This window comes from Pristis pectinata, chromosome 6, assembly GCF_009764475.1.
Source record: "Pristis pectinata isolate sPriPec2 chromosome 6, sPriPec2.1.pri, whole genome shotgun sequence".
Taxonomy (NCBI): domain Eukaryota; kingdom Metazoa; phylum Chordata; class Chondrichthyes; order Rhinopristiformes; family Pristidae; genus Pristis; species Pristis pectinata.
This window is the reverse complement of record NC_067410.1, coordinates 112,625,410-112,769,588: the sequence shown is the minus strand read 5'-3', so window position 1 is coordinate 112,769,588 and position 144,179 is coordinate 112,625,410. Positions and strand designations below refer to the sequence as shown.

At 41.7% G+C, this 144,179-nt stretch overlaps 1 protein-coding gene across 1 annotated transcript; it reads left to right on the top strand.

Annotated features, from left to right (window-relative positions):
- Positions 1-42,163: 42,163 nt before the first annotated feature.
- On the top strand, positions 42,164-124,315 carry LOC127571919 (deleted in malignant brain tumors 1 protein-like). The gene is made up of 13 exons (XM_052018667.1): positions 42,164-42,510; positions 43,115-43,422; positions 44,246-44,464; positions 80,029-80,346; positions 92,998-93,312; positions 95,107-95,421; positions 98,458-98,544; positions 98,626-98,709; positions 106,166-106,299; positions 106,948-107,029; positions 111,060-111,169; positions 122,470-122,731; positions 124,293-124,315. The coding sequence occupies exons 1-13, from the start codon at positions 42,164-42,166 to the stop codon at positions 124,313-124,315; spliced, it is 2,604 nt and encodes an 867-aa protein (XP_051874627.1).
- The last annotated feature ends 19,864 nt before the right edge of the window (positions 124,316-144,179 follow it).

Below are 144,179 nucleotides of genomic sequence, written 5' to 3'. Positions count from 1 at the left end.
AGGTTAAATATGTCTGCAAATACTTCTGCCAGTTCATTAGCACAAGATATGAGCATATGGCCAGGGACACCATCTGGGCCAGATGATGTGCTCGTGTTCACTCTCCGAAAGACTGATCTTACGTCCTCAACAGTGATTACAGATTCAGTTACATTTGAGGGTTCCAGGTTGGGTGGCGACAATCCACTTCCTTTCTGTTCAAAACACGCATAGAATGCGTTAGGTTCATCAGGAAGGGATGCGCTGCTGCTAACTATGCAGCCGGACTTTGTCTTGTAGCCTGTAATGGAATGTAAGCCCTGCCATAGCTGACGGCTGGTCTGGGACTCTATTTTGAGTCGCTGTTGTCTCTTGGTATCCTTGATAACATTACGAATATCATATCTGTACATCTTGTACAGATCAGGATCCCCAGATTTGTGTGCAGCAGTCCTCGACTTCAGTAGGGAGTAGATCTCCCGGTTCATCCGTGGTTTCCTGTTTGGAACACCCGTATTGTCTTCTTTGGTACACAGTCCTCCACACACTTGCTGATAAAGTCCGTCATGGCGGTGACATAATCATCAAGGCTGGCAGCTGAGTCTTTGAACATGGACCAGTCCACTGTCTCAAAGCAGTCACGTAGGAGCTCATCTGCTTCCTCAGACCAGCACTGCATGACTCTGTACCGGATCCTCCCGTTTCAGTTTCTGTTTGTATGCAGGGAGACGGAGCACAACCTGGTGGTCTTATTTCCAAAAGTGAGGATGGGGGTGGCCCGTAAGGCATCTTTGATGGTTGTATAGCGATGGTCAAGGACCTTGTCACCCCTGGTAGAGCAGGAGATATGCTGGTAGTTTTTGGTAACACACTCTTGAGGTTAGCCTGATTGAAGTTACCTGCGATAATGACGAGGTCCTCAGGGTGTCTTATCTCAAGGTTGTTGAGTGCAGGCTTCATGTCCGTTTGTGGTGGGATGTAGATTTCCATCAGGATAGCGGAAGTGAACTCCTTTGGCAAAAAGAATGGTCAACACTTCACCGTCAGAAATTCCAGTCTGGATGAGCAGGAGCTCGCCAGTACCGTCTCGTCCGAACACCATAAGTTATTGATTAAGAAGCAGACCCCTCCGCCTTTAACTTTGCCCGAGGACGCTGTACGGTCCATTCGATTAATTGAGAAGTCCTCAGGTTGAATGGCACAGTCAGGCGAGGCAAGTGTAAGCCACATTTCAGTGAGACATAGTAAACAACAGTCCTTTAGTTTTCTTTGGTCGGTCAGTCTTTCTCTTAGTTCATCAACTTTGTTCTCAATGGAGTGGACGTTAGCTAGTAATATGCTGGGGAGGGAGGTCTTGTGTCCATGTTGTTTCAGCTTCACCTTCAGCCCAGCCCTCTTGCCAAGTTTCCGAGATACGCGGCGGCGACTCTTTGGTCTTGACGTGGAGCCACCAGGTGAGTTATTGTTTAGGGTCAGACCTGTAAGACCTGGAGTTAATTCCCCTGTACTGGACGGTATCTCCTCCTTGCTAGACTTTGAAGAACTGGAGCGGATTCAACAAAACTGCAAGGTAAGTGACTGCCAGTGAACAGACTTGGATGACCTGGAGTGGATCCACCTGTACTGGGAGGTAAGCTTGGAAGTCCTGGAGTGGATTATGATCTCTTGTGAGGTAAATTGTTGCTAACCTCACAAGAGAGCAACATGAAATATGTGGCAACAACACCTTGAAAAGAATACGAGAACTGAGCGGGGCTATCATGGATTAATGAAAGGGAAATCAAAGTTGACCAATATTTGGAGTTCTTTGACATCAGTCTTCTACGATAGACCCGAAAAAAAACAGTTCGTGTGTTGGCTCAGAATGAGTCTGACAATATCCCACATAGGAGGTTGCCGAACAAGGTTAAAACACAAGGAATATATGAGTGCAATATATGAACACGGATTGGGAATTTGGTTCGCAGACAGCACTCAAATATTGGGAAGAACTTATTTGTCAAGAGAGCCATATACAGTTAGGAAGAGGATTGTCTTCAATAATAAAGAACGATCCCGGTGAATCGGATAAATCTGTGGTTTAAGTCATTTCGGAGAAGATGTTGGATATAAAAAAGTAGTTGAACACAATGCAGCGGAAGTAGAGCTGAAATATAGAGTGCTAAAGCCAAAGAGTTGCACCGTATGGACAAGGCCGCCGCGCCAAGCCGACCATCATGACTATCTACACTAATCTCTCTCGCCTGTATTAATTCTACATACTTTTTGGCAGGATCTTTGAAATAACTGTCAAGATGCCTATTAAAAGGTATTGCTATTGCGGCCTTTAGAACCTCCTCTGACAGCTAGATCCAGATGCCAACTACTTTCTGTTAACTACATTTACCCCTCAGATATGCTTTGAACTTACGTTGAAACTATGAATACTTGCTTGAGGCACCCCATACCACAGGAAACAGACACAGGCTATCGATATATTTCTGTCATAATTGTATATGCAGCTACCGTATCTTCTCTCAGCTTTATTTGTTCTAGGGTATAGAGACTGCGTCTATCCAGTCTCTCCTGATAACTCAAGCCTTTCAATAAAAGCTACATCCTTGTGAATCTTCGCTGCATGCTGATAGCTTCCAATACATCCTTCCTTCAGCCTGGTAATCAGAACTGCATGCAATACTCCAGGTGCAGCTTAACCAGCATTTTGTACAACTGTCACATGGCGTCCTAACTCTTAAATTCAGTGCCTCGGCCGATGAAGGGAACTATGCCATACGTCCTTCAGACCGGCCTTTCTACCTGTGTTCTAGTTTTCAATGAACTATGTACCAGAAGCGTTCCCTCTGTTCAACCAACTTATGCAGATGAAGGAGCAGGTGGTTGTTTATATGGTGGGAAAATGCACTGAACATAAAACGTGCACAAGAATGTCAGGAAATTGAATATTAGCGGCAACGTGGAGAAGTATATACTAGCTGCTAATGTAAAAGTGAACCCAGATGTCTTTACTTGGAGAGAAACCAATTTGAACAAAGAAATAAGGTGATTAGAAGATAGAAAACAGATGTCACTGAATAGGTTAAGTCTGGTGCATAAGAACATGGGTAAGGAATCCTCTGACAAAGAGATAGAGTGTGATTGACTGCAGTTGATTTATTACTTTATTATGCTCTACCTTTTGGGTAACTTTACTGTCAATTTGTTACATCCACAGAAGGACTTTTCCCTGATAGAATTAACTGTTTTGTACCCAGTTTAGAGATGATTATTAAGTTTTATGCTCTGTAGATTTCGATTTATTAACCACAGTAGGAACACGCGCCTCCTGCAAAACATTCCTCCACCACAATTCACTTCATGTTGCCTAAAATGGCAACAATGACTGCTATTGGTTTATCGATTCTCTTAATCTGCAGTAAAAGCTTCTGAACTCATTGCAGGTCCCTTTTTAAGAGAATTTTCCGATGACTTAATGAAACTGTTGTCTGATTAATCTATCATGGAGATGAACTATACTTTCTTCAGAGGTTTTTCGGTCAAGATCTCCTTCGTGCACGCCCTAAGCTGTAAAATGCAGTGGCTGCGGATAATCGTGCTGCTTCAACAAATTCCAAGGTGTAAGTAACTCTACCTTTCGCGTTCCTGATAGTGGATGCAGTTCTGAAATTTATTTTCTCTGAACGGGGCATTAACGAAAACACATAAAAATCAATCCTAGATAACCTATTGGCTTTTATTAGATTATTATATTTTTCATATGTACGATTGCCTCTCTGGTGACAGCTGTGTCGAAATTTGCAGGTCCGCATAGTACAGAAAAAATGTTTAGAGCATGGAAGGTCCCGGTGGACTATCATAGGAATGAGGTTTTGTATGTTTTTTATTCCGTGGACTGATAAGGCATAATATTGCACGGATCTGTGATATGAGATGGATGTCGATCGATACCTGGCTGAAATATATTAAGGCCCATATCTATGTTAAATAGGGATCGGTTTTAGCAGATTATTCAGCTGTTGAAATTGTTTTTTTTTATATAAATTGCATTGCATGTTCGGATCCTGTTACAATCCATAATAAAAAAATACGTTACATTTTAGAATTCGGTCACCAGTCAATGTTCTGCTATGACGACAATTTAAGAGAATGAGATTCAGCATTATGATGGCGCGTGCTCAGAATTTAATTATGATATTTGAATTGAAACTGACAAGAAATTAATGGATACGGAGATAAACTCAATGAAATACATGAGGAAAATACCCAGATTTTTCGTTTTCAATCTATCAACAGAATTCTAAATTGCCATTTTTGAAATCTAACATTTAGATTTTGGTCTGACCTCAATAGATTGATAGTTTGACATTCCCATAAATTATCACTGATAATCTAATGATATCATGAAATCTCGGGATTAGACAGTTGGGTCTTTGTCCTTATGCTTCCAATTCAGTCGATAGCTGAGCATAGGTTCTCACAAAGATTAATCAATAATATACAATTACACTGAAAATGGTTTGTAGCCTCAGCTTCTTCAGTTTAACCTGGCCTGTACCATTTATGGCCTGTGGTTTATGATTTTATAATGACTCGTTTTCCAGTTTCCATCAGATCCGATTTGACGAAATGTCACGATTTCTGCGTCAGTGCGACACAGTTGGTAATATTTTTGCTCCGTCTACTTCGATTCAAGTTTCATGCACCCCGAACAGTCACACAGGAGTGAAGTTATATGGAAATGCTGCATTGTCAGTGTTGCTATGTTTTAACTGAGGCTAAATCGAGGCCGATTCGGTGGTATTTTGTACTATATTGGAAAAAGGTCTCCCGAGCGGCTTGTGGCCAATATTTATCAAGTAATCAAAATTACTGAAATACAAAATCCATTTTTTTCTATTTGAAGTTAATTTGTGAACAAACTTGTCATCTCATTGCCACTTACCTGGATACATTTAACAAATTCTGCCCCAAGCAAACTATGTGCAATATGGCAGTCCCAGTCAATATCATGGAATCTTAATCACCAACTGTTACAACTATTTCTACAGCGCTTTGAGATCCCGCAGGATATTTTTCCTGTATTTCCCGCTGAATAATTGGAGGCTGGGTGGGTGTGCAAGTGCGGCTATAATACAATCTCAACAAAGAGATCACCTCCTTATTTATCTGTTCTACCCATGTTGCCTCCCTGCAGATCCCTCGGGAATATCCTCCCTAAGAACACTGTGTTGTTTTCCTTATTCAAAAACGTAACTGCCCAGCTGTCCCCTCTCCACCACAGCTGTGTGTGAGTGTGTAGGTGACTCTGTGTGTGTGTGTGTTGTTACGGACTCAGTGAAAGTCCCTTTAAGATAGAGAGTGTGTGTGTATGTGTGTGTGGGGCGTGCTTACGTCAATAGAAGATAAAGGACGTAATGACGTTGTTGAAGAAGTCAGAAGAAGAAGGAGAGAGAGAGAGAAGGGAGAGAGACACCAGCCTGCTTGTTTTCTCTATCGATGGATGAGAAACAATAACTGTGTTTACCACTGAAATCCATGTATGGAAGTTGGAAGTAATCCGGTGGAGTTCACTTTGTTGCTGACCTGTAGAAGGAAACAGGTATTTGTGTGTGGACGACCACGGTTCGGATGCTTTTCGGGGTGAGGAAGTCACTACCGAGTAAACACTGAAGTGTCGTTTGGGTTCCATCGTGGAACATTTGGATTTCGTATGTACTCTCTCTATGTTTTTCTACATCTACATCTTATCTTCAGACAACGGTGGTTGTTGAAGAAGCCCTTGCTCATGTTTCACCTTATGGCTTGCGGAACTGAACTTTAAGAACCATTCCGGAACTGGGAGTTTTGGACTTTGTCACACACACACACGAAGAGTTTAGGTTTGGGGTTAACGTTCGAGGTTTAACATTCTTGAATTCTAACATACTAACATTTTTACTTTTATTTTACGTATTATCATAAGTAGTGATTAATAAAATAGTTTTTAACACTGAATCATGCTCAGTGTGTTTCTTTTGTTGCTGGTTTGTGACAAAATTGGGGGCTCGTCCGGGATAGTTCCCAAGGTTAACGAGTGTAGTCTGGGATTGTACCCCAGATTGACAAGATTTGTTCGGGATTCAATCCAAATTCTTTTTAATTGGCTTGTGTGTGTGGAAACCAGCAGCAATGGATATTAAGGCATTTTTGGAGTCACCAACCCAAAAGGGATTGGAGGTGGCGAAAAAGGATGATTTGATAAAGATTGCTACAAGGCTAAACCTTACAGAAGTAAAGCAGTCTATGAGAAAGGCAGATATTCAGAGGCTGATAGCTGGCCATTATGTGGAAAAGAAGGTGTTTGAGAAGGAAGTGTTAAAACAGTTTCCTGGCAGTGAAATAGCAATTTCTGAGGCACAGGTGCAGCTGGCAAAGATAGAGGCTGAACGAGAGCAAACCCAGTTAAAGATAGAGGCCGAACAAAAGCAAACCCAGATGAAGATAGAGGCTGATCTAGCAATGAAGCAGATGGAATTGAGGAGGAAGGAGCTGGATAACGAGGAGAAAAAGAGGCAGCATGAGTTACAAATGAAGCGTAGGAGTTCGGAATCTGATTCTGATGATGGTTTTTCAGCCAGCAGGGAGGTTCGATTAGTCCCTCCTTTTGAGGAAGATCAGGTTGATCAGTATTTCCAACATTTTGAAAAGGTTGCTGTGAGTTCAAACTGGCCAAGGAAAGGATGGGCTCTTATGGTACAGAGTGTGATTAAAGGTAAAGCTCAAAAAGCTTATTCTGCTTTGTCTGTTGAGGATGCAGCTGATTATACCAAGGTAAAACAAGCTATTTTGAAGGCCTATGAATTGGTCCCTGAGGCTTATAGACAAAAATTCAGAGACTTGAGGAAATCTGCAGATCAGACTTATATGGAATTTGCCAATGGAAAGAGAATATGTTTTGAACGATGGTGCCTGGCTAAAAATGTAGATGGGGATTATGATAAATTGACAGAATTGATACTAGTGGAAGACTTTAAAAGATGTGTTCCAGCTGAATTAACAACATATTTAAATGAAAAGGCAGTGGAAACTTTACAAGAAACTGCTAGGTTGGCAGATGATTATGCTTTAACCCATAAATCCAAATGGGGACAACCTAAAACCTTTCAAAAGAGTTACAAAGACAATCCAGGTAAACCAGAGATTAAATTGGGAGGTAATCAAAAAGGAAAAGATGAAAAGAAGCCAGGGCTGGAGAAACCTGTTGAGCGTACTTGTTATTACTGTAGGAAACCTGGCCACGTGATATCTAATTGTGCCCTTTTGAAGAAAAAGAAGGACGCTGGGCCCAATGCTTGCTTTCAGGCAATTAAAAATCAAAAAGGTTTAGGAGATGCTGTTAAAGATCAGTCCTTGCAAGAGGTAAAAGCGGAAAAGTTGGAGAAGGTGAGAAAAGAATTCCGTTGGTATGTATCAGAGGGTTTTGTTTCACTGAATGATGAGTCACCCCAGGTGCCAGTGAAAATTCTTAGAGATACTGGGGCTAGTCAATCTCTCTTGCTGGACAGTGTTTTAAATTTTGGTGAAGAAAGTGACACTGGTGAGGTAAATCTAATACGAGGCGTTACAGGTGAGACCATGTCTGTACCTTTTCACAGGGTGATTTTAAAGTCAAAGTTCGTGGAAGGACCAGTCGAGATAGGGATAAGACCTAGTTTGCCAGTGGACGGAGTTTCTTTGTTATTGGGAAATGACCTTGCAAATGGAGAAAGTGATCCTGTGGTACGGTTAACAACCAAACCAAGGATTGATGAGTCTGAGGATGATCCAGATGTTTACCCATCATGTGCAGTGACTCGAGCTAGAGCTAGAGAATTAGCCAAGACAGACAGTCCGGTGCAGTCTGATGTGGTTCCTTGTGACAGTCCTAAACAGGAAGAAAATTTTGATGCCTTATCTGAGACTTTTATGTCTTCATTGGAGGATCAACATCCTTATAGTGAGCCTGAATTTAAAGATTTGTCTTTGTCAAGGAAGGATTTTATGGTGGAACAGACAAAGGACCCTGAGTTGACAGAATTGAAAGAAAAAGCACTCTCATGTGAGGAGATTGAGAAAGTGCCAACTGGATACTATGTCAAAAATGGAGTGTTAATGAGGAAATGGAGACCTCCTCATGTTCCTGTTACTGAGGAATGGGAAGTTATTCATCAGGTTGTTGTTCCAAAAGTTTATAGGGATGAGATTTTAAACCTGGCCCATAGTATGCCTTTGGGTGGTCATTTCGGTGTGAATAAAACTGTAGGGAAGATCTTGAAACAATTCTATTGGCCTGGTTTGAGAAAAGATGTGGTGATGTTTTGTCGAACCTGCCACACATGTCAGATGGTAGGTAAACCAAATCAAAAACCCCCTGTGGCTCCTTTGAAACCAATTCCTGCTTTTGGTGAACCCTTTTCGAAGGTGATTGTGGACTGTGTTGGCCCATTACCAAAGTCTAAGACTGGAAATCAGTATTTGTTAACCATCATGTGTGCCACTTCTAGATTTCCAGAGGCAATACCCCTTAGAAATATTAAGGCCAAGACGGTGTCAAAGGCTCTTATAAAATTTTTTACCTTGTTTGGTTTGCCAAAAGAAATACAATCTGATCAAGGTAGTAATTTTATGTCAAAAATTTTTCAACAAATAGTCTATGAGCTGGGAGCAAAGCAGATTGTATCATCTGCATATCACCCAGAATCTCAAGGAGCTCTGGAGAGATTTCATTCTACTCTCAAAAATATGCTGAAGACTTATTGCTTTGAAAACACCAAGGATTGGGACGAAGGTATCCATTTACTTTTGTTTGCCGTTAGAGAATCGATCCAGGAGTCAATCGGATTTAGTCCGTTTGAGCTTGTGTTTGGACATAGGGTGAGAGGACCTTTGGAGTTGTTAAGAGAGCAATGGGTTAATGAGGAAGTTCACTTGAGTCTGTTGGACTATGTCCAAAAATTTAAAACTCGGTTGGAGAGAGTCTGCCAGCTAGCGAGAGAGAATCTGAAAACAAGCCAGATAAGAATGAAGACATATTTTGATAGACGTGCTCGGCCTAGGACATTCGCAGTGGGGCAAAAGGTGTTGGTATTTTTCCCTAGCCAAAATAATCCCTTGCAAGCTCGTTTTTCTGGACCCTATGTTATTGAATCTCGAGTGACTGATCTAACATATATAATCAAAACACCAGATAGACGCAAGAAAACACAACTCTGTCATGTAAACATGCTAAAACCTTATTATGAGAGGGATTCAGTGGTGGCCTTGGTGGATGGTGAAAAGGTTGTTTCTAGAATGCCTGATGTTGATGTTGAGGAAGGCCAATTTAGACCAAATATTGTTCCATCGAAACTGAAAAACTAAAATATCCTGGAGAACCTTGAAACGAAGTTGGACCATTTACAAGTTTCACAAAAACAACAGATGAGAGAATTAATTTTAAAATTTAAAAATCTGTTCCCAGATGTTCCAAACAGAACATCGATAATTACCCATGATGTTGATGTTGGGGATGCAAAACCAATCAAACAACACCCATATCGAATGAATGTGGAAAAAAGTAAACTTGTTGATCAGGAAATAAAATACATGTTGGAAAATGATATTATTAGACATTCTACTTCAAATTGGAGTTCGCCCTGTGTTATTGTACCTAAACCTGATGGAACTGTTAGATTTTGCACAGATTACAGGAAAGTGAATGCTGGAACAAAGTCAGATGCTTACCCAATTCCTCGGGTGGATGATTGCATAGACAGAGTGGGAAAGGCAAAATTTCTTACAAAGATTGACCTATTAAAAGGGTACTGGTGTGTTCCATTAACAGATAGAGGAAGGGAGATTTCAGCCTTTGTAACCCCTTCTGGATTGTATGAATACAATGTTTTGCCATTTGGAATGAAAAATGCTCCAGCAACATTTCAAAGAATGATTAATTCAGTGATTCATGGGTTAAAACATACAGATGCCTACATTGACGACTTAGTGACTGGGAATGATACTTGGGAAGATCACATCTCTGCGTTAGAAAGGTTGTTTGAAAGACTTTCCAAGGCTAACCTTACAGTTAACTTGGCTAAAAGTGAATTTGGCCATGCCACTGTGACGTATCTTGGTTATGTTGTAGGTCAAGGCAAGCAAGCTCCTGTTCAGGCAAAAGTTCAAGCAATATCTGAGTTCCCTATTCCCACAGGTACGAGGACTGTTAGAAGATTTTTGGGAATGGTTGGATATTATCGAAAATTTTGTAAAAATTTTGCTGATATTGCTCTTCCCCTAACTAATCTTCTGAAGAAGGGAGTAAAGTTTGTTTGGACAGATTCTTGTCAAGAAGCATTTAAGAAGCTGAAAGCCATTTTATGCTACGATCCTGTGCTCAGAACACCTGACTTGGAAAGCCATTTTCATTAGCAGTAGATGCCAGTGATGAAGCTGCAGGAGCTGTGTTGTTGCAGAAGGGTGACCTTGATGATATTGACCATCCTGTAGCTTACTTTTCAAAGAAATTTAATGAGCATCAAAAGAATTATTCCACCATAGAGAAAGAATTACTGTCGCTTGTTTTAGCCTTGCAACATTTCAGTGTATATGTTTGCACCGCTCAGAAACCATTGACTGTGTATACAGATCATAACCCATTGGTGTTTCTGAGCCGAGTCAAAAACAAGAACAGAAGGCTGTTAAACTGGAGTTTAATTTTGCAAGAGTTTGATCTCATGATAACTCACATTAAAGGCAAAGATAATGTGATTGCTGATTGTCTTTCTCGATGTTAAATGGGAAACATGTATCTGTACTAATCTGATAGTCTGTAGTTGTGTAGCATGATAATTATTAACATTACTAACTGTATGCGCGGTTAAAATTTTCTTGGGAAAATTTTTTTTTAGGTGGGAGGTGTTACGGACTCAGTGAAAGTCCCTTTAAGATAGAGAGTGTGTGTGTATGTGTGTGTGGGGCGTGCTTACGTCAATAGAAGATAAAGGACGTAATGACGTTGTTGAAGAAGTCAGAAGAAGAAGAGAGAGAGAGAAGGGAGAGAGACACCAGCCTGCTTGTTTTCTCTATCGATGGATGAGAAACAATAACTGTGTTTACCACTGAAATCCATGTATGGAAGTTGGAAGTAATCCGGTGGAGTTCACTTTGTTGCTGACCTGTAGAAGGAAACAGGTATTTGTGTGTGGACGACCACGGTTCGGATGCTTTCGGGGTGAGGAAGTCACTACCGAGTAAACACTGAAGTGTCGTTTGGGTTCCATCGTGGAACATTTGGATTTCGTATGTACTCTCTCTATGTTTTTCTACATCTACATCTTATCTTCAGACAACGGTGGTTGTTGAAGAAGCCCTTGCTCATGTTTCACCTTATGGCTTGCGGAACTGAACTTTAAGAACCATTCCAGAACTGGGAGTTTTGGACTTTGTCACACACACACACGAAGAGTTTAGGTTTGGGGTTAACGTTCGAGGTTTAACATTCTTGAATTCTAACATACTAACATTTTTACTTTTATTTTACGTATTATCATAAGTAGTGATTAATAAAATAGTTTTTAACACTGAATCATGCTCAGTGTGTTTCTTTTGTTGCTGGTTTGTGACAGTGTGTGTGTGTGTGTGTGTGTGTGTGTGTGTGTGTGTGTGTGTGTGTGTGTGTGTGTGTGTACGTGACTCTGTGTGTGTGTGTGTCTGTGTTTGTGTGTGTGTGTGTGTGTGTGTGTGTGTGTGTGTGTGTGTGTGTGCGTTGAATGTCATCCACAGATGAAACAAACAAATCGATTACATGCGGGCTATGGTCTTGAATGGCTTCGCTGTTTCCCAACCCTGGTAGCTTAATCCGTTTAACTTCATCAGACGGATTTGCTGCAGTGAAGGTAAATTAGCATGATAGAAATGTAAGTATACCAGAAATTGGGTAGAGTGCAAATGAATTTTCAATTAATTGTCTTTTGTTTCAATATTCCCTCTGTGTTGAATAGATCAGAATAGCTTCCCATAGGAAATGATTCGGCATCTGTGCATGGTTGAATAGCTGCACTCCCACGTACACCACCCGCCTGTTATTCTACCACTCAGAAATTCATTTAAACTTCTATTGTTAAGCAAGAGTTTTGTGACGTATTTGAAAACAACTGGTTTAAATGTGTTTCTCTTATTTCCCTTTTCTGAAGCCTTATGAGCTTTTACTGAAGACATTTTAATGAGGGGATTTATTAACTCGCTTTTTAGTGAGTTCTCTCTTAATGGAACCGACCACTAAGCTTTGCCGAAACGGAAGAGGATGCGTTCCACCCAGCCAGGAAGGGGACTCAAATTGAAACTCCACTTCAGCTAAATAGTTAGCCGTCTAATCGAGCGAAATCATAGTTGCTTTCGCAGAGTCTATTGCAGGATCAAGCATAGATCAAGTCTTTAATCATACTGGTGAGAACAATATAGCCGCAGAGTCCCCTTCTTCTGGGAAACCGTGTTTTTCATTCAGAAGCAAAACACTGCATATTCTGGAATCTAAAGTAATAACCGAAAATGATGGAGATACTTGGCAGTCCAAGCCACATCTACGGAGAGTAAAACAGAGTCTGATTCCATGTCGACGACCTTATATTCCAATAATGTCCCTCTGTAAACATCATTCAGCGTATCTTTGGAATAAATTGCGATTCAGACTTACATATATTATTAAATAAAATAATCCAGCTGGCCAGATTCAGAAATAAGAGCTACATTGAAGATTAGTTCACACTCGTTTTGACATTAAAGAACCAATTAAAGTCTACAGCTTAATCGTTTTCCCGTTAAATCTCGTAAAAATGGAGAACTTGCTTATGAGTCGAACTGTGAAGTTATTGTGACTAATTCTGCAAGAGAAATAGCGATTAAATGGAATACTGGTGTCACTTTGAGACTCCTCATATCATTCGCTTGATTTAGAAAAAGGAGAAAATTGTAAATGTTTTAAACGTAGCTTTTTTCACATTAAGCCTATTCGGAGTATTACATAAAAAAAACTATCCATGATTGCCTTGAGGAAAAAAACGGTCACGTAGTTGAATTTCATCCAGAGATTAAACACACAAATCTATTACTTCCACTTCGAGTAAATCCTCTCGCTTTTTGTTTATTCAGCCATGGCCATTCCAATAACTAGAATGATATTTTGTTCTCCAGTGGGACGCAGAATCGTCGAGAAAATGCTGAATAACGATAACTAAGTTGCCAGGAATAATTTATATGGGTAATTTTAAAGACAATAGGAATAATATCTGGGAGAGAAACATATCCTGCCCAATTTCAATCACGCGTTATTCTGCGAAATGGAAAAAATAGAACAAAAGGCTAGAAATACTCAGTAAGCAGAGAACATTCGTGGAGAGAGAAACACAGTTTATTTCTCATCGAGGTGACATGTTAACTGTGTTTCTCATTCACCGTGAGTATTTCGATCATTTTTGTTTTATTTCAATTTCCAGCATCAGCTTTCTAAAAAAATCGACCCACTTTATAATGTTGCATGAAGATGAAGACTGATGCCGAGAACTTGGTTGTTTCCGACTCTGTCATTGTTCTAAAATGTTTGAAATGATAGTTGAAGAAAATTACCTCATTGTAACTTCTCCATCAAGGTATTTTATCAATCCGGGCTCACAAGACTCAAAATTGGTAAAGTCGGTGTCAAGTGGGGTTTATTCATTGAGTATAACTTCTGAATTAATTACTTGAGCTATTAATGTCTGACAGTTTTCCTTTCTCTGGCACATCTTGGTGTGGCCTGTACTGTTCTGAGGGAAATGCATTGATATCACACTCAAGTATACCAAGCTTATGTAGGCTGCTTAGTTTAGTCCAACAGAAGAATGCATTTTACAGACCACATTAGGTCAATTATACCGGGTTCCATCGATATTGTGACAATTCAAGGCATGTGAATGGTGCAGGGAATCATTGCGAGCCTGCTTAGATATGAATGTGTCCATGTTCAATAACGTTGTACAAGTTGTCAATCCGTTTGAAGGTTTTCTACCTTTTTCGCAACTCTAATTATTCTTTCAGTTTCAGGAATTCGATCCACGTTTCAACCTCCCAGTCAGTTTACCACGGTTGAAGCAGGAAGTAACACAGGTAAACGTTCACGACGTACGATAGTCGATATGTAAGAGATGTCCTGGAGTATGAATATCAAAATCAAGAAGTGTAGGCATTTGGTGTCTGTTACGAACCAGCAATGAAAGAAACACACCGTGTCATGTATCAGTGTTAAAAACTATTTTATTAATAACTACTTATTATAGTAAGTGTTACGGACTCAGTGAAAGTCCCTTTAAGATAGAGAGTGTGTGCGTATGTGTGTGGGGGGCGTGCTTACGTCAATAGAAGATAAAGGACGTAATGACGTTGTTGAAGAAGAGAACAAGAATAGAGAGAGAGAAGGGAGAGAGACACCAGCCTGCTTCTTTTCTCTATCGATGGATGAGAAACAATAACTGTGTTTGCCACTGAAATCCATGTATGGAAGTTGGAAGTAATCCGGTGGAGTTCACTTTGTTGCTGACCTGTAGTAGGAAACAGGTATTTGTGTGTGGACGACTACGATTCGGATGGTTTTCGGGGTGAGGAAGTCACTACCGAGTAAACACTGGAGTGTCGTTTGGGTTCCATCGTGGAACATTTGGATTTCGTATTTACTCTCTCTCTCTGTTTTTCTACATCTACGTCTTATCTTCTGACAACGGTGGTTGTTGAAGAAGCCCTTGCTCATGTTTCACCTTATGGCTTGCGGAACTGAACTTTAAGAACCATTCCGGAACTGGGAGTTTTGGACTTTGCCACACACACACACGAAGAGTTTAGTTTTGGGGTTAACGTTCGAGGTTTAACATTTTTGAATTCTAACATACTAACATTTTTACTTTTATTTTACGTATTATCATAAGTAGTGATTAATAAAATAGTTTTTAACACTGAATCATGCTCAGTGTGGTTCTTTTGTTGCTGGTTCGTGACATAAGAAAAATAAAAGTAAAAATGTTGGTGTGTTAGAAGTAAAAATGTTAAATCTTAAACATTAACCCCAAAACCCAAACCTGTGTGTGTGGGGCAAACTCCCAAACTCCAAGTCCAGGAATGGTTCTTAAAATTCAGTTCAGCAAGCCATAAGGTGAAAAGTGATCAAAGGCTTCTTCAACAACCACCGTTGACTGAAGACAAAACATAGATGTAGAGAGAAAATAGAGATATTACGAAATCCAAATGTTCCACTTTGGAACCCAAACGACACCTTAGTGTCTACTCAGCAGTGACCACTCCACCGCATCTGCCTCACCCCGAAAGGCTCTCGAATCGTGGCCGTCCACACAAATACGTGTTTCCTTCCACAGGTTAACTACAAAATGGACTCCACCAGATTACTCCAAAAATCCATACGTGGATTGTAGTGACAGACACAGTTACTGTTTTTCATCCATCGGTAGAGACCAGCAGGCTGATGTCTCTCTCTCTCCTCTCTGAAGAACCCACTCCGACTGACTGCTTCAAAAACGTCATTACGTCGTTTATCTTCAGTTGTCGTAACCACGCCAACACATACACACGCACACACACACACACACACACACACACACACACACACACACACACACACACACACATCACTATGCTCTATCTTAAAAGGGCATTCACCAATAGTAACCCAGTCCGTAACAGTGTCTTGAAAAACATTAAGGTAGAAAAATCCCTAGGGAATAATGGGATCTGTCACGGGATATTGAGTGAAACAAAGGAAGAGTTTGCTGGGGCCTAAGCAAAATCTTTGTATTTTGTGTAGTCACGGACGAATTGGCAAAAGTAAATCAGTTGTTCCTTCAGGTGACATGTCACTAGTCATGAAGCCAGTAGCCTCAGTGAATGTATCTTGGCCATATGTCACATATCGGCAATTAATCTAGCGACAGGGAAGAACTGAGAGAAATTATGATAGAATCCTGGAATCGTGCAACACGTAAACGGACCATTCGACCCACCTGGTCCATGCCGATAATGATATCTGTCCAGACTAATGCCATCTGCCTGCATCAAAAAACTTGCCATGTATCTTTTTATTCTGAATACACAGCTGATGTCGATTTTCTGAGATTCTACTTCCAGACTGGATGTCAGATAATTTGCATTCCGTCACTTAATCTTGGCGTTTACTTATAGTAAAAAAAACTTACTGGTAAACGTACAGCAAATATTGCATCACCTGGAATTTTTCATCTATAATAATTATAACAGTGATTCCTGGAATAATGGCAATTAATTTGTGAGATTAAACCTGTTCAAACCGATTACGTCAACTGACGTTGTCAGTTTTGAGATAGGAACCGATGTCCCAAAGAAGTCCCATATTCTGCTGAGTGAGATAGATTTGCTCCGAGAGCAACTTCGATATCAGAGTAACACAATGATACAGGGGTCTCCAAAACCGTTTGAATAAATTAAACTGAGTTATCAACCAGACTCAAGGTAAATAATTTCATTGTTTTTGCATTTCTTTAGATCATGGCGGATTGTAATTATGTGACTGTGTGACTAATTCCGAAGCCTGACTAATGACCCAGAGACATGTCTTCCAGTTACACCGAAGATATAGTTAATTCACTGCATGTGAAATTAAAATGGTTACAAATGTGTTATATCTCCGTAAAGCCTGAATCCCACCGTGAATTATATCCTGCCTATACATCACTTCTCGGCAATGCTTCGAGCAACAACAAAGAACTGAACGCTATTGCGATAAAAAATCATAGAATCCTGCAACGCAGAAAGGGATCCTTTTGACCCACCTGGTCTATGCCGCCAATAATGTCTATCTGCGTTAATCCCATTTGCCTGCATTAAGCCCATATGCTTGCAAGCAGGAACGAAGGGACAACTGCTTACTTCTGCTCCTAATTCATAAATTCTAATTTGGTTGATTCTTGGGTATTTGCATAAAATATGTTACAACTGTTCAGTTGGAATGCATTACCAACAGGGAACAAATTGTGATACAGTCCGCTTTACTCGTGTCCTATAACTGGCTTTAACATGAAAGGTTGAAAGTTAAATGGAATCGTGACCCCCTTAGTTTATAATGGCAACTTTCACTTTATCTTCGACCCATGAAGGAGAGAGAGGCTGAGGTTGGGGTGGAGGTGGGGGAAGGAAGATATGTGGTGCTGCGTTTTGTGCTTTCCATGATGCACGCTGCATAAAATAATCGTTCAAGGAACATCAACCCCCCACACTACAAAGCGTTCAAGGGAATTTGGGATAATCACAAGCGAGGAAGGTCGAATATTGTCAACTGACAATATATCTAAATTTTCCATTTTTATCCTCGCTGAAGTCAGAATTTTCCTTCCACCAGCGGAATAAACCTGCCACAACAGGTGCTTCTTCAGTAATTCTGTCTCGTGACCCCAATTTTTCTGTACCTTTGACTTATGGAGGAACCTTCCGTGAAGATCCATTTAAATTCCTATAGTTTGTGATGCCGTCTCACTGGCGAAACCACGTGCATAGTGCGTCTCCAATCATGTCATGATCATGGAAAAGTTAAAAAGAGAAATTGTTTCAAATTCATTGCTGTGGCGATATATGCATAAGTCGTACAGGCTAAGTACATTTATGTAACTTTAACTACCACAAAAAGTTTCAAAGGATCCAATCAGAGATTGAGACGTTATTCAAAATCTTCAAAACAGCAACGCATAACGAGTTAGTTACTTCAGGACATATATTTTGTAATCAAATTGCCACATCTAATTTGAGGCAATTTTGAAGTTATTGTCTAATTATCGTGTATTACTTCAATTCAGCTTCTAGAGAGTCATACAATTACAGAGCAATGCAGCACGTATACAGGCCCTTCGGCCCATCCACTCCATGCCGACCATTGTGCTGTCACAAACCAGCAACAAAAGAAACACACTGAGCATGATTCAGTGTTAAAAACTATTTTATTAATCACTACTTATGATAATACGTAAAATAAAAGTTACAAAAAAATGTTAGTATGTTAGAATTCAAGAATGTTAAACCTCGAACGTTAACCCCAAAACTAAACTCTTCGTGTGTGTGTGTGACAAAGTCCAAAACTCCCAGTTCCGGAATGGTTCTTAAAGTTCAGTTCCGCAAGCCATAAGGAGAAACATGAGCAAGGGCTTCTTCAACAACCACCGTTGTCTGAAGATAAGATGTAGATGTAGAAAAACATAGAGAGAGTACATACGAAATCCAAATGTTCCACGATGGAACCCAAACGACACTTCAGTGTTTACTCGGTAGTGACTTCCTCACCCCGAAAAGCATCCGAACCGTGGTCGTCCACACACAAATACCTGTTTCCTTCTACAGGTCAGCAACAAAGTGAACTCCACCGGATTACTTCCAACTTCCATACATGGATTTCTATGGCAAACACAGTTATTGTTTCTCATCCATCGATAGAGAAAACAAGCAGGCTGGTGTCTCTCTCCCTTCTCTCTCTCTCTCTCCTTCTTCTTCTTCTAACCTCTTCAACAACGTCATTACGTCCTTTATCTTCTATTGACGTAAGCAAGCCCCACACACACATACACTCACACTCTCTATCTTAAAGGGACTTTCACTGAGTATGTAACACTTCCCACCTAAAAAAAAATTTTCCCAATAAACTTTTAACCGCGCATACAGTTAGTAATGTTAATAATTATCATGCTACACAACTACAGACTATCAGATTAGTACAGATACATGTTTCCCATTTAACATCGAGAAAGACAATCAGCAATCACATTATCTTTGCCTTTAATGTGAGTTATCATGAGATCAAACTCTTGCAAAATTAAACTCCAGTTTAACAGCCTTCTGTTCTTGTTTTTGACTCGGCTCAGAAACACCAATGGGTTATGATCTGTATACACAGTCAATGGTTTCTGAGCGGTGCAAACATATACACTGAAATGTTGCAAGGCTAAAACAAGCGACAGTAATTCTTTCTCTATGGTGGAATAATTCTTTTGATGCTCATTAAATTTCTTTGAAAAGTAAGCTACAGGATGGTCAATATCATCAAGGTCACCCTTCTGCAACAACACAGCTCCTGCAGCTTCATCACTGGCATCTACTGTTAATGAAAATGGCTTTTCAAAGTCAGGTGTTTTGAGCACAGGATGGTAGCATAAAATGGCTTTCAGCTTCTTAAATGCTTCTTGACAAGAATCTGTCCAAACAAACTTTACTCCCTTCTTCAGAAGATTAGTTAGGGGAAGAGCAATATCAGCAAAATTTTTACAAAATTTTCGATAATATCCAACCACACCCAAAAATCTTCTAACAGTCCTCGTACCTGTGGGAATAGGGAACTCAGATATTGCTTGAACTTTTGCCTGAACAGGAGCTTGCTTGCCTTGACCTACAACATAACCAAGATACGTCACAGTGGCATGGCCAAATTCACTTTTAGCCAAGTTAACGGTAAGGTTAGCCTTGGAAAGTCTTTCAAACAACCTTTCTAACGCAGAGATGTGATCCTCCCATGTATCATTCCCAGTCACTAAGTCGTCAATGTAGGCATCTGTATGTTTTAACCCATGAATCACTGAATTAATCATTCTTTGAAATGTTGCCGGAGCATTTTTCATTCCAAATGGCAAAACATTGTATTCATACAATCCAGAATTGGTTACAAAGGCTGAAATCTCCCTTCCTCTATCTGTTAATGGAACACACCAGTACCCTTTTAATAGGTCAACCTTTGTAAGAAATTTTGCCTTTCCCACTCTGTCTATGCAATCATCCACCCTAGGAATAGGGTAAGCATCTGACTTTGTTCCAGCATTCACTTTCCTGTAATCTGTGCAAAATCTAACAGTTCCATCAGGTTTAGGTACAATAACACAGGGCGAACTCCAATTTGAAGTAGAATGTCTAATAATATCATTTTCTAACATGTACTTTATTTCCTGATCAACAAGTTTAATTTTTTCTACATTCATTCGATATGGGTGTTGTTTGATTCGTTTTGCATCCCCAACATCAACATCATGGGTAATTATCGATGTTCTGTTTGGAACATCTGGGAACAGACTTTTAAATTTTAAAATTAATTCTCTCATCTGTTGTTTTTGTGAAACTTGTAAATGGTCCAACTTCGTTTCGAGGTTCTCCAGGATACTTTGGTTTTTTTAGTTTCGATGGAACAATATTTGTTCTAAATTGGCCTTCCTCAACATCAACATCAGGCATTATAGAAACAACCTTTACACCATCCACCAAGGCCACCACTGAATCCCTCTCATAATAAGGTTTTAGCATGTTTACATGACAGAGTTGTGTTTTCTTGCGTCTATCTGGTGTTTTGATTATATATGTTAAATCAGTCACTCGAGATTCAATAACATAGGGTCCAGAAAAACGAGCTTGCAAGGGATTATTTTGGCTAGGGAAAAATACCAACACCTTTTGCCCCACTGCGAATGTCCTAGGCCGAGCACGTCTATCAAAATATGTCTTCATTCTTATCTGGCTTGTTTTCAGATTCTCTCTCGCTAGCTGTCAGACTCTCTCCAACCGAGTTTTAAATTTTTGGACATGGGGAGATCTCCATTTCCTCATTAACACTCCATTTTTGACATAGTATCCAATTGGCACTTTTTCAATCTCCTCACATGAGAGAGCTTTTTCTTTCAATTCTGTCAACTCAGGGTCCTTTGTCTGTTCCACCATAAAATCCTTCCTCGACAAAGACAAATCTTTAAATTAAGGCTCACTATGAGGATGTTGATCCTCCAGTGAAGATAGAAAAGTCTCAGATAAGGCATCATAATTTTCTTCCTGTTTAGGACTGTCACAAGGAACTACATCAGACTGCACCGGACTGTCTGTCTTGGCTAATTCTCTAGCTCTAGCTCGAGTCACCGCACATGATGGGTAAACATCTGGATCATCCTCAGACTCATCAATCCTTGGTTTGGTTGCTAACCGTACCACAGGATCACTTTCTCCATTTGCAAGGTCATTTCCCAATAACAAAGAAACTCCTTCCACTGGCAAACTAGGTCTTATCCCTATCTCGACTGGTCCTTCTACGAACTTTGACTTTAAAATCACCCTGTGAAAAGGGACAGACATGGTCTCACCTGTAACGCCTCGTACTAGATTTACTTCACCAGTGTCACTTTCTTCACCAAAATTTAAAACACTGTCCAGCAAGAGAGATTGACTAGCCCCAGTATCTCTAAGAATTTTCACTGGCACCTGGGGTGACTCATCATTCAGTGAAACAAAACCCTCTGATACATACGAACGGAATTCTTTTCTCACCTCCTCCAACTTTTCCGCTTTCCCCTCTTGCAAGGACTGATCTTTAACAGCATCTCCTGAACCTTTTTGATTTTTGATTGCCTGAAAGCAAGCATTGGGCCCAGCTTCCTTCTTTTTGTTCAAAAGGGCACAATTAGATATCACGTGGCCAGGTTTCCTACAGTAATAACAAGTACGCTCAACAGGTTTCTCCAGCCCTGGCTTCTTTTCATCTTTTCCTTTTTGATTACCTCCCAATTTAATCTCTGGTTTACCTGGATTGTCTTTGTAACTCTTTTGAAAGGTTTTAGGTTGTCCCCATTTGGATTTATGGGTTAAAGCATAATCATCTGCCAACCTAGCAGTTTCTTGTAAGTTTCCACTGCCTTTTCATTTAAATATGTTGTTAATTCAGCTGGAACACATCTTTTAAAGTCTTCCACTAGTATCAATTCTGTCAATTTATCATAATCCCCATCTACATTTTTAGCCAGGCACCATCGTTCAAAACATATTCTCTTTCCATTGGCAAATTCCATATAAGTCTGATCTGCAGATTTCCTCAAGTCTCTGAATTTTTGTCTATAAGCTTCAGGGACCAATTCATAGGCCTTCAAAATAGCTTGTTTTACCTTGGTATAATCAGCTGCATCCTCAACAGACAAAGCAGAATAAGCTTTTTGAGCTTTACCTTTAATCACACTCTGTACCATAAGAGCCCATCCTTGCCTTGGCCAGTTTGAACTCACAGCAACCTTTTCAAAATGTTGGAAATACTGATCAACCGTGATCTTCTTCAAAAGGAGGGACTAATCGAACCTCCCTGCTGGCTGAAAAACCATCATCAGAATCAGATTCCGAACTCCTACGCTTCATTTGTAACTCATGCTGCCTCTGTTTCTCCTTTTCCTCACTATCCAGCTCCATCCTCTTCAATTCCATCTGCTTCATTGCTAGATCAGCCTCTATCTTCATCTGAGTTATCTTTTGTTCTGCCTCAAATTTCTTTTGTTCGGCCTCTAATTTCTCTCGCTCGGCCTCTATCTTTAACTGGGTTTGCTCTCGTTCGGCCTCTAATCTCTTTTGCTCTCGTTCAGCTTCTAATTTATTTTGTTCTCGTTCAGCCTCTAATCTTTGCCAGCTGCACCTGTGCCTCAGAAATTGCTATTTCACTGCCAGGAAACTGTTTTAACACTTCCTTCTCAAACACCTTCTTTTCCACATAATGGCCAGCTATCAGTCTCTGAATATCTGCCTTTCTCATAGACTGCTTTACTTCTGTAAGGTTTAGCCTTGTAGCAATCTTTATCAAATCATCCTTTTTCGCCACCTCCAATCCCTTTTGGGTTGGTGACTCCAAAAATGCCTTAATATCCATTGCTGCTGGTTTCCACACACACAAGCCAATTAAAAAGAATTTATCAGACCTCCCTCAAAAATCTTTGGATTGGATCCCGAACAAATCTCGTCAATCTGGGGAACGATCCCAGACGACACTCGTTAATGTTTGGATTGGATCCCGGACGAATCTCGTTAACCTTGGGAACTATCCCGGACGAGCCCCCAATTTTGTCACAAACCAGCAACAAAAGAAACACACTGAGCATGATTCAGTGTTAAAAACTATTTTATTAATCACTACTTATGATAATACGTAAAATAAAAGTTAAAAAAAAATGTTAGTATGTTAGAATTCAAGAATGTTAAACCTCGAACGTTAACCCCAAAACTAAACTCTTCGTGTGTGTGTGTGACAAAGTCCAAAACTCCCAGTTCCGGAATGGTTCTTAAAGTTCAGTTCCGCAAGCCATAAGGTGAAACATGAGCAAGGGCTTCTTCAACAACCACCGTTGTCTGAAGATAAGATGTAGATGTAGAAAAACATAGAGAGAGTACATACGAAATCCAAATGTTCCACGATGGAATCCAAACGACACTTCAGTGTTTACTCGGTAGTGACTTCCTCACCCCGAAAAGCATCCGAACCGTGGTCGTCCACACACAAATACCTGTTTCCTTCTACAGGTCAGCAACAAAGTGAACTCCACCGGATTACTTCCAACTTCCATACATGGATTTCAGTGGCAAACACAGTTATTGTTTCTCATCCATCGATAGAGAAAACAAGCAGGCTGGTGTCTCTCTCCCTTCTCTCTCTCTCCTTCTTCTTCTTCTAACCTCTTCATCAACGTCATTACGTCCTTTATCTTCTATTGATGTAAGCAAGCCCCACACACACATACACTCACACTCTCTATCTTAAAGGGACTTTCACTGAGTATGTAACAGTGCCCACCCATCAAGTCCCAATTTCCGGCATTCGGCCCATATCACTCCAAGCCCCGCTGCTCCATGTACCTCTCCACCTGCTTCGTAAATGATACTATTGTTCCTGCCTCAACCAATTACTCTGACACTTATTTCTGTATACTCACCAGCCTCTGCATGAAAATGTTGCCCCTCGGGTCCCTTTTACATCTTACCCCTCTCATCATAAATCTATGTCCCTCAGTTTTGGACTCCCCTAACCTGAGGAAAAGACTGTTACCATCCACCTCTATGAGAGTCTATGTCTCTCAAGATTATAAACATTTCCAAATTGTCGTCCCTGATTCGTATATGTTCCTAGGAATAAAGAACTAGCTTGGCCAACCTCTCGCTATAATGCAGGCCCTCTTAGCCCTGGTAGCATGCTATTAGATCTCTTCTGCACTCTTTCCAGTTTTTCCTATAACAGGGTGAGCAAAACTTTACAGTACTCCAAATGCAGTCTCACCAACGACTTATGCAACCACAATTTAATGTCCGAACTCCTATATTCAATGCCCTGACTATCATTCATTGTTGACACTCTGATATCAACCTTCATCTTGTCTTCATTTTTTAAGGGCTCGGAGAACTGGAATTGGTGGGACCGGAAGCACATTGTATGGGAGATCTAAGGATTAAATACAATGGTCAGTGGACCTTTGTCTGCAGCAGTCATTGGAATTCAGCAGCTGGAGCAGTCGTCTGCAGACAGATTGGATGCGGGATTTACGACATCTTACTCATAAAACCCATCTGGCCTCAAGCGGGACCTGTTTTCTTGAACATGTTTCAGTGCAAGGGAACTGAGACTTCATTGTCGGAGTGTTCTTTCGTTGCTACTGATCAGGAGCGCTGCCAAACTGGGGATATTGTCAGCATATATTGCAAAGGTATTTACGTTCTTGAATTCTGTTGAATATTTTCATTCGCCTGATTTAATCGTCTGAATTAAAATTGTTCGAACGGTTTCGCTACATCCAATATCATCGTCATATGCTGTTACTTATTTGGATCTTGCAGACATGGGAATAAACTCAAGCGTAGCCCCGTACTCTGTTAAGAAAGGTGGTTAACACTTGAATTTCACTGTTTAATCACTCAGCGAAAAATGCGTTGAAGAAGTATCTCCGAATTTGTATCAAAGAGTACGTTATCAAAGAGTACGGAGATCAGGGACTTGCTGATTCGTTCCGATAAGACAGCCGATGATTCCTTATGGACGTTACTGGGACTGGAGGGATAGAATTGTGGAGAGAGCTTGGGCAGGCTGGGACTTCATTCAGTGGAGAATAAGGCGCGGTCTTAAAGAGGTGTATAAAATTAGGAGAGGCATAGATAGGGTGAGTGCACACAAACTTTTCCCCAGCATTGGGAAATTATGAAATAGACGGCATAGGTTAGTGTGAGTGGGGAGACATTTAATAGGAACATGAGGAGCAACTTTTGCACACAAAGCATGCCACTTTATTGAATGAGCTGTCAGAGAAAGTTCTTGAGGGAAGTACATTGAGGGAAGTACAGAGTATGCCCACTCTGACTTCTGCCAGTCAGCCAATCTTCTATCGATGCCAGTATCTTGCCTCTAACACCATGTGCTCTTACCTTGTTTAGCAGTCTCGTGTGCGGCACTTTGACAAATGCCTTCTGAAAATCCAAGTAAATGACATCTTTAGACTTGCCTTTGTCTAACATGCTTGTTACTTCCTCAAAGAAAGTGGCCAAAGAGTTTATAATCCAAACCTTTCGGCCTACTTTCAAATTTCAAGGCGTAAACTTTTTGAATTGAAAGGAGACTATATTTTCTTTATACTTTTTTTCTGTTTCGAATTTTTAAAAAGAGCAGAGCCGGAAAAAAATATGATTACTTGCTGCATTCATCAGAGCCCAATGAAGTACTCTCTCCGCAAGTGCAGTCAGACATGGATCATAACATAGAACACAGACCAGGCCCTTCGACCTGGAATGGCTGTGCCAACGATGCTAAACTAAATCTATCCGCCGATACATAAGCCTCCATTCGCTTCATGTTCACCTTTCTGTGCAAACCTTAGACTCCACTATTGTATCCGCTTCCACCACCACCTCTGGTAACGCTTTCCATGTTCCCAACATTCTATGCGTAAAACACTTTCCCCTCACATCCTCCTTAAACTTGCTCCTCTCATGTTAAGCTATGCCCTCAAGTATTTGATACTTTGAAAGAGAATTTGACTGAGCATTTCCAGAATTTCTTATTTTCATTTCAGGTTTCCAGCACCAGTATTTTTTAAAAATCTTTTTCTTTTTAAAAGAATAGTTGAAGCTGAGAGGTGGTTGTGAATCAAGGCCTCTCCTCTCTGGACTTTGTGCTTCGCCCCTCGGACCTCTTCTGTTTAGTCGCGACATCTGATCACTTCCTCTGAATTCTGAAATGCCATGCAAAAAAATCATCCCACCGACGGTTGTGTTTGGAACTTCCCGCGAAATATATTTGTGGTCAATACTGCTGGCCCTGTTAGGTTTAAACTAAAATCTGTCTCTGCCGCAGAGAACAAGAGCTGGACGACTCAAAGTAAGACTTGCTGATCTCTATTCAATTAACATGAATGCATATCACGTGGTGGTCCTGTCTTAACTAACTAGCATTTACAGAAGATTAAGCAATGTCATCCATTTACCCAATAAATTAAAAAAAACTTTTTTTCACCAACTGAACAAAGATTTCGATCAAAATGAACAAAATTGCATGTATCTTTTCAGGCATTGGTTTTCTGATTTATCTCTCGGTATCCGGCATAGCAAAAGGTTCGTTGCACAATAAAGAGTAACTTCCACCACAACGATATTTATGACAATTGCATTCTAGATGCTCTTTGGGTATATTTGAACGATACAGTAAGCAAATATGTTTAATTGGGAATACTTCACAGCCTCCGTTTCCTATAGTAAGCTTGTGATTCTCGTTTAAATACCGGAGAATCTACAGGGAAATAACATGAACTTTTCTCGTCCAACAGCTGGAAAGCACCTAGTACTGGCCAACGGAAGCAGCCCATGTGCTGGGGGCGTAGAGGCCGGCAATTTCTTGACGACCTTGCGCGTTATCTGCGGCCGCATGTGGGATATGAATGAGGCTCAAGCTGTGTGCAGCTACATTGGCTGTGGCGACGCCGTATCTGCATCAGGAAATTCATGGTATGGAGTAGGAAACTGGCCTATTTTGCAAATTGAAGTTCGCTGCAACGGCACCGAGGACGATCCGTGGAAGTGTGAGAGAAACCCCTTAGCTCAAAATAACTGTTCTCGGCAAAGCGAAGCAGCCGGCGTTCTTTGTTCTGGTAACTACCTGTTTGTGCTATTTTAGCGTATGTCTATGTTGCCACCCATAGCAATGAACCATGCGAGGGGACAAGAACTGGCTTCTTTCAGTAACATATTATTGAAGTCACTTTGAATGATCACAGCCTTAATTTGCACGTCCTCATCCCTGCAAGTAAATGCTTAGTTCTTAATAACGTTGCTATTGCTTAATTAGAATTAGAAAAAGAAACAAAGTGTGGGATGCGATAAGGTTGCAGAGGGAGAAGCTGTCACTGGTGACATAGAAATTAAGAGCAAATCCTGTCATTTCTATGTGAGACAAAACGGGCGAAAGTAATAACAATTTACTCGAAATACATAAATACAAATTTTGCGTAGTATTGCGGGACTAACACTGCAAAAGATGGGATTCATGGACATCAATTACGTAATATAAATTATGCACCTAGTAAAAAACGCAATACTTACTGCTGCGTTATTGCTGTGCGTGATGAGCAGACAAGTTAACGAAACCACTTTATCTGTAATGGAGTTGGTTGTGTCAGCGTGTTCAGTGATGCTTTCAAACATTATTTTAAGGGTCAACACATATTTTACTTTCGTAAGCAATAAGTGGATTTTATTGAATTTCGTGGGTGTACGCGGGTGACTTCCCGACTTGTTGAATAGATGTGAACCCAGAGCAATGCAAGTTACAAAAGGGGAAAACGCAACTCGCCCCCCACCCCCCACACTCTATTTTAATGAAGCTTAATGATCCATGCTCATTTGCATGTCGGAATAGGCACGAATAGTTTTGTACTCGAAATTGGCTCGTGATTTGAAACATTTAGCTTCATGATCGGCTTTGCCGCTATGTTGACAATGCTCAGAGACGACTATATACAGTGAACTTAAAGCACGTTCTTACAAAGCAGAGCTGAAGCTTTGTTGCAATACCATTTCGTCTGCTTAGATTATTTACTTTGTTTAACTTGATGCAGTTCTCAATGAACAAATGCTTTGTTTAAATATTCTTCAGAATGTATTGTTACAATTACCTGAGAAATCTGGTGAATGATCAATTAGCTTTAGGCTCAGTATGAAAGTTGGAAGTTTTACTGATTACAACATTCTATTCTGCCAGAGATTATAAACCCTCAAATTACAACGAATTTATCTTGCTGTTGTCTTCGGTGTGTGACGAAGGAATGTGTCGCAGTGATATCCCACACACTTCCAATAACGTATTATTGTCAGTGAGATTTCAGAGCTATTTAAAAATAAAACAGAAAGAGTAGAACGTCAGGGGAATGACCCAGTGAGGTCTCAGCTCAGCATCTAAACGCGTTCAGCGAAATTATTTCGTCTGTCTAAAGTTCTATAAAACTTCATCGATTTTAAAGTAGTGGAAAATTAATGCATTCTATAAAGTAATGAATATTTTTGAAGACCATAGATATTTTCAGTTAAGTTTATTTTCTCGTTTATTGACGTACGTTTTCTTGAAGATCATTTAAGGTCTGCTAATAAACCGCAGGGCACAGAGAACCTAGGCTTGCTGGTGGACCGGACAAATGCTCGGCGAGATTGGAGATCCAGTATGGAGAGACCTGGGGCACTGTCTGTGATTCACATTGGGATTATCTGGATGCACGTGTGGTGTGTAGAAACTTGAAATACGGGAACGTGAGAACAGTACTCGGAGGGGCATATTTTGGAGAGGGCAGTGGTCCCATGTGGCAGGATTCCTACGAATGTCAAGGCAATGAAACAATTATCTGGGATTGCGTAACTATACGAAGAAATCATCATAACTGCACCCATAGAAATGATGTCAGTGTCATTTGTTCTGGTAAGTAGTTCATTCCATCCACACATCGGATCAGATAGGGAAGCAAGCAGAGTACTAAAGCATTACGTCTGGGCAACGCATTGTGCTCTATATTGGTAATCACAAAACACATAAAAATTGTATAAAAATGTAATTGAATCTCAGAACTGCCAGGCTACTTCCTACGTTTTACCATTGAAGGCTGAAATTTAAGATATGACATGACCCGTTGTGTTCGAATTTCCTCATTACCCGATTTACTGAAGGTGTTGCAGTGCAGATTTAAATGAGCATGCGCTTTTCGTTCAAAGGCATCGGCAGTGAAATCAATAACTGCCCGAAGGCTCTTGCCAGGTTAACAATTAAGACATAGAATCCTTCGCCCACAATAAACAATTTTATGTTTCGCGGAGCTTCCATTCCTCTCGCCATATCAGATCACGTTTGCCTCGTGGCATTACTTCATACCTCAGCTCAATATTTCCTCTCTCGACTTCTCAGTCCGTGTTTCCTTTTTTTTCATTCTGCTTTCGTGCCTTTGAACTGTTCTAACGATGTTGACCAAAGAGTCTGCTTTTCGTCGGATTCCTCCGCAAATTTTCATCTCAGCCACAATCAGGAAGGATGGAGGACCTTTTGCTTTTTCACTAAATGTGTCTAAAACTGTTTACCGCCTTCACCATCGCATTCATCCTTCAGACTGAAATTGTTCCCTCAGTAAACAATTTGTGTTCACACTTCACTCAGTTTTTAAACATAAAAGTTGTTTCTAAAAGGACGTTAAGTACCAAAGCTGGCTTGCATTTTCGTGAGTCAAGTGCAACATTCTATATTTCACATCTACCCAGTACCTCTCTCTGATTTGGTGGTTAGGGGCACCAAATGACTGCATCCACTCAAGGTCTTTTTTTTCGGGAAACTCTGATTAACGTACCACAGGTCCCAACTACAAAGTGCAATGCAGTTACTTGAGCAGACTGTTCCATGAACGTCCTTAACCGACGACTTCACAACAGAGGATAAAGCAGAAGGTTCAAAGGAACCACCACTTCTAAATATCCCGACAGGTGACACACCATCTTGCTTTAGAAATATTCTTCAACCTTTCACCGTCTAAATTCTGGTAGTCGCAACCAATCTGAACACAAGAACACAATAAATAAAATCAGGAGCAGGAAAACTGGCCCTTCAACCTGCATCTCCATGTAATATGATCATGGCAGATCCGCCCCAGGACTCAACTCGTCATTTCTCCTTGTACCCCATAGCCCTGAATTTCCTAATCTTGAAAAATTATAACTCTCCTTTAAACGTTTTAACATTGGCTATCACCACTCAGATCACGAAAATGAATAAAATGTTCCCAATACATAAAACCAGCAACTTTCTTCTATCTCTTTTTTTTAAATTTGCTCTACTTCATTCTCTAATCACGACATTTTCTCCTCCACGCGGAGAAGAGCAAAAGCTTCTTACCCGCCGCTTTGCTGGATATCCCTGTTTTGTGAACAACTGTTAGCTCAAGCTTCTTGAAGGACAACTGTCCTTCCGTTAAGATACTTTTGTAAGGAAGTCTGGAAGGAAATTCCTGTACTTTGATCCAATGTCGATGAAATGGACCAAATAATGGGAAATGGAATTTGACTCGTAAGTGTGTAATGTTACACTTTGGTGAATTAAACCAAGGCATGGCTTGCACAGTAAATAGTATGGCCCTGGAGAATGTCGCTGAACAGTGAGATCTAGGAATACAGGTACAGAGTTCCCTGAAAGTGAAGACGCAAGTAGACAGGTATGGCGAAGAAATCTGTTGGTACGTTTGCCATCATCAGTCAGAGCATTGAATACAGGAGTTGAGACCTCATGTTACAACTGTACAAGTCGTAGATAAGGCCACACTTGGAGAAATGTGTGCAGTTCTGGTCTATAAGAATGGAAATGGCGCAGAAAAGATTCACAAGTATGTTGCTGGCACTGGAAGGCTTAAGTCATAAGGAGAGGCTGGATCGGCTGGGACTATTTATCCCTGGAGTGTAGAAGGTTGAGGGGTGACCTTATGGAGGTATATAATGTTTGATGTCCCACTTCTCAAGAAGGGTCTCCAACTTGAAAGTTAACTTTTCTTCTCTTCCCACAGATGCAGCCTGACCTGCAAAGCGTTTCCAGCGTTTCCAGCATTTTCTGTTTTGTTTTAGATTCCAGCATCTGCATTTTTAACTCCCACTTCTGATATTTATCTAATGGAATTTACACAACGCGTTTATTTCTTATTTATAAAGACCGGAATGTTTTATCAGTCGTCTTTGGCTACCTTCAAACTATTTTCATACATCAGTGTTTATTCTTCCTCCTACACCATTCCCACCTCTCAGATTCTGAAAACCTGCTTATACGTCTATCTTCCCGTGTTTTAATGAACTCTCTTTTTTCCACAAATTCTGACAGACCTGGTGAATAATATCAGCATTGATCTTAGTTTATCTTTACAGTTTGTGCAATAATTTACTTTTGATTTGAAATCAACTCAAACGGCGACTTGCTTGTTTGGGGTTTTGCTCTCATCCTCTCTGAGGATGATTCGTTTTACCCCTTGGCCTTCAATAAACTTGTTTGCTCTTGTATTTTATGCTTACAGTGGCGCTGCAGTTTGGCGTTTCCTGTGGCAGTGCGTGAAGCATTGAGTTCATCCATTCAGTTTTTAACCCAATATAGAGCTTTTCTTGCTTACATAATGCTACTTGTTATGGTGAGCGAAGGATAGATTATGCAATGGAATATGCACTAGCTTAATCTTTTTTGTTGTTTATGCACCAAAGGACAAAAGGGACCACGGTTAGTTGGTGGCAAGGACGACTGCTCAGGGAGAGTGAAGATATTACGTGGGGAATCTTGGGGAACGGTCTGCGATACTTACTGGAATTTACAAGATGCGGCTGTCGTTTGCAATCATCTCCATTGTGGAACTGCGGTATCAGCACCGAGGGGAGAATACTTTGGTAAGGGAAACGGTTTGATATGGAAAGATATCATTGAATGTCGTGGCAACGAGATGCGACTGAGCGACTGTTACACAATCATGGGGACATCATCAGTGCGAACACAAAAACGATGCTGGTGTTATCTGTTCAGGTAGGTGATTTACTATCAAACATCAGACATCCTTAAACTAACAATTACTTCCATACAGAAGCTGGTCTGTGACAATGTGCCTCATGAGGTCGCATATCTATTGGAAACAAAAAAATGCTGGAAACATTCAGCCGGTCAGGCAGCATCTGTGGGAAGAGAATGGGTTGATGTACAATGTTGATAACACTCAGTTGTAGGATTGTACTGGATGAGTACTTCCAGGTTTTCTGTTTTTACGTCTGAGATGTTTAGTTCTTACACAACCAGAGAAAGTTGTTTATCTTAAATTGTTGAATGGTGTACCAGTGGACTGCAACGTTCCAAGATAAAGCTTTATTCTGAGCTTCCAAGAAATTGAAATGAGTGTGATGCGCCAATTTTGAATGGCAGATCAACAAATTCGTTCCGGAGATCTGCGTACCAATTTGGTTGAGCCCATCTCTTTCTCTGGTTCATATTGGTCAGCCCAGTTTAGTCTCGTTGGCGTATATTTTCCATTCCCCGTCGAGATATTGCACCTCAATCCCCAGTTTTCAATGCAAATTTAATTGATTCCTTGTGAAATATAATGCTACCGATTCGTTGTGACGCGGCAAGCATGAAGATTCTGCACAAATACCGGTCGTTGTCAGCTCTGATGCAACAATTAAATCAGGTTGGAAAACTCTAATATCCTGCAAGTTACTCTGCAATCTAACGGTAAAATGTTTCAAAATGTCCCTTTCTGGTCTTGGAACCTTCTTCTGTTTACAAGTCGGGAACAAGCACAAAAGGTTTCAACCACCAAAAAGTAAATAAAATTGGTTTAAGCAACAGTTGCTGAAGTTATGTAGTTGTCCCGTGCTATACTGCAACGATTAATGCAATCCGAATGAGATGTACAGAACTAAACATGAAGCAGACTGTAAAACGTGCACTCACTAATTATTACTGCAGGATATACTATATTTTAAATGCGGAGCAGACTACAAAATATTCAATAGACAAATGACTGTATTTTGAAACAAGTTACTTCAAATAAACGTTTCTTAATATTTCAGTCAGAAATTATAAGAGATCGTTTTAACATATAAAAATAAAAATCTACGAGGCCATTCAGAAAGGAAGTTTGTACACATTACTTCCACTTGTAGAGCAAACGAGACTCTACTCTCCCGCCAATCGCCCCTTCAACATATCTTTAAGCACTGCAAGATGATGTGAAACCATATCTGAGGCCTTTCTTTGAAATATCGATCGTACCGTATTTGCAACCGGTTCCAATTATATTAATTCTTTACAAATTCAACAAAACAGCGATATAAGTTTCGACTGTATGTTCACAATGTGCTCTTGTAAACTATGGAATGACATTCCTTTCCCAATTACCATGTTACAGCTGAACGTTGGCAGTTGCGATTGGCCAGTGGAGAGAGTGGTTGTGATGGTCGAGTGGAGGTTTATTATGACGGTGTTTGGGGCCGAGTAATTGACAGCCTGTGGAATTCCAGAGATGCATATTTGGTCTGCATACAGTTGAACTGTGGCTCCGCAGTAAATGTTTACAACCACTCGAAATACGGAATCGGTAAAGGGCCGGTGTTAGTGAACAACGTCAGTTGCAATGGAAGTGAACCCTATCTCTGGAACTGCAGTTTCACACACCAAACCACTTGTCGATTGGCAATGATGTTGGCGTGGTTTGTTCTGGTAAAAGCTTTTTCCTTACTTTGTTAACAATCTGCATATATGCATCGAAAATGCCTAACTTTTGGAACATTTTTCCACATTTCCCATGGCCCTGTTCTTTTCAAAGACTTAAGCCTTTGTCAATCAACGACATAACCAATAACTGAAAATATATAGAAACAACTTCAGACGTAGTAATCCGAAAAAAAGACACAAGGTGCTGGAAACAGCCGGCAGATCAGGTAATGTCTCTGAAAGAAACACCGAGTTGATGTTTCGAGACTAAACATATTTAGTAAGTATTAGAAAAGTGCAAACAAAACCCATAAGTTTCAGTTTGCAGAGAATTCAGGGAAGGGGATATCAGTAGGATAAATGATACACCTTCGTGATGTTGAGTCAAATATCTCCCAAGTAAATCCAGTGTTTTCGGAGCCCTCTTGCTTTTTTATTTCATCAAGTATGCGGATGTGGCAGGCTGAGCTGGCATTTTAATGTCCCATCCCTAACTGCCGTTGAGACCATGGTAGTGAGCTGCCTTCTTGAACCACTACAGTCCTTGAGATTTGGTTGTATACAAAAAGCTATTGAGTAGTGAGTTCCAGGACTTTGACTTAACAACGGTGAAGGAACAGGGATATATTGCTACGTTATTGTGTGTTGTTTGGATGGTAACTTCGCGGAGTGCTGTTGTTCCCATCCTTTTGCTGCCCTTGTTTATAGACTTAAAAAGGCAGTTACGGAGAGCGAACTCACCGAACATGTAAAAGCCATGAAATACAGGTCAAAGTTGTTGCTGAAACTCAATGTAAGTGGAAGAGGCCAGAAGTAAATAATCTGAAGATATAGACAACCCGAGTTCGCACTACAGATGGATAACCTTATATGAGAACTGGTCAGTTCAGAAACATGCAGAGACGGCGTTAGCTGAAATGTTTGAATTTGCTACTGAGTCCAAAGGCTGCAGCGTTTCCAAGTGTAAAATGAAGTGCGGTTCGTTAATCTTACGTCGACCTTGTTCAAATATCGCAGAAAATGGTTGAAATTGTGAAGGATGATCCGTCGAAAGCAGGGGTAATAAAGTGAATGCAAAAATTAGGGACTCCGACAGTCAGGTAGGACCTGTGGAGGTAAAGCATTCAAAGTTTTGAGTGGAGACCATGTCTCAGGGCAGAGAGTCGAGAGGGATGATAGCCAGTATAAAGAACGGTGGGGGAGTTGTCAGACATGGGGCAGTCTCTTGTGTCTCCATTGTGAACTCTAGCCTTTCTCTGCCTGAAAGGAGAAGCAGAGTACGGATGCAGGAAAGAGTTGAGATATTGCATCGAGTAAGGAGATCTATAGACACCTCAGAGATACCTGAGTGGTAACCCTCGTAATCAGATCCGAAATGACGGAGATGGAAGAACTGGGAAAATTGAATTAAAAGCCCTAATAGGCAGCAGGTGGGAGGAAGTATTGTCGAGATAACTGTTGGAGTCTGAGGTTTGTAATAAATATTGGCTGCTAATCTATCCCCTGAGGCGGAGAACGAGAAATCCACAAAGGAAAGGAGAGTGACGTGTCAGAGTTGGACGCTGTGAAAATGAGTGCAGGCTGAAATTGACAGCAAAAATAATAAAAATTTCAAGTTATTTGTTATTACCCCCCAATTTTGTCACGAACCAGCAACAAAAGAAACACACTGAGCATGATTCAGTGTTAAAAACTATTTTATTAATCACTACTTATGATAATACGTAAAATAAAAGTAAAAATGTTGGTATGTTAGACTCCAAAAATGTTAAACCTTGAACGTTAACCCCAAAACTAAACTCGTCGTGTGTGTGTGTGGCAAAATCCAAAACTCCCAGTTCTGGAATGGTTCTTAAAGTTCAGTTCCGCAAGCCATAAGGTGAAACATGAGCAAGGGTTTCTTCAACAACCACCGTTGTCAGAAGATAAGACGTAGATGTAGAAAAACAGAGAGAGAGTACATACGAAATCCAAATGTTCCACGATGGAACCCAAACAACACTTCAGTGTTTACTCGGTAGTGACTTCCTCACCCCGAAAACCATCCAAATCGTGGTCGTCCACACACAAATACCTGTTTCCTTCTACAGGTCAGCAACAAAGTGAACTCCACCGGATTACTTCCAACTTCCATACATGGATTTCAGTGGCAAACACAGTTATTGTTTCTCATCCATCGATAGAGAAAACAAGCAGGCTGGTGTCTCTCTCCTTTCTCTTTCTCTCTCTCCTCCGGCTTCTGACTTCTTCAACAACGTCATTACGTCCTTTATCTTCTATTGACGTAAGCACGCCACACGCACACACACACACACACACACACACACACACACACACACACACACACACACACACACACACTCTATCTTAAAGGGACTTTCACTGAGTCCGCAACACCTCCAACCTAAAAAAAAACTTTTCCCACGAAAGATTTAACCGCGCATACAATTAGTAATGTTAAGAATTATCATGCTACACAACTACAGACTATCAGATTAGTACAGATACATGTTTCCCATTTAACACCGGGAAAGACAATCAGCAATCACATTATCTTTGCCTTTAATGTGAGTTATCATGAGATCAAACTCTTGCAAAATTAAACTCCAGTTTAACAGCCTTCTGTTCTTGTTTTTGACTCGGCTCAGAAACACCAATGGGTTATGATCTGTATATACAGTCAATGGTTTCTGAGCGGTGCAAACATATATACTGAAATGTTGCAAGGCTAAAACAAGCGACAGTAATTCTTTCTCTATGGTGGAATAATTCTTTTGATGCTCATTAAATTTCTTTGAAAAGTAAGCTACAGGATGGTCAATATCATCAAGGTCACCCTTCTGCAACAACACAGCTCCTGCAGCTTCATCACTGGCATCTACTGCTTATGAAAATGGCTTTTCAAAGTCAGGTGTTTTGAGCACAGGATGGTAGCATAAAATGGCTTTCAGCTTCTCAAATGCTTCTTGACAAGAATCTGTCCAAACAAACTTTACTCCCTTCTTCAGAAGATTAGTTAGGGGAAGAGCAATATCAGCAAAATTGTTACAAAATTTTCGATAATATCCAACCATTCCCAAAAATCTTCTAACAGTCCTCGTACCTGTGGGAATAGGGAACTCAGATATTGCTTGAACTTTTGCCTGAACAGGAGCTTGTTTGCCTTGACCTACAACATAACCAAGATACGTCACAGTGGCATGGCCAAATTCACTTTTAGCCAAGTTAACTGTAAGGTTAGCCTTGGAAAGTCTTTCAAACAACCTTTCTAACGCAGAGATGTGATCCTCCCGTGTATCATTCCCAGTCACTAAGTCGTCAATGTAGGCATCTGTATGTTTTAACCCATGAATCACTGAATTAATCATTCTTTGAAATGTTGACGGAGCATTTTTCATTCCAAATGGTAAAACATTGTATTCATACAATCCAGAAGGGGTTACAAAGGCTGAAATCTCCCGTGCTCTATCTGGTAATGGAACACACCAGTACCCTTTTAATAGGTCAACCTTTGTAAGAAATTTTGCCTTTCCCACTCTATCTATGCAATCATCCACCCTAGGAATAGGGTAAGCATCTGACTTTGTTACAGCATTCACTTTCCTGTAATCTGTGCAAAATCTAACAGTTCCATCAGGTTTAGGTACAATAACACAGGGCGAACTCCAATTTGAAATAGAATGTCTAATAATATCATTTTCCAACATGTACTTTAGTTCCTGATCAACAAGTTTACTTTTTTCCACATGCATTCGATATGGGTGTTGTTTGATTCGTTTTGCATCCCCAACATCAACATCGTGGGTAATTATCGGTGTTCTGTTTGGAACATCTGGGAACAGATTTTTAAATTTTAAAATTAATTCTCTCATCTGTTGTTTTTGTGAAACTTGTAAATGGTCCAACTTCGTTTCGAGGTTCTCCAGGATATTTTGGTCTCTTAGTTTCGATGGAACAATATTTGGTCTAAATTGGCCTTCCTCAATATCAACATCAGGCATTATAGAAACAACCTTTACATCATCCACCAAGGCCACCACTGAATCCCTCTCATAATAAGGCTTTAGCATATTTACATGACAGAGTTGTGTTTTCTTGCGTCTATCTGGTGTTTTGATTATATATGTTAAATCAGTCACTCGAGATTCAATAACATAGGGTCCAGAAAAAGGAGATTGCAAGGGATTATTTTGGCTAGGGAAAATACCAACACCTTTTGCCCCACTGCGAATGTCCTAGGCCGAGCACGTCTATCAAAATATGTCTTCATTCTTATCTGGTTAGTTTTCAAATTCTCTCTCGCTGGCTGTCAGACTCTCTCCAACCGAGTTTTAAATTTTTGGACATAGTCCAACAGACTCAAGTGCACTTCTTCATTAACCCATTGCTCTCTTAACAACTCCAAAAGTCCTCTCACCCTATGTCTAAATACAAGCTCAAACGGACTAAATCCTATTGACCCTTAGATTGAATCTCTAATTGCAAACAAAAGTAAATGAACACCTTCATCCCAATCCTTTGTGTTTTCAAAGCAATAAGTCTTCAACATATTTTTGAGAGTAGAATGAAATCTCTCCAGAGCTCCTTGAGATTCTGGGTGATATGCAGATGATACAATCTGCTTTGCTCCCAGCTCATAGACTAGTTGTTGAAAAACATTTGACATAAAATTACTACCTTGATCAGATTGGATTTCTTTTGGCAACCAAACAAGGTAAAAAATTTTAAAAGAGCCTTTGACACCGTCTTGTCCTTAATATTTCTAAGGGGTATTGCCTCTGGAAATCTAGAAGTGGCACGCATGATGGTTAACAAATACTGATTTCCAGTCTTAGACTTTGGTAAGGGGCCAACACAGTCCACAATCACCTTCGAAAATGGTTCACCAAAAGCAGGAATTGGCTTCAAAGGAGCCACAGGGGGTTTTTGATTTTGTTTACCTACCATCTGACATGTGTGGCAGGTTCGACAAAACATCACCACATCTTTTCTCAAACCAGGCCAATAGAATTGTTTCAAGATCTTCCCTACAGTTTTATTCACACCAAAATGACTACCCAAAGGCATACTATGGGCCAGGTTTAAAATCTCATCCCTATAAACTTTTGGAACAACAACCTGATGAATAACTCCCCATTCCTCAGTAACAGGAACATGAGGAGGTCTCCATTTCCTCATTAACACTCCATTTTTGACATAGTATCCAATTGGCACTTTTTCAATCTCCTCACATGAGAGAGCTTTTTCTTTCAATTCTGTCAACTCAGGGTCCTTTGTCTGTTCCACCATAAAATCCTTCCTCGACAAAGACAAATCTTTAAATTCAGGCTCACTATAAGGATGTTGATCCTCCAGTGAAGACAGAAAAGTCTCAGACAAGGCTTCATAATTTTCTTCCTGTTTAGGACTGTCACAAGGAACCACATCAGACTGCACCGGACTGTCTGTCTTGGCTAATTCTTTAGCTCTAGCTCGAGTCACCGCACATGATGGGTAAACATCTGGATCATTCTCAGACTCATAAATCCTTGGTTTGTTTGTTAACCGTACCACAGGAACAATTTCTGCATCTGCAAGGTCATTTCCCAATAACAAAGAAACTCCTTCCACTGGCAACCTAGGTCTTATCCCTATCTCGACTGGTCCTTCTGCGAACTTTGACTTTAAAATCACCCTGTGTAAAGGGACAGATATGGTGTCATCTGTAACGCCTCGTATTATATTTACCTCACCAGTGTCACTTTCTTCACCAAAATTTAAAACACTGTCCAGCAAGAGAGATTTACAAGCCCCAGTATCTCTAAGAATTTTCACTAGCACCTGGGGTGACTCATCATTCAGTGAAACAAAACCGTCTGGCACATAAGAACGGAATTCCTTTCTCGCCTCCTCCAACTTTTTCGCTTTTCCCTCTTGCAAGGACTGATCTTTAACAGCATCTCCTAAACCTTTTTGATTTTTAATTGCCTGAAAGCAAGCATTAGGCACAGCTTCCTTCTTTTTCTTCAAAAGGGCACAATTAGATATCACATGGCCAGATTTCTTACAGTAATAACAAGTACGCTCAACAGGTTTCTCCAGCCCTGGCTTCTTTTCATCCTTCCCTTTTTGATTACTTCCCAATTTAATCTCCGGTTTACCTGGATTTTCCTTGTAACTCTTTTGAAATGTTTTAGGTTGTCCCCATTTGGATTTATGGGTTAAAGCATAATCATCTGCCAACCTAGCAGTTTCTTGTAAAGTTTCCACTGCCTTTTCATTTAAATATGTTGTTAATTCAGCTGGAACACATCTTTTAAAGTCTTCCACTGGTATCAATTCTTTCAATTTATCAAAATCCCCATCTACATTTTTAGCCATGTACCATCGTTCAAAACATATTCTCTTTCCGTTGGCAAATTCCATATAAGTCTGTTCTGCCGATTTCCTCAAGTCTCTAAATTTTTGTCTATAAGCTTCAGGTACCAATTCATAGGCCTTCAATATAGCTTGTTTTACCTTTGTATAATCAGTTTCATCCTCAACAGACAAATCAGAATAAGCTTTTTGAGCTTTACCTTTAATCACACTCTGTACCATAAGAGCCCATCCTTCCTTTGGCCAGTTTGAACTCACAGCAACCTTTTCAAAATGTTGGAAATACTGATCAACCTGATCTTCCTCAAAAGGAGGGACTAATCGAACATCCCTGCTGGCTGAAAAACCATCATCAGAATCAGATTCCTAACTCTTTCGTTTCATTTGTAACTCATGCTGCCTCTGTTTCTCCTTCTCCTCACTATCCAGCTCCATCCTCTTCAATTCCATCTGCTTCATTGCTAGATCAGCCTCTATCTTCATTTGAGTTATCTTTTGTTCGGCCTCTAATTTCTCTCGTTCAGCCTCTATCTTTAACTGGGTTTCCTCTCGTTCAGCCTCTATCTTTGCCAGCTGCACCTGTGCCTCAGAAATTGCTATTTCACTGCCAGGAAACTGTTTTAACACTTCCTTCTCAAACACCTTCTTTTCCACATAATGGCCAGCTATCAGTCTCTGAATATCTGCCTTTCTCATAGACTGCTTTACTTCTGTAATGTTTATCCTTGTAGCAATCTTTATCAGATCATCCTTTTACGCCACCTCCAATCCCTTTTTGGTTGGTGACTCCAAAAATGCCTTAATATCCATTGCTGCTGGTTTCCACACACACGAGCCAATTAAAAAGAAATTATCAGACCTCCCTCAAAAATCTTTGGATTGAATCCCGAACGAATCTCGTCAATCTGGGGAACGATCCCAGATGACACTCGTTAATCTTTGGATTGGATCCCGGACGAATCTCGTTAACTTTGGGAACTATCCCGGACGAGCCCCCAATTTTGTCACGAACCAGCAACAAAAGAAACACACTGAGCATGATTCAGTGTTAAAAACTATTTTATTAATCACTACTTATGATAATACGTAAAATAAAAGTAAAAATGTTGGTATGTTAGACTTCAAAAATGCTAAACCTTGAACGTTAACCCCAAAACTAAACTCGTCGTGTGTGTGTGTGGCAAAGTCCAAAACTCCCAGTTCTGGAATGGTTCTTAAAGTTCAGTTCCGCAAGCCATAAGGTGAAACATGAGCAAGGGTTTCTTCAACAACCACCGTTGTCAGAAGATAAGACGTAGATGTAGAAAAACAGAGAGAGAGAGTACATACGAAATCCAAATGTTCCACGATGGAACCCAAACGACACTTCAGTGTTTACTCGGTAGTGACTTCCTCACCCCGAAAACCATCCAAATCGTGGTCGTCCACACACACAAATACCTGTTTCCTTCTACAGGTCAGCAACAAAGTGAACTCCACCGGATTACTTCCAACTTCCATACATGGATTTCAGTGGCAGACACAGTTATTGTTTCTCATCCATCGATAGAGAAAACTAGCAGGCTGGTGTCTCTCCCCCTTCTCTCTCTCTCCCTCCTCCTTCGTCCGACCTCTTCAACAACGTCATTACGTCCTTTATCTTCTATTGACGTAAGCACGCCCCACGCACACATACACACACACTCTCTATCTTAAAGGGACTTTCACTGAGACCGTAACAGCAGGATGCAGCATCAAATGACATGCCGCTCCAGGTCACCATCCAAAATACTTCCCACGCAAATTTGGATATATGGCTGAAACTGGGACATCCGACACACCGCCTAGTCTATCCACCGCATGACGTATCCATAGAAATGTAATTGACTGCCAAAGACAATTCGGTAAGCTCTATTCCACTGAGAAGACTTTGAGTGGTCATTGAATGATATGAACACCAGTTTCCTATCCTTTACCCACAATGATGATATCCATGTGGAACACGTCATTTTTCATTACCTGAGAAAAATCTAAGTAAAACCGAACGCCATTTAATCGTCACCAGTTTTAAGAGGAAATCTGCAATGAAGCTGATGAATATGAACTGGCCGTGGATACAGCCCTAAAGAACTCCGGTACCAATATTGTAGTCGGATCTGATCTTCCCCTTTCTTTCATAAATGATTTGTTTGTAGACTTTAGTTTAAAGACAATGTCAAAATTAAATAAGAGGAATTCGTTTGCGAAGATCTGGATTACGAGGCTTACTCAGGCTTCCTCTAGAACTGCTTTCAAATGGTATTATTTCTGTGCTGTATAGATCACGTTTCCCTGAGACTGGTGGACGGTGGAAGTCGTTGTGCCGGAAGGGTAGAAGTTTACTACAACGGAACCTGGGCCACGGTGTGCGATGATTCTTGGGAATTAACAGATTCTAATGTTGTCTGTGAAGAAATGAATTGTGGATATGCTGTGAATGCTACAGTTTCCAGCTGGTTTGGCCAGGGTTCAGGTCCTATTTGGGCGGACAATCTGAAGTGCCCAGAGGATAATTGGGCCTTGTGGCAATGTCTGGCGAGACCATGGGGTAAGAGAGACTACAGTAATAAAAAAGATGCTGGAATTATCTGTTCAGGTAAGGAGTAACTTAAAATATGCAAATATTCCAAATCCACTTTGATTCAATGGATCGCTCCCCTGAATTAGTGTCAGAAGGTCGTGGGTTCCTATCTGACTCCAATGACTGCAACGTAGAAGTCTCCGCAGACACTTCAGGGCAGGGTCAAAGTACTAACACACTGATGCATGTGTCATCTTAGGATAAGCCAATATTTTTTTTCTTATCGAATTTGTGCCATGGATGTTTCAATCCATCTCTTTGAAGTCGTGAACGAGTTGAAGTTTATCTAGCTATTACCATCACTAAGACAGGTTCTCCGATTATTTTCCCATTGTTGCCGGTACATTTCTGTGCACTATTTCCTCTTGAACAACGACACAGCTTGTGAATTACTCTGCTGGCTCATTAGTTTGCGACTTGTTTTCGTGAAAAACATATATGAAATAAGTCCTTCCTGATTAAGTATGCACTAAATTCGTTGACTATTTCCAGCTTCTGAGTGAAGCACTCATTGTTTTAACAGCGGAATTTCATTTCACAAACACAACACGACCCCGTGTTCCTACAGTTAATTAGCTATCTTAGAACTAAAACGATATCTCCACCTTTTGTTTCCCAGATCACAGGTCGATAAGGTTGGTGAATGGAATGAATCCCTGCCAGGGCAGACTTGAAGTTTTCTTTAACGGGACCTGGGGCACCGTTTGCTCTGATTCCTTCAACATGGTGAATGCAGAAGTAGTCTGCGCCCAGCTCAACTGTGGATCAGCAACATCTGTAGAAAACAAGGAGGCATTTGGCAAAGGACCTGGGCCGATCTGGCTTGATGATGTGAAATGTCGCTTGGACGACTCGCTCTTATGGCAATGCCCTTCTTCACCCTGGGGCCAACATAACTGCAACCACGAGGAGGATGTTGGAGTCATTTGTTCAGGTAGTAACCTCCTCACGGCGCTATTTGGATTTGGAAAATTTCACTGAAGTAATGTGTGGGACTTGTTTTACAGCACTGAAATCAACGAAAAGCCGAGACGATGATTATCGGAAGAAAAAGATAATTCACTCAGTTCCAGAGGATTCTGGTAATTGCTCAAATGTTATGCTTCGAAGGATTTGGTTTCATTGGTGGATATTAATACATCTGTCTGTTCTTCCCTCCACGTCTATCAGAAAAATGTATCTTCTTTAGTCACAATCCCTCCTGGACACAGATCCGACCATCGCTTTATTACATGTTATACTGTTAATGTAAGAGCACGTTTAAGTTCAGTTAGTATTGGAATGCCCCAATCAGTAGCTTTGGGATAAAGGAAGGTACGATATTATTGCTTCCTTTGCAAACAGGAATTGACCATCGGCAGAGGTTCGAGAGTGTCACCCTGTTCAGAAGGTGAGGTAAGTGCCAAAGGGTTTAGTGGGCACTGAGATTACATGCAGACTTAGTTTAAAACTGGGGAAAGACTCAGTTTCGAGTCTTTTTGCACGTTTTGTTTATTTAATTTTTTTTTTGCTTAATTCATAATCTTAAAATGTATAATTAACACCAAAATGTACAGGTATAGTCTGTTGCAGATATTGGCCTTTCGCTTTGTTGCATCATTGTAAACCGAACGATGAGAATTCCTGAACCTCTAACGCATATCGCAGCAGACCATGACACAATAGTTTCGGACTCAGAACAATTGAAGTAAAAGTAGACAATGCATTCGGTGCACGTTAATGTTATGAAATGTGCACACGTGCATCGCTTGTTCCAGCGCTACAGCTCGTGGCAGGCTTCGATAATTGCTCGGGAAGAGTTGAAGTTTACTTCAGTGGGACGTGGGGAACGGTGTGCGAAGATTCCTGGGATAGTCACGATGCTGCTTTCGTCTGCAGACAATTAAACTGTGGAGATCCAGTCCTGGTTCCCAGCGGGAAGATGTTTGCCCTTGGAAACGGCACTATTTGGATGGACGAGGTTAAATGCAAGGGGAGTGAACTCTTCCTTTGGGATTGCCAATTTTCTGCAATGGATTGTCATGATTGTGGACACAAAGAAGACGTCGGTGTGATATGTACTGGTCAGTGATCTTACACTTTTGTGATCTTGTACTTCTCCCTTTGCGTCGACCCATCTGATCTGTTCATATTAATCCTAAAATACCTCCGCACTCTTGCAGCACTGCGTCTGTCACTGACCGCTCAGACTTCTGCTACCTGTGTCCGAAGCTCCAAGTATTTCTACCCAAAGCTCGTCACTTCTCTGCATCCCCCACCTTCTGTAAGCCGGTTCTGAAAGCGTATCTCTTTGACCAAGTATTGGATCACTCGTCCAATTTTCTGATCTGCTGATTTTCATGATTCCCCCTGTAACGTTATTATTTGTTTGAAAGCTGGGGAAGGAGGAAAAACCGTAAAATGGATATTTTGACTATTGTGATGAAGCGATGCTCTATTAAATTACGGGAATAAAACGAATATTAAAATCAATCAGAATATTAACCTCAGTACACCCGCTAGTGCACGGAATTTTTTACCTTTTGTCAGCCTTGACCATTTTGATTTGATTGAATAGCGAAATAAAGAGAAGGCCCAATTTGTCATTTTATCTGTCTTTGTTTTCAGGCCATCAGCTGCACTCAAATTCTTTTAACCATTACCAAGTGTTCATTTACGTTATACCTTGCATTCTTGGCTGTCGTTTGGTCGTGGTATCATTTTACTTCGTCACGGTGATCATGAGAAGACTCCATAAAGGTTTGTAAAAGAAGGATTTGGAACCTGGATGAGGAAGTGGAGGGATGGGTTAGTACGTTTGCTGTTGACGCAACGGTTGGAGGTGTCGTGAGTGGTGTGGATGGGTGTCAGAGGTTACAGCGGGACAGAGGTTGCAAAACTGGGCTGAAAAGTGGCAGATGCAGTTCAACCCAGATAAGTGTGAAGTGGTTCATTTTGATAGGTCAAATATGATGGCAGAATATAGTATTAATGGTAAGACTCTTGACAGTGTGGAGGATCAGAGGGATCTTGGGTTCTGAGTCCATAGGGCGCTCAAAGCAGCTGCACAGTTTGACTCAGTGGTTAATAAAGGCATACGGTGTATTGTCCATCGTCAATCGTGGAATTGAATTTAGAAGCCGAGAATAATGTTGCAGCTATATAGGACCCTGGTCAGACCCCACCTGGAGTACTGTGCTCAGTTCTGGTCGCCTCACTACAGGAAGGATGTGGAAGCCATGGAAAGGGTGCAGAGGAGATTTACAAGGATGTTACCTGGATTAGGGAGCATGCCTTATGAAAACAGATTGAGTGAACTCGGCCTTTTCTCCTTGGAGCGACGGAGGATGAGGGGGTCCTGATTGAGGTGTATAAAATGATAAGAGGCATTGATCATGTGGATAGTCAGAGGCTTTTTCGCAGGGCTGAAATGGTTGTCACAAGAAGACACAAGTTTAAGCTGCTGGGGAGTAGGTACAGAGGAAATGTCAGGGGTAAGTATTTTTTTACTCAGAGAGTGGTAAGTGCTTGGAATGTTCTGCCGGCAAAGGTGGTGGAGGCGGATACAATACGGTATTTTAAGAGACTTTTGGATAGGTACATGGAGTTTAAGAAAATAGAGGGCTGTGGGTAAGAGGGCTAGTAATTTCTAAGGTAGGGACATATTCGACACAACTTTGTGGGCCGAAGGACCAAATTGTGCTGTAGGTTTTCTATGTTTCTATGTTCTAACCTTAGAGAATAATAAATATTTGAAATTACTGTATAACATTCATTCATCATCACGGTGTCCTGCAGCACAGAAACATTTCCTTCAGTACAACAAGTCCAGTCCGACCTTCAAGAATCCATTTACAATAATCCTAATTCAAGCCTATTTTATTCTTGCTGCATTTTCGTCGATTATCCTGGGATTCTGCTGCTCACCTGCACACGAGGGACAATTCACAGTGGGATGCCTTTGGGATGTGGGATGAAACATCTGCGGCTACTGGAAGGACATGCAGACTCCCACAAACAGCGACCAGCTTCTGTGGAGCAGCAGTTCTGCTATCTGCACCAATGTGCCGCACATTCTTTGTAAAAGTTACTTTGATGAACTGAGAGTCGACAAAAAGCCTGGAGGAGCAGATAACAGTAGAAGGCCAATTAATCCAGTGTTGGCTTTGAGGGTGGTTTGAAGATTGTGTGATCAGAAATCAGTACACGTATCTGAACTCATCAATTTAACCTGATAATCCAGCTCACTTTGAAAAGTGCCATTAGATGTGATGTATTTACACTCAGATTTTAAATGGAGACCGCTTCTGCTTTCTTTGATGGACGTCAAATAATCCCAGGGAACTACATCGAAGATTACCGTGAAAAATAAAACCACGGGATAAGAGGTTCCAAATTGTGACGGGAGGAGATTGCCCGGCGAACAGTAAAGATGAAGTAGGTATGGTGGGGAAGATGTCACCAGTACTGTGCCATTGATTTGGTGCTGGGGCCTTAATTTACAATTTGCGTGAATGACTGAAGATGTGGTTGGGAAATTTGCTGGTGGCACATGGATAGATAAGAAAGTAAATTGTGAAACCAAAATAAGTAAGCTACGAAGGGATAGGGGTTGACAAAGTTGTACTGGGTGAAAAAATGTAAATTTATTCCTTTTGAAGGAAAAAAAGTCATATGAATGGTGATACGTTGCTGAGATGGAGAGCTCGGGTTGTATTATGAAGAAAGTTTGGACAGTCTGGACTTGCAAACAGCGGAGCTTAGAACAGCGGGAGGTGACTTCATTGAAATAAATAGGAATGTCAGGAGGTTAGACCTGGTGGATGTGTAAAGGCCGCATATGTAAATATTTATATGCATATAAGAACGAGATAGTTTTCCCAGTGCCTTCGGCACACTTAAACCGCATCAGTAAAACCAGTCATTAGCTGATTACCACTTCACAGTGAGCAAAACGAAACATTGCAGAGCTCATCAGTCTCTTTAAATATGGACTTTAGTAAGGCATTTGACAAGGTCCCACGTAATCGGTTAATCAAGAAAGTTCGGATGCATGGGGACAGTGGAGAATTGGCTGTGTGGATCCAGAACTGGTTTGCCTGTAGAAGACAAAGGGTGGTGGTTGAAGGGACTTATTCGGGCTGGAGGCCTGTGAGAGTGGTGTTCCTCAGGGATCAGTGCTGGGACCTCTGCTGTTTGTGATGTACATAAATGACTTGGATGAATAAGTTGATGGATGGGTAAGTAAGTTTGCAGACGATACCAAGATTGGTGGAGTTGTGAATAGTGTAGAAGACTGGTGACGGATACAGCGTGATATAGATCAGCTGCAGACGTGGGCAGAGAAATGGAAGATGGAGTTTAACTGTGAGGTGTTGCACCTTGGTAGGACTAATGTCAAGAGGCAATACACTCTTAAGGGCAAGACCTTAACAGTATTGAAGAGCAGAGAGACCATGGGGTGCAAGTCCATGGCTCACTGAAAGTGGCTACACAGGTAGGCAGGGTGGTTAAGAATGCCTATGGAATGCTTGCATTTATTAATCAGGGTACTGAGTATTGGAGTCAAGAAGTTATGATGCTTCTCTATAGAACTCTGGTTAGGCCTCATTTAGAATATTGCATACAATTATGGTCATCTCGCTATAAGAAGTATGTAGAGGCTTTAGAGGGGGTGCAGAGGAAGTTTACTAGAATGCTGCCTGGATTAGAGGGCATGTGATATCGGGAGAGGCTGGACAAACTTGAGTTCTTTTCTCTGGAGCGGCTGGGGCTAAGGCTGATCTGTTGGAAGTATATAAAATTATGAGGGGCAGAGATAGGGTGGACAAGCAATGTCTTTTCCCCATTATTGAGCGATCCAATACCAGAGGGCATGCATTTAAGTTGAGAGGGAGTACGTTTAGAAAAGACGTGAGGGGTACGTTATTTACTGAGAGAATTGTGGACGCCTGGAGTGCGTTGCCTGATAGGGTGGTGGAGGCAAATTCATTTGGGGCTTTTAAGAGGGGCTTGGATGGGCACATGAATGAGAGGAAAATAGAGGGATATTGCCATTCTGTAGGTAGGAATAAATAGCTATGTCGGCACAACATTGTGGGCCGAAGGGCCTGTTCTGTGCTGTACCGTTCTATGTTCCATCACTCATATATCTGTTCTCGACCTCCTCCATTACATTCTCACACTTTCTTTCCACGTTTTTCCTTTCTCTGCTTACCTTTCACCCATCCCCCAGTGGATCTGCTCTCCCCTGCTCTCCCGCACCTGCCTCTCACTATCTCTTAACTGCATCCACCTGTCACCACCTTGTTCCCACCCGGCCTCCCCTCTTTTGTCCATATATCACTGCTCTGCTTTTACCTCCTTTTTTACTGGGCTTCCCCTTTTCAGATCTTCATTTGCTGATGAAGTGTCCTGACCCGAAGCGTTGACCGCCTGCTTTTGTCCACGATGCTGCATGGCCTGCTAAGTTCCTCCAGTATCATAGAGTTTTTCATCTGTATTCCAGCATCTGCAGTCCTTTGTTTCTCTGGTGAGATATTATGACTCGTTGTCATATGTAGTATTTTTCCGAAGAGGGGGAATCTAATGATGCATCATTGACCATTGTTCATTTCATCCGAAGGAACGATACTCATAGAGCTCATAGTCATAAAGCACTGCAGCACATAATGAGGCCCTTCGGCCAACTAGTCCATACCGGCCTGGTTTTATGCCTAGTCCCATCTACCTGGACCCGGACCACAGCCCTCCATTCCTCTCGCATTCATCTACCTATCCAGACTTCTCTTAAATGTTGCAATTGAATCCGCATTCACCACATCCGCTGGCAGCTCGTTCCACACTCGCATCACTCTCTAAATGAAGTAGTTCCCCCTCAGATTCCCCTCAAATATTTCGCTTTTCCCCCTCAATCTATGACCTCCAGTTCAAGTCTCACCCAACCTGACGGGAAAAAGTCTGCATGCATTCACCATATCTATACCCTTCATAATTTTATATAATTCTACAAGATCTCCCCTCATTGCCTGCGCTCCAGGGAATAAAGTCCTAACCTATTCAACCTATCCCTGTAACTCAGGTTCTCAAGTCTCGGCAACATCTGTGTAAATTCTCTCTCCGCTTTTTCAAGCTTATTGATATTTTCCTGCAGTTTGGTGACCATACTACACACAATGCTCTGAATTCTGCCTCACAAACGTGTTATACTACTTCAACATAACGTCCCAACTCTTGTACTCAGTGCCCTGATTTATGAATGACAATGTGCCAAAAGCTCTCTTTACAATCCTATCAACCTGCGATGCCACGTTCAAGGAATTATGAATCTGTATTCTCAGGTCCCTTTGCTCTACTACACACATCAGTGCCCTAACATTCACTGTGTAAGTCTTACCCTGGTTTGTCCTCACAAAGTGCATCACCCCACACTTGTCTACATTAAATTCCATCTACCATTTATCAGCCCATTTTCCCAGCTGGTCTAGATCACTTTGCAAGCTTTGATAGCCTTCCTCGCTGTCCACTGCGCCCCCAATCTTCCTGTCATCCACAATTTTGCTGATTCAGTTTACCACATTATCATCTGAACCATTAATATGGATGATAACAACGGTCCCAGCACAGATTCCTGCAGCACACCACTAGTCACAGGCCTCCAGTCAGATAGACAACCATCTACTACCACTCTCTGGCTTCTCCCGCTAATCCAACGTTGAATCCAGTTGACTAGTTCATCCTGAATGCCAAGCAACTTAACCTTCTGGAGCAGCCGCCCATGCGGCACTTTGTCAAACACCTTGCTAAGGTCGATGTAGAAAACACCCAACACCTTCCCTTGTTCAACCTTCCTGGTAACTTCCTCGAAAAACTCAATTCGATTGGTTAGCCATGTCCTACCACGCACAAAGCTATGTTGACTATCCCCTAATAGAACCATAGAACCATACAGCGCAAAACAGGCCCTTCGGCCCACCGTGTCGTGCCGTCCATCAGACCACCCTCACACTACCTAACCCCTTCCTCCCGCATATTCCTCACGTTCCTCTTTATGCCTATCCATCTCACGTTCCTCCATATGCCTATCCATCTCACGTTCCTCCACATGCCTAATCAGGCCCTGTCTATCCAAATACTTATAAATCCTGTCCCTCAGAACACCTTCTAATTATTTACCAACGGCTGACTTCAGGCTCATTGGCTTATAATTTCCCGGCTTATTCTCAGAGCCTTTCTTGAACAACAGAACAACATCAGCTATCGTCCAGTCCTTCGGCACCTCACCCGTGGCTGAGGATGTTTTAATTATCTCTACCAGGGCCCCTGACATTCTGAATTAGCCTCCCACAAGGTCCGAGGGGACATCTCGTCAAGACCTGGGGATTTATCCACCCTAATTCGCCTCAAGACACCAAGCACCTCCCCTTCCTTAATTCGGAAACGGTCCCTGACCTCACTTGTTTTTCCTCAGTTCTATAGACTCTGTTTTTGTTTCTCAAGTAAGCACAAATGCAAAACATCCGTTTGAGATCTCCCCATTCCCAGAGCTCCACACATGGATGATCCTCTGATCTTCAAGAGGACGAATTCTGTCCCTTGCTATCCTTTTGCTCTTAATAAAGCTAACGAAACCCTTTGGATTCTCTTTCACCTTGTCTGCCAGAGCAACTTCATGTTCTCTTTTAGTTCTCCTGTTTTTAGTTCAGACAACCAAGAAATGAATATCTGAATTATCAGGTGAACGTGATTCTCGTTACTAAGCTGTTCATGCTTCTCACGGTTATGTGCAACAGTTTTCTTCTGTTTTTCATTAGTTAAAAATAAACGAACATCTAGCTCATTGGGTTGATAATTAGATTTTAAATCTGAATCTATTCGTTAAAAAGGGCACTACGTCCTGCGATTAATAAAGGTCAACACTGTTGAAATCAGTCTTAACAAATATATCAGTTAAACGGTACTTCCCGCGATATCTATCTCTTCAGATCCAAGCATGTTACAATAAGCCTAGCGTCTTGGACTTCAGTGGATGGAAGTCGTCACACAATTCAAGCTATTTCGCGCTGTACTCTAACTCAAAGGAAGGAAAACAAAATGGAAAATCCTCCTTTCATTTTCTTACTTGAAAGTACTTCCATAAAGTATTTCCATTACACGCTTCGGATAATCGACCATTTCAGCCATGTTCGCCTTCCCCTAGTCTGGCTTCCTTTTTCAATTATTATTATTCGTAAGAAAATAATACAAGTGGTGTTGGTGCCTGAAAGCCGATAAGGTCCGTAAAATACACATGATGCAGTTTTGAAAGTGGTAGCTATAGACTTAGTCATTGGTTATAATTTATCAAACATCAATGAATTAAGGACTTGTCCAGCAGATCGCAGGAAACCAGGAATTACCAACGTGTTCGTCAATCGTCATGAGCAAAGAAATTGCAGCAATTTGTCATGAAATATGTCAGAACAAAACACATAGAACAGAAAAACAGACCTGAGCTGCGTTAGCATGAACTAATGAAAAGGGTAATCCAATATGTTGAATCTGTTTGACGACATGTGCTGGTACAGTAGATACTGACGAACCAATTCATTTTCAGTATTTAGTTTTTCAGAAGGCGTATAATCACATCCTAGACATTGGGTTGGCCAAAAATGTTAGTACAGATGTAATATATGAACGTGGGTTGAGAAGCGGTTAGGAGGCAGAAGGCAAATCGTTAGAATAAATGGGTCTCTCTGAGGTTGATTGGCTCCGAAGAATCATGAACTTCTTGCGGTTGTTCCGGAAACCGGCTATTCACAACCTATAGCTGCCTGAGGGCTAAATGTCCTGTTTCCGGATTTTCATGTGAGACAAAACTCTGGGATTGTAGGTAGAGATTGGGATATAAAGCAGCGTTATAAGTTGTAGAAGCTAAATGAACGCACGAGAACATGGCAAGTGGAGGACAACATGGTAAAATGTAGTCATTAACTTAGGTGGAAAATAGAGAAATTGGAGTTGCTGGTGGAGGTGAAGGATTGGAAAACGTTGATATGGGGAAAACAAATGACCAACGGAAGTGTGGAAGACAAATTGATACATCAAGTATATTGAAGCCGTATTAAGATGCAGACTGTTTTAGATCTAGCATTATGCAAGGAGAGTGGATAATTGTATGTCCCGGTGGTAAAGGACCAAAGACGTGCCAGTGGTCAGTTGATGGGCGGCCGTACAACGTACAACCAGCTCTGACTGGTAAAATCTGAGGGGTACTGTTGACAATGTGCGGAGGATAAAATTGGATTAGCGTGAGATTACTGGAACTTCAAAGTCAACGTCGAGTTTATTGTCATGTGCACAAGTACATGCGTGCACAGGTGCAATGAAAAATTTACTTTCAGCAGCATCACAGGCACATGGCATCAGATAGGCAGCATTCACAAGAAAAACATAACTTAAACATAAACGTTACAATTTTTTATAAGAAAACACAATTAGAACAAAAAAATAACTGAAGTCCATTTTAGTGCAAAGTGAACAAAGTGGTCATAATGTAGCTAAACTGTAGTGATTAGGATTGTGCAGGTTGGTTCAAGAACCGAACGATTGAAGGGAAGTAGTTGTTCTTGAACCTGGTGGCGTGGGACATCAGGCTTCTGTACCTCCTGCCCGACGGTAGCTGCGAAAATATGCCATGGCCCGGTTCGGGGGATATTTGATGTTTGATGTTTCCTTCTTGAGGCAGCGCCTCATGCAGATACTACTGAAGGTGGGAAGTGATGTGCCGGCAATGAATTGGGCTGCGTCCACCACTCGCTGAAGCTTCTTACGTTCCTGTGCATAGGAATTGTCCTACCAGACCATGTTGCAACCAGTCAGGACACCTTCTACAGTAGGCCGGTAGATAGGTGGTTGATGGCGATGGCGGTTTGTTAGAAAAGGCACGTCAGGTAGGGTGGAGCAGAAGTAAGGCTCATAAGTGCAGCGAAACAGGTGGCATTTACAAGCAGCAGCGCCTGTGGGATCGCGGTGCCTTACAAAGAATGCCAGGTAAAGATCGGGCTTTGGTGAGGAGGGTGAGCAGTGATCAGGGAAAGAATTTTTTTCTCCTTTCCTAGCAGATGGAGTCTGGGATTAATAAAAAAAAAACTCCAATCAAGGGCAGTGATGTTCCTCGTGCAGCGTGTGGGAGTTCAATGATACATCCAGCGTCTCTGCCGACTACTGTCCAGCTGCAGTGCATGCATTACCGCATGTACCAGTTGAATCTGTGGTTAAACTCGCGATATGGCATCCGGGATGCAGCAGCAGCCCAGGTGGTGGCGTCACATACAGCTTTTCCGCACAGAAAAGGAAGAACAAGGAAAGAATAATAGTGTTAAGGGACAATCGTTGGGGGTGGCATATGGTCTTTTCTGTGGCCCTAAACGAGACTCCTGGATGGCATGTTGCCTCCCTGTGCTAGGGTCAAGGTTGGCTTGGAACGGCTGCAGGACATTGTAAAGGGGGATTGTGGACAGCCAGTGGCCATAGTACCTATCAACGCCAAAGATATGGGTAGAAGAAGGGGTAGAGTTCCTCAACATGCTAAGTACCCATTTAAAGAGCAGGACCACAAAGGTTGTAATCTCTGGATTGCTTCAGGTGCCAGTGGGTATAGGAACAGAAGGATCGGTCAGGTGAATCCGTGGCTGAAGGAATGCTGCACGGGGCTCGCTGTTATGATGCTGGATCATTGCTATCATTCCTGGGGAAGGAGGGACCAGTACAAGTGGGATGGCTTCTACTTAAATTGGAATGGAACCAAGATTCTTGTGGGGAGATTTGCTCGTACTGTTTGGGAAGGTTTCAACCGCTTTGGCAGGGAAAACTGGCTCAGAGTAGATTTTCAGAGGGGGGAATGCAATCACCTGCAGGAGAAAGCCTAATAAGTCCAGTAGGTGGAGCAAGACAATAAATGCAGGTGATGGGAATACAAAGCGAAATTGCATCTATTTTTGGTACAACACGTCTATCTAAGAAGGTAGATGAACTCAAATCTATAATACACACGTGGGACTTTGGTCTTGTTGCCATTACCAAGACATGGCCGAAAGATGGGCAGCACTAGTAACTCGGTATCCTGAGGTACAGAATTTACAGGCGAGACAGAGGATGGCGTTAAAGAGGAGGTAGCATTGCAGTGTTGGTCAACAAATACAATATATTACTTCCGTATTGAGGAAAGATAGCCTAGAAGACTTCTCACTACAGGCCATATTGATAGTAGGAATAAAAGGAGTGTGTTTACTTTGTTGAGGCTGTATTACAGATCCCCTAACAATCAACAGAAGCTAGAGAAAGAAATGTGTAGGAAAATAGCAGAGAAAAAAATGGAATAATAGTACAAGTGAATTTCAATTTGCTAAATTTTAACTGGGAATAGGGTCAGCGTAACAGTGTAAGGGGCTCAGAGAAGGTGTAATTTTTTGAGGTTGTCCAGAAGGCCTTTTTGCCATAGTACGTAGATGGATCAGTGGGGAAAGGAGCATTACTGGACCTTGTCTTGGGAAATGTAGCTGCGAAAGTGAAGGGAGTGTCGGTGGGTAAGGATTTTGGAGATACTGGCCACAGATTTCAAGACGGTTATGTTCCAGTAAGGGTGAAAGATAGGGGTAACAACTACAGGGAAACTTGGATGTGGAGCCATAAACAGAAAAATAGAAAGCATATGGCAGGCTCAGAGAACCAGAGGGAGAGGGGCATCGGGAGTTCAAAAGTGTAGGGAACTCAGGAATGCAAAAAAGGTCGCAAAATATCATTGGCAGACAGGATTAAGGTAAATCCGAAGATATCTTTTGAAAATATATTAAGGACTAATGAATAATCAGGAATCTATTCCTGCTCATTAGCCACAATACGGGCAATTTTCGTGTGCAGCCAGAAAATGTACATGGCGTACTAAATGAATGCTTTTCATCAGTATTCACGAAGGAAATTGACGTTATCTTTCGAGAACTCAGTGAGGAGCAGGGTAAAGTTTTAGAGCAACTCTCCATAAATAAACAGGAGATACTCGTTGATTTAGCGGGCTGGAAAGTGGATAAATCAACAGGAATGAATAGAGTTTATCACAGGATACTGCGGGAAGCAAGGGAAGAGCTTTCAATTGCTTTGGCTGAAATGTTTACATCTTTGCTGGCTAGAATTGAGTGCCGATGTCTAGAGGTCAGAAAATCCGGACTCGTTTTCATGAAGGGAAGCAGGAAAAAGCAGGCTAATTACACACCTGTAAAGCTAATTGTGCAGTTATTGGAAATATTTGTAAGGGAGGTTATTACTGATTATTTGAAAAGGCGGGGACTAATCAGAGATAGTCAGCATGGCTTTGCCAAATGCAGATCTTGTCTGACCAATCTGATTAAATATTTTGAGGAGGTTACAAAGTGTATTTACGAAGTCAGTGTAGCAGATGTGGTTTACGTGGACTTCAGTAGGCCTTCTACAAGATTCCACATAATAGAGAAATGCAAAAGATTATGGCCCATAGGATCCATATCAAGCTTGCAAATTAGATCCAAAATTGGCTTGGCAGTAGGAAACAGAGTGGTGGTAAAGGGTTGAGTTTTGTAATTCGATGCCTGCGACTAGTGGTGTTCCAGAAAGATCGATGATGGGAGCCTTCCTGTTTGTGATACATGAACATGAACATGAACATGAACAATTTGGATGTGGATGTAGGTTGTACGATCTGTAAGTTTGCAGATGATGCGAAGATTGGTGGAGCTGTTGACAATATGGACGATAGTCTTAGACTTTAGTGTGATATCAAGTGATGTTAACGTGGGCCAAGAGCATAAGACAGAGGAGCAGAATTAGGCAATTGGGCTCATCGAGCCTGCTTCGCCATTCGATCATGGCTTATTTATTGTTCCCTTGCAGACACATTCTCATGTCTTTGCCCCGTAATCACTGACGCCTCTACTAATCAAGAACTAATCAACCTCCACTTTAAATATACCCAATGATTTGCCCTCCACAGCCGTCTGTGGTAATGCATTCCACAGAGTCACCGCCCTCTGGCTGAAGGAATTCCTCCTCATCTCTGTTCTAAAGGGACATTTCTATTCCGATAATATGCCCTCTAGTCCGAGACCCACCCTTTCCTTTCCACCTCCACTCTGCCCAGGACTGTCAATATTCTGTTAGTGTTACGGACTCAGTGAAAGTCCCTTTAAGATAGAGAGTGTGTGTGTATGTGTGTGTGGGGCGTGCTTACGTCAATAGAAGATAAAGGACGTAATGACGTTGTTGAAGAAGTCAGAAGAAGAAGAAGGAGAGAGAGAGAGAGAAGGGAGAGAGACACCAGCCTGCTTGTTTTCTCTATCGATGGATGAGAAACAATAACTGTGTTTGCCACTGAAATCCATGTATGGAAGTTGGAAGTAATCCGGTGGAGTTCACTTTGTTGCTGACCTGTAGAAGGAAACAGGTATTTGTGTGTGGACGACCACGATTCGGATGCTTTTCGGGGTGAGGAAGTCACTACCGAGTAAACACTGAAGTGTCGTTTGGGTTCCATCGTGGAACATTTGGATTTCGTATGTACTCTCTCTATGTTTTTCTACATCTACATCTTATCTTCAGACAACGGTGGTTGTTGAAGAAGCCCTTGCTCATGTTTCACCTTATGGCTTGCGGAACTGAACTTTAAGAACCATTCAGGAACTGGGAGTTTTGGACTTTGTCACACACACACACGAAGAGTTTAGTTTTGGGGTTAACGTTCGAGGTTTAACATTCTTGAATTCTAACATACTAACATTTTTTTTTTACTTTTATTTTACGTATTATCATAAGTAGTGATTAATAAAATAGTTTTTAACACTGAATCCTGCTCAGTGTGTTTCTTTTGTTGCTGGTTTGTGACAAAATTGGGGGCTCGTCCGGGATTTGAACCCGGGACCTCTCGGACCCAAACCGAGAATCATCCCCTAGACCAAAGTTTTGTCACAAACCAGCAACAAAAGAAACACACTGAGCATGATTCAGTGTTAAAAACTATTTTATTAATCACTACTTATGATAATACGTAAAATAAAAGTAAAAAAAAATGTTAGTATGTTAGAATTCAAGAATGTTAAACCTCGAACGTTAACCCCAAAACTAAACTCTTCGTGTGTGTGTGTGACAAAGTCCAAAACTCCCAGTTCCGGAATGGTTCTAAAAGTTCAGTTCCGCAAGCCATAAGGTGAAACATGAGCAAGGGCTTCTTCAACAACCACCGTTGTCTGAAGATAAGATGTAGATGTAGAAAAACATAGAGAGAGTACATACGAAATCCAAATGTTCCACGATGGAACCCAAACGACACTTCAGTGTTTACTCGGTAGTGACTTCCTCACCCCGAAAAGCATCCGAACCGTGGTCGTCCACACACAAATACCTGTTTCCTTCTACAGGTCAGCAACAAAGTGAACTCCACCGGATTACTTCCAACTTCCATACATGGATTTCAGTGGCAAACACAGTTATTGTTTCTCATCCATCGATAGAGAAAGCAAGCAGGCTGGTGTCTCTCTCCCTTCTCTCTCTCTCTCCTTCTTCTTCTTCTGACTTCTTCAACAACGTCATTACGTCCTTTATCTTCTATTGACGTAAGCACGCCCCACACACACATACACACACACTCTCTATCTTAAAGGGACTTTCACTGAGTCCGTAACATTAGTTTCAATCAGATCCTCCTTCATCCAGCCAGTACAGGCCCATAGCCATCAAATGCTCCTCATACGTTTACCCTTTCATCCCGTGTATCATGTTCGTAAACTTCCCCTGTACCCTCTCCAACATCAGCGCACCCTTCCTTAAATATGAGGGCCAAAACTGCTCACAATGCTCCTATAAAGCCTTAGCATTGCATTCTTGCTTTTATATTCTGGTTTTATCTTTGCCTTCTGCCAGTCAGCCAATCCTCTATCCATGCTAGTACCTTTCCTATAATATCATGGGCTCCAATCTTGTTTACTATCCTCATGTGCGGCACCTTTTCAACGGCCTTCTGAAAACCCAAGTAAACAAAATGCATTGACTCTCCTTTGTCATTTATGCCTGTTACTTCCTCCACGAATTCCAACAGATTTGTCTGAGCTTATAACTATCCTGTTCCAGATTGCTCACCACCACAGCAACCAAATATGTCTGGACAATACACATTTGATTTGTCCCTTTTGACTGTCACCAACTTTAACCGATGCACCATAGAAAGCATCCTATCAGGATGTATCACGGCTTGGTATGGCAACTGCTCTGCCCAAGACCGCAAGAAGCTGCAGAGAGTTGTGGACACAGCCCAGCGCATCACGGACACCAGCCTCCCCTCCTTGGACTCTGTCTTTACCTCTCGTTGTCTTGGTGAAGAACCCAGCATAATCAACGACCCCACCCACCCAGGACATTCTCTCTTCTCTAGTCTTCCATCGGGTGGAAGATATAGGTGCCTGAGGGCATGTACCACCAGACTTAAGAACAGCTTCTACCCAACTGTGATAAGACTATTGAACAGTTCCCTTATACAATGAGATGGACTATGACCTATGAACTCATGACCTCCCGATCTACCTTGTTGTGACCTTGCACCTTATTGCACTGCACTTTCTCTGTAACTGTGACACTTTACTCTGTACTGTTATTGTTTTTTTACCTGTACTACATCAATGTACGCTGTACTAACTTGATGTAACTGCACTGTGTAATGAATTGACCTGTAAGATTGGTTTGTAAGACAAGTTTTTCAGTGTACCTCGGTACAAGTGACAATAATAAAGCAATACCAATACCAATTTATCTTGCCAACAACTCACAGATCTGGTAAAATGAATAAATAAAATGGTTGATTTCCGTTTTCTTTGCATTTGAAATGCGTTAGATGAATTGATTCCAATTAAGTGCATTTTGTGATCTTAACGTCCCGGAAGACGATTCATATTAAGTGTGCCGTTTTATTTGCCCAGCAAATCGGGATTTTTTTTTTACCGTCATAGGTTCGATCAATGAAAATCGTCAGCAACTAATTTCCCTATTAATGAGATTATCATGTATGTTTCTACAAGGCGAATGTAGACAGCATCCGGACACAATCCTGAAAAATCTCTGGACGTATTAATAAAATATTTTTGGAGAACTTTATTGTACTTTCAGATTGTGGATGCAGCCTTGAGAAATACAGATGAGTCCGGCATGTATCATAGTCATAGCCATAGTCTGTGTTGAATATACCTGCAACAGGGTTATATATATTTCCCGAGGATTAGGGTGTTGGGGAGGGAGCAGGAAGGTGCTATTGAGATGGAAGATCAACCATCATCTCATAGAATGGCACAGCGCTGCCGAACAGCATAAGTCTGCTATTTTTTTTCTATTTTTGTCTGTGAGAAAGTGATGGCAGACATTATTCTTTTTACAATATTTTTATTAAATACATGAAAAAATACAGAGTACATGCATCAAAAGAGAGAGTAAGAATACTACTAAATACGTTGTGTTAAATCATATTTAAGATCACAATACTCTAAATTAATAATCATATATAATAGTTAATGGAGGGAAAAAATGAAACCTTTTATTATATTATAAAAAAAATCTACTCCCACTACCAAAAACCGAAGCTGTTAGGTGGGAAAAAAAACAAGGAAAAACGCTTAAAAACTTTAGTGTCAGGCAATATCTGCATTTTAGTCACCAAATCAGAGATTTTGAAAATAATTCAAAAGAGTTCCTCACAAGGTTTGAAAGTCTAAGTTCGATTCAAAAATTGAAAAGCAAATCTTCTCTAGATTCAGGTATGACATCCCGTAACCATTGAGCATGAGTAGGCGAGTAATTTCCTTCAATTTAAGCAATACAGCTCTCCTGGCTATAAGAGGAATAAAAACCAGAATGTGTAAATCAGAAGCCTTCAAAGTTATATCTTTGTCTCCAACGATCCCAAGTAGTGCAGTCAAAGGATTAAGTTTAAAAATTGTTTTTAAAAGTACAGAAAAAGTATGAGAGACCTCTGTCCAATATTTTTAAGACTCTGACACGTCCAGAACATGTGAATCAAAGAAGCCACTCCGTTATTACATTTGTCACAGTAAGGAGATATATCGGACTAAAAACGGGTTAGTTTATCTTTAGACAAATGATCTCTATGGACCACCTTAAATTGAAGGAAAGAATGACGAACACATAATGACGAAGTATTAACCAACTTGAAAATTTCTTTCCGAGTCCTCAGAAATTAACATCTTCAAATCTTGTTCCCAAGCGTTTTTAATTTTATCTAGTGGCACCTTACTGATTCCGAGTAATCTGTCATAAATATTAGATATTGAGCCATCATGAATGGGTTCCAAATTAAAAACTACGTCTAATAATTTTTTATCAGGACTCAAAGGAAAAGAATGTAATTGAGATCGAAGAAAATCTCTAATTTGTAAATATCTAAAAAAAAATGAGTTTTGGGTAAATTATACTTGGTAGACAATTGTTCAAACGAGGAAAGGTTTCCTCCAACAAACAGATCTTGAAAACAAGTAATACCTAATTTGTCCCACTCTTTAATAACTAGATCAGTCACAGAAGGTTTAAAAAAATAATTAGAGAAAATAGGACTGGACAAAGAAAAACTCAATAAACCAAAATATTTTCTAAATTGTAACCAAATCATCAAAGCATGTTTAACTACTAAATTATCTGTTAGTTTATTTAATGATATTGGAAGTGAAGAACCAAGGAGAGAAATAATAGAATTTTTTAACAGATTTAACTTCCGAAGAAACCCATTCTGACAAGCCTCTTGATTAATGTAATGTAACCAAACCGTAAGATTTCGTATATTGATTGCCCAGTAATAAAATCTAAAACTAGGTAAGGCTAGACCTCCATTCTTTTTAACCTTCTGAAGATGAACTTTATTTAGTCTATAACGTTTATTATTCCATATGTAGGAAGATATAATTGACTCAAGAGAGTCAAAAAAAGACAGGAATAAAAACAGGTAAAGCCTGAAATAGATATAAAAATTTAGGTAAAATATTCATTTTAATAGCATTAATTCCGCCAATCAATGATATAGAAAGTGGAGATCAACTTGATAAAACCCTTTTCACATAATGTAGTAAGGTGATAAAAATTCTTTAAATAAATGTTTATTATTTTTAGTAATTGACACCCCCAGATAGGTAAAATGATTTCTTACAATTTTCAAAGGAATATTAATATCAAATGATACCACGTTATTCAGATGAAAAAGTTCACTCTTGTGTAAGTTCAGTTTGTAGCCTGAAGAATAACTGAAGCGAGAAAGTAAAGAAAGCACAGGAGGTAAGGAGGCTTCAACATTAGATATAAAAAGTAATAAATCATCGGCATATAAAGACACTTTATGGTTAATACCTATTCTGGAGATACCAAGGATATCTCTAGATTCTCGGAGAGAAATAGTCAAAGGTTCTAAGGCCAAATCAAAGAGCAAAGGGCTCAAAGGGCATCCACGTCTGGTTCCACGTTGAAGTTTAAAAGAGTTATAATTTTGAAAATTAGTAAGAACTCGAGCAGAACGGGGATAAATAAAATAATTTCATCTTTTGGATAAAATCAGGCCCAAAATTAAATTTCTCTAAAGTTTTAAATAAGTAATTCCATTCAATCCGATCAGCCTTCTCGGCATCTAGCGATATCACACATTCCGATATTTCCTTAGAGGGAGAATAAATAATATTCAGTAAACGACAAATATTAAAATGGGAATATTGATTTTTAACAAAACCACTCTGATCATCGGATGTAATTGAAGGTAAAATATTTTACAATATATGAGCTAGAACTTTAGATAAAATTTTAACATCAACATTAAGTAGAGAAATTGGTCTGTACGAAGCACATTCTGTTGGGCTCTTATTTTTTCTTAAGAATAAGTGAGATAGAGGCATCATAAAAAGATTGTGGTAGTCTACCCAATTTAAAAGAATCGGAAAAAAGAGGATATAAATGAGGTATAAGCAAAGATGAAAGGCCTTATAGAATTCTCCAGGAAATCCATCAGGACCTGGAGTCTTTCCAGAATGTAAAGATCGCACAGCCTCGGCGATTTCCTCATGCGTAATACATTGATCCAACTGTTTTCGGTTTTCAATGGAAAGTATAGGAACGTTTAATTGGTCAAATAAATTATTCATTACAGTATTATCTTTAGGAAAATTAGAACTGTAAAGTTTAGAATAGAATTCTCTAAAAGTATCATTTATTTCGAAAAGATCAGTTGTCCTCTCACCATTGGCATTCAAAATTTCTTTAATTTGCCGTCTAGCTCTGGAGATTTTTAATTGGTTAGCTAGTAATCTGCCTGTTTTATCTGCATGAATATAAAATTGACTTTTATCTTTTAAGAGTTGACTTTCAATTGTATATGTTAAAAGCAGAGCGTATTTAGTTTTAATTTCAACTCGCCTCTTATATAATGCCGGATCTGGATCCAAAGTATATTTTGGATCTTATAGTTTCAGTTGATCAACTAGATCAGCTCTTTCTCTGTTAGGTTTTTTTTCCCTAATGCTTGCCGTATAAGAAAAAATTTGACCTCTAATAAAGGCTTTGAAGGTATCCCAAACGATAAGACTAGAAATCTCTTCCGACGAATCCTCTTTAAAAAAAGAGTAATTTGTTTCTCCATAAATTTTAATTTTTTTTGATCAGATACCAAGGTTAGGTTAAAACGCCACAATCTGTTTGTCTGAGGGAGCCCAGGGTATCTTAAAGATAAAAGCATAGGACCATGATCTGAAAGAGCAATCTCTTTATAATGGCAAGATCGAACGGATGAAATCATTTGATTATCAATAAAAAAGTAGTCAATTCCGGAATATGTATGGTGAATATGAGAGAAAAAGGAATATTCCTTATCTTCTGGGTGCAAAAACACGCCAGGCGTCAATGACACTAGTTTTCATTAAAAAGATTGAAAAAATAAAGCTGATTTATTAGGAGCAGCTAATTTAGTGGATGACCTATCTAATTTGGGATCTAACCATAAATTAAAATCTCCTTCTATCACCAAAGATTAAAAGTTAAAATCTGGTAGGAATGACAGAGATCGTTCAAAAAAAACTTGGGTCATCCTGGAGCATAAATATTAGCAAATACCATTGCTCTATTATTTATTTTACCTGATATTATAATGAAACGACCATTAGAATCAGTTAATACCTTATGTTGATCAAATGAAACTGTCCTATCTATAAGAATTGAAACCCCTCTAGATTTAGCTTGAAAAGAAGAATGAAATTGGAGCTCATTCCATCGATTAAAAAAACGTGCAAAATCACAGTTGCGAATATGAGTTTATTGTAAAAAGATAATAGAGGCTTTTTAATATAGGCAAAAATCTTATTTCGCTTAAAAGGATGATTTGAGCCTTTCACATTAAAACTAAGTGAATTAATAACTCGATCTATTATAACATTATTTAAATGTAGGTAAAAAAAAAAGAATAATGAGCAAACCATTGGAATGTACCAGCAAAAAGTACTACAGTAGAGTTACAGATAAGGTAACTAAGCAGCAGATTTGGTGGACAGCCCAGAACAGCTTGCCAGGAAACGCCCCAACACCCCCCCCCCCACAACACCCAAAGAAAAAAGAAAACAAGCCAGCTAAGAAACAGCTGGCGCCTAACTAAAGACAACATAACCTCAATTATCTCTGTTCAAAAACTTCAAGCTTAGTAAAATTTCAACCCAAACATAATCAGATAAACAGAGAAACCACAGTTGCAATTGTAAAAAAACGTGTTCTTAGTTCAGTACAGCTTTACGTGTTGCTCTTTTCTTATTTCAAGCTATATTGAAAAAAAGATTTTAAAAAAAGAGCAAAGAGAAATCAAAAAACATAATCATCCCAAATATTAGGAAGTGATTACTAGAAAAAAAAGCGAAAGAAAAAAATGGAAAACAGAAAATGTTCATAACGAGAAATATGAAATCATCTAGTAGGAGTTTCCAGAAAAATCTGTGCTTCTTCCAACGATCGAAACCATTTTGCGACCGTTTTTTAGTATGATCCCGAGTCTTGCCGCGAATCGAAGTGACGGCTTGTACCCTTTCTGATAGAGATCCGACATAACCTTTTTAAATTTAATCCGTTCCTTCATAACCTCTGGTGAGTAATCTTCAAAGATTCTAATTTGACAATTTTGATGATGAATCATTCCTCTACGACGTGCCTGCCGAATTAGAAGCTCTTTAGTTTCAAAGTCATGGAGAGAGATGATAATAGATCTGGGTTTGACTTGCGTAGGAGGTTTTAAAAAAGGTATTCTGTGTGCTCGATCAATCCTAGGAAAGATTCTAGAATACCAGGGAATAACTGAGCCAAAAACTTTGCAAAAAAAATCGGTAGGTTGATTACCTTCAGTCTTTTCTGGTAATCCCAGAATTCGAAGATTGGATCTTCTGCTCCTGTTTTCTAAATCAGTAATCTTCAGTTTTAATCTTTCGTTGTCTTGGGCTTGCTTTTTTCAAAAGTTCTGTAAATCGTCAATTTTCCCCTCCAAAACCAAATAAAAGGCTTCGTTCACTTCAATTCGTCCTTCATGATCTTCCAGACTTCTTTGAAAACTGTTGCATAAACACATTTGTAAAACGTTTTGGTTTTCCGAGAGGGGGTGGAGTGAGTTACGATCAGGGCAGCGAGAGCAGTAATCCCGTCAATCACCGGTTTCGGTTTGATTAAGCAGATTTACAGCACTGAAGAATGCAAACATTTCTGTTTGTGGAGTGGGGGGAAGGTATTTAGTTTGGGAGAACAGCTTTAACAGGGGGCGTAGATTTAAGCTAATTTGCTGAAAGCATGGAGAGGAACTGGGAAAAAGATAATTCAGTCAACGACTTCAGGTGTATTTATTTCAAACTGACGAACATTTTGAATGGGAAATAAACGCGCGTTGATGGGTTTGTAAAAAGCCACATAAATCACAAAATCGGACAAAGAAATAGCTGAAGCTTTTAGCTGGGATATTACAGCACGAGGTGGCTGTTTCACACCACGCTACTCCCCTCACCCGTTCCCCTCACCTTACGCAATGGAATATGATACTCTGAAACGCCACGTTTAAAGTGAACTGCTCAAAGACTCCGGAATTGAGGTAGAAAAATACTTTATACATTGAGATTTTCAATCGTGACTTTTATCTGTACTAAAACGGGAAAAGACCACAATGTTCTGGGATCGTTTGAGGTGTGGACCTCCGACAGGCTCGCGCAGGCAACATGGAGCGACCGGGTTTCTGCTGACCAATATAGTTCTACCTACTTCCTTGTCATATTCTTCTACGTTAGTGACACCATGAAAGTAGAAGGCGCGTTGTATAAACGGGGTCATCATTCGACACAGAGTAAGAGGCAGCAGACGTCATTTCCGATGCTATTAGAAAAAAAACTTTCCACGTAAAGTAAGATTGATTGTGATTTTATTGAAGACTATGCTTTTTAAGATTACACGGTTTCTGCAATCCTTGCTGTTGGCTGCGGTTGCAGAGCAAGTTTACATGCTTCAGTGTGTTAAATGCGCAAAACACTGTGTGTGTGTGTGTGTGTGTGTGTGTGTGTGTGTGTGTGTGTGTGTGTGTGTGTGTGTGTGTGTGTGTGTGTGTGAGTGAGAGGGGGATGGAAGGAGAAAGATAGCGCATGTGCATGCGATAAAAACAGGGGTGGAGAAGGGTGAGTTTTTGTATTCACAGCTATGGAAAGGAGCATATGAGTAAATAAAAAATTATAAAGTCAAAGTTGTGTTTGTTGTCATATGCACGTACATGTATGCGCAAGTATAATGAAAAACTTATTCACAGCAGCATCAGGTAAGCAGAATTCACAAGAAAAACATAAATTAAGCATAAAATATGCACATTTTTACAAGAAAAAACACAATTTAAATAAAAAAGAAACCAAGTGCACCGTACTGTAAAATGATCAAAGTGGTCATGATGTTGCTATACTGAGATAGTCATTAGGGTTGTGCAGGTTGGTTCAAGCACAGAATGGTTGAAGGGAAGTAACTGTTCTTGAACCTGGTGGTTTGGGACTTTAGGCTTCTGTAGCTTTTGCTCGATGGTAGCTGCGAGAAGATGGCATGATCCGGATGGTTGGGATCTTTGATGATAGATGTTGACACCTTGAGCCAGCTCCTCCTGTAGGTACTACCGATGGTGGGGACCTATCTGCCTGTGATGTATTGGGTTGATTCTACTACTCTCTGTAGCTTCTTATGTTACTGTCATTCGAATTGCTGCAGTAGACCATGATGCAACCAGTCAGGATACTTTCAACAATACATTTGCAGAAGTATGTTTGGAGTGTTCGAAGACATGCCGATCCTCCATGACCTTTTATGTAAATAATCAAAGTGATTTCAAAAAGGCAAAATAAAAGTCGTTTAAGCTCTGTTGCATCCAATTTCTGGGCTTTTGGGCAATTAAAATGTGATTTCTAGGACACGCTTGCTCTCTCTCTCTCTATCTATCTATCTCTATCTTTCCCTCAAGGGCAAATTTTCTCAATTTTAAACAGTGTTTCAAATTTCCTGGAGCTGGTTTGCCATGGCGTAGTCATTTGGCAGTTCCAGAGGTTGGTAAATGCATTTTCAAGAGTAGGTCATGCCGATGTTTCACACCCTCAAAGTGATTTCCAGAGCGAATAACCGTGAGTGTTCCCACATGCATGGAAGACCTTTCTACGGAAGATATACCTTAATGCAGGGTACAAATATACAGATGTAGTCGGTATATTAATTTGAAATATTGGTACTGGAGAAATGTTGGTAACTGGCGTTTTACAACAGAGTTGCACTGCTGAATAATAGGTCCTTCGGCCCATGCGTCTGTGCTGACAGTCTTGCGTCTTTCTACTATCCAACTTGCTTGTAGTAATCCTCCATATGCTTTCCTCATTCTAGTACCTGTCCAAAGGCCTCTTAAACTCAATTCTGAGTAATATTTTATCTTGTTTTTCTAAAGCCGGAGCAGAAGTCACAATTAAAAATGTGCCAGTCGTTTCTATGTGTAGGGGGAACAGATAGAATTCCTAACGACGTGTCTCCTAAACTGAGAAAATAATAGTTGTATGGGTAGCGAGCGTAAAGAGTTTCAAACAATTGTCCATATTAATGTTCTTGAGCAGTATGTTTATGGAGCAACAGTGAAGGAGGGATTTCCAGATCTGCTTCTATGGAACGAAGTGAGTCGTGTGCACTGAGTTTCGGTAAGGGATATTTTGGAGACAGTGATCATAGCCTCATAAGATTTAGGTTAACTATGCAAAAGAAGAATTAATCCAAAGTGAGATTAATTAATTGACGACAATGCCCGAAAGTTTCATGCTCCAGATATTGTGGCTAGATCTATTGTGACATTCAAGAGACCCCTAAATAACTCTACAGTGAGGAAAGTTTCGGAAAGCTTTGGTAAAAGGGCTGGAATTGAACTATTAAGTTGTTCCAGAATGTTTCGAGAATATCCTTTTATTCACGCTGTTATAGGAGAACTGGGACATGGCTTAAAGCGAATTAGGATCTGCAGCATGACTTTCCTCTCCCCAAGATATTCTGGAGTTGTGAAGAAAGAATAAAGGTGTGTGATATTGGAACATTGTCGAAATAAAACATAATGAGACAGTTATCTTAGGATGCGCAAAAATTGGCATGAAACATCCCAAAGAAAGCAGAGGAGCAAACGTTCAGGCAAGGTACAGAGAGCTTCAAGTGTTCTTGTGGGTGGGTGGCGGGAGATATTACCATTGCACAGACTGAATGGCGAAAACGCCAAGGACAAGAAAAAGTTCTTGAAACATTCACAAGATTTTGTTTTCTGGAAGACTGAATTGAGCAAGTGGAGTTGATCCAGTGCTATAGCATTTCTGATACTGCAATCACAATACCAACACATCTAGCATTGATGTGGAAATAGTCAAAGTATAGTTAAGTAGAAAAATATATAACTGGAAGAGGGCTACGTTCAAAAGTCGGAAGAAGTATGCCCAAGTAGACATGATAAAATGCTGATGGGTTAGATCGTCAAAGAGAAGGTACTTCACGTATAACATAGAACAATGCGCAGTGTAAGGACAACGAGGGCATCCAATGCAAAAGAAATTAAACGTATTAAGGAGTAGCGTAGCTTTTTATTCAACTGGAACATATTCTTGATATCAATTTAATGCCATCAGCGGGCTGTAGAAAAACATATCAGCTACTAAAATAAAAATGAACCCAGAATTCATTACTCAGAGAAAAATATATTTGTACAACTAAATGGTCGAATAACAGTTTGTGAAAGAAATGCACTTGAGTATCCGAAGTCCATCTTATTAGAGTACGGATGAGTAATTCTCTGGCAAAAGTCGCTTCTATGATTGATGAGGTTTGATTTAACTCTATATTGTGTAGTGTGCCTATTTGTCATTCTATTGCATGTATGGTGACATCTGCAACGAGATTGACTGCTTTGTATTCCGTTCTGAGATGATTGTTAAGCTCAATTCTAAATATGAACTCCTCGGCATATGTGAAGTGCTACAAGTCCCATACCAATCCGTGCCCATCAGGTCCTTCCCCCGCCCAGACAGCTCCTCCCTGTTTGCCAATGCGAACGTTTTGCCTAAAATGGCAACGATGTCAGCTATTGGTGCACCTATTTCTGTTATCTACAGTTAAAATTTCAGAAGTCATTTCTGCCCAAGAGCATTCTCCTGGTAAACTGATGGAACCGTTGTCGGATGAATCTACCATCTAGCTTAAATATATTTTATCCAGACATCTAACAATGATAGTTACATCTATGTCCTTCCAATATAGTGAAACGCAATGGCTGCAAGTACTCTTGTTGGCTCTGCAAATTCCAAAACGTAAGTATCTCTAACTACCATTTTTTGACGAAGTGGATGCTGAAATTTATATTTCCAGAATGGGTCCTTTTTTGATATGTTTCTTCCATAGGAATCGATTGTAAGGAATCTATCGCTCCCTCTCTGATTATATTTTCTTTGTGTTACTCTCTTTCTATCGGCAACTATGTTTAAACTTGCAGCTGTTCATTGTTCAGAAAGAGATTGGTCAATCCCCATTTACCAAAGTACGTCAAAAAAGGAGTCTTGTCCTGTTCTTATTCTGTGCACTGACCAGGGATAATATTCCTGTACTTACCAGTTGAGAAGGATTTACACACTTACTTGGATCAAACACATTAATGTCCATGTTTTATTTAAATGCGATTGATAATAGCAAATCATTTGTCGTTTTATTGGAGGGTAATATTTGTTCCTCGTATAATATGCTAGGTTTAGTTATGATCTACGAGAATAAATCGATTTTAAACCACCGAATTTATGTTCTATTTATGTTCTGAGATATGCGGAATGGATTTTCATTTAGAATCTACTTAAAAGAATATAGTTCGATATTAATTGACTGCGGTCTTGTAATTCAATAACTTGATATTTCAATTGTCTCTGGCGACTCACTGATATACAGAGACAAATATTAGTGATAATATGTATCTTTAAAATATTCAGCTGGTTTTAGTTTTCAGTATTTCAAGAGAGAACAAAATATCCTTATGGTAATAAAACTTTATATTCTAGTTTGACCTCAACAGATGCAAAGATATTTTGTTTGTAAATACGAATTTGCTTCTTTTCCCTTGTCATTCCCATTCTATTCATTGGTTTGAACAATGAGATCGTGTAACCAAATTTAATCAACGATTTGCCGTTGATTTAAGAATAGTTTATAGTTTCAACCAGTGCAAGTTGCTGCCAGATTTTTTTTCACCATGGTTATCATTCCAAGCTGGAGATTTTGGCGATATAAGGCAAGTTATAATTCATCTGAACCTCGAAGCTGTCCCTCACGTCCTTGAAATGATTTAATTCTATCGGTAAACTTTCTCACCAACATCTGCAACAAATATTTCAGTTTTCATTATCGCAGCAGGAAGTGTTCTAGCGATCAGTAACTTCACTCCAGAATGGTCCTTCTTCTAGTTTTCGCTAGGGTCAAGTTGACGAGGTTTGAGCATTTATGCGTCAGCCGTGACACAATCGATAATATTCTTACTCCTAAATCAGAAATCACTGGCTAGTTATATTTCCAGTCACTACTGCTCCAGATATCTTGGCTTAAACTAAAGTGCAGCAACGTTTGATTACTGTCGAAAGTGCCATTTTCTTGATTCTTTAGCTGAGTTGGAAAAGCGTTCCATGGCCTTATGCCACTGTTTGTCACTTAGTCAATTCTATTAAAATGTTTGACGTTTCTCTTTATTAAACTTCATTATGTATAAATTGCCTGTCATGTTTCCTGTATAAATTGCCTCACTATTTATTTAAAAAACATAGGCTGTTCTGAGTGCTGCGAATTGAATTGTATTATATTTTTGCTTATCCCAGCCAATTACGCTGGAGATTCTTTTTGCCAGCTCATGGTAATGGTCAAGGACAGCCTTACTCTTTCCCAACACCAACGGGTTAATTTGTTTAAAGTTATCTGCCAACGTTTTGGCGCCCTGAAGATACAATTTGAACTAGCAAAATAATTAGGAATTCAACGGGTTTCAAAGGAAATTTCAATGACTTTCAACATTTTTTCGTATTCCATATTTAATGTTATTCTTGAAGGAATTCATTTCCACCTGAGTACGATATAATAGCTATATTTACCCCCGATACCACCCCCTTCTCTTCCCATTTTGAAACATTTCCCGAAGCATGTTAAGTAAGATTTTGCCAAGATATTTGGAAATAACTCATTTTCAAAAATTGTTTATTTAAATTCCGTCCTTTGAAACGCCTTAGGACGTTTTACACTGAACATTTTGCTGAAGGGGCTATATTAAATCAAGTTGTTGTAATTCTTCACGACCTCTCATTAAAGAAAGGATTAATATGTTTTGCCGAAACATCACTGTCCGTAGCGCGGGTTGCAAATTGAAAACCATCAAAGTGGAATCGTCGGTATTCCAACTGCATGAAATGGCAGTAGCTGAACCGTATAAGAAACACAGGTCACAACATCATCATTGACAGCAGCAAAATTCCTGATTTCTCTGCCCCAGGAAGTTGTGTATTTCATTTGAAAGTAAAACAACGCAGATGCTGGAGTGTGAGATAACACCAAAAAATGTCTGAAATATGCTGAAAACCAGGCAGGGTACGTGCAGCGAGAAAGCGGGTTAGATCTCACGTCGATAATCTATCATCCCAATCGCTTTTGTCCGTGTATTTTATTCCATCGCAATATGGATTAATATTGAAAATCTTATTCACCTACAGTAATTAAACAAAAATGGTTCGAGTCAAATATAAGAATTGTGTTCAGGATTGGCTTGAACTCGAATCGTTAACATCTATTTTTTAAACAAAAACGGAAATGCTGAAGGAACCTGGTCAGTCAAGCAGAATGGAAAGAGAAACCATTCAACCTTCCCGGTCGAAAACATTTCACTAGAACCGAGAAAAAGAGAAAGCAACTTGATCCCTTCATGCTATTTCCCAAAGGAGTGCATTTTTCACATGTGTAGGATCTAATAGAATTTTTTTCTGTATCCATCACTCGTCTCTCACCACATTTTGAAAACTTATCCAGAACATGCTGTAAAGAAACATTTTAGTTGGATCACAGATGCAGATGCTGGAATCTGGAGCAAAAAAAACAGCAAACTGTTGGAGGAACTCAACCACTCAAGCAGCCTCTCTCCAGGGCGATGCAGGGTCTCGACCCAAAACGTAAGCTATCCGTTTGCCGACGTAAATGGTACCTGACCCGCTGAGTCCTTCCAGAAGTTTGTTTTCTTTTGATTTCAGTTGGATCGACTTGCTTTCTCAGTTCTAACGAATGGCCTTGGACCTGAAATATTAACTGATTTGTCTTTCCGAAGACGCTACTTGACTGGCTGAGTTCGTTCGGAATTTCTGTTTTCATTTCAGATTTCTGCATCCCCAGTTTCAGTTTTTCCAAAGTCAATTTCTCAATCAGTCTTAAAGACTCGGCAAAATGTGGTGATAAAATCAAGTCGTGCAGCGCTCTCGTCAAGATAGATTGGCTCAGGAGCTGAAGGAAGAAATCAGTTGAAGCCGGGATGACAGCCGACAGTGAAGTGCAGTGACAGATTCTGGAAAAATGAATGAAAATCACCGGAAATCTTATTGATTGGAGACAGTGCTCAATACTAACCGAAAAACAGTTGGCATGGCATCCTCTTAAATCATAATATGTTTTGCTTATAGTTAAACCTGGGCCACAGGACGAGCTGCAGCAGTCAATTTACTAATAAATTGGAATTTTATAAATATGAGATAATGGAATTCAGAAAACATAAAATGCTGGAAACAGCAGGTTATTCGGCATCTGTAGAAAGAGAAAAGAAATTGAAATTTCAGATCAGAGGCCCTTCAACAGAACTGGGAAAGAGAGATAAAAAATGTAATTTTAAATTTGCAAAGAAGATGACAGAGGGGGAATGGGGCAATGGGATTATTTACTTCGGGTCAAGGGGAACAGTTACTTGCTTATTATAATAGAGTTGTCGTTGAGCAATCCCTTCAGTCGCCTACACTCTCTCCATATTTCCCTGTCACCCAGCAACTCTCCCTCTCTCATTCACGCCTCTTTCGTTCTTTTAATAACAATTTTAATAACAAAAGCTGCAATCTGACCTGCAGTTATTTACGGTGGTCAATTAACCTGCGTTTACAAATTGAAGCACCATGCGAAAATGTAAACAAAAAATGTTTGCCCATTAAGGTAATCTCCGTGTAGATCCCTTTGAATGTGATCATGTTAATGTTCAGGTACTTGTTATAAATAACCGGACTATTCACAAGTATTCAAAATATCTATCAACCCATTTCTATTTCAGTCCTGGCAATCCCATCATCGGCCCAACCTCCCAACCGAAGTGCAAGAGTTCAGTCAGGAACTGATGGAGGTAAGTGCTTTTGCCATTTGGAGACAAAGTGTACAAGGAAATGAATGGGAAGCATTTATTGTTGTTAAATTTGATTTAAAAATCTTGTTCCGAAGAAAGCTGCAATCTATCCTTTTTTTTCTTATTGATTGTCTGGGATCCTGCTCTGAGACGGGATGATGGAAGATTTAGCTGCCGTTGACAAGTAGAATCCGTTATCCCCTGCAAAATGCTACTTCAACCCCCTGTGCCCCTCTCTGTCTTCCTTTTCACAGACATTCTGATGAAATTGATCCCGATGGATATTTCTTTCATTGAAGATCTATCGCTTCCACAGTGAGCTGACGGACGTGTGTAGGTTTGTTCTGAAATAGTTGGGCAAGGGTTTGAGGCGAGTGCTGCCGAATCACAACCGTTTGTAGAAGCAGCTGAATTTTTGAGGCTTAAAGCACCACTTGAGTTCTGTGTGAAAGTACTCCAGAGGTGCCATGGGTTAATACAATGTGAGATATGATTTACTTCACAGAGTCAGCCCTCACTTGGATGGAGGAAAACGAAAACAAAATCAGTGAGGGTAAATTCGAAGTTTGTCCATTGATTTGCACGGTAATCCCAGATCAGAGGACAGGACAGCTCCATTATGACGGCAGAGAAACCATGAAAGTTTGCCAGATAGAGCAAAATTTCCGGGATCTAAGACTTTCTGAAATTTAGGAATTCCTGTCATTTAGAAAGATTTTCCCTCTTTTAACTACGTTTTGAGTTGTAAAATAGTTTCAGTGACATCGAACTGAAATGAGAACTGAAATTCAGTCCACAATGAGAAGAAAAGGTGTCTTAGGGTTACAGTAGAGAGCCTTAAGAAAGGAATGAAGTTGTGCGGCCACCACCAGGTCCGTCCCGACGATCAAGCACCTAACTAAACTATACGTTCACTAATCAACTTCCTCGATTCTCCTGATATCCACCTTCACTAGGAGCAATTTACAGTAGCTAAATAACATAACAACCAGCACATCATTATCACAGTGAAATCCTTGGCGGCAGTATCTATATTTCATGACTTCTAACAGTCCCCAAATCGAGGTCCGCATCCAAAGACATTGATGATTTGGCAAACATTTTAAACGTAATCCTGCACAAATATATTGCAGAAATGTATTGCATTGAAAGAAATGTTAACTAATGTATCAAAAAGGGGATCCGATTCTGCTGAGTGTGAGACAGAGTTTCTTCTCGAACTACTTTTATATCTGTGTAACACAATGATGAGAGGATTGACCGAAGTATTTCAAAGTGTTTAGATTGAGTTAAGGCTGCAGAATCTTTAGAATATTCAGATTTTCCCGACGCCATGTCTTTGCTTTGGGTGCGGTAGGATTGCGATTACACAACTGGAATAGAAATGCCGAGGCCCTGTCGTCCCGAAATCAATTTTCCCTTTCCGTCCGCTGTAAATAACACAGTGCCACAAGGTCGATTCGAACAAATACCTTTAATAGCAGTGCACCGCTAGGAGAATTCTCTTCAGCACTCACTAAGAGTCGTTTCCCGAGTTCTCCCCGAACAAAGGGCAGACAGACATTTATACAGGAATTGTCACGCACATCCCATGCAAACGGCGCCGCGAGTTTCGGTCAAGCTATAGAGATCCAGAGACAGCTATCACACCTCTTGTCTTAGTATAATTGAGTTATAATCAAGGCTTTCAAAGGCAGGTATCACCCTTCATTTTTCAGACCAAGTCTTCACCTCGATGTTAATTACACTCAGCATCGCCACCGTCTGACATATCGAAATGGTTCGTTACCCGAAACAAAGGCAGTTAACATACTTAACATTCCATCTTAACTAGTGGGTCAGCAGCTTGCTAGTCCTTGCTAAATAAATATAAATGCATATATATATATATTGTTTGCCAGTTATAGGTATGGTTGCAATTCTTAACCCTTCACTTCCTCAACCCGACCAAAGATCCAGAGCCATGAGATGAAATTTCACCCGGGGAATTAAAATATGGGTGTTTCCGTGCATCTGGAATTAAAAAGCTATTAAAATGCCAGAGTTTGCAAAAGCCAACTGCTTCACTAATAAGGGAAGGGAACCTGCTGGCTTTTACTCTGATAAGAACCAGATTGCCGGCGACACCGTGGCGCAGCCAGAGGTGCTGCTGCCTCATAGCTCCAATGATCCCATTCAGGTACGGACTCGGCTGTCACTGAATGGCGTTTTCAAATTCTCTGACTGCATGGGTGCTTCAGCATTCTCACACACCCCAAAGACATGCGGATTGGTAGGTGAATTGGCCTCTGCAAATTGCCTCTAATGTTTAAGTGGATTATAGAATCTAAGGGAAGATGGCGGGAACATAGAGAAGACATTATAAATGGGTGTTTGATAGTTGACACGGATACGGCCGAAGAGCCTGTCTCCGTGCTGTATGACTCTATGTCTCTGATCGGTGTGTTCCTCTGATGCAGAGCAACAACCTTATTCTTATCTGTCTTAGCAGATTCCTAAAATACTGGTGGTGTACGTTTAAGGATGGACAGCACACAGTTCTATGTTCAAAATTATCCACATCTTATTACTTAGAAATATCTTTCATAAAAAGACTACGAAACCTTTAACAAGCACGATGCACATTCCTTAAGGGTGTAATTTCCACGTCCTTGGATTCTAAACCACTGCACTAGAACTTCATGAATTCTACATAAAATACTGTTTTCAAGAAATGCAAAATGTTTATCATGAGCACCACAAATGATCTTGGGTCAATGCATGTGGGCACATTTCAACAGTACGGGACTGGAGCCACTGAAATGGAAAATTCCATCCAACCTTGTAGGCACAATATTCCTTACCTATTGGTCGTTGGTTGTTTCTTTTCGCTGCACTGTGACTCCAAATATTTTGAATTTTAGTGCCGCAGTTATTGGATTTGGGATTTCGATGCGGATGCATGTAGATCAACACTGCTTGGGAAGAGGGTGCACTGGCAATTCCAGGTGTACTGTGAACCTCCAAATATTTCAGGGCCACATAAAACTTTGTAAAGGCAACCACTTCAACTTCCGAACTGCGATAACAATTAACAAGGAGAACTAGCAAACTACGTTTAGTTTACCCTGTCTGTGACCATAATGTCTTGTATGATTCAGTGCAAACAGAACACGTAAGCATTTACATGGCAATCGAGAACGTTCGTATACTATTCCAAGAAGATTGACTTTTGTCATGTTTTGAGATACCTTTATGATTCTTAAACGAGTATTTCACTTCAGTTCTCATAACGAGTCTTTGTTTGAACTGTTTCATTTTTTAAAGAGTTCGAAATTAGATTGGTTGGCCCGCAAGCACCGTGTGTTGGGGATCTGAAAGTGTACAACCAGGACAAGTGGAACTCCCTCTGCAGTCATCAGTGGAATTCAGCTGTTGGTAAAACGGTCTGTAGGCAGATTGGATGCGGGTCGTATGACACAGTAATAATCAAGCCCATAATATCTGAAGAGAGCGATATTTTATTGGACAACTTTATGTGCAAGGGAACCGAGACTTCTTTGGCCATGTGTCCTTCAAGTGCCTCTAACCAGGAGTACTGTGAAACTGGAGCAACTGTTAACATTTTTTGCCAAGGTATTTATTTTATTGCATTTTGATAAATGTTCTCGTTTTCTTATTAAAAATAATTTATGGAAATTGCTCAAGAACCTCTTTGCCCTCACACATAGTTATTGTTCTCTGCTGTGCATTCAAGGCAAGTCGCCTAACCTGAGCCAGGGAGGAAATATTCAGCAAGTGTGCACAGCTCAGGTGTTCATTCTTGGCACAAAATGCATGCTAGGTTTACCTGAAATTTTCATCAGAATGCACCCTCTTTGGAGAGTGAGTTGCTGGCAATAGCGCCTTGTGAATGTTTATAGCAATGCTGTTAAGCTTTGCTGTTTGGTTTCCGTCTTTTGGCCCCTGGTTGTGTGTCACTCTGTTGGTTGTCTTGCAAACGTCTTTTTGAAGTCCTAGCGAATGCAAACACAACCTGCTGCCCGCTCTCCCTCATTAACCTGATCCGCAACAGGTACGGAATTTTGAACCTCCGCATCTGAGAACCGGGCCTTAAGTACCATGTGCATCAATCCCACTCCCGAAACCTTTGAAACCTGGTCGCTGTCAAGGGCCTTTGAACAGTTCTAAATCTCACGATTAGTTCAAATTGGTTCAGGCAATAAATAAATAAAAACGATTCCAATGAAAATACCTTAAACTTCCAGTAAGTAAAAATGAACAGAAAGTATAGCACAGAAAAATAAGTACTGTATTTGCATTTTTTTTTTGCTTTGGCCCGTCATTGGTCTGCTAAGCGGAGGAGATAGATGCGAGGTACACCCGGCCTTTCTCTTTGCAATATCGGTATTCCATTGCTGAGCTGAGTGCTGAGTCCTGCGGTCCACCTGGACGTTAGATGCTCCAGAATCGGGGAAATAGTTCTCAGTGGAGCCACCAGCAGGATTATGTTGTGATCCGGCCCAGTTTGGTAGTTAATTATTGGGCAAACAAAATTCATGCCTAACGTTTTTAGTCGTTCATCAAAATTTAATCTATTGGCTTTCGAGTTGAACATGTTCAAATGATATCGCGTCGTTTCATTTCTCTTTGTTTCTCCTTTTTCTCTTTCATCCAACTTTTTGCGTAATATTGACAATCATGTGTGTATATTTTAAATGTTTAGCATAATGGCGCCGGTAATAGTATTCCAAACGAAACTTCGAAGTTCATTTCAAGAACCTGTTGTTAAATTTTAAATTGAAAGGACAATGATTTTCTCAAAATAAATCTCACCATTTGCAATGTTTGACGAGTGTAGAGTTGAAAAGTGTGGCAATGGATTCGCTTCAAGTGATGTGCGCCCCAATTTACCTAGAAACACTTCTTTCTCCATCTAAGCTTTCTGTCTATTTTCAAAAATCATATCTTAAACTCAACAGGGCTGTGTATGCAATGGATAGTCAATCTCCTGCCACTCACTTTGCCCCTTCAGGCACAGGAATCCGTTCAGGCAGGTTACGAACCAGAAGAAAGGTAGTCGGCAGTGAAGACCAGTGGTCTTGAATTAGTGCAGCGTATGACATTGCACAAAAGGGCAAAGGGGGAAAAGAGAAATTTACAATCCCATAGTTAGAAGGAGAGAAGTGCATTTTACTAATTTTACCTATGTCTCAATGCGTGATACCTAGTGCGATAGGGTAAAAGTGATTATACAGAGGTGACAAAACTTTCTGCGAGATATTGGTTGTTCGTCGGCGTAGGTGTGTTTTGGGATAAGTAAAAGTGGGCGACACGAATAACTGAATTTAGTACACCTTATGATTTCAGGGTGCACATCAGCAACAACCATGGAAATGCTTCTGTGACTTTTCAGGCGGGACTATCATTCTAGAATCACAGAATATTGCTATATGGCGGAAGAATTTTGGCCCGCCACACTCGCAGCGGTGTACAATGACAATTTAAGTTAATGCGTCATTCCGAATTACCAGTGATAAAGTAATGTTTGGAGAAATGTAATATCTGATATTCAGAACAGTTTATCATTGTAGACTCAAGAGATTCTGCAGATGCTGGAATCTGGAGCAACACACACAAAATGCTGGTGGATCTCAGCAGGTCAGGCAGCGTCTATGAAGGGAAAAACAGTCGGCGTTTCGGGTCAAGGTCCTTCATCAAGATTTCATTAGCCCTTCATCAGACCCTTCATCAGTCTATCATTATAGTTTTACATAGAAGTCCAATTAAACACAAGAACACAAGAAAATAGAACATGGTGTAGGCCACCTGTCCCCCCAAGCCTACCCCGTGAGCAGCAGTTACTTCAGTTTAATATTCTATATTTTAGAGAGAAAGTGAAGGATTTTCTCTGTCACTTCCCCTCCTCACCTTCGATGTTTCCATGTACGTGAGCTGAGTTAGTTGCCCTGTGCTCCTCCAGCGTACATCAAACTACACGACTCCTCTTCTCATATAGTTGTACTGTATTTGTAGTGTTTTCTTACCGTGTTAATTAAACACGCTCAAAAGTCAACATTCCCTTTGATTAGAAAGTGTTCTGAGTATATCAAAATAACATTAAAAGGTAAAACATGGTAAAGTAGTCGGGCATTTGGTCTCTTGAAACTAGTCTGCCATTCAACGAAATCATGGCTCATCTCCTACAACAATGTCACTATCCTGCGATATTTCTTCCTATAGCCCTTGACTCCTTTACCATCCAGAAACGGCGAATCCCAGTTTTGAATAGAATCAATGCCTGAGTCTCCCCAACATTCCAGAGAGAATACTTCAAAGCTTCACCACGGTTTGAACGTACTGGACACACGGGAGGTTTCTGTTTTGTTTCGTCTTCTGCAAAAGAAGTTGAAACATTTGTTTAATTTATTTGCCCTTTCCTAATCCCTACTGTGTTGAATTTGCAGACACAACCGTGTAAGTACCTTTAAACCTGTTGCAATTACGTAGGATTCACAGGTGGCATTAGGTCTGCATGCCACCCGAATAAATGATGCTGTATCTTGAAGAGAAAAACTTGAAGGCTTATTTTTGTTTTGTTCATAACAGTTACAAAGATATTGGCACTGATGGATGGAGGCAGTCCTTGTGCTGGAAGACTGGAGGCCGGCAGTTTCTCTCAGGTGTCGTCGATCATCTGCGGCCGAATGTGGGATATGAATGAGGGTCGCGTTTTATGCAACTACCTTGGTTGTGGCGACGTTGTATCTGCGTCAGGGAATTCACGATTTGGAGCTGGAAAGTTGCCCGTGCTGCAAGCTGAAGTTCACTGCAATGGCGCCGAGGACGACCCGTGGAAATGTGAGAGAAAAGCGTTAGCTCACAACAACTGCTCTAAAGAGGAAACAGCTGGCGTGGTTTGCTCGGGTAATTTCTTATCTGCATGTTTTAGATGGGGAAGACACGCAGTGTAGCAGTTAGCCCAACGCTAGTTACAGCACCAGCGACCCGGGTTCAATTCCAGCCGCTGTCTGTAAGGAGTTTGTACGTTCTCCCTTTGCATGAGTGGGTTTCCTCCGAGTGCTCGGGTTTCCTCCCACATTCCAAAGACATATAGGTTGGGAAGTTGTAGGCCTGCTATGTTGGCGCCGGAAGCGTGGCTACATTTGCGGGCTGCCCCCAGAACATTCGACGCAAAGATGGAATTCACTGTGTGTTTCGATGTACATGTGACGAATAAAGATATCTTAAATCTTAATAAGATGACATTGCCCCCCCCCCCCAAGATCAATGAATCATACATACTAGCAAGACATGATATTTGTTTTGATAACGTATGCTGTTAAATTCAATGTGTCGGAGTTGCATCTGTGGAACGTAGGATTTGACATTTTTAAGTATGCATTTGTATTTGTGTAATTAAAATGCGTAGATATTACCACAAATTTGCATTGTTTAACTATATCCATTGAAAATAATCTAGGAACGTGTTGTGGTTGTAAATTGGGAAAAAAATGAGGGCAAGATTGATGGTCTGGAATATGTCATTATTAAGAAGGTGGATGGTCGATGTTTTAGAACACATATGAATGGATGAATCCCCAAGGCCGGAAAAGTCTATCCTGGAATGCTATGGGAAGCAAGCTTGAGGTTGCTGAGGGCCTGGAAATTTTGGTGTCTTCATTCTCACGGGCCAGGTTCTAGAAGATTGGAGGACAGAAAACTGTGTTCCTTTATTTAAGAAGGACAGAAGGGATGGACTCGGTAACTATAGGCCGTTGAGCCTCATGTAAGTGGGAGGAAAGTCAGTGGGGAAAATCCTAATTGACAGGATTTATGTACATTTGGAAAGTCGGGACTGATTGGGAATGGTCAACGTGGCTTTGAGCTGGGGAACTTTTTAATTTTATTTTAAGTATTTTCATGAAGTAAGAAAGGAGATTGATAGACTTTAGTAAGGTATTTCACAAGTCCCACAATGTAGGCTGGTCCAGAAGGTTAAGGCATATGGTAACCAAGGCAAACTGGCTATCTGGATCCGGTGTTGACTTGGTGATAGGAGGCAGAGGGTACTGATGAAGGAACAAAGACACAAGAGACTGCAGATGCTGTATCTGGAGCAAAACAAAACAGTGCTAGAGGAACAGCGGGTCAGGCAGCATCTGCAGAGGCAAAGGGGCGGTCGACGTTTCGGGTCGAGACTCTGCATTAGGACTGAGAGTATAGAGGGGAGAGAACCGGTATAGAGAGGTGATTGGGTGGGTTGAGATAGGGCTGCAGATGAGGGGGGAGAAGATGAGCAGATGGAACCAGGTAGAGTGGAGAGGAATGAAGTTGAGAGAAAGCGGCTGGTGGGTGATAGCTAGAGAGATGAGAGAGAAAAATAGACAGGTGAAACCAGGTGAGGGGGAGGGAGTCTGGAAGGTGATGTGGAGACACAAAAGGCTGGGTATGCTGAAATCTGGTAAGGAGGATGATTAGTGGAACCAGATCAGGGAGGGATGATGGAACCAAGTAGGATAGGAGGACGGAGGTGTGTGAAGGGGGAGGGGCGCCGGGAGAACCTGTGTGGATCAGAAGGAGCATAGTGAGTGTGAGCTATCCGAAAACGTAAAATTGAAATTTCATACCATTGGGTTGTCTACTACCCAGGCGGAATATAACGTGTTGTTCTTTTAGTTTGCGTTTAGTGGAAGGATATTGTTTTTCTGATTGGAAATTTGTCATTAGTAGTGTACCACAGGGCTCAGTTCTGGGACCTTTGCTGTCTGTGATTTATATCAATAAGGGATGTAAATGTAATAGGTACAAGTAAAATGTTTTCGTCGAACACTCGAAAATTGGTGTTGTGGATAGGGAGGGAAGTTATCTCAGGCTAAAGCAGAAAATAGCTTTGCTGGAAAATTCGGTGGAGCATTGGCAGATTGGACTTAATCCCGATAAGTGCATGGTGATGCACTTTGGGAAGTCAATGGGGGTAGGACATAAAGTAAATAATAGGGTGCTGAGGAAAGATGATGTACAGAGAAACCTAGAGATCGAAGTCCATAATCCCTGATTGTGGCAGCACAGATATATAGGCTAAAGGCGTAGGGAATGTTTGCCCCCATAGGTCGGGGCATAGAACAAAAATCTGGGACATTATGTTGCAACTTTCCAACACACTGGTTAGACAACATTTGGAGTGTTGTGTGCGGTTCTGGTTGCCAGACTACTGGGGAGATGTGATTGTTTTCAATATTTCAGACGATATTCACCAGGATGTTGCTTGGATTGAGGGACTTTAATTGGGGGGCGGGGGGGAGGAGAGAAGATTGTATGAGATGGACGTTTTCCCTGCATCAAAAGAGGCTAAGAGGTGATCTGAGAGAGGAATATAAGATCTTGAGGGGCATAGATAGGTACATAGTCAAAATCGTTTTTGTCCATGGTTGAAGTACCAAAAACAAGAGGGCATCTGGTTAAGATGCGAAATTTGAAACGGGATCTGAGGGGTATTTTTTTAACTCGAAGAGCGTTTGATACAGTTACAGTTATTAAATTTAAGAAGTATTTTGTCAGACAAATAGCCAATGGGTTATCGAAACTGGTTAATGAATAAAACATCCTGACTTTGACCGAATAAGTTAACAATTCATGGATTCCAACTATATTCCAACATACTGTGTTAAGCTTCAAGTGACAATAAATCTGGCTTGCTATATTCTACGATATGTGATAAAGAAAACCTGACCAAGTATGGAGACAGACCTCCTCCAGTGTATTCTAGCGATAGTTCCTCCCACTCACCCCCCTTACCCCCCCCCCCCGGTAAAAGATACAAACCGGAGAACACAAGAAAGCTGGAGCAGCAGGAGTAGGCCATAGATGGAAATGTGCATTGAGATCTCAGCTCAGTGAATATTTTCAGCGTGAAAACATTTTCGGTGTGAATATATGTATAAAATGTTAGTTATTTCAAAGAACACTTAAAATTAATAGAAGGCACAGCACAGTATGTCATCCTCAGCGTGTTTGAACTCTTGATTTTTCCATTTTAAATAAATTGGTAAATTGGCTTATTATTGTCACATGTACCGAAGTACAGTGAAGAACTTGAATACATAATTAACAATTTTGACTGTTCTTCAGAAAAGTTAGAATGCAGAGAGGAATCAATTTGACCGCAAAAATGTTCCTAGTTAAAATATACCTTTTTCTTAGTGTTAATCTATTTATCCAATTACGTTATTTCGATGATCTTTAAAAATATATTTCACCGCAGGGCATAGAAAGCCCAGACTGGTTGGAGGATCGGACGGATGCTCTGGAAGACTAGAAATACAGCATGGAGATACCTGGGGCACTGTGTGTGATTGGCATTGGGATGCGAGTGACGCACGTGTGGTGTGTGCATCACTGAAATGTGGGGACGTGATATCAGTACTCGGAGGGGCATATTTTGGAGAGGGCCTTGGTCCCGTGTGGCAGGATTCCTACGAATGTCAAGGCAATGAGACCATTATCTGGGATTGCGCTGCTGCACCAAGAAATCCGCACAACTGCACGCATAGGAATGATGTCAGTGTCATTTGTTCCGGTAGGTGCTCTATTCATACATGCTCCTAGATTCGGAGAGCGAAATGGGCAGAGCAGCATTAGCTTATATCTGAGTAACGTATTAATTTCGACAGCTTTTTTTATTGTAAAACATTTGTCCAAGAATATAATTGCTTAGAAGAGCCACACTGCATCGGCATTTAATATCGGAGAGTGGAATGGATACTCGGATATGAATGATCCAGCCCTATTTATCTCCTTTATTAATATATGCATTTGGGATAATTTGCATGTTAACATTAGTCTGTGTATTTCGCTCAGAGTGAAAACAATAGCACTGATTGATAGGTCTTACCCGCGAAAAAACATCCCAGACATCAAATCCGATTCACAGTTGGAAGAATTTTCTTCCCCGTTGCCTCTTCCATATCGCGTTCCCCTCGTCATATTGTTTCCTCTATCTCCTCTGCGTTTTCATGGATTTTCAGGTTATAGTTTTAGCTTTGATTTTTCTTAGATTTATGACTTGCAGGTCAGAAATCGACTAACTTGGGGCCCAACCTCTGATTTTCACCATTAATGTCTATTCCTTTATCCCTCGACACCAGTGTTCCAATCTGGCGGACTTGAGACGACTTGGTTTCTTCCTTAAACGTCCATTAAATCCAGCACCCTTTAACAGCATGAACGTCGTATGCCTAGCTGAATATATTAACTGATTTGATACATACATAAAAGAAAATCTTCCAAAGAAACCTTTGTGCGTCCAAGCTGCACTTTTTTCCCGAATGTGTGTAATTTTCTTTCTCAGACCCTGCCCCTCACTTTTGTCAGATATCCTGATTGTGTTTCCGCCTCTTTCAGCTTTCACCTTATTTCTTCCAAGAAGCTTTGTTTCTCAACTCCCTCCCAATGTTTCCCATGGAATGTTCCTCTGTCATCTCAGAAGATGCAACATTCATCCTTTGCCTCTCTTCCTCTGCCACTTTTTCAACCATGGCAACAACTATTCTTTATAGGTGAAGCAGCAACTTACTTCTTTCTACCCTCAGTGTCACGTGTTCTCCTCTGTTTGGGGGAGAACAAGCACAGATTCGTTGGCTGCTTTTCAGAACACCTGACATTTATGCACTATTGTGACCTCGAGTTTCTAATCTGCGATTTTAATTCTTCATCTCACTCCCACTTCGAACTCACTATTGTCGGCTTCATACACTCTCCAATGAACGTCAGCATAAGCTCAACTGCTCATCATCTTCAGAATGGCTTAGTCTTCCGTGGTCATAGTTAATAATTTCAGTTAATTGGCATTTGCAGCAATTTTACTTCAGATTTACGGCGTTCATTGTATACTTTCTCCGAATAATTTCGGGTGATGTTTTGGCATTTCCCATTTAAATATTCTGCAGATTTCTTTTGTTCCCTTGCTTATCTCCAATATCCATTATTCGCCTTTACGTTATATTTACGATGGGCGTGGGTGGCCATGTCAACATTTATAACCCACCTCTAATTGCCTGGAGAAGGTGGGGATGAACCGCTTTCTTGAACTACCGCAGTACTTCTGGTGAAGTTGTTCCCATAATATTGTTGGGGTAGGCGTTCCAGGATTTATACCTGGCGACGATGAAGTGATATATTTCCAAGTCAGCATAATACACCATTTGAAGGGGAGGAGATGTGGTGTTCTCATGGATTCCTCCGTTGTCTTTCTTGGTGATGCAATCTGTGGGTTTTAAAGATGCTGTCACAGTAGCTTAGTGGATAAAAAACGCATTTTGTAGGCGGTGCACCGTACGATCACCGTGAATGAATATTTAGAGTTGTGAATAGCATGCCAATCAAGTGGTCGCATTTAACCTGGATATTGTACACCTTCTACAATGGTGTTGAGGTAGCATTTATTAAAGAAAGGAGAGAGAATATGAGGACACACTCCTCGGTTTTGCACTGAAGATACTGGGAAAATCCTTGGGTCGTGAGGAGGTATAAATAAGTCGCTGAAGTATGGTCAGAATGTGACATGCTCTTTTATCAACAGTGTTCATGTGGCTGGTCCATATGAATTTCAGGTCAATCAGAGACCATAGAACATTACAGCACAGGAAACGGCCCTTCAGTCCACCGTATCTGTTCGACCATGATGCCAAATTAAGCTAATCCCTTCTGCCTGCAAATGATCCATATCCATCCGTTCCCTGAAGATTCATATGCGCATATAAAAGCCTCAAACTCCATTATCGTATGCCTCCACCACCACCCCGAGCAGCACGTTCTACGTACCACACTCTGTATAAATAACTTCCCCGCACATATCCTTTAAACTTTCCCTTCTCTTGGAGCAATTCTCTCTAGTATATGGCATTTCTACCCTGGGGTAAAGATTCCGGCTGTCTATGCCTCTCGTAATTGTATGAAGGTCTATTAGGTCTCTTCTCAGCCTCAGACAGGCCAGAGAAAACAATCCAAGTTTATACAACCTCTCCTTCAACCTAATACCCTCTAATCCAGGCAGCAACCTGGGGAACCTCTTCTGCACCCTCTACGAAGTCTCCACATATCCTGAAGCATCCTATCCGAAGGCACCACAGCTTGGTATAATAACTGCTCTGCCCGCGACCGCTAGAAACTGCAATACATCACGGAAACCAACCTCCCCTCCATGGACTCTGTCTACACTTCTCGCTGCTTCGGGAAAGAAGCCAACATAATCAAAGACCCCTCCCACCCCGGACATTCTCTCTTCACCCTCCTCCCATCGGGCAGAAGATATAGGAGCCTGAAAGCACTTACCAGCGGGCTCAAGAACAGCTTCGATCCCGCTGTTATAAGAGTATTGAACGATTATAAAGATTATTTACCTTTCGTCATTATGACTTTGCACCTTATTGCCCGCCTACACTGCACTTTCTCTGTAACTGTAACACTTTATCCCGCATTCTGTTATTGTTTTCCTTTGTACTACGTCAATGCACTTTTGTAGTGAGATGATCTGTATGGGTGGCATACAAAACAAAGTTTTTCACTGGACCTCAGTACATGTGACAATAATAAACCAATTTACCAATTTAATACAGGGTCACCAGTTTGCCGCTTTGTTTCCGATTACGATTGCTGCTGCTTCCAACATGCTTTTCTGCACAACCTGTTAAAATACAAAGTTGACTCCCTAGCTTGACTGTAATGATATAGCGAGGGGCACGCCAGCCATACTATTACGGGCTCTCGTGGCAGACATTTCTGCTGCTGATGGTTGTTACAGTGCCTCAAGGATGTAGATTTTTGAGCTTCCCTATACAAACCAATAGAACGTATATCGGCATAGTTGTATTTATTGCTTAAACAGACATAGCGCGATTTGTCATTCATCTCGACTCTTTTGCAAACCATCGCTCTTGCCTCTGTCCTTGAATCCTCCTTTTCTGCTTATTAAAACGTATATTTTTGTTCTCTAACTGTCCCCAGTTTTGAAGGGAAATCGTCCTAAAACCAACTCTGTTTCTAGTTCAAGTTCAACTTGAACTTGAACAGCTGCTGGCGGACCTGCTGTGTATTCCATTTTTATGCATTTTAGTTTTACGTCTTGAGCAATATTTTGACATTATTATGAAAACCTGTCTCCTAATCATGTCTCATATTCTTCAAACGATCTGTGTCGTTCTCCATTGTGTTCCATCGCATTTCCCCTTGCATTTCAACTATAGTGTTTCATCTTACACTCTCTGGGAATCAATTCCTGTTTCCCATGGAGCTGCAGTGCGATATTCGTTGTGGCAGCTTTACAGTAATATGCATGAGTGTGGGTGAAACTAGCAAACGCTTGGAATACTCAGCAGATAAGCAGGGAAATAGACTTAACACTTTAGGTTGACTAGTTTGGAGCATTTGGGTGGATTACCAGATGTAAATGTCATGTGGTAGAATCCTTCATATAGCAAGTCTAATAGAGAGCCTTACCTGTTTAAACAATACCGCTTGATAGCTTAAATAAAGGCTCTTCCAATGGAACTGAATATTTCGTATTGTTTATACTCAAAAGGACAAAAAGGACCACGGTTAGTCGGTGGTAAGAACGCCTGCTCGGGGAGAGTGGAGATACTACGCGGTGAAATCTGGGGCACAGTTTGTGATATTTACTGGGATTTGCAAGATGCGGCTGTGGTCTGTAATCAGCTGAATTGTGGAACTGTTGTATCAGCGCCTGGAGGAGCGTTCTTTGGCGAGGGGAACGGTTCGATATGGAAAGATATCAATGAATGCCGCGGCAATGAGATGCGTTTGAGTGACTGCCCCATTGCTTCATGGGGACACTATCCGTGTACACACAAAAATGATGCTGGCGTTATCTGTTCCGGTATGTTTACTATATACCCGAATATCGTATTATTGTTGTTGTTATTATTATTATCATTATGCGCCAAATAGCTATATCAGGTCCTATTTAAATTGGAATAATTTTGGAGAAAGTGGTGTGATGCGATAGCATGGCATTGCAGTGGCCACGGTTCCTCAATCTTCGATTATCTTTTATTTGCCCACATTAAGCCCTGATTTAATGTTCCATTCAGGCGAGTGTCTACCTGAAACAAGAATTCCCAGCTTAGTCCCGTCTACATGCACCTCATTCCTAGCGGATTGATTGCGATTAAATTCCCATCTATGATTTATCGGTAATTCATGAATAAACATTCACTGTGATGCGGCAAAAGTATATATTCTACAATATTTCTAATTGTGAATCAAAATTTGCGCCAGATTGGGAAATTCTATAGAAGAGATCTCTCTGCACTGAAATTTCGTGGTATTGTTCTGGCAGTGGAGGGAGATAGGAGGACAGGAAACAAGGATAGAAACAAGAGCTAAAAAGAGAAAAGCAGAAGTGGAAGACGGAGAAATCAAGGGTGAAAATCAAACACGGGCGCCATGCGAAAAGGAATTAAAATGTCGAAATGACAAGCCTAAAGGCTATATGGCATAACGCCTGGAACATTCACGATAATGTTCATGAATTAGTTGCACGAGTATGTGTAAACTGGTCTGATATATTTGGGATGAAGGAGACAATGCTGCAGGGAGAACAAGGCAGACAAAAAAATATCCAGAGATAGTCAATATTTCGGATGAAAGGCAAAAGGAATAGAAAGTGGGGTTACACTGCTGGTTTAAAGGAGATTCACGCAATACTGAGGAGAAATATTGACCAAGATGATGTAAAATCGGTATAGGTTGAACTAACAAACACCAAGGGGGGAAAAAGTTAGTGGAAGTTCTATAAAGACCCCAAAATGCAGTAGTGATATTGTGTGCATTAGGCCGAAAATTGGAATCGAAAATAAAACCAAACAATACTGGAAGTAATCATCGGGCCGTTCAGCATCTACGGAGAGAAAAGGAGTGAACATAGTTGGATTTGATTATCTTTTGTGAGAACATTAGAATCTAAGTGCGTCCAGGTATTTTGTATTCTGGGAAAGGGTTTCTGAAAAATCACATAAATATTTCATCTATTTCCTTATTTATGGAATATAGACGTGATTTTGAGAAGAAAAATATTTTCAAAGAATCTGTAGCTCGTGGTATTTGATATCTGCCTTCTGTTGGGAAACTCAAGGGAAACGGGCCATATTTTTTAAGGTTAGGGACTGGTCATTCGGGAAAGAAGAATGCACATGTACTTTCTCTCCATTGCATAAGTAGCGCAAACAACTTCGGTAGAATATCTGCCCCCATCATGCTACCAACGCAACTTTCACGAAGTTTTACCTATCACCTGACAATATATCTCACTGCTTATTTCGGATCTGGCAATCAATAAACATAAGAATGTAAGAAATAGAAATGTGGAAAGGTTATTCACCTTCTTGTGCACGCTCCGTTTTTCAGTAAGGTCATGACTGATCTTTCACCTTAGCGTCTCTTTCCTGCATTTATCCCAATAATCATTCATTCTCTAAATATCTAAAAAAAAATTCATCTCGGACCCGTCCTTTCACCACAGCATTTCGTTCCGAGACTTCATTTGAAAGGTTAAACTGACACTTACGCTATGTTTCTCCTTCTGGCGTGTTTACAAACTCTCCGATTTTATTAACTTTGACATATTAAACCACACAATAATATAAACATATAATGTAACAACAACGTATTTCTCTATGTGCTTTTGGGAAATATTGAACGTCATTGGTTTCCCAATTATATTGTTACAGCTGAGCCTTGGCAGCTGCGATTGGCCGACGGAGAGAGTAGCTGCGATGGCAGAGTGGAGGTTTATTACGCCGGTGTTTGGGGAAGAGTGGTTGACACTTCTTGGAATTTTAGAGATGCAGACGTAGTATGCAGACAACTGAATTGTGGCTCCGCATTAAATGCTTACAACCAATCAAAATACGGAACAGGCAAAGGACCTGTATTAATAAACAATGTCAGATGCAATGGGAGTGAACCTTACCTATGGAGCTGCCATTTCGCAAAGCCGAACCAGTTATCTATGGCAGATGATGTGGGCGTGGATTGTTCTGGTAGGGATACTTTTTTGAGTTTTCAACTAAGATATTTGCAGAACACCGTGCTTAGTGTTTAGCATGTTGGTAAATATTCTGTGGTCCTTCCCATATAAGGTACTTGGACTTCCCCAAAGACAACATATACCCAGTCCAGTTGACTGTGCCAAATCCCGATGGTGTGGATATGTTCGCCGAAATCAGGGCACCCGTGACATCCAATAGTTAACGAAAGCAACCGTATCAGCATATTCATAGATCATACTTCTCAGGCAAAGTTACAGACGCCATTGTTAGGTCTTTACAGAAGGTGTCGAGTGAGATAGTTGATGGGTCGATTTTACTTCCTCGATTCAAGAAATATTCTGTCACGTTGGAACTTGCAAATGTAACTCTATTCAAAGGGGAGGAGGGGACGAGCAAAATGCAAGAAGCTACAGGACAGTTATATTAATAGCTACCATGGGAAAATTGTTGGAAACTCTCATTAAATACATTGTGGCAGAGCACTTGGAAACATTCTAAGCCAACAGACTATGCCACCAGAGTTTTGTTCAAGGGAACCTATGTTTGACTAACATTGTGTTTCTTAGAAAAAGTAACACGTGCTCCGGATGGAGGCGAACTAGTAGATGTACAGTACTTCGCTTTCCTAAAGGTATTTGACAAGATTGTTGTGGAAACTTTAAAAAAAATACGTTCATGGGACACCAGTTAACATATTGTCATAAAAACTGGCTTGGTAACAGGAAAGAGAGAGTCGGTGTGAATGCCTCTTTTTCTCACTGGTAGAATAATTGAGTGATGTGTCATAGAGATCGAAGGTATGTTAAAAGGCAGGTAGAAAGGAAAGTTGTGAGGACAACACACGTAGTTTCCAAATGGATATAGATACGTTTTATGAACAGGCAAAGGTCTGATGAATGAGATATCTGGTGGGAAGATGTGAGATTGTCCATTTTCGCAAGAAACGAAAGGAAGCACCCGGGGAAGGCCGCATAGACACAGGGCGAACGTGCAAAACCTGCACAAATTACACCAGAGACCGGGATTGAACCCGGATTGCCGGACCTATGACATTGTCCCTCTTCAAATTTGTTCCTCACCACCTTACCACTGCTAATTGCAAATGAACAATAGATGTCTTTGACAATGACACCATTATCCCATGGAAAATATAGGACCATATTTCGTTCTGGTTTCCTCCCACATATTAAAACCGTGTCCTCCCATGTATTGAATACGTGTCATTTGGTGTGTTAGTTGGCCAGTATAAATTGTCCTTTGTGTTCAAGTGAATGGTAGAATCTGGGGGAGGCTGATGGAAATACGGAGAGAATAAAAACTGGCATTAGTGTAAGGTTAATGTTATAAGCGATTAATGATAGCGGCGGACGGTGAGCCAAAAGGCCTGTTTCCCGCTTTATGCTTCTATGGCTCTAAAGTTCTGGAGATTTTAGACAAATTCCTTGATACAAAGTTAGGTTGGGGTTTAATTTTACCACCAAGCCTAGTGATAATAAATGAACAACGATATATTTCCAACTCACTATGGCCTGTGACATGAAGGTCAGTTTGCAGTTTTCCCCATGTATTTGTTGTCTTTGTCTAAACTCTGGAGGTCGTTTTTAAGCCAAGCAGTTTGCGAATGCTGGGCCAGTTGTTGCGTCCCAATTTCACGGCACAAACAGTGCATCCATGATGTCCCCAACAGTCGACTTTGTGAATGTGTACGGTTGCAAATAGGGTGCCATGGAAGTGGAGTGTCGTGGACGTTGTTGAATAAGTTGGGCACTGTTAGATTTGCACTCATAGTGGGGAATGTGATGTACGTCTTACGAATTTATAATGTGGTTGGAGACCAAGTGCGCTCACATATTCAGCCCGGGCTTCTCCCCCAGTGTAGTATCTTATGTGACTAGAACAATTGCACCAGCGGATATTAGTTATTGGAGATAATAGATTTACAATTGCGTCGAAAATCAGGGAGTAGATTTACTCCAATTTAAGATTGTCAGTCTCGCATTCTTTTGGCATGGATGCTACTTTAGAATTTTCAACCGATGACTTCACGGTTCTATGTCATGCATATGTTCGTGAAAACGAAATGCTTCATTCCCTCAGAAAATCTGAACAGAAGTGAACACAATCCAATCAGTTTAAATCCGGACTTCGAAGAGAAGCCAGCTGACGTTGTTGAATATGACTGCTCCGAAGAACAGCAGCGGTGGCATCCTGCCCTGAACTGGACAGAATAGACAATATCAGTTGAATGAAATAGTAACCGAGGTTAATAAATTCAGGTGCTGGAACTCTGAATAAAAAGGAAAGATTTAGAGGTATTCAGCAGATCAGGCAGTATTCCTGGAGAGGGAAACACGGTTAAGATTTGAAATCAGAGCTGCTTGGTGTAGCTCTGTCGAACTGAAACATTAATTGGTTTCTCTCTCCACAAATGTATTTGAGGTTGAGCCGATTGTGACCTTTGCGCACAGCGCTTCACCAGATGGTGTTTAGTGGTATTATTCTTCTGTTGCAGATCATATTCCCACTAGACTGGTGGATGGCGGAAGCAGTTGTGCTGGAAGGGTAGAAGTTTTCTACAACGGAACCTGGGGAACGATATGTGATGATTCTTGGGATTTAACAGATGCCCACCTTGTCTGTCTCGAGCTGAACTGTGGGCATGCTCTGAATGCAACGGGCTCTAGTTGGTTTGGCCAAGGATCCGGGCCGATCTGGGTAAACAACATGAATTGTTCAGCGAATAGTTCGGCCTTGAGGCAATGTCTAGCGAAACCATGGAGCAAGAGCGACTGCATTCATAAAGAAGATGCTGGAGTTATCTGCTCAGGTAAGGATTACAGAAAACATGCACATGTTATGACTGCAAGAGAAAAAAGGTGTTTTTAATAATTGGTTGAGAATTTATAGCCACGATAATAATTGAGTTTATCGCCATGCTCTCAAGATGCCGAAAACTTACAGAAAATCTGTTTGATTTGATGACATCACGCACAATGTGACATGTGTCTTCAATAAACTTCCAAACGTCCTTCATTGTGTTGCTGCCCGAATTAGTGTTGGACTGTTGTGTGTTCGGGGTTCTTTACAATGATTTCAAGGCAGAGACATCAGTACAGAGCATATGTAGTCATAATCACACAGCAGGGAAAGAGGCCATTCGGCCTACAACATCCACACTGACCAGTGAGCACCCATCTTCTATCACTTGGCCCGTAGCCTTCCATACCTAGAAGATTTATGAGTTCATCTGGACATTCCTTAAATTCTGTAAATGACAGATGTTCCACCATTGTCTGCGGCAGTGCATTCCAGGTGCTTAACGTTCTCTGGGTGAAGAAAGTCCCTTTCAGACCCCCTTTGAATCTCTTACCCCTTACCCTAAATCTATGTCCTCTAGTTATATTCACCTTTCATGAGGGGTGGGGGGCGGAAACAGTGTGGGTCTATTTAACGTGACATCTGAGGGGAAGCCATTAACTTTCTAACCCCCTCGGGGAGACACGAAACATCCATGACACCGTTTCGAGAAAGCGCGGAAAATGCATATCTTAGTGTTACGGACTCAGGGAAAGTCCCTTTAAGATAGAGAGTGTGTGTGTATGTGTGTGTGGGGCGTGCTTACGTCAATAGAAGATAAAGGACGTAATGACGTTGTTGAAGAAGGCAGAAGAAGAAGGAGAGAGAGAGCAGGGAGAGAGACACCAGCCTGCTTGCTTTCTCTATCGATGGATGAGAAACAATAACTGTGTTTGCCACTGAAATCCATGTATGGAAGTTGGAAGTAATCCGGTGGAGTTCACTTTGTTGCTGACCTGTAGAAGGAAACAGGTATTTGTGTGTGGACGACCACGGTTCGGATGCTTTTCGGGGTGAGGAAGTCACTACCGAGTAAACACTGAAGTGTCGTTTGGGTTCCATCGTGGAACATTTGGATTTCGTATGTACTCTCTCTATGTTTTTCTACATCTACATCTCATCTTCAGACAACGGTGGTTGTTGAAGAAGCCCTTGCTCATGTTTCACCTTATGGCTTGCGGAACTGAACTTTAAGAACCATTCCAGAACTGGGAGTTTTGGACTTTGTCACACACACACACGAAGAGTTTAGTTTTGGGGTTAACGTTCGAGGTTTAACATTTTTGAATTCTAACATACTAACATTTTTACTTTTATTTTACGTATTATCATAAGTAGTGATTAATAAAATAGTTTTTAACACTGAATCATGCTCAGTGTGTTTCTTTTGTTGCTGGTTTGTGACATTAGCAATAGCTATCATTCCCCATCAGCAGATCGTGTTCTCTGACTAGGTTACTGGTAGCTTGCCGTGCACAAATTGGCGCAGCATTTCCTCCATTAAAACAGAGTCCCCACTTCAAGGATATGCCTTTATGTCTGAAGAGAGTGGCCTGAGACCCTGAAAGATCGGTACAAAAGAGATTGGTTGTTTTCGTCTTAAATTAAAAGACACAGAAAATAAAGAGCAGTAGCAGCGACTGAATTAAGCTCATTTATTTCAATACAATTTTACAGGAAAAAAAAGTGAGCAATATCTTGCTCTAGGGTTAATAGGATAGCTCTGAAAGAGAGAAAATGCTCAACTCTACATTTTGTTCTTCAGATCACAGGGAGATAAGGTTGGCGAATGGGAAGAATCGCTGCCAGGGCAGACTTGAAGTTTTCTTTAACGGGACCTGGGGCACGGTTTGCTCTGATTATTTTGTCATGGAGAATGCAGACGTGGTTTGCGCCCAGCTCAACTGCGGCTCAGCAACATCTGTAGAGAACAGCGCGGCATTTGGAGAGGGATCTGGGCCGATCTGGCTCGATGATGTGAGATGTCGTTTGGACGACTCACTTTTATGGCAATGCCCATCTTCACCCTGGGGCCAACATAACTGCAACCACGGGGAGGATGTTGGGATCATTTGTTCAGGTAATAATCTGAAAACAGACCTACTTGAGCAAGAGTTTCCCACTAAAATAACCGGTAGAAATTGTTTTACAGAATTGAAACCGACGAAGAACCAATCTGAGGAGGAGACGAAGGTAAAAGTAATCCACCCACTTCAAGAAAATCCAGGTAATTGCTGATATTCTGCTATTCATGCCATTTGTTATTTTCATGTCTATTTTCAGAGTTCTTGTTGTCTGTGTCTCTCAGAAGAACGCGGTTTTCTGTTTTTCCAAACCCAGGTAGATTAAATATACCCACCACACTGCGGATTCGTGTATTAATATTGAAAGAGGCATTCCGACAGGCAAATGAACAAGGCAGGAGATGGAGGGACATGCACCATGTACAGCAGATGGGATCAGTCTAAATTAGCAGTATGGTCGGCACATACATGATCGGCCGAAGGGTCTGTTCTTGTGTGTACTTTTCGATGCCCAATGAAATGGCATTTTTAAGTCCAGTGGGGGAGAGACTGGCATGATTCTGTTGCTTCTTTGCAAATAACGGATACGAATGGTCGGTGGCTTGCATGTGCCATCTTGGTTAAAACACTAGGGGATGGTAGGTATATGCGTTCAACGCAATCAAAGAATTGCCATACAGCATAATAAGTTTGAATTCAAACCTGAGAACTGGGGCATCTTTCCTGTCCTGGAACATACAATGTTTTCAGTTTCGAATTTTGGCGTGGTGGGTCCCACATAACGTCTACTCTGCAATGTTGAAATTTATATTATTCCATTCATATATCACACGTAACCATTAGCATTCTCGATAATAAGGAGTTAAATAAGATAAGATCTTTATTAGTCACATGTACATTGAAACACGCAGTGAAATGCATGTTTTGCGTAGAGTGTTCTGGGGGCAGCCCGCAAGTGTCACCACGCTTCCGGTGCCAACATTGCGTGCCCACAACTTCCTAACCCGTACGTCTTTGGAATGTGGGAGGAAACCGGAGCACCCGGAGGAAACCCCACAGACACGGGGAGAACATACAAACTTCTTACGGCGAGTGGCCGGAATTGAACCCGGTTCGCTGGCTCTGTGATAGCGTTACGCTAACCGCTACACTACCGTTCCTGCCCTTTTCTGCAGAATGTGTTGGTCATCCATGCTGTTGCACCACACTTAACGGAGATAATCCAGAACCTTAAAGCATGGCTTATCACACTATGGCAGAATGTTTTTATTTGGACTCGGAACAATGCATGTAAAAGAAAATGAATGGATAGAGTGCATTTGAAATTCTCAAATGTTCACACGTGCATCTTTTATCCAGTGATGCGGTTGGTGGCAGGATTAGACAATTGCTCTGGAAGACTAGAAATTCTTTACCGTGGAACGTGGGGAACGGTGTGTGACGACTCCTGGGACATTCAGGATGCCACTGTTGTCTGCAGACAACTAAATTGTGGGGATTCTCTCTGGGCTCCCGGAGAGGTTCAATTCGCCCATGGAAACAGTACCATTTGGATGGACGAGGTTAAGTGCAAAGGGAGTGAGCTCTTCCTGTGGCACTGCCAATTTTCAGCAATGGGTCGTCATGACTGTGGACACAAAGAAGACGTTGGTGTGATATGTTCTGGTTTGTAACTTTACCATTCCGATCATTTTGCCCAATGCTCAACCTTGTTTCCTTCTATCCTCTCCAGCGATGTAAATCTGTTATACAATCTTACCAGAAGTCTCATTCTTACAGTTCTGCCTCTTGAATTTAATTGCCGTGTCATTGACAGCCCTGCCTTCAGTTACCTTTGCCCAAGGTGCTACAGTCTTCAGCTATCTCTCCACTTTTCTCTATTTATCAGGTTAAGTCTCCACAAAACCTTTTAATAAGATGCTTGATGATCTTTTCTATTGTTTATGAATTAAATTTCCTCCAGAGATTCTCGTGCGATGCACCTTGCAACATCGTTAATACGTGGAAGCTGGGAGAAGGTGAAATCTGTAAAAATGCAATAAAATTCATGAAGCTTGCCTGGTGGCGCGAGACTTGATAGTTCTAAGTTTTGAAAATTTCAGTCTGATCATTGGTTGAATTTGTGTTTTCATGGATTATGACCTAAATGCGCCTTATTAATTGTCTTCACTTCAGGTCACCAGCTACGCACGACACCTTTTAACTATCTGCGATCTTTCATTTCCGTTATTCCCTTCATTCTTGCTTCTGTTTTGGTCGTTGTCTTCATTTTTCTGGTTATAGAGCTGCTGAGAAGCTTCCAGAAAGGTTGGTAAATGAATCATCTAAAATAAATACATTTTAGTGCTCATATCATGCATTCCGTATAAAATGTTATTTTAATGAGATTGGGCTTCACAGAAAGCGTAGAATACCCTTTGAGTGCTGTCCATTGCGGTGGCAGGCTGGCAATTAGAACCTTTGTGAGCAGTCTAGGCTTGTGCTTCCGCGCACTCTGAACGGTATTAATGGATGAGCAGCCATGCTTCCAATGAGACGTTGAACCGAGACCGCATCTGCTTCCACAGACAGAAGCAAAAGTTCTCTGAGAAGAGCAAGATTTCTCCCCACTGTTTTTGCCAATCTTAATCTACATCATTGCTATCGATTACCCTTGCTATTCAATACCATCTTTCAGTTTATGGGAGGTTGTGGCGAGACATAGCAAGCTGAAAATGGTTAATCATTTTTCGTTACCTCGTCAGGATAGTCAGCCCGTGCCAGCTGACGGAGGATATCAATCCGCTAGGCCAGGACATTACAGACAGGGCTCTTGGACTCCTGTCAGAGCTGTTATCCGAGCTGCAGCATGGCGCCAGAAGTAGTTTCTGTCGTTACAATGCGTCACGTTATTTGAATCGAGCTCTGCGGGAAAATGAGTGCAAAGCATTCTGGGTGGTTACGGTTTTCGCGCATGTGGGCAAGAGAATTACTTTGATAAACCATAATACAAATTACAAGAAAGAACAAAAGCGAGATACAAAGAGGAGGAATGGGAATACATAGCTCTGTGTACTTAGTCCCCTGTAATTCTCCGGTCTTTGTTATTTCAGCCCGTGGAATATGGCAGCCGTCAACGGTTGAATTTCCTGAGCCATTCTACGAGGAGATAGAGATTAAGGAGTTTGGGACACGATTCGGTAATATTATTTAAGATGGACACACGTCTAATCTTTCAACTTCAGTACAGTCTGTTTACTAATGTCTCCGTTTTGTTATAGATTCGCATTCTGTCAGTTCAGTTAGCAAAGTGGAATATTATATAAACAGCGATTTGCAGGAAAGTGAAGATGTAAATATGGAAGGTGGGTCTGTTTGAAATTCTAACCTGTCAATACTTGCGATATGGAGCGAATTAAATCCACTTAATGCCTTATAAACACACAGGGTCATTTTACAAACCCGCAGCATTCTAAGGACACACTAATCTTGTTGCCAACTGGCCGAATTTACTTAGTGACAATGCAAAACGCGGATGTTAAGTACGCACTGCACCTTCCGTTTTAAGTGCATTGATTGCATTTTCTTTCGGAATGGCGTACATATTAAGTGTTTCGTCAAACCCCTTTTAGAACTGCCGTTATTTACTCAGGCATCTGTGCACTCTATGATCAGAAGGGTGGTAGTTTCACAGGCAATCACATAAAGTTGTTACATATTCTAATCTTAGCCATTTGTTTTGAATATTTAAATCTCGCAGTCAATATCCAGGTATGAGCTAATACGTGACGTGTAACTTTGGTTCCACGGAAGTACCAGGTAGTAACTTGTTCCAGCAAGAGATAATCTAGCCACGTGTCCTCGAGATTTTACGGCAGTGTCCTCGTCACGTTCTCCCCAGTGTGCATTCTGGGGGTCATCGTCGACCAGAAACAGTTCGTCCTGCCACGTGAATATTGTGGCTCAACAAGCAGGTCAGGAGGTGAATATCTCGCGACGACTGACTGGATACTCACAGCTTTCCCACCACTGATGAGGCGCATGTATAAAGCGCCATAGAATAGAGTCTCCCAGGTATATTAGATACAAGGAGAGGATGGACAAACTTGGATTGTTTTCTCTGGGGCGTTGGAGGCTGGGGTGGGGGAACGACCTGGTCGAATTTTATAAAATCACGAGAGGCAATGACATGGCAGAAAGTCAGAGTCTTTTCCCAGGGTGGAAATGTCAAAAACTCGAATGCATAGCGCTGATATGAGAGAGGGAAGATTTAAAGGAGAGTTTCACAAGATTTTTTACACAGGGTCCCTGAAACGCGCTGCCAGGGGAGGTGGTGGAAGCAGATACGGCAGCAATGTTTCATAGCCATTTAGACAGGCACATGAACATGCGAGGAATGGATGGACACAGACCACGTGCAGGCAGATGTACAGTTTAAACTGGCATCGTGGTCGGCACAGACATAATAGGCCGAATAGCCTGTTCCTGCGCTGTACTGTACTTATGTTCTGTGTCAAAGAATGCGCTCCTTCTGGCTGGGCGAGTGCGTTTCCACCAACATTGTGGCAGCGCTGCACTCTCTAGGACTAATCATCCTATTTAGCTTGGCACCCAGTAGGCCGCCATTAACATTTATTCCGTGCATATCCGTTGCACCGTGGCGGCAGCAAATTCCAACTACAAAAAATCGCTGCATTTACTGGCATAGGTTACTCCAACAGTACCCTGCAAAACAGCGAGTTCTGCCACTAAGAAGGAAAAGTGTAGCAAGCGCATGGGAGCACTTTCTGACGCGAAATTCCTTCATGCTCGGTGGTTCTGTATCCTGAAACACAGTACCGAAGAGCATTGTGGGAACACCTTCACCCGCAGGATCGCTGCGATTCGAGATGTGACTCATATCTGCCAACTCAAGCGCAAATGGGAATCGGCATAATTGCTGGCATATTCAGGGATGCCAACATCTCAGAAAATCAATTGATACGTGGAAACTGCACCTTATAGGAACGGCATGATATCAGTGAATTGGTATTGTGAAATTGAAGTAAACCTCGACAGTGCTTATAAATAGGCAATCTTCAGATTAAATAGTTCATCGACAGGTTTCCAGATGAACTGATGTTGTCTCTGACAATATTGACTGATTGCAAACTAATTTGGTGGTCGATACGTTCTCACAATATGTGAAAGCTGCAGTCATTACTTTTGTAACTACATTGTCTATAATTAGCTCACTACGTATGTCTCAATTTGCAGTTTCCCTTATTTCTGTGGATGATAATTTTGGAGAAGGTTATGATGCTATACAATAATTCAGGATGGAGTTACGAGAACTTCCAGCATTTGATTTCCTCGCCATGCCGATTATAGACACGCCTGACATCTGTTAACTATGCTTTGCATTTAATTTGCATTTGAAAATTATACTGAATATCGAAATTTGAATCAAGCAGATTCCACCGTGGGACTTTCCATGAATTGAAACAATGAAGTGTTACTTTGTGCAGGGAATGATAGACTGCAACTATCCAAAGCTAATTTGCTGCTTGAAATCTAAAATAGCTTCAATTTTGGATTGAACTTTCTTTTCAGATGTCTCACATTTTAGATATTTCATTTCTTAGCTCGGAGAATAGATTGTTAAAAGTACAACAAGTTCCCATTTTTCCTTTTTCCGACATGAGAATGCTGCAAGGAATTACACGGTGAAATTTTCTTCCTTATCCTCTGCTTCAATGAAACGGATAATCTGAATAATGTACGACTGCTGTATTTGAAAATATGAGACAGATTAATTGGACTTTATTAGAAATAAACTCAACCAGTGAATGCATTGTGATTCTTATTATAGAAGTGGCCAATTGCTCTCCCATTACCGATATTTTCATTCTTCATTAATTCCGGATCTGAGAACAGTTAGCTCAGTGGTTTAATAATCAGATGTGCAATGTTAACTCTTACTCATAAAGCGGAGTCTGATTGGTAATTTACTGCTAAAATTAACAAAGGTCGAGCATGGAAAATTAGACCACGCGTGTATTGAGGAAACATCAAAATCGTGCAAACCTTGTTTATTGGGATTCAAGCATGTTACAATTAGCCAAAAAACGTACACATCTATGGAGCAAATAGCCGTCACAATTCGTGGTATTTAGCATTGATTGAGTAAAACTAAAACTAAATTAAAATGAATAAAAGGCTGGCAGCATTGTTCTAATGGGAAGAAGGTTCCCAAAACGGGCGAGGCCTTAGAGCAAAGTAACAGACTGGGTAATGATAACATAAAGGGACAGAGCATTAAAGCCGGGTAAGAATGCATCTCCAAATATAGTCAGCTCAAAGAAAAGGTGATAAACTGAACATGAAGGAAGGCGCTGCATCTGAATGTGTTTGGTATTTGCATATAATTGAAACAAGGTGTCTCTGCACTAGTACTTGAATCCTCTTGCAATGATGGGCGACAAAACATTCTAGTCATTTTAGTCAGTGCTGTTGACATCAAGCCGCCTTACCTGATGGGCATTGTGGTCCCAGAGGTTGTGACGGTAGATCTCGATATAGTTTCTGTAAGAATGATCCGGGGAGTTCAATTATCTCAGGTTGGTCCTTGATGAGCCCGTGTGACAACCCCACCAGTTTAGTCACCAGTCTCCAATGGCTCATGGGATTTACAAGTCGACCAGGTTTTGATTGAATTTACCATTTCTGAATCGGTTCCGATATCAGTAGTAGTCCAACCTATTTCCTTTATCCTCGCTTTAAATCCGTTAAAGATAAGATAGCTCTATTAGTCACATGTACATCTAAACACACAGTGAAACACATCTTCTGCGTCGAGTGTTCAGGAGGCAGCCCGCAAGTGTCGCCACACTTCCGATGCCAACATAGCATGCCCATAATTTCCTAACCCGTACGTCTTTGGAATGTGGGAGGAAACCGGAGCACCCGGAGGAAACCCACGCAGACACGGGGAGAACGTACAAACTCCTTACAGACAGTGGCCGGAATTGAACTCGGGTCGCTGTCAGCCATGTTGCTGCATGTTTGGAGTCTGGAATGTAATAAATTGTTTGAAAGTAAGAATAACGCAAATTCTAGAAATCTGAAATAAAAACAGAAACACTCAACACGTCAGACAGCATCGATACTGGGAGAGTGAAACAAGTTAACTTTCAGTACCAGAGAAAGTGAGGAGGGTATAGAACAAAGGGAATATCTCTGCTAGGGTAAGACCAGATGAATGACCAGCAGCAGGAGTAGCAATTCGCATCAAATTATGCTCCTTTTTCTGTGTAATGTGACAAACAACCAAAATATGTTTATCGTCTATATTAATGATTCAGGTGATAATGTGGTAAACTAGATCAGCAAATTTGCGGATGACACCAAGATTGGGGGCGTAGTGCACAGCCAGGAAGGCTATCAAAGCTTGCAAAGTGATCTGGACCAGCTGGGAACATGGGCTGAAACTGGCAGATGAAATTTAATGCAGACAAGTGTAAAGTGATGCACTTTGGGAAGACAAACCAGGATAAGACTTTCATAGTGAATGGTAGGGCACTGAAGTGTGCAGTAGAACAAAGGGACCTTGGAATACAGATCTATCATTCCTTGAAAGTGGCATCGCAGGTAGGTAGGATCGTAAAGAGAGCTTTTGGCACATTTGCATTCATAAACCAGGGCAATGAGTACAGGACTTGGGATGTTATGTTGAAGTTGTATCAGACGTTGGTGAGGCCACACTTTGAGTATTGTGTGAACTCTGCAAAGTGATCACACAGTTTGCCTTTCATACTTCCAAATTTTGAGGAGGACACATTGTGGACATCGAAAGTGTTACACGAGATTGGAAGAAGTGCACGTCGATCGCTGTATCACGTGGAAAGACAGTCTGGGTTCTTGGGTGGTGCGAAGGAAAGAGTTGAAAGCACAGGTGGTGTGTCCCCCGTGGTTGTATGAGATAGGGATGATGCAATGAGATAGGGAATCACGAAAGAGACTACAGATGCTAGAAGTCTGGAGCAACACACGCGAAATGCTGGAGGAACTCAGCAGGCCAGCAAGCATCTGTGGAGGGAAATGAGCAGACGACGTTTCGGGCTGAGACTCTTCATCAGGACTGGAAAGGAAGAGGGAAGAAGCCAGAATAAGAAGGTGGGGGGAGTGGGAGGAGCAGGAGTTGGCAGGTGATGTGAGTCCAGGTGAGAGGGGGAAGGTGGGGAGGTAGGGGAGGGGCTATAAGGGAATGGTGTGAGAAGCTGGGAGGTGCTAGGCGGAAGAGGAATGGTGTGATACCTTCGAAATGCTGAAAGGGGAGGGGGAGGATTATGTGGTGGAATCTCGTTGGAGCTGATGAAAATTATGAATAATGATGTGTTAAATACAGAGGCTGGTGGGGAGGAAGGTCAGGACCAGGAGGAGAGAGGGTGACCGCAAAAGTGAGGGAAATAGACGAGAGATGATTGAGGGATCTGACCACTATGGCAGAGGGGAAGCCATGATTCAGGAAGAAGGAAGACATTTCAAAGCCTTCGTGCGAAATGTCTCCTCTTTGAAGGAAAGAAACTTGGAGAACAGAATGAAGTCCTTACAGAAGGCAGGGTTGCAGGAAGATCATTCTGAGAGTGTATGAGCAAGTAGTGGATGTTTGTGGCTAGTCTATCACCTGAAATGGAGACAAGGAGATGCAGCAAAGGAAGGGGAAGTTATAGATGTATCATGTGAATTGACAGCAGGTTGGCAGAAAAAGTGATGACACTTGTGAGTTCTGTATGAGCGCAGGAAGTTGTGAGTGCAAGAAGCAGCGCCGACTCATTAAGCAATGTACTTCAAAAAGAGTTGAGGGAGTTGAGCGCTCGAGTAGGACTGAAACAGACCGTTCCACATATCCCTCAGAATAAGCAGGCGGAAGCTGTGCACATAGGTACCCATTTTATCAGGAGACAATGAGTGGAGTTGAAGGAGAAGCTATTCGGTGTGAGGACCAGTTCAACCATGCGAATAATTTGGCGGTGGAGAAGAATTAGTTTGTTTTCTGTAAATGCTTACAAAAGTTAGCAAGATCATAAAAGAACTGAGGTTTATTCATAGAGGGTAGAATGTAAGTGTGGGGAAGTTATCTAAACGAGCAACTGCACTTGACTAAACCATACACGGAATGTTGGGTGTTCTTCTGGTCGCCTTATGACAACACGTTCACAGAGGGAATGGGGAAGGTGCCTTAAAGATATAAGTGTTGACACAACAAATGCGAAAGTGAACTTATCAGGAAAGGTTGATCAGACAGGGTGTCTTTTCTGTTGAGCAAAAGAGACTGATGTGGAACGTAATAGAGATCTTTCAGATGTGAAATGTTTTGGGGCCGTGAATACGCGTTAGGAGAAGCCACAAATAGTCTGCAAGAAATCCACTCGGAAATTCAAAAGAAACTCTATAACTTAAACAGTGGTGAGAAAGTGGAGCGAACAGTACAAAGGCAAAAAAGGGGAGGCTGGACCAGCCTTTGGGGGAGACAGGGATAAACGGATACACAGCTAGATTTGGTTGGGGAACGACCGGAGGAGGTTAGAGTGCAAAGGTTGGTTGGACTGAAAGTCCTGAATATTCTCTTTAAGCCCGTGAATTGGTCTCTCTCTCAGCTAGACATCTGTTTGGTCGATGAATTACTTTGTTACCTGAATATTGCCCTTCAAGGGCTAAAAGCACAAACCAATCAGAATAGTGATGTACATCAATGGGTCTACTTTCCAAATATGTTCATGTTGCCCGTGTCCATAGCTTCCACGTGTTACATTCTGATGCTCTGATGCTACATAACAGTGGGTGTGGTTGGACCACAATATATTTTCGCAATCATTCTGACTTCACGAATGACAAAGCGAAAAAATACATAACTGAAGGACGCGTAGTTTGAAGCTGAGATACTAGGGTGGGGGAGTGGATCTGAGAATTCTGTCTGTTGTTGTTCAGCCTTGAATCCGAAAGAAAATGTTAATCTCCGGAAGAACACGAATCTGTAACATATTGTTTCTCAAATGATACCATGTCACAAGTACTCCGGGTGATTCACAGAACCCTGACTCAGGGCTGGGGAACAGCGCTAAATTTGGTGACGGAGTTAAGAAGAAGCGCCTTTAATTCCTCCAGCAAAGAAACACATCTATGTACTTGAGGTAGAATACATCAGTTCTGAGGGGGAAAAGGGGGTAGGGGGAATCAGACGCTGGAAGCATGTAACAAAATAGAAAACGCTGGACATAGTAAACGGGCCCGGCAGCATCTCTGGGGACAGAAACAGAGTTAACATTACAAGATCATCGCTAATATTCACTCGCAGAAATCCCAGCATGTGCTTGGCGACGAGGCGCAATGGGGACGCTGAGGGTAAGGGTCATCTCAAGTCTCGAATGTTCTGGCGACAGTCCCATGGTATAACGTTGTTTCAGTCAAGCAGTTCTATTTGAAATGCAAAGAGTAAACGCAGCAGAAATAATGAATAAGAACACCAATCGTCCAGCTGCGTTTCAATTAATTTCCCGCAAGGAATTATATTTTCTCCACAAATAAGAATGACGCGTGAAATAGTGGAGAATATTAAGAGTAATAGATATTGGATATAACTTTAATGGATATTGGACAGGAATAAGCATTTGTGAATGGATTTTGATTGATTGTGAGGGTAAAACTTTTAAATTTTATCCTGAGGAAATGAGGTTGTCTATCTTACACCTGTTTAAAATTTAAAAAAAAACAAATGGTTATTTGTGGTCCGAAGCTTTGAAATTAAATAGATTCAGAGATTGATGTCTTTTTCTTTGGCAGTCCCTCGGGATCGACGAGTCCAGTTTCCACTCAGTTTATATGGGTTCTGGGGAGGCTATGAGCTCAATGTGGGAACCGCAGACTCTTCCATAGACGGGAAAAGAACTGGCTACCGGGACGGCGGGCTGGTTGTTGTGAGGTGGTGGGCTCCTTCTGCTGTTTATGCCGGGCTTCTGTGTGCATTCGAGACCATGCGTTCGGAGGCGTTCCCCAGTCTGTCAAGCCACCTCTCATCTTTCCAAATTCCAAAGAGTGCAGACTCAGTCTACATGTTCTGTCACTGTCAGGTAAAGCTTCATACTTGGTATGAATCTGATAAACCGTCTCCATATCACCGTTAAAACAACCATACTTTTTATTAGAAGAATCTTTTTAAAAAGAAGAATCAAAACTGTATGCAGTACTTCAGACGTTTACCCCAAAGTGCCCTACTCTTGCATTCCATCCCCCCTGAGATAATGACCATAACAAGTTGTTGGAGCGTGAACAGTGTTCTTGTCTGAATCACAACTGTTGAATTGGTCTCTAATCACAGTATTAAGGAAATGTACGCCATTCGTCACTTCATTCTGTACCATAATCTTTTACGTTATTTCATTTCATTCCATCCTGATTAAATTGATACTGGAGCATAAATTACGTGCGAATTATAGGCTCGGGAAAATAGGCAACATTTCAACGGAAGAATGCCGAAATTAATTCAGCTCCTTCATCTTAAACACCCTTTCCAGGTGAGGCAGAGATTCAACTGAACCTCATCCAACTTTGTCTATTACATGCAGTGTTCAGGATGTGGCCTCCGCTCCATCGGCGAGACCAAGCGCAGACTGGGCGTCCGTTTTGCCGAGTACCTGCGGTCTGTCCGTACCCAATGGCATGAACATTGAATTTTCCTATTTCAGGTAACCCGCACACCCTCTGTTCCTTTCCCTCTTCTTCTGAATCACCCGGTTTTTCTGAACCCACTTCCCCTTCTTTCCAAACCTCCTCTCCACAGCCTCGCGTTTCCCAGTTCCTTTCCCCTGCCCCATCTGGTTCTATCTACCCATCACCCACACAGTTAACCCACTGGGCTTTATATCCCCTCCCCCGCCGGTTCCATATGCCCGTCATCCGTCCCTTTTCTGGTTCCACATTATCACCTTCTTTACTAATTAGGTTCCAGAACCTGCAGTCCTTCGTTGTCTCCACATCACCTTAAATCCTCTGATTGTACTTCCACTCTTATCTCCCCTTCCTCACCTGGTTCCACCTACACTTGTATGCTCCTCACACGCCCCCCCCTCCCCCCCCCCCCCCATCTCTTTATGCTGGCTATCTCCCTTTCACCCTCAGTCTTGATGCAGGGTCTTGACCTGAAACGTCGATGATCTCTCTGCTTCCACAGATGCTGCTGTCCGCTGAGTTTCATCGACAGTTTTATCTTTTGCTCCAGCTCCTCCCAAGCACCAAGTAACTGTATCTGGGAACTCTATAGTGATCTTTCTCTTTCAGATAAGCACCTCTGAAATTAAGATATATAAACAGCTGTTGACTATTCGGTTCATCACGCCCATAATGCAACGAGATCATGGCTGATTGTTATTCTCAGCGTCACTTTTTTGCGACTCCGTATTCCTTGATTCCCTTAACATACAAAGGTCTATTGATCTTTATTTGGAATATCCTTCGTGACCATCTTGCGTACAGAATTCCAACGGTTCACTACTCTCTGGCGAAAATTTTGTTTTATCTCCCTTATGAATGGAATACTATTTGCTTTTAGTCTATGACACTTGGTTCTCAGTCGCCCAACAAGGTAAATTATCTCCCCTGTATCTCCCTGGTCAAGCTGTATAAAGGGCGCCCAAAAGGAGTATGTTTCAATTGCGATCACCTGTCATATTTATAAACTTTGGAGAGAATTGGCGGAGCGAGCTTCATCTCTTCTAAAACGACAACCCCATCCCAGCAATAACTATAGAGAATATTGCTCTCTTTTCGTGGGTTATTCTACCATGTATTACTGTTTGCTGGACAGCTATTTCTAGGCCTCTCCTTGTCGTAGGTGTCTCGAAAACGCACCCTACTCCTTATGCCCTTTTCTTTCATCCCTGTTGTGTCCCTAACACATTCAATGTTTTTATCTTTGTTACTCTCTCTCTCTCTCTCTCTCTCTTTCTAGCTCGCTCGCTCTGTGTGTATTTTTTGCGAGAGAGGGCGTGGTTTTGTGTGTGTGCATGTTGTTATTTCCTTTTTCTGGCTATTTTTCTGATTAATAGACAATAGCCTGAAGTGCCAGTTCATCTGATAAACAAATCAAGAACTTCAATCGTTTCTTTCCTTCCCCATCATAATTTGTTTCACCCCACCCACCTCTCTCTCTCTCTCTCTCCACAGCTGTTGCTCATTTTTCAGCCTTTCCCCATTACATAACCTTCTTGAGTTTCCATTGCCCTATCGTTGCTGTTTTCTCATTTTCATTATTTCTCTCAGATTCAGTCTCCTACTATTGTTTTCTGCGCTGATTGTCCTCTAGTGTTGTCCACCTGTTCCCAATATTTACACTGCCATTTCAACTCCACATCCTGAGAAAAGAACATGCTGCGTTTAAATATCAGGTGCAACGGCAAATAAAACTTTACGGTCTTTCAAGGATAGAATTAAAACAAAATTAGCCTTCAATCACCTCTGTTAGCTAAATGTTGATTTGCTGCTTGTTAATGATCTACCAATGTTTTTGTTGAAAGCACGGGGTTTGGATAATTGCCGAGGGACAGCACGAGGGAGACCGTGTTCTAACTTCCTCTCGTACTGATGTGACTCAGTGTCAGTGTTTGGCGCAACCGTGCTGGACAGTTAAAAGCCTTTCTGTGGCTCTGGACAACTGAAGTAAGTTTTAATCATTCAATAGTGACCAAAAATGAAAATTTCTGAATTCATCTTGTTTAGGTTTTGAAAGCTGTGGAATGTCTAGCGTCAAACCCATAGCGGTTCCTGTTTGCAGCCAGTAAACCGTGGAAGACATGGAAATACGTGTAGTACAGAGGCAGCAGTTTTTTTTGTCTCCTGCACCATACTTCCTACCTTCACATACCTGCTTTGGTTTCCATCTCGTGTTGTCTCACTCTCGTTTGCCTTGATGTCTCTTAGCATTGTCTCGTTGTTGTCCATTTTCCATCTGTTTGCAAAGCACAGATGTGTGACTTGTTGGACAATTCCTCAAAGACCTTTCAAGAGCACAATGAGCTGAAAGGCATTCCCCCCTGGTGTGATTCTATGAGAACAGGAAGTTGTGGATTAGACTCTGGAGCAGTGGAACAGAAAACGGAACAAGTGAACAACCATAATGGTTGTCTATGTGGGATGAAGCACATAGGAACAAATGGAAATGAAGCCTTAAGAAGGACACATATGTTTATTTCTCTAAATACAGAGTGCATAGTATATTGCAGAGGATGGAGCTTACAAAGGTCCCCACTATCCGGGCCCTGCCATCTTCTCACCTCTACCATCAGGCAGGAGGTACAGAACTCTGAAGTTCCACACAGCCAGGTTCAAATACAGCTACTTCCCTTCGACTATTTGGTTCTTGAACCAACCCGCACAAACTTAATCACTGCCGTAGTATGGTAACAATATAACTACTTTTACGACTTGGCATTACAGTGAACTTTGTTTATATTTGGTTCTAATAGTGTTCTTTCTTGTTGAATTCCTGTAAAGTTGATGTTTAATGTGTTTTTCTTCTGAATGTTGTATCCTAATTCTATGTGCCTGTCATGTTGATGCGAGTAAGTTTTTCATGGCACCTGTGTATGCACGTACTTGAGCATAAGACAATAACCTCAACTTGACTCGACTTGACGAAACTCGAATTGACTTTCTCTGGTTAAAATGTGACCCTGCACTGAATCTAGGGGAATGCAAATGCAGTTCGGCAACCAATACCCACCTACAATCATAGCTTCTCGGGATCTGCTGCCTACTTCTTCCGATAATCGGAAAATATATCTAAGCTAAATTTGAGTAGTTCGAGAGGGACATCAAGGAAGACGGCTTATAGTATGGCGTCTACACAGCGTTCATTCCACTAGGATTTCCGTGTCTTTTGTCAATTTTCATTCCTCAAACCTCCATTTTCAGATTCTCTCTTTCCACCTATCTATCTCACGGTCATACAGTCATGGAGTTATACAGCACGTTAACAGATCCTTGGCCCCGGATTGTCCAAGGTATCTTCTTGAGCTAGTCCCATTTGCCTGCTCTTGGCCCATATCCTTCTGAACATTTCAAATCCAGGAAACTGCCCACATGTATTTTAAACAGTGTAATTTTACCCGCCTCTGCATCTTCTGCACCTTCCTCTGGCAGCTCGTTCCATCTACCCACTGCCTTCTGTGTGAATAAAAATGCCCCTTTCCATTGTTCCCTTGTCAAAGTCAACCTTTGCCCACTGGTCTTAGACTACCTTACCCTGGGAAAAAGGCTGTGACCATCACCCTATCTATAGGCCTCGCGATTTTATAAACTTCAGTCAGGTCGCCCCTCTGCCGCTTTCGCTTCAAAGACCTCTAGCGATGAAATGCTTAGAAGGAATGCATCTTCTGCCATTGTTTATTTTTAATGAACCTACTTTTGTTGTGTTAGAGCTACGCAGAGCTAATCCAACAAAGAAGCTCCAAGATAAACTGTGAGTGAAAAGTTTGTGATAAACAAAACAATGACACGTGAAGCTGGCGTACATAATTTGATACTGCTCACTGCCAACTAAGTGGCGAGATCCCTGCCTACCGCAATGTATTTGAACAGGTCTAAAGTTTAAAATGCATATAATTCTGTAAATAATGTTCTATGCACATAAAACGAAGTGTCGAGATCTTTTTAATCACGTTGTTCAAATGTATATTTTTAGGTGAAGTCCACAAATCAGAGACCGACTGCAATCCATTTTATCGCTACCTGCAATTAAGTGAAAACCAGACAAAGTTGAAAAGGAACGATGACGGCCTTGCTGAGAAAGACGTATTCTCAAGTTGTCCGCGGGGACCATGGTTTTACTTACAAACTTTACTACCCAGTTTGTGGTTTCAACTTAGAAATCAATGTGAATCCTGTGTTTGAGCTGGAGTTTGGAACCGTAATCTGGGATGGTGTAAGTTTAGGGAAATTTTCTTCTCAATTGTGAAGCAAGAATAGAAGCGAAGTGCACTCTGTCTTCGGTAGAACTCAATATATCGGGAAATATATATAACTTGCATCGCGTGATATCCCTCATTGCGACTAACTGCCAAGATGGCTGCCCAACGCAATGTGCATGAACTCAAAAACAGTCAACAGGATGCATCGCTAATCCTCCTTTCTTCTGACAAATATTCACAGGCACGGAGTATTAGTTAGGTTAGCATACTTGGTCAATAAATCGCAACTGTTCTTCGAATAGCGAATGGCTTAAAGGGTAGCCACAGCTCATAAGATGTAATGACAATTTGAGAAATTACATTGACAAACTCTGTTCATTAAAACCTAAAGCCCATACTGGAAACATTGACAGGAAATACATACACTGTAAGCATTTCGTCGGTAGATAGATACTGAGACAATTTCAAAAACGTTCCTCTAAATGGCAGTGCAACATTTCTAACACATCCCCCAGGAGATATCCACGATTGCTGTGGTCACCCTTATATCCTTAATTCTTCCATTTGAAGAAAGACCATTCATAGCACTTAAATTAAACCACTCAAAAAATGCCATAATATTACCCATTGAGATATCCATCTGATTTTCTTCGACAAATGATCAGATTTTGAGGTTTATTTAAAGATTAATAATGAACCCAAACATTAAATAATCATAACATGTTATTAATTACTGATGCATTCTCGCACAGTCCTATACCAGGGTCACCAGAACGCTCGCGTGTATCCAACAGAGAGCTGCTCACTGACCCCAAATCCCTCGTTTCGAAAGGAACTTTCATGTTAGGTAAATGGCGGAAACACGAGAAAATCCCGGGGAACCAGCGGTGCAGACAAACTGATTTCGTTTAACTAGAGTAAATATTGTCACCATCATCTATGCAAATGTAACATGGCTGTGTGTTTGTTTCAAAAGGCTCTTGGATTGTGCCAATATTTTGAGGAACAAAGGACGAACTTTTCGCAGAAGAAAGTGATAGAACTCGGAGCAGGCACCGGAATTTTGGGTATTCTCACAGCCCTTCTCGGTGAGTAAAAGAATATTCCTTGCTCCAAAGGACAAATGACAGCGAAGGAAATCGGCTTCAGTGACCCGGAACTTTCGATACCATTCAATTGGAATTGGAATTGGTTGAAATTGGTTTATTATTGTCACATGTACCGAGGTATAGTGAAACACTTGTCTTGCATACCGTTTATACAGATCAATTTTGTTTGCACTGTGTATCAAGGTAAAACAATAACTGAATGCAGAATAATGTGTTACAGTTACAGAGAGAGTGCAGTGCAGGCAGACAATAAGGTCATAACAAGGTAGATCGTGAGGTCAAGAGTTCATCTCAGCGTGCTTGAGAACCATTCAATTGTCTTATAACAACGGGATAGAAACTGGCCTTGAGCCTTGTGGTACGTGCTTTTAGGCTTTTGTATCTTCTGCCGGATGGGAGGTAGAAGAGGAGGAAACTTCTGGGGTGGATGGGATTTTTGGTTATGTCTACTGCTCTACCGAAGCAGCGAGAAGTTTAGACAGAGTCCATGGAGGGGAAGCTGGTTTCTGTGATGTGCTGAGCTGTGTCCACAACTCTCTGCTGTTTCTTGCGGTCCCGGACAGAGCAGTGAAGCCAAACGTAGCTTGGGATCTCGTGCACTCCCCGTTCAACGCGCCATGTTTGACGTTACCAAATTTGCTACTTAAAAAGCATCAATAACGCAGTCACGACTGACGAAATTTTTGGTGGATGACCAAATTATTCGTTAAAGAAGCAAGGTTTAACTCTCATGCAAGATGCTGGAGGAACTCCGCTGGCCAGGCAGTATCCATGGAGAGAAATTGACAGTCGACGTTTCGGGCCGAGAAAGGACTCTTCTCGATCAGAAACGTCGACTGTTCATTTCTCTCCATAAATTCTGCCTTACCCGCTGAGTTCCTGCAGTAAGATACGGTACTATGTTGTTCCGGATTCCAGAATCTGCAGTCTCTTGCATACCCAGGGTTTAACTTCTTTCGTCTTTAAAGGAAGAAAATGTTGTGGAATAGCCTCGGGGGATAATTGTAGACTTTAGCCCCCTGGAATCTCAAGGAAGTGGTGACAATGTAACCCTGAAAAAGGGACCATGAACTTACAGTTAGAGTTAGCAACTTACGGTAGATAAACATGACAATGGAAATCTGCATATCTCCACCCCAAAAGAGTGCGAAAGCTCGGGGTCAGATTTGATGTCCCATGGTAATATGAGCGAATACGCAATTAAGGCATATTTAACAAAGAAGGTTAAATGACGGTGAGAGGTGATCATTCAATGGAACGGTAGCACAGACTCGAGTCGTTGGAGATGTGTCAAAGGCTGCTGTTATAAGTACGTAACCTTAGAACTGGCACAGCCCTGCCCTAAACATGGGCCAAAGACCTGAATTCCAAAGGTGTGTTGAAAATGACTGTTCTTGAAATCATAACAGCATTTGACCATGAACGGCTCATCTCCTGACATGATACTGAAAGCTTTCCCACCAACTATGCAGCACAAGTCAAAAGACTGATGGTATAATTGCCAATGATCTGCAAGAGAGCAGCTCCAACAACCTCAAAACCATCCAGATGAAACAACCTGCCTCACTGGGACCCAATCCAACACTCTAGACGTTCACTCCCTCGACTAAGAGCGTACCATGACCGCAGGATGTGCTATCAGAAAAGAAAACTGTACTGCCCATATTGCTCTCTGCTTAACCAATAGCACGTCCCAAACCTGGACTTCTCTAACACCAAGGACAAGGGCAGCAGACGTATGGGAGCATGGTCAACAGTTTGTTCGCCTTCATGTTACTGACAATCCACTTTTCCTTCATAGTGGTTGAGTCTACATTAACAGCATCCTGAGTGCCTTCATCAAAAGGACAATAGCTGGCGTCCCAATCAGCAATGCCCACATCATGAAAAATTAATTTTAAAATAAATTAAAGTCCACATCATTGTTAACAAAGATTTATAAAGGGAGCATCTGGACACAGGAATCTCCCCATAGGAATTGTGCTACCTGCTGGCACTCTCACACTCTCTCCTCGAAAGTGAGACAGCTTCTTCTCCCGAGGATCGTAGTTGATGGCGTGGCCATTTTCTCGGGGATACTCGAGCACAGCTAGTTGCTTCACAACTCGAGTGACCTAGGTTCTATCCTAACCTCTGGTGTTGTCAGTGTGGAGTTTTCACGTTCTCCCTGTGGCTGTATGGATTTGCCTGTGTGCTCCGGTTTCCTCCCACATCCCAAAAGTGTGCGAGATGGCAAATTAATTGGCCACTTTAAATTACTCCTAGTGTGAGTGACATAATCTTCAGAGATTAATGGAAGTGTAGCGAGAATAAAATGTGACTCGTGTTGGATTGATATGAATGGTTTTCTCCACGGTCGGCGCGGGAGATGGGAAGGACCTATTTCAGTGTTGTATGACTCATTGACTCTATGACACAGGAATAAACTACTCCTTTTCTTATTCCAGGTGCTGAGATCACTATTACAGACAAACCAAAACTTCTGAAGCAAATACAACAAAACGTCTCCGTCAATATCCCCTCTTCGGACAGACCTCGTGTCAATGTGTCTGCTCTTTCCTGGGGCTATGACCACACTCTCTTTCCTTCAGATTATGACTTCATTATAGGCTCGGATATCGTTTACACTCCTGCAAGTTTTCCTTTAATTGTACAGACACTTCAGCACCTCAGCAACGAAAGGACAGTAATTTATTTGGCTTCGACGATGTCCATCGCTCCCAGCGTGATCATGTCTGGATATCAGGCTCTATCTCAACATTTTAACTCTGACCTAGTTCATAGATACATGGACAAAGATGTCAATGTGTACAGGTTGACCAGAAGAACTGCCATTGTTGGAGATGGTCTGGTGTCGTAGATGACATTGATAGTGGTCATTTAATGAGATTGGTGATAATTACGCCCCTCAAATCTTGAATGGATTAAACGTATTTAATCGATTACTTAGAATTGCTCGCATTCATCGTGTACCTTCACTTTTCTCCCAACTGTCTGGAACATTGGTGATAAATTTAGATCATTTAGCTTCAACTGTCCAATTAAGCATGAGCTCCTCTCCCATCAGCTGAAAGGGTCGATTGTTCAATAAAAATTATTACGCCGTCTATAAACTGCAGAACACCTCGTCTATGCTTCCTGGTATTCATCCTGGACACTGAAAAGAACGGATGCGTCCTTACTGGAATACTTTGTGCGCCATAAGGTCATTGGTTGAGAGGATTTCGTTACATTATCCAGGCTCACAGTTCAGAGTAAATTGCAGAACTTGCAGAGTTCTATTGAATATTTTGTCCCTAAAAAACAGAAAGTTACGGCAAACATTTGTTTTTCAACTTCGAGGGTGGTAGACTCCTTTTGGTGTATAATAATTATTTACACTTGGCATGGAGGGTGATATTTCCAAATTTGCGGATTACATAAAGCTTTAAAATCCAGTAAGCAATAGGGAGGATTATTGTCTTCGTCTTTGGCAGTTCTCCGGATGGAGGACAACGTTCTTCCCCTCTGGTTCTGTCGACTCTTAATTGACTGGTGAGGCAACGTGGGATCAGTAGTTTTTCCACGGGTGTGTAAGAGGTGCCTGATGTTTGGTCAGGCAGGTAGGTTGTGAGGTAATGCGCTTCCCCCCCCCCCCGCCCCGCCCACGCAAACCCCCACCCCACCATTTACGTTGGGCTTTGTGTGCTTCTAATCTTATTTCCTTATGACGTAGAAATATGCCTTCCCGTTCACCTAGTCAATACTCTCAGAGCACTCCCATTCCCCTATTTATTTCTCTTTAACATCCTCTCACACATGCCCTTTAACATTTTCTGATTTTCCCGCTAGCCATTTACACTCGGGGTAATTTGCAGTAACCAATTAAGCCAACAGCCCATACATCTTCAGGATGCAGAATGAAGCTAGAGCACCCGGAGGAAACCCACGCGATCACACGGATACAGAGAGGGGCATGTACTTCAGCCCGCTTCCTGAAGTCAATGACCAGCTCCTTTATTTTGCTGACACTGAAGGAAAGGTTGTTTTCTCGACACCGTGCCACTGGGATCTTTATCTTCTTCCTGCACTCCGTCTCATTGTTGTTTGATATCCGGCCCATTGCCGTGATGTTATCTGTAAATTTAACAATGGAGTTAGAGCAGAATCTGGCCACACAGTATGGGAGGGTGGAGGATAGAATACCCGGGAAGGGAGTTGTCTTTATGTTGGTACTTCACTAAGGCAGCGAGAGGTGTAGACTGAGTCCATGGAGGGGAGTCTGGTTTCCGTGATGTGCTGAGCTGTGTCCATAACTCTCTGCAGTTCCTTGCTGTCTTGGGCAGAGCAGTTGCAGTACCAAGCCGTGATGCACCGGATAGGATGCTTTCTATGGTGCATTAATAAAAGTTAGTGAGGGTCAACGAAGACATGCCGAATTTCCTTAGCCTACTAAGGAAGTAGAGGCGCTGGTGCAATTTCTTGGCTATGGCGTCTACGTGGTTAGACAAGGACAGGCTATTGGTAATGTTTGCACCTAGCAATTTGAAGCTCTCAACCATCTCCGCCTCAGCATCATTGATGCACGCAGGATCCCGCAAACATGCCCCTCTTCCTGAGGTCAATAACCAGCTCTTTTGTTTTGCTGGCATTTCAGGTCAAGACCCTGCATCAGAACTGAGGGTGAAAAGTGGAGACAGCCAGTATAAGGAGGTGGGGGGGGGGCTAGTATTCAACAGGAGTTGTCAGGCGTTGGGTGTAACCCGATAAGGGAGGGATGATGGGCATATGCAACCAGGTGGGGGAGGGTGATGTCTAGGTAATGACAGGTGGGGGTGGAATAAGTGAATAAAGGAAGAGAGACCCTGGATGGACTGAAAGAATTAGAAAAGAACATGGGAGGAGTGGGTTACTTGACATTGGAAATGAAATTTGAACTTCTCGACCATCCATGTTTGAAAGTAGGGTTGGATATTACTCCGGAGATGAGGTTTTGGGTAACAAATATTCTCGTGCTTTGCAATGCGTCATTTGCAGTGAAACGCCACCAACTAATGTAAATATTCCGTCAACTGAAAACTTTGATCATCTCTGCTCTTTTATCCATGAAAAGTTTTACTGTCGGGGAGCCTCAACATCGCCACAGGATCAGCCCAGTTACATTTCATTTAACCTCCCTACTTCCCGAAGAATCTCATGGTAGTTCAGAGAGTGTGGAAATAGAGAATCCTGATGATCAAAGGTTGCGTCAGTTGACAGAAGATATACTTTACTTTCTCAAAGAAATCGATACACCGACGTCTCTAAATGATTACATTTGTCTGTGAGCTCTTTGAAATAAAAGGGTCATGTACATCCACTATTGCAAATAACACCAGTGGATGCAACATGCAGTGAGGAGAGGGGAAAAAGTCGAAGGTGTCACTAAAACATTAAATGACCGAGCAAATGGCGTCCAACGTGTGATAATGTGAGATCATTAATTTTACAGCTGATGACAGATTTTCTAAATGCCGCGAACCGTGGTAGCCAACGCAGATTTAAAATTCATTTACAGGTATTACTTTAAGGTTGCCTGCATATCAGAAACATAATGTTAAAACGCGAGTGGAAATTTATACTTTATTGCATGGAGCTTCATTGCAAGTGCCAGAAAGTTGTAATTGCCAGAAAGTTGTAACAAAAATTATATGTGTTCATGCGGGGAAGTCAAGGATACGAAAGTTCCAAGCTGCCTTACATGAATATCATATAGAATTTGACACGGAACCACAGGGATCACGTTAAACCAGTAGGTCGATGTGGAGTGGATTGGGAAGAACTTCCAGCATTTCCAGCCATAGAAGCTGGCGACAGGGCATTATTTGTGCTCAATCCAACTCACGCCCCAGGCATGGTTTCCTTACATATTTCGCGGCCTTTTTTTAACCTGTTCAGGCGTCCACTGGATCCATTGTGTTGTGAGTGCCACATCAGATTAGTGGCTGCGTACTAGAGGACCGTACAAAAGTCTCATAATAGCGGGGTAGAAGCTGTCCTTGAGCCTCGCTTTTGTATCTTCTGTCCAATGGGAGGGGGAGAAGAGAGAATATCCGTGATGGGTGTGGCCTTTTGATTACCCTGGCTACTTTATTGAGGCAGCGGAAAGTGTAGACAGGGTCCACGGAGTGAAGACTGGTTTTCCTGATGTGCTGAGCTGTGTCTACAACTGTCTGCAATATTTTGCGGTCTTGAGCAGGGCAGTTGTCATACCAATCCGGATAGGATGCTTTCTACAGTGCATCTATAAAAATGGGCGAGGGTCAATGGGAACATGCCTAATTTCTTTAGCTTCCTAATGAAGCAAAGACCTGTTGCAACTTTTGGCCATGAAGTACTTGGACTAGGACAATGTTGGTTGTTTACACCTAAGAACATGAAGGTCTCAACCATCTCCACCTCAGCACCATTGATGTAAACAGGACTGTGTGCACCACCTCCCTTATTGAAGTCAATGACCAGTTCTTTTGTCTTGCTCACATTGACGGAAAAGTTGTTTTCATGACACCATGTTACTCGGCTCTATACCTACTGTCTTTACTCCTTCTCATGGTTATTTGAGATTCCGCCCACAAAGGTGGTATCATCTGCAAACTTGTAGATGGAGTTAGAGCAGAATCTGGTCACACGGTCGTGAGCGCATATGGAGTAGAGTAGGGGGCTGAGGACGCAGCCTTGTGGGTGCTAGAACATGGTACAAGAATTTAGTTTTTTTTCTATTGTCACAAATACAATGAATCTTGTTCTGTGTCTTAGCTGATCTGCGACTAGTTGATTTAGCTCCATGTGGTATCACATCCACCAGAGGCTGAATTACTCTGTTGACTTCAACAGAACAGGACATTGGGTGGGACTCCAGTTGGTTTCTACTCTGAAAGTAGCATGTTTGCCTTAATCTCAAAGTCCCGGTGGTTTTCCTGTTCCCATGTTTGCATCTTCGTTTGCAAGTCTTTCCAAAAAAACATCCTGAAATAAACATTGTGATTTGGAGAATTGGAAACTTTTCTTCCACGTTTATAAACTGGTAAGCACATTCTTTGCCCTGGTGCAGATGCGCTGTGGAGCCATTACCATTGGACATGTGTTCACAATGGGTAATATTAATCGAGTTCTGTTCCTGTTTACTTGTAGATTCATCGGTTCTGATGTATGGTATTTGTGCAGTCTTCAGAATCTCGGGAAACTGATACCTGGAAGGGTTATTTCCATGACAGTTTTATTGAAGACATTGAAAATGAAGATCGGGCAGCCAGTAAACAATCGATTGCAGACATTTACCAGATAATAAGTATTTAAATTTGTAAATTGGTACATCGGTTTATTATTGTCACATGTACAGTGAAAAACTTTGTTTTGCATGCCAGCCATGCAGATCATCTCTTTACATCAGTGCATTGAGGTAGTACAAGGGAAAGCAATAATAGAATGCAGAATAAAGAGTTAAAGTTACAGAAAAAGTATAGTGCAGGCAGACAAGAAGGTGCAAGACCACAACGAGGTAGATCGGGAGGTTAAGAGTCCGTCTTATCGTATTGAATAAAGAAATAAAATTGAATTTGTTGCATTGAACAAAGAAATAAAGTATTTCACCACAAAAATGCGTCACGTTTTAGACAGAAACTGCTCTGGGAAGAATATACATTCCAAATAATTGGTACATTTTCATACGTTTTGTTTTCTCGTGAACGGTAACATGTTTTATTTAGTAACATGAACTTCAATATACAATGTAATGATAAAATAATTACATTTAGTTTTAAGCTATTTTAAAATGTGACCTTGTGGTGCAATTGTTCTGCACTTTCATAAAACTCGATTCCCAATTATCCACCATTGGGAAATCTTCCAGACAGTTGGTTGCAGTTCCGAGTAAAATTTACCAATGATTCATTTTACCAAGATCTCACTAAAGTCTCAGTGTCATAATGGGCCAATTGAGGCCTCGCCAGATCTTTGTAGTATCGTCCAGTCAGTCCCCTTCCCCTACACCCCTATTATGTCCACCTATCCCTGTAGTCCTACAGGTTTATTTCCCTCAAGTGTTTATCCAATTTTCTTTTGAAATCATTGATCATCTCTGCTTCCACCGCCCTCATCAGCAGTGAATTCCTGATCGTTACTACTAGCTGCATAAAATAGATCGTCCTCTCATCTCCCCATATCCCTTGCTAAAATTGGTCCCATATCCTTGTACCGTCAGCAAATTGGAACAGATTTTAATTGTCCATCTTATCTAACCTGGCTACAGTCTTGTCAAGTTAACTCCATCTCCCTTCGATCTCCTTTGTTACAATGGGAACAACCCAACTGTTCCATCTGAAACCCTGCGGCTAAGGTCCTTCATCCCTGGAACCATTCTGGAAAATCTCGCTTCACTCTATAAAGGATCTTCACTCACATTCTTCCGAAAGTAAGACGCAAAACTCCAATTACAGTCCAGATGAATTTTTTTAAGGTTAGGTTCAACTTCCCTGCTTTTGTGGAGAGAAATAGCAAGTCGACGTTTCGGGTCGAGACCTTTCATCTGGACTGGAGGATATTGAGTGTAAAGAGGTGAGGGAGAGGGATTGAACAAGAGCTGTCAGTCGATAGGTAGATCCAGGTGTGGAGGGTGATAGGCAGACGGAGGGAGTGTAAAAAGTGCCTGAAGCTGGGAGATGACAGGTGGAAGCGACAGTACGGTGATGGAATCTGACAGGAGAGTAAGATGGAGCATGGAATCAAGGGAGGGGGGTGGGGAAGGCAGATGGGAACAGTGGTGGGAGAGTGAGTGTGTGTGTGTGTCTGTGTCTGGGATGTCTGTGTGTGTGTGTGTGTGTGTGTGTGTCTGTGTCTGTGTGTGTGTCTGTGTCTGGGGTGTCTGTCTGTGTGTGTCTGTGTCTGGGGTATCTGTGTGTGTGTGTCTGTGTCTGTGTCTGGGGTGTCTGTGTGTGTGTGTGTGTCTGTGTCTGTGTCTGGGGTGTCTGTGTGTGTGTGTGTGTCTGTGTCTGGGGTGTCTGTGTGTATGTGTGTGTGTCTGTGTCTGGGGTGTGTGTGTGTGTGTGTGTGTGTGTGTGTGTGTGTGTGTGTGTGTGATGGACAGATGGAGTGGGTGGTGGAGGGGACAAAACGGTGATGTGGGCTGGGGTGGGTGTAGGAGGATCTGGGTAGAACAGGAGGAGAGGAAAAAGGAACAGAGGGGGGTCAGATAACCGGAAGTTGGAAAATTCACTGCTCGTGCCGTCGGGTTGTATGAGGTGTTGGAACAGGACCTCATATTCCGCCTGGGCAGTCTACAACCCGGCGGCATGAACATTGAATTCTCCAACTTTTGGTAAACTGCTCCCCTCTGTCCCTTTTCTCTCTCCTCCTCATTCACCCAGTTCTTTCTTCATCCAGCCCAGCCCCCAACACCCGGTTTCTTTCCTCTCCATCTGCCCATCAAACGAAACAGTACTCTCTGCACTGACTCTTTGGGGAACACCACAATGTACCATCCCCCAGTCTGCGAAAAAATATAACCATTTCCCACAGCTCACTGATTTCTGTGATCAAGGCTACTTTTATCCAGACTTACGCCTCCCTCTACAACCGCCACCCCGAAAGACCTCCGCTGATTTCATGAGCCTCAATTTCGTTGATCAGACTTTTATTTTGTATTTTTCATGTGCTTTTTGATAGATATCGTCCAAAACATTCCATCAACTTTTTCTGTGACTGCATCAAAATATTAATTTAGGAGAGTCGAACATGATCAAATCTGACACCATTATTTATGAAAGGGCAAAAGTAAAATTTCAGTAACTTCATGTGTCATGGTTCCGAGTGCTGGTCCTCGATTCGGCCCCATTGATGGTGCCTTGTTGTGCAGCACATGATTTCCATGCACTACTAATCGCATAATAACACACACCTGAGTTCCATCAGGAGACTAGTATTAGAACCCTGGTTCCACTAGCACTGGTCTTTCTCTGGGTGAACTTCGTCTCCCAGCTGCTCAGAGCGGGCAACTCTCGAGCAGTCCTGGTTTCACTGTTCTCCTTGGAAACTCTGTTTTCGTGTCGGGATTCCGTCTCAGAGCCCCAAGGCAAGATTCCTTCTGGCCGGCGTCTGCGTTCGGTTCCGAGGAAGCATCCAGTCTCGTACCGGTGTTCCGCATTTGGGTTCTCCGCGATCTCGCTCCTCGTGTGACATCATGCTCGTTGGTTTAACATCAGTGGTGGCTAACAATGTTGGAAACAATAGCCGGGGGAAAGTTAACAGTAACGTGGAGAGGTTTGGGTTAAATAACTCTCAAAATACTAACCTGCAGGTGCGGTTGGTGCTTAGGATGGCAAACGGTATGTTGGCAGTTATTACAAGAGGATTCTGGTACAGAAGTAAAGTTGTTACTAGAGATTTGGTGACACCACAACTGGACGGTCCTGTATAAATTTGATGATCTTACCCATAAAGTACAAACTCTGCAATAGAAGGAGTGCAGTGAGTATTCACCAGATGGTTCCTGGGAAGAGTGGTCTGTCATACGATGCCACATTGTTTATGCTATCGGATCTATAGAGGCCTTTAAGCAAGTTGAGACCAAACTGGCTCTTGCAAGAGTCGGCCAGATAGTCCCACAATCTCTCAACAGCTGCCTGTAAATTCTTTCCATTCAGCTTACTTATTCGGCTTCCTTTGGGATGCTACAACTGAATCTGCACCCACCAATAGCCCTGATAAATCATGCCTCGTCCTAACCATTCGCTGCATAAAATAACTTCCCTCATATGGTTCATTCGTCAGCTTCCTTCCACGATTCGCCGGGTCATCAGTGGAAACGGTTTCTCACTATCTATCAGATCCCCGCTCATCTTCTGTTCTGTCTGCATCAAATATGTTCCTTTTCCCACACATCTTTCCCTTCCCACCATCCAGCGGCACAAACAGTCCGTCCAGGTGAAGCAGTGATTCGCTTGCACTTTTTCCAATCAAATGTACTGCACTCGGTGCTCGCAATGTTGATTTCCCTTGAATTGGAGATACCAAACACAAATTGGGATACCACTTTGCACAACACCTCATTAAATATGCAGAGGAAACCCTGAGCTTTCAATTTTAATTACCCATGGTAGTGTCCTCTGTCCTCTGACCTATCTGTCTACTGTCTCCTGTGCAGCTATGATGGCATGCAACGTGAGCTTGAGTTCATCTTCTGGCTGGGTACATTACAGCCTCCTGTAACTCATTTGCTCTATCTTCAGAATGGGTCAGCTCATCCATATGTGACATTGATCAGTTCTTCTCTCCCATAAGTCCGATCTTAATAGCTAGGCACGTCCTCCAGCCCTGAATTTCTCAACTCTGATATTCCATTGTCTACGTTGCCATCCTGGGCAAACTCTTATTCCATAACTTTCAGGAACAAAATGCCGCTCTTCCTTTCCCTAATTTCCTCTCAATTACCCATTGACCCGACGATTTTATTTAAACTTATCCTTAGGGTAACTCTGGCCTCGCCATGTCAGAGATGTACCCATTGTCCTCTTCATCCCTCTCCCAGCCTCCCTGCAACTTAATATTCACTCATTTTCTTCCCTTCCCGGTTCTGATAAGAATTTTTAACCTGAAGCTTAACTCTGTTTCAACTTCCACGGTAATCAGACACGGTTGTTTCTCTGTATTGGCAATATAGAGAAGCACGTGTGGGTGATTTACACCAATCATAATCGTCCATATATTCACTTTTTGTTGCGAATTCAAGGCTAAACAATGGGAAGAAAGGTCTCAAAGTTCCTTGTGTTCGAGCTTTAAGGTCTTTAGTCTGTCAATTTTATCTGGCTTTAGTGATGTCAGGAACAGAAGAAAATATTTCTTCTCCAACTGCACATTTTGTTCTGGTTATTTGCTTGACGCCTTTAGACTTTGATTCGGGGAAGCTGTGAACACCATTCCCCCGAAGGATTCGCATAATTGCATCATTTACCTATCGATACTAATGCCTTCCATACCTTGGCGATTCAAATCGGTCAGAGTGGTGGCAGGTGGAATTTAATCCAGACACATGAGCTAGTGCACTTCGGGTCGTCTAAATACGCAGGACATATACAGTAAACAGCAGACACCTTAGAAGTGTTGATGTACAGAGGGATCTTGGGGTGCAAGTTCATAGCTCCTTGAAAATGGCGACACTGGTGGATAGGGTAGCGAAGAAGGCATTTTGTTTGCAAGCTTGTTTACCTTCATTTAGTGTAAATGTTTGGAATCGTGTTACAGCTGTACAAGACATTAGTTAGCCCACACTTGGAAGATTCTATGCAGTTCTGTCACCGCACTACAGTAAGGATGTGGTAGCGTTAGAAAGAGCCTTGGAGATTCACCAGATGTTGCCTGCAATGGAGGCAACAAGGAGAGATTGGATAGGCTGAGATTGTTCTCAGTGGAGCACAGGAGGGTGAAGGGTAAATGTATAAAGTTTACAAAATTGAGGGGCATAAATATTGGAGATAGTCAGTCTTTGTGCAAGGGTAGGAAATCTAAAACTAAAGAACGTAAATTTAACGTGAAGAGGGAATATCTAATGGAGACCTTATGGGTAAACTTTTCCCACAGAGGGCGATGGGTGAAGCTGCCAGAGGAGGTGGTATGGGTGGGTACAATCACAGCTTAAAAATCATTTGGACAGGTACATGGCTAGGAAAGGAATAGAAGGATATGGGCCAAATGCAGGAAAACAGGCATCTCGGTCGGCATAGATGAGTCGGGCCGAAGGGTTTGTTTCCGTGAAGCACGACTATGACTGTATCTGTCTAGATACTGCTAAAATATTGGGAGAGTACCTGCCTTCACTACCCAGTCAGTCAGTGCAGTCCAAACCCCAACCACCCTCTGGGTGAAAAATATCTTCCTCAGATCACCACTTACCCTCTTACCCCTTACGATAAACTGATGTTTTCCAGCTTTAGGTACCCTGCTTTGGAGCAAAGTTTTCTATTATCTTCCGTCATAATTTTGAGCACTTCCAAAAATTCCCACTCGACCTCCTCTGCTCCAGGGTAAACAAACCCAACCTATCCAGTCTCACCACACAACTGAAACGCTCCATCACCCGGCAACATCCTGGCGAATCTCTGAACTCTGTCCAGTTCAATCACATCCTTCCGAGAGTGGCGACCAGAATTGCACGCTATCCTCCAGGTGTGGCCAAACTAAGGTTTTATATTGTCATCGGACCTTCTCTGTTATTCTCAGTCAGTCGTTGTTTTATCTCTCTTAGCTTCACTTACACAGATCCTCGGTTTCACTTCTGGAGCCAAGAAAAAAAAAACCTTGGCTGTGATGAACTTTTAGCTGACTTGGGACTGTGGAACGAACTGCCAGAAAAGGTGGTTGCGACAGGTTCAATAACAACATTCAAAAGATATTGGGCAGGTTCCTGGATAGGAAAGGTTTGGAAGGATATCGGGAAAATGAGACTAGATTAGATGAGCATCTTGGTCGGCATGGACGAGTTGGGCCGAAGGGCCTGTTTCCGTGCTGTATGGAGCTCTATGACTAACGTAAGAATGAGTATGAAGTGACATTTCATCTTGTAAAGCAGGAATTTCAACTGGACTAACACCATTTATTTCTCCTCTGCATCTCACTTGCTATCCTGTGACCAAACGTTTCCATCTGATCAATCTCCTTGCGTCTCTTGACTTTAAATATGTACTTCTCCCCTCATTTTCGGGATTCTGTCTCGCTGTGTTTCTGTCAATCTCCATCTTCTCTGCCCAACGAATGTTAACTGTGGTTAAATGATCCGAACATCTTTTCCATCTCCACACCCGATAGACACCCCTGCTGTCAACTGCAGCCGATGACTTCCTGTCTCCTACGTTGCAGAGTTGATATTCACTGAGCCGCCTGCGTTTTTACTGGTTGTTGGAAAATTGTGTCAAGATCACATGGTTTAAAATCTTGACTTTGAATGTCAGCTTACACTGTGCTCCGATTCTCTGGAACATCGCCGTATCTCATTGACAGAATTTGGACTGAGCAACTGTATTGGAGGGAGCTGTTCTGGCGGTCTGAAGTAAGCTTAACTCCTTAACTTGAAGTCAACAATAAATTGTGGCATCTGCTTAATTTTACTTCAATATTAAGTGGCTGGATTGAACGCTTTACAGATCGAAATGATTTGTGTTTTCGTGTGGATACTCGCCGCTATGTGCAGAGGATTTTGAGAATATTTTCGTAAAAAAATCAACATTTTGTTCTTCATTTTTCTTTTGTTCCCGGTTTTCATATTTTGCGCATATGATTGACTGCATTCACGGTGAAGTGATTTTGCATTTCGAGTATCACCTCCTCGCGGTGAACGTAAAATTGAACTCGCAGATAGCAGACTGATGGTCCGGTGAAGGGGACGACGGGCGGAGGTCCATGTTGGAACTAGTCAGTCAAGCAGCATCTGTGCAAATAAAGCAGAGTTAACCCTTCAGGTCCAAGACCCTACCCCAGAACTATCTGACGAATGGTCTCGGAGCTGAAACGTTAACTCTATTTCTCTCCCCGCAGGTGCTGCCCGACCTGTTGAGTGTTTCCACCGCTTTGTCTTTATCTCAGATTTCCAGCATCTGCAGCTTTTATTTTGTGTGTATATTAATCTGGTTAATTGCCCTCTGCAATGTTGTATCAGCTGGGCACAACGAGGCAGTTTCTGAACAGAGTTAATGAAACGCCTCTTTTTGCAAAGAGTTTTAAATTGATGATTGGAGGATTGCAAATCTTATTCTGTTTAAGAAAGGTAATGGGGATAATACCAGGAAGTATAGACCAGTGAGTCTTACATCAGTGCTGAGCAAGCTATTGGAGAAGATTCTTAGGTACAGGATTTACCAACATTTGGAGAGGCATAGTCTCATTAGGGATAGTCAGCATGGCTTTGAGGGGGCAGGTCATGCCTCACCAGCATAATTACGTTTTTTTTTTGAGGTGGTGACAAAACAAATTGAAGGTAGAGCTTTGGATGTGGTGTATATGGACTTTAGTAAGGCGTTTGGTAAGGTTCCCCATGGTAGGCTTATCCAGAAAGTCATGAGGCATGGGATCTATGGGGAGTTGGCTGCATAAATTCGGAATTGGCTTGTCCACAGAAGGCAGAGGGTGATAGTAGATGGAGAGTATTCTGCCTGTAGGATGATGACGTGGTGTTCTGCCAGGATCTGTTTTATGCCTGCTTTTTGTGATTTTTTTTATATATATATAAATGACTTGGATGAGAAGTGGAGGGATGGGTTTCTAAGTTTGCAGATAACATAAAGGTTGGAGTGGTTGTGGATAGTGTAGAAGGTTGTTGTAGGTTAAAACAGGATATAGACGAGATGCAGAGTTGGGCTGAGAAGTGGTTCAATCCAGAAAAGTATGAAGTGATACACTTTGGAAGAATGAACTTGAAGACAGAACAAAGTTAATGGCAGGATTCTTAGTGTTAAGGAACAAGAGGGATCTTGGTGTCCAAGTCCATAGATCCCTCAAAGTTGCTGTGCAAGTTTATAAGGTGGTTAAGAAGGCATACGGTGTGCTGGCCTTCATTAGTCAAGGGATTGAGTTCAAGAGCTGCCAGGTAATGTTGAGCTTTATAAAACTCTGGTTAGACAAGAATTGGAGTATTGTGTTCAGTTCTGGTCACCTCATTATAGGAAGGATGTGAAAGCTTTAGAGAGGGTGCAGAGTAGATTTACCAGGATGCTGCCTGGATCGGAGAACATGTCTTATGAGGAAAGGTTGAGCGAATTAAAGCTTTTTTCTTTGGAGCAAAGGAGGATGAGAGGTGATTTGATAGAGGTGCATTATGAGAGACATAGAGTGGACAGCCAGCACCTTTTCCCCAGGGCAGCAATGGCCAATACCAGAGGACATCCGTTTAAGGTCAGATGAGAAAATTTAAGGAAGATGTCAGAGTGGTGGGTGCCTGGAATGCACTGCCGGGGTGGCAGTAGAGGCTGATACAAAAGGGACATTTAAGAGACTCTCAGATAGGCACATGGAGGCAAGAAACATGGAGGGTTATAGGCTGTGTAGGAAGTAAGGGTTGTATTGATCATGGAGTAGGTTTCAATAGGTCGGCACAGCCCATACTATGCTGTATTGTTCCGTTTTTGTTCTACATTTGGAATAATCTTCAAGACAAACGCTGAAAACGTGACAATGTGTGTTGGTTTGGGAAAATATTAAGATCTTTGGATGAGTGCAGGTTAATGCTCCCTATGGACAGGGGGGTACAATTGATTCCATTATTTAAGAAGTCGAGGTAAGAAATGGGGAACTGCAGACTTGTTAGCTGGGATCAGTATTTGGGGGAAATGTGGTCCATATAAGAGATGACATCACGTCATTAAAATTTAAACCTAATAATACGATTGAGCAGAGCCAATATGGATTTAGAAAGGCAAATTATGATGGATGAGTCAATTGGAGTTGTTTAAGGATAGATCTGATAAGCAAGAGAAATCTACACTGTTAATTTTCTGGGATATCGACATCAATAAATAAAGGCCAGCATTTATTGCCCATCCCTGACTGCACTTGAGAAGGTAGTGCTGAAGCACTGCCTTGAACTGCTGAAGTCCTCTTGGTGATGGAACTTCCACAGCACTGTTGGGTGGGAGTTCCAGAATTTAGACCCAGTAACGATAAAGGATGAGCAATACATTTCCAGCTCAGAGTAGTGTGATTTGTAGGGGATCCTGCAAGTAAATTGGTTTATTATTGGTATTACTTTATTATTGTCACTTGTACCGAGGTAGTGAAAAACCTGTCTTGCATATCGATCGTACAGGTCAATTCATAACACAGTGCAGTTACATTGAGTTAGTACAGAGTGCATTGAGGTAGTACAGGTAAAAACAATAACAGTACAAAGTGTCACCGCTACAGAGAGAGTGCACTGCAGGTAGACAATAAATTGCAATGTCACAAAGTAGATTGAGATCAAGAGTCCATCTCATCATATAAGGGAACCATTCAATAGTCTTATCACCATGGGATAGAAGCTGTCCTTGAGCCTGGTGGTATGTGCCCTCAGGCTCCTGTATCTTCTACCTGACAGAAGAGAGAATGACCTGGGTGGGTGGGGTCTTTGATTATGCTGACTGCTTCACCAAGGCAGTGAGAGGTAAGGAGTCCAAGGAGGGGAGGCTGGTTTCTGTGACGCGCTGGGCTGTGTCCACAACACTCTCCAGTTTATTGCAGTCCTGGGCAGAGCAGTTGCTGTACCAAGCCATGATGCATCCAGGTAGGATGTTTTCTATGGTGTATTGATAAAAGTTGGTGAGTGTCAAAGGGGATATACCACATTTGTTTAGCCTCCACAGGAAGTAAAGGTGCTGGTGATCTTTTTTTGCCATGGCTTCTACGTTATTTTGCCAGGACAGGCTATTGTTGATTTTCACTCCCAGGAATTTTAAACGTGTACCGAAGTACAGTGGAAAAAGTGGTGGTATTCTCACTCATTTGCTGCCTTTGTTATTAATGAGGTTGTGGGTTTAGGAGGTACTATCAATGTATTTAGGGCAAGTAACTGCAATACATTTTTACAGATGATGCACACTATGGCCACTGTGCACTTGGAGTGAATGGGGTGTCCATCACATAGACTGCTTTGTTATGATTGGCATTAAGGTCCTTGAGAGTTGTTGGCAGTGCACTCAGCCAGGCAAGTTGAGGTTATTTCATCATGCTCCCGACTTCTGTCTTGTAGATAGTAGAAAGGCTTTGGGTGTCTGGAGGTGAGTCACTTGCTGCAGGATACCCACCCCCCAACCTGATCTGGTACCAGCATTTATATGGCTGAATTTTTGATCAATGGTAACTTCCCAGGATGTCGATGGCAAGGCACAGAGCAATGGGGATGTCTTTGATTATCAAGGGTATGTGCTAGGACTCCCTCTTGTTGGAAATGTTCATTGCCTGGCAGTTTTGTCACAAATGTTACCTGCTATTGTAACAATTGTTCATGTCTTACTGCTCTCAGGAGTGGACGACTTCATTTGGGTGGATTACCAATGGATTGAACACTTCTGACCTTCCAATGGATTGAAGGACATTGACAAAGCAATTGAAGATGGCTTTGACTGGACCACTGATTGAGGAGCTCCTGATGTGATGCTCTGAGGCTGTGGCGATTGACATCTACAACCCCAACCATCTTCGTTCATGCAAGACTATTTCTTTCTCATGATCATTGACTTCAGTTTTCTCAGGGGCTTTTTGTTACCACACTTGGTCAAATGCTGCCTTTATGTAGATGGCAGTCACTCTCACTTCACTTCTGGAACTCAGCTCTTTGGTCCATGTTTGGACCAGGGGTGTGATGAGGTCTGGAGCAGAATGGATCTAGTTAAACCCAAACTGAGCATTACGTAAGATGGCACTGCTGTATTAATTCATTGGATAACTAGCAAAAAAACTGTTCACATTAGCGGGAAGAGCAAGAGTCAGACCACACAGAATGAAGGTGCTTCACAGACAACAAATTCTTGGAGAAAAAATGATTTGTGCAGTGAGTGGTTTAAGTCTAGACTGCATTGCCAAGACCAGAAGTGGGAACAGATTCAAAGGAGAGCTGGTAAGGTACTAGATATTGGGAAGCTGCTGGTCTATGGCAAAAGGGTAGAGGCTGCGACTATCTGGATTGCTTTTACATGCTTAGCACTGTCTCGATGGGTGGAAAGGTCCATTTCCATTCAGTGAATTGAACGGATCACTGGGGCAGCTCCAAGCGAGTAATGTACATTTCTTTGAACAAAATGTTACCATTTTTCCGTTCCAAATCAAGCTTCATACTTTATCTAAAGTAAAACACGAAGAACCAGGAAGACCCGCTGGAGATTTATCGGGATCGAGTGGAGTCCAAGGGAAATTTAGCTGGACTTTAGAGAGCGATGGCAGACCTGATGAAGTTTCTTTACGCGCTATCGAAAAGGACGAGCATTTCACCATGGTCGATACGTACCATGTTTGTGGTTTCCATTTAGAAATCGGTGTGCGCCCTTTCTCTGAGCTGGGATTTGGAATTACCATGTGGGGTGCTGTAAGTTCACTTTTGTAAATTATTGACAAACGTAGAATCACAACGGAGGTCAGTCGATCCCACTGACAATGCAGTTCACGTCAGTTGGCAAATGATATTGCTAACTAAAGTAATTCCGAAATAAAATGCTTATTGTTCTCATAAATAGGAATATAACCCATTATGCCAAGCAACTAACTCTGAAATGGGAGGTACAGTCGGAAGCCACATACAATCGACCTGGAAACACATGGCTATCCCTTCACTGTCGCTGGGTTAAAATCCTGGAATTCCCCTCCCAATAGCGTTGCGGAGATATCCACACCTCAGGGACTGCAGTGGATCAACAAGGCAGCTCACCACCACCTTCTCAATTGCAATTATTTTGAAACTATTTTTGAACTGATTCCAATTCTTTCTTAGATATGTTTCTTTAATTCTTCTGGTAGATTCCAACCGATTCAATGATATGATCACAACTTCCATTGACATGTTTCTGCTTTGAAACGTAATTGAACAATTAATTTGACAGCGGTGACCGTTGTTTTGTATGACATTATAACATTGACAATATCAAAACACATCTCATGCAGTCATATTGTCCAACGTTCAGGAAACAAGGTGTTTCCTATTTCCTTTCAGTGTTTTAACAGTACAGCAATATCTGTGTCAAATTTCAACACCCGTTTGCATATTTGTGCAATTTAATCTGTAGATATTGAGCAGTTTCTATCATTTATAGTTCTCTTCTGAGCACCATATTATCTAAAGCTAATTAACTTTGTGGTTTTAAACCATTAAACTCTTTTTCTCAAGAAGTGTGATTAGAGAGCACTGGATGAATGAGCCACATGGCAGCTTTTCTTTATTCATTCAAGGGATGTGGGCTTCGCAGGCTGAGCCAGCATTTAATTTCCCATCTCTAGTTGCCCCTTGAGAAGGTGATGGTGAGCTGCCTCCTTGAACTGCTGCAGTCCTTGAGGTGTGGGTGTACCCCCAGTGCTATTAAGGAGGGAGTTCCAGGATTTTGACCCAGCGATGCTGGAGAGGCCACATTTCCAGGTCAGGATGGTGTGTGGCTCTGACTAATCTCTTTTGCAATTTGCAGTGACTTCTGAGCTCTCACTGCTGATAGCCATGTCAACTCTAAAACTGTTTTGGACTCTTCTAATTGTACTACACCAAGTGCCATTGGGTAGACATTTGGTCACTGAGGCAAGAAACTGCTCTTATGTCCTCCTAACACAACTGCAGTTCAATTTGGGCTGTTCAGAATAAACTATCCCTAAACCCATGTTTTGTTTCCATTCTTTGATAATCATCCTGTTCCACCACTCGACTGGGGCCCTTAAGCTGATAGGCTGCCACACTGATGACTTCCCAAAGGAACCAGCATGTCCTGAACTTGTGGCCAGTAACATTGTCCTGAAAATTCCAGAGGTCCACATTAATCTTACAAATGATATCACCAAAACTTTGCTCGTTAGTTACATCTTCAATCACTTCAGTGGATTTTGCCCCTCATTTTGCTCTCTGCAAGACACAGAATCCTTTTTACGCACCTGGAAGGACTTCAAGAAAGCCCAAACTTCCAGTGATCAGGGTTCTACTGAATTCTGGTGAATATAAGCCCAGCCTGTTCAACCATTCCTGGGACAATTCTGCCATTCCAAGAATCAGTCCAGTAAATTCTCATTGCAAATATACCCTTAGATGTCAAAGCCAAAGTACCACTGTAGATCGATGTGGTAACACCTAGATCTTGATTTTTATCTTCAATTCACTTCCTTTAAAACAATGCTAGTATTGATTCCCTTTCTTGATAACTTGTCATCAAGTATGAACTTGTGTGCGTAAGAACACCCAGATTCATCTGAGCACCCACACTCCAATCTTCTTAACATTTCCCATTTGGCATTTGATATGGCTAAAATCTAGGAGAATTAAATGCAGTTCAAAATTACACTTAAAACTTTTCACAATCAATGAATTGTAGTCACTGTTGTAATGTAGGAAGTTAGAAACAAACTACGCATCACAACCTCCCAAATCTACAAAGAGTGCCAGGCATTGGTTGAGTGCCAAATGTTGGTCAAGTCTCAGGGCTTTCTCTGCAGGGTCATCTGCCTGCAGCACTAACTAGTGTGTTCCATTTTACAGGGTTGTGCTCTGTGTCAGTACTTTGAGAAACAGAATAAGATTTTCCAATAAAAAGGTGATTGAACTGGGCGCAGGCACTGGCATGTTGGGTATTCTTGCAGTGTTTCTGGGTGAGTAAAGGGGATTCTGTGTATTAGTGAAAACAACAAGATGTCATTAACTGAAACAATGGGAGAAATTGTAATCTTTTAGCAACACTGTGTGTGTGTGTAGAATTTGGGGATACAGAGTTGAATCGTCATTATTGCAAGATTAGTTGTCACATCTGGATTTTTTTCCAGCAAAACTGTGGAAAGCAGAACTTACGGGTTAAGTACTGAAATCACTGAACATTGAGATCCGTACAAATGACTTAAGATATTAATGTAAGGTGTCTTTTACCTGTAATACGGAAGTGGCAAAATTATTCCACAGCTGAAATGAATATTACGTTAGAAATAAAAGCAAGTCTGCTTCACATTCAATTAAATCAGGCCAGAGTTTCAACCTCAACTCCACTTCCTCTTCTTTCTCCTTCCCAGTTCTGATGAAGCGTCCTCAGCTTGTGACGTTGACTGTCCCTCTTCCCACAGATGCAGCCTGACGTGCTGAGTATTTCCAACATTTTCTGTTTTACTTCCACCTTCCCTCAAGTCCCTTCTTTTGTAGCCATGAATCTTTTAAACCCTGTTTTGAGTATCCGATGCTGCCTTGAAGTTAGAATTTTCTAAATGAAGAAAATTCTCTTCACCTCTTTCCTAAGGAAAGACCATAAGAAATGGAAGCAGGAGAGCTTCCCTTTTGCCTTTTCTGCAATTCAGTAATGTCTTGGCTGATCTTTCATCTCATTATCATTTCACTGCATGAAACTGTGATCCCTTAACTTCTGGAAATCTATCTATCTGTCTTGAACATAATAAATGATTTGAGGCTCCGTGGCCCATTTTTAGGTGGTGAATTCTAAGGTTCACTACACAGTGGCTGTGGAAACCTTGTATCTGTAACTGAATATCAACACCCTGTTCTGAGCATCCATGTTGACAAGCAGTATAAACTTTTACATACTTCAAGTAAGTCCCTTCTCATTCTTCTGAAATTCTGTGACTATGGGTCCAGAACCATACATTCATCTGCTGGATAATTCCACTACTCCAGGGATCAGCCTGTTCCTTTTCAAAATTGTACATTGGGTGTGGTTGCTGAAATGTTACATAATTGATTCTTTATTCTTATCCTTGCATCCATTTTTTCTGATTGCCACAATTTTGCCACATTTCCTGTGAAGTAATTTGTATTTGTTCCAAATTAGAATGACCATTGTCATTCACTATAGTTTATGATCCATGAAACCTCCTTATTTAGTCCGTCTTTCTATCCTAACTCCATGGTTTACATATTCAGATTGACCATTCTAGATGCATAGTTAAATTATTTAATATATTTTTAATTTTAGGATTACAAAGCAGTGTCTGTGTAGAGTGTAATAGAGTGAATGTTTCATGTCAAAGAATGTTTCAAATCTTCTGATTTTATTTCAGATTTCTAGCATCAGCTTTTTTAATTTCCTTGAATTTGTTTTATTGTCTCATCCTCGGTAGTATTACCTTTTCTATGAAAACTAAAACCTCTGCTTCAACTATGCTGCCCCAGTTACAAACATGATGAATATTATTTAAACTTTGTTCAACATAACTTACAGGTTTTTCAAAGCCTTTGTAATTTTCACCATTTTTCTGTTTCTGGGGCATTTCTTAGCAGTATCTAAACTAATTGAACAAAGATTTTCGGAGTTAAGATTCACTTTACTTGCTGTCTTTTTTTATTATTGTCAGCTCTATTAGAATCAGTCCATTCAAGACTGAAATTTGAAGGAAGGCTATTTCAGCTTTTTGCCAGTCAGACCCCCACTCCCTGAGTGTCTGTGACTGTTGATGTGGTGTGCAATGGGTACATGGAACAATAGAGCATAAAGCAAGATGCTGGAGGAACTCAGTATGTTGGGCAGCATCTGTGATAGAGCTTTCCTTTCTGAAGTGGTTAGGTTACTGTTCGGTCGATTGAATTGGTGGTGAAAGAGTTGATGACTCGTATGGTCAAAGAATTTTGCTCTTTTGATCCCTGGTCATGAACAGATGAAAGGACCATGCTCCTGATTTTGGAATCCAGATGAAAAGTCAGGTGATGGGCACTTGGATTTGCAGCCCATGCTGTCTGTTGCCACATCCCACAGGGAATTCCTTCCAATTGCCATGTTATCTCCCAGTATGTTGCCCCTCTCTTAACCTGGTCCCTGGGGCTTGATCAGGATCTACCCACTTTCCTAGTTGATGCCAGTAACTGAGATGGTTTGCTCTTATTCTTGTTTCAGGTGGTGAGGTCACTATCACTGATAGACCAGAACTTTTGAAGCACGTAGAACAGAACATCTCCTTCAACGTACCCTTTCCTGACTGATCTTGCGCCACAGTTTCTGCCCTCTCCTGGGGTTATGACCACACTCTTTCCTTCAGACTACGACATCATCCTTGGTGGAGTTATCCTGTATAATCCTGCAAGCATTCCTTTAATACTAAAGGCACTTCAACACCTCAGCAACAAAATGACCACCATATATTTTGCCTCCTCCATGTTATTTACTGGCAATTGATTAGCTTCACTTACCAGAAACTGTCTGAGTTCCTTCACATTGACCTTGTTGACAGATATGAAAATGAGGATGTCAATGTGTACAGAATGACTAAAATAGCTACCAGATGCTGGAGCCCACCTCCTGTGATTGAGGATGAATTTTTCTCCTACAGTGTAATGGTTAATGTGTTCTCACGCTGAATTTTACTGAAGCAAAGAACATGTGAAATAGGAACAGGAGATGGCCATACAACCCTCCCAGCCAGCTCTGCTACTTAGTGAGAACCTGACTCGTCTGTCAGGAGTTCACCTTCCATCAGATACCAAACTGGAGATGCTGGTACTCTACAGAAAAGCAGAAAATGCTGGAGATGCTCAGCAGGTCAGGCAGCATCTGTAGGGAAAGAAAGTTTCAGGTTGTCGATCTTTCATCAGAACTGGGTAAACTTGGATAAACAGGTTTATCCAGTGTTCCTGAAATGTGTTCCTGCTATTTTTATCTACAATGTTCCTACAAACCTTCCTGACTAAATCAGTGCAAGAATTTCAGATAATCAGTGTTTTTCTTTCTATTTCAGATTTCCAGCATCTATTATATACTACTCCTGCAATTTTAGAATATTCTGCTTTTCATATCTCCTTCAGACGAATCTTTTATTGTTTTACCTGTCCCTTGACTAAAAAGGAGGGAGTGCTGCGAAGGATCATCAGGACTGGTTCCAGAGAATGGGATGTTTGCTGTCTAAACAGAGTGGACTGGGGCTCTGTTCTTCAGAGTTTAGATGAATGAGAGGAGATCTCATAGAAACTTGCTGGATGCAAGGAAGATTTTTCCCCTGATTTGCAAGTCTAGGAACACGTGACTCCATCTGAGACTAAGGGGCAGAGATGAGCAGAAAGTTCTTCACAGAGCGTGATGAACCTTTGGAATTCTCTACCATGGAGGGGTATATAAGCTCAGTCCCTATGTTCATTTTGGGTTTCTGGGGGTTGTGGGAATCAAGGAAGATAGGGATAGTGCTGGAAAATGTTTGAGGTGGAGGATCAGCCACAATCCTGATGAATGGTGGAACTGGAAGGACCAAGTTTTAAAAGACAGCTGGACAGGTACATGGATTGGAAAGGTTTAGAAGGTTATTGACCAAACATTGGCAAATGGGACAGCTTGAATGGGACAGCTTGGTCAGTATGGACCAGTTGGGCTGAAGGGCCTGTTTCCGTGCTGTATAACCCTTTGAGTCATACTCTGTGGCCTACTAGTTCTTGTGTTCTTTCCCCTCCAGCATCATCCCCATGACATTTAATGTCCTATGCCTTCCACCCTATCACAGACTTTCCTATCTGTTCTCACCTCCCTCCCCTTCTGCTCTCTCTTCTGCACCATGAAGCTCATCTCCAGCATTTCCCAGTTCTGACGAACAGGCTACCATCTGAAACACTAACTCTTTCACCGGGTGTCATCTGACCTGTTCATGATTTCTGGCATGTTCTTTAAGTTTAATATATTCTTTTGGGAAAAAGGAATAACCGAGCAGATTATTATCTAGATGGGGAGAAAATTATAGTACAGAAGTACAAAGGGACTTGGGGGTACTCGTGCAGGATACCCTAAAGGTTAACCACCAGGTTGGATCGGTGGTAAAGAAAGTGAATGCTATGTTGGCATTCATTTCGAGAGGTATAGTGTATAAAAGTAGGGAGGTGTTCATGAGGCTCTATGGGGCACTGGTGAGGCCTCATTTGGAATACTGTGTGCAGTTTTGGGCCCCTTATCTTAGGAAAGATGTACTGATGTTGGAGAGGGTTCAGAACAGATTTATGAGGATGATTCCCGGAATGAAAGGACTTACTAATGATGAGCGTTTGTCAGCTCTTGGACTGTACTCACTGGAGTACAGAAGAATGAGAGGGGACCTTATAGAAACATTTAGAATATTGAAAGGACTGGACAGAGTAGATGTGGCTCAGCTGTTTCCTTTGGTGGGTGAGTCCAGGACGAGAGGGCACAGTCTTAGAATTAGAGGGTACCACTTGAAAACAAATGAGGAGAAATTTCTTTAGCCAGAGGGTAGTGAAATTATGGAATTCTTTGCCACATACAGCAGTGGAGGCCTGATCATTGGGGGTGTTTAAGGAGGAGATTGATAGGTATCTAATTAGTGAAGCTATCAAGGGATATGGGGGTAAGGCTGGAAATTGGGGCTAGATAGGAATAGTTTTAGTTTAGCCCATAGAGCAGACTCGATGATCTGAATGGCCTACTTCTGCTCCTTTGTCTTGTGATCTTGTGATTTTTTTGAAAAATATTTACCATGTCTTCAGAAAATGCTGGGATGCCCAGGAAGTCAGCCAGCATCTCCAGGAGAGAAATGGTCAATCTTTCAAAGTACCCTTCTTTGGTACTCACAGCTTTCATTTTTAATTGTGCTTGTTTTATATTCTTGCTACAAGCTTTTGGTAGTAAATGGGACCCAAGCTTATAATTCTTATTCAAGCACGAGCTTCTCATCTCCCCAAAATGGTCATGGTCATTGTCTGAAGGGGATCAATAGATATCTGGTTAACTGTAGGAAACCAGTCACCTGTTCAGTTGTTCATTTCAATTCCCAAAGGTAACTGCAACAGCCACATCAGAGTTACATTATGTTGATGTCGAAAGATAATGGTGTGACGTGGAAGTCCAGTGTCCTCGCACTTAACTAATCTGATACTTCAATGCAGTGCACAAGATGTGTTGCACTGATAGCAGTGATGACCTTAGTTATGTCTGCCCAGTTAAATGTTCTGTCATCTATCAAAGCATCACAAACTTTATTTCAATAAAATGAATCTTCAACCATTTGGTTCCTGAACCAAACGGTACAACCCTAATCACTAGAGTTTAGCAACACTATGACCACTTTGATCACTTACACTAAAATGGACTTTGTTCTTTTTGTTGTAATGGTGTTCTTTCTTAAAAATTGTGCATAATTTACATTTTTCTTGTGAACGCTACTTATCTGATGCTGTGTGCCTGTGATGCTGCTGCAAGTAAGTTTTTCATTGCACCTGTGCACACATGGACTTGTGCATTTAACAATAAACTCGGCATTGACTTTCACTTTGATAAAATTATCATCAGTACTTTGGACAGAGTCAACACGGATTTATGAAAGGCAAACTATATTTGACAAATCTGTTTGTGTTTTTTGAGGATGTAACTAGCAGAGTGAATAAAGGTGAAGCAGTTTATGTGGTATATTTGGAGTTCAATAAAGTGCCACAGTTATTAAACAAAAGTAAAGTACATGACATGAAAGGTATTCCTGTAGTGGTGATGGAAAGGATTTAGATCAGTGATGATGAAGGAATGGTGATACATTTTCAGATAATGCATAATTTGGAGGTAATCGTGCCCCCACTGGGTTGTAGTGAATACTTGAGTGCACCAATAACACAGAGCTATAGAGTCATACTGCACAGGAACAGGCCCTTTGGCCCACTAAGCCTGTGCTGACCATCACCCACCCAACATCCTACATGAATCTCATTTTATCCTTCCCACATTCCCATCAACTTTCTTCCCCCCCCCCCCCAGTCATTGTTGAAGAAGGAATTCTTAGTGAGGTTTACAATTGGTGTGTTGCATTCCAGGTGCCAGGGTAAGGGTTTTTTTTCAAAACACACTGAAAGGGCATGAGGAAATGTGTGGGTGAGGAAGATTCAGGCTTTGAGCAAAAGAGGGTGGTGAAGGGTTATATGGACTCCATACTGTGCTGATATTAACAGATGAAATTAACAAAATGCTGGGTTAAATAAGTGAAAATCACTCTGATGCTGGAGGATCACAGCAGGCCAGGCAGCATCTGTAGGGAAAAGCAGGCGGTCAGCGTTTCATGTCAGGACCCTTCTTCGAGACTGAAGATAGGAAAAGGGGAAGCCCAATATACAGGAGGGAAAAGAAGAGCAGTGATAGGTGAACAAAAGAGGGGAGGCGGGGTGGGCACAGGGTGGTGACAGGTAGATGCAGGTAAGAGACAGTGATAGGCAGGTGTGGGGGAGGAGGGGAGAGCAGATCCACGTGGGATGGGTCAGAAGAGAGAGGAAATAAAATGCTAGGAAAGGGAAGAGAAGCAGCATGGTGGGGGTGGGGGGGGAGGGGGGGGGATTACCTAAAGTGGGAGAATTCAATGTTCGTGCTGTTAGGCTGCAAGCGTTCAAGACGGAAAATGAGGTGCTGTTCCTCCAGTTTGCACTTGGAATTCTCCTGGTAGCAGAGGAGGCTGAGGACTGATATATCAGTGATAGTGTGGGAGGGGGAGTTGAAGTGACTGGCAGCGGGGAGATGCAGATCGCGGTTACGGACGGAGCGCAGGTGTTCTGTGAAATGGTCACCTAGTCTGCGTTTGGTCTCACCAATGTAGAGGAGGCCACACTTGGAGCACGGAATTCAGTAGATGATATTAAGGGAGGTGCAGTTGAATCTCTGTCTCACCTGAAAGGACTGTTTGGGTCCCATGATAGAGGTGGTGTAGGGGCAGGTGTTGCACCTATGGCAGGGGCAGTGGAAAGTTCCCGGGGTGGGAGCGGGATGGGTGGGGGTGGGGGAGGAGTGAACGAGGGAGTCGTGAAGAGAGCAGTCCCTGCAAAAGGCAGAAAGGGGTGGGGAGGGGAAGGTATGCTTGATGGTGGGGTCCCATTGGAGATGGCAGGAAAAAAAGGGGGCAGAAGAGGGGAGGGGTTAGTGGAAGTTGGAGAAATTGATGTTGAGGCCATCATGTTGGAGACTCCCAAGGCGGAATATAAGATGTTGTTTCTCCAACCTGCGTCTGGCCTCAATGTGACAGTAGAGGAGCCGTGGACAGATATGTCAGTATGGGAGTGGGATGTGGAACTGAAGTGGCTGACCACCGGGAGATCGACGAAGCAGTCACCCAAGCTGCATCGGGTCTCACTGATGTAGAGGAGGCCGCACCGGGAGCCCTGGCTGCAATAAATTACACCCTCAGATTCACATGTGTAGTGGTGCCTCACCTGGAAGGACTGTCTCAGGTCCTGAATGGTGTGAGGGAGCAGGTACAGGGTCAGGTATCGCACTTTGTACAGTTGCAGGGATAAGTGCCAGGAGGGTCATCAGTGGGAAGGGACAAATGGACAAGGGTGTCACGGAGAGCACGATCCCTGCAGAAAGCGGAGTGGGGTAAGGGAGGGGAAGATGTGCCTGGTGGTGGGATCCCGTTGGAGGCTGCAGAAGTTGCAGGAATGATGTGTTGGATGCGGAGGCTCGTGAGGTGATAGGTGAGGACAAGGGGAACCCTGTCCCTGTTATGTGAGGGGGAGATAGGGTGCGGGAAATGGAGGAGATGCGGGTGGGGGCTGCATGGATGGTGGTGGAAGGGAAACTCTGTTTACTGAAAAAAGAGGACATCTCAGGTGGCACGGTAGCATAGTGGTTAGTGCAACGCTATTACAGTGCCAGTGATCAGGGTTCAATTCCCATCACTGTCTGTTAGGAGTTTGTACGTTCTCCCTGTGTCTGTGTGAGTTTCCTCCGGGTGCTCTGATTTCCTCCCACATTCTAAAGATGTACAGGTAGGTTAATATAGGTTTAAAATGGGCGGCGCAGATGCATTGGATCAGAAGGGCCTGTTACCATGCTGTATAAATAAAGTTTTCTTTAAAAAAAATCTCTGACATCCTGGAATGGGAAGCCTCATCATGGGAACAGATGCAGTGGAGGCAGAGGAACTGGGAGAAGGGGATGGCATCCTTGCAAGTGACACGGTGGGAAGAGGTGTAGTCAAGGTAACTGTGGGAGTCAGTGTGTTTGGGAGACAGAGAGATTCAGAAAGGGGAGAGAGGTGTCAGAGACAGACCAAGTGAATCTGAGGGCAGGGTGCAGGAAGCAGCCCCAATGCAGTCGTCAATGTAGCGGAGAAAGAGTTGGACAGCGTTACCGGCGTAGGCTCAGAACATGGACTGTTCCACAAAGGCGATGGAAAGGTCGGCATAGCTGGGGCCCATGCGAGTGCCCACGGCTACACCTTTGGTCTGGAGAAAGTGGGAGGAACTGAGAGAGAAGTTGTTGAAGGTGAGTACCAGTTCTGCCAGACAGAGGAGGGTGGCGGTGGAGAACTGGTTTGGTCTGGTGTCGAGAAAGAAACAGAGAGCATTAAGGCCTTCCTGATGGGGGTTGGAAGTGTACAGGGACTGGGTATCCATGGTGAAAATGAGGCGCTCAGGGCCGGGGAGCAGAAAGTTGTTGACATGAAGTGTCACAGACATAGGAGGGAAGGGAGTGGACCAAGAGGGACAAAATGGAGTCAAGGTATGAGGACACATTCAGTGGGGCAGAAGCAGGCAGAAACAATGGGTCTACCAGGGCAGTTGGGTTTATGGATCTTGGGTAGGAAGTAGAAACAGGCAGTACGGGGAAGGGGAACTGAGGTTAGAGGTTGTAGAGGGAGATCTCCAGGGGTGGTGAGGTCAGTGATAGTGCAGGAGACAATGGCCTGACAATACTTGGTGGGGTCCTGGTTGAGGGATAAGTAAGAGGAGGTGTCTGAGAGTTGACGTCCGGCCTTGGCAATGTAAAGGTCAGTCTGCCGGAGGACAACAGCACTGCCCTTGTCTGCGAGTTTGATGGGAAGATTCAGATTAATGCAGAGAGAGTGGAGGGCAGTGCATTCAGAGGGAGGGAGGTTGGAATAGGTGACAGGAGTGGTGGAGCTGAGATGGTTAATGGACCGATGGCAGTTTGAGATGAAAAGATCCAGAGCAACCGTGCTACACCTGTCTCTACTACCGGATTCCTTCTTCTTCAGCCCTTTGCCTCTTCTACCAGTCGCTGCCCAGCGTCTTACATCTCCCCCCTCCCCCACCCACCTACCTTCCCCCTCTCACCTGAACTCACTTATCACCTGCCTGTGCTCCTTCCCCTCCCCCAACCTTCTTATTCTGGTTTCTGCCTTCTTCCTTTCCAACCCTGATGAAGGGTCTCAACCCAAAACGTCGACTGTTCATTTCCCTGTTCATCATGCTGCTCCAGATTCCAGCATCTGCAGAATCTCTTGTGGCTGTAAAACGGTTTGGGAACAGCTGGTATCTCGGTGTACCATGAATGCAAATCTTTCCTTCAATGCAGTGTTTGGTGACGGATGGCAATTTCACAAGTAATTACATAATGTGGCCACTAGAGAGCAGGAAAGCACAACCCTAGAGTTACTGCCCATCACACAACCTCCAGCTGCTGGTCAAACTCTTGTTCAAAGATCAGAAGCTTCAATCAAACCTTATCGATTGATGACTGTTGTCGCGTTTTCTTAAACTGCCCAGGACCAGAACCAACCCCAGTTTATAAATTCCACACTGGTTTTTACAGATAGCCAGGACCGTGGCGCTGCAAGTAGTGCGGCTGCGTCACCGCTCCAGCGACCCGAGCTCAGTCCTGATCTCCGGTGTTGTCAGTGTGGAGTTTGAACGTTCTCCCAGTGACTGCATGGTTTTCTCCAGGTATTCTTGTTTCCTCCCACATCCCGAAAATGAGCTGGTGTTTAGGTTAATTGGCCGCTGTAAATTGCCCTAATGTAGGTGGAAGATCAGGGGGTGTTTTAAGGGGCATATATGAGAGAAGAGGTTGCAGGGAGATTGATGGGATTGGACTGACAGCAAGCATGGACATTGGGATGAGCAGCCTTTTATGTCATGAAATATGGAAATATTAAATGGATTCAATTGCTCCTGAGTGTTGCACACTTACATACTGAGTTGTAATTGTTACCACTCTGAGGGCTGAGAGCACATTTAAGGTGAATTCAGCTTTCAGAAGCTTGAAGTTACAAGCTTGTAGCAAGAAAAGTGAAGTTGGGGGACTAAAACAACAGTGGGACATTTGAAATCAGTTTTGTCGGTGTAGAATTGATCACATATGGGGACAGGAGGTTCCTTTACTGGAAGGATATTAGTGAACCAATCAGGTTTTAACAACAATCTGACAGCTGCTC

What these genes read in the sequence shown, in the direction of transcription:
- LOC127571919 (XM_052018667.1), top strand. Translation starts at nt 42,164, where the DNA reads ATGGTATTATTTCTGTGCTGTATAGATCACGTTTCCCTGAGACTGGTG. An exon ending in TGTTGGAGTCATTTGTTCAG is followed by an intron (nt 43,423 to 44,245) that starts GTAGTAACCTCC and finishes CGCTTGTTCCAG; the next exon opens with CGCTACAGCTCGTGGCAGGC. An exon ending in CGAGGTTAAATGCAAGGGGA is followed by an intron (nt 44,465 to 80,028) that starts GTGAACTCTTCC and finishes TGTTCATAACAG; the next exon opens with TTACAAAGATATTGGCACTG.